At 39.1% G+C, this 143,225-nt stretch overlaps 8 protein-coding genes across 19 annotated transcripts; 5 read left to right on the top strand and 3 right to left on the bottom strand.

Annotated features, from left to right (window-relative positions):
* The first annotated feature begins 7,176 nt into the window (after positions 1 to 7,176).
* On the top strand, positions 7,177 to 45,969 carry dmxl2 (Dmx-like 2). Of its 10 annotated transcripts, XM_067495947.1 has the most exons (57): positions 7,180 to 7,579; positions 13,036 to 13,161; positions 13,409 to 13,480; positions 13,604 to 13,682; positions 13,887 to 14,031; positions 14,870 to 14,936; positions 15,031 to 15,203; positions 15,954 to 16,134; positions 16,253 to 16,433; positions 16,828 to 17,046; positions 17,136 to 17,407; positions 19,196 to 19,465; positions 19,701 to 19,930; positions 20,767 to 20,969; positions 21,626 to 21,747; positions 22,093 to 22,182; positions 22,296 to 22,404; positions 22,486 to 22,605; positions 22,731 to 22,958; positions 23,169 to 23,455; positions 23,979 to 24,151; positions 24,250 to 24,901; positions 25,040 to 25,369; positions 25,456 to 25,575; positions 26,404 to 26,539; positions 29,177 to 29,287; positions 29,470 to 29,639; positions 29,800 to 29,897; positions 29,985 to 30,150; positions 30,587 to 30,851; positions 30,972 to 31,174; positions 31,329 to 31,733; positions 32,122 to 32,304; positions 32,474 to 32,770; positions 32,867 to 33,058; positions 33,190 to 33,266; positions 33,685 to 33,815; positions 34,307 to 34,552; positions 34,870 to 35,046; positions 35,355 to 35,438; positions 36,245 to 36,271; positions 36,639 to 36,829; positions 36,983 to 37,119; positions 37,202 to 37,287; positions 37,501 to 37,702; positions 38,071 to 38,188; positions 39,394 to 39,459; positions 40,286 to 40,372; positions 40,590 to 40,711; positions 40,802 to 40,940; positions 42,195 to 42,255; positions 42,465 to 42,592; positions 42,680 to 42,757; positions 42,900 to 42,991; positions 43,088 to 43,140; positions 43,246 to 43,463; positions 44,066 to 45,969. In XM_067495947.1, exons 1-57 carry the CDS (start codon positions 7,493 to 7,495, stop codon positions 44,273 to 44,275), a joined length of 9,492 nt encoding a protein of 3,163 aa, XP_067352048.1. In that variant the 5' UTR covers positions 7,180 to 7,492; the 3' UTR covers positions 44,276 to 45,969. The 10 variants fall into 10 exon arrangements, with proteins under 10 accessions (XP_067352047.1, XP_067352048.1, XP_067352037.1 ...); XM_067495936.1 differs by lacking the exons at positions 35,355 to 35,438; positions 36,245 to 36,271 and having other exon boundaries at positions 20,764 to 20,969; XM_067495937.1 differs by lacking the exons at positions 35,355 to 35,438; positions 36,245 to 36,271.
* Positions 45,963 to 50,455, bottom strand: gldn (gliomedin). Its single transcript, XM_067495948.1, has 10 exons — positions 49,637 to 50,455; positions 49,066 to 49,117; positions 48,962 to 48,979; positions 48,723 to 48,821; positions 48,055 to 48,156; positions 47,836 to 47,952; positions 47,539 to 47,619; positions 47,339 to 47,464; positions 47,041 to 47,191; positions 45,963 to 46,941 (listed from the first exon to the last, which is right to left on the bottom strand). The coding sequence occupies exons 1-10, from the start codon at positions 50,180 to 50,182 to the stop codon at positions 46,476 to 46,478; spliced, it is 1,758 nt and encodes a 585-aa protein (XP_067352049.1). The 5' UTR covers positions 50,183 to 50,455; the 3' UTR covers positions 45,963 to 46,475.
* A 3,848-nt stretch (positions 50,456 to 54,303) lies between these two features.
* Positions 54,304 to 57,441, top strand: cyp19a1a (cytochrome P450, family 19, subfamily A, polypeptide 1a). The gene is made up of 9 exons (XM_067495949.1): positions 54,304 to 54,552; positions 54,674 to 54,824; positions 54,930 to 55,084; positions 55,177 to 55,341; positions 55,467 to 55,581; positions 55,678 to 55,789; positions 55,924 to 56,086; positions 56,344 to 56,585; positions 56,815 to 57,441. The coding sequence occupies exons 1-9, from the start codon at positions 54,357 to 54,359 to the stop codon at positions 57,070 to 57,072; spliced, it is 1,557 nt and encodes a 518-aa protein (XP_067352050.1). The 5' UTR covers positions 54,304 to 54,356; the 3' UTR covers positions 57,073 to 57,441.
* Positions 57,442 to 63,550: 6,109 nt separating this feature from the next.
* Positions 63,551 to 84,558, top strand: tnfaip8l3 (tumor necrosis factor, alpha-induced protein 8-like 3). The gene is made up of 2 exons (XM_067495950.1): positions 63,551 to 63,912; positions 82,528 to 84,558. Exons 1-2 carry the CDS (start codon positions 63,867 to 63,869, stop codon positions 83,088 to 83,090), a joined length of 609 nt encoding a protein of 202 aa, XP_067352051.1. The 5' UTR covers positions 63,551 to 63,866; the 3' UTR covers positions 83,091 to 84,558.
* Positions 84,559 to 91,394: 6,836 nt separating this feature from the next.
* scg3 (secretogranin III) lies at positions 91,395 to 102,147 on the top strand. Of its 2 annotated transcripts, none has more exons than XM_067495952.1 (12): positions 91,395 to 91,796; positions 92,513 to 92,565; positions 92,721 to 92,763; positions 92,951 to 93,178; positions 94,577 to 94,719; positions 95,004 to 95,162; positions 95,242 to 95,476; positions 95,769 to 95,885; positions 97,787 to 97,870; positions 98,053 to 98,163; positions 99,026 to 99,115; positions 101,282 to 102,147. In XM_067495952.1, exons 1-12 carry the CDS (start codon positions 91,694 to 91,696, stop codon positions 101,398 to 101,400), a joined length of 1,485 nt encoding a protein of 494 aa, XP_067352053.1. In that variant the 5' UTR covers positions 91,395 to 91,693; the 3' UTR covers positions 101,401 to 102,147. The 2 variants fall into 2 exon arrangements, with proteins under 2 accessions (XP_067352053.1, XP_067352055.1); XM_067495954.1 differs by having other exon boundaries at positions 91,396 to 91,796; positions 92,951 to 93,166.
* Positions 102,148 to 102,257: 110 nt separating this feature from the next.
* lysmd2 (LysM, putative peptidoglycan-binding, domain containing 2) lies at positions 102,258 to 107,399 on the bottom strand. The gene is made up of 3 exons (XM_067495955.1): positions 106,937 to 107,399; positions 105,781 to 106,133; positions 102,258 to 103,117 (listed from the first exon to the last, which is right to left on the bottom strand). The coding sequence occupies exons 1-3, from the start codon at positions 107,180 to 107,182 to the stop codon at positions 103,066 to 103,068; spliced, it is 651 nt and encodes a 216-aa protein (XP_067352056.1). The 5' UTR covers positions 107,183 to 107,399; the 3' UTR covers positions 102,258 to 103,065.
* Positions 107,400 to 112,554: 5,155 nt separating this feature from the next.
* Positions 112,555 to 126,754, bottom strand: tmod2 (tropomodulin 2). 2 transcript variants are annotated; one of them, XM_067495956.1, is made up of 10 exons: positions 126,627 to 126,754; positions 122,093 to 122,311; positions 120,927 to 121,083; positions 116,888 to 117,010; positions 116,496 to 116,570; positions 116,258 to 116,388; positions 116,058 to 116,165; positions 115,822 to 115,965; positions 115,352 to 115,496; positions 112,555 to 114,737 (listed from the first exon to the last, which is right to left on the bottom strand). In XM_067495956.1, the coding sequence occupies exons 2-10, from the start codon at positions 122,216 to 122,218 to the stop codon at positions 114,706 to 114,708; spliced, it is 1,041 nt and encodes a 346-aa protein (XP_067352057.1). In that variant the 5' UTR covers positions 122,219 to 122,311; positions 126,627 to 126,754; the 3' UTR covers positions 112,555 to 114,705. The 2 variants fall into 2 exon arrangements, with proteins under 2 accessions (XP_067352057.1, XP_067352058.1); XM_067495957.1 differs by having other exon boundaries at positions 122,093 to 122,307; positions 126,627 to 126,732.
* Positions 126,755 to 128,888: 2,134 nt separating this feature from the next.
* leo1 (LEO1 homolog, Paf1/RNA polymerase II complex component) lies at positions 128,889 to 137,136 on the top strand. The gene is made up of 13 exons (XM_067495958.1): positions 128,889 to 129,023; positions 130,003 to 130,151; positions 130,989 to 131,278; positions 131,437 to 131,645; positions 131,933 to 132,037; positions 132,125 to 132,219; positions 132,413 to 132,561; positions 132,814 to 132,993; positions 133,092 to 133,226; positions 134,909 to 135,044; positions 136,165 to 136,357; positions 136,443 to 136,540; positions 136,830 to 137,136. The coding sequence occupies exons 1-13, from the start codon at positions 128,966 to 128,968 to the stop codon at positions 136,941 to 136,943; spliced, it is 1,911 nt and encodes a 636-aa protein (XP_067352059.1). The 5' UTR covers positions 128,889 to 128,965; the 3' UTR covers positions 136,944 to 137,136.
* Positions 137,137 to 143,225: the final 6,089 nt, after the last annotated feature.

Genomic DNA, 143,225 nt, shown 5'->3' on the forward strand with positions numbered 1-143,225 from the left:
AGCCTGAAATGAAAGTTCTTAACTGCAGCATTAGCAATGACATAAATTATGTAACAACCCAAACTAATCCTTGTCCTTGTATTTTGAACAAAAGTGTATGATTTGTCCTGTCAACTATCTGCATCTTAAATAGAAAACTGCTGCACAGTGAACAACACATTTCCTGACACAAACTGCAAAGTCACAGCAGTTATTTTGTTTTACTGCAAGGCATCAGTTCTGTTGGTGGGATCACCTCACCATCCCCAAACATCTCATTCATTACTAAAAATTCTGAACCTGAAGTTGACGGCTTAATATTTATTCCTGGTTCTGGTCAATATTCATGTGCATCCATGTGCATATTTTACAAATTTATCCATAAAATTTTCTGTTGTCTATGATTTTGTTTTTTCCAATAGGGAATAGGGAAATCCAGTCCAAATATGTTTATTGTATATACTGAAAGTTTCAGTAGAGTGTTATTATATTAAACAAATTTACATATGTTGGAAACCTTAGAAAGTAGGCTCAATTGAGGATGGTGTAAAACTGTCAACCATAGAGGAGGCAAATGTCCTATCCACTTGTTTACAAAAGTGGAATGGCTGCAGAGGCCCCAATGAGCTACTGGAGCTATAATATCTAAAAGTAGTAGAATAAAGAGTCTCATGTAAGATATTTTTATCAACCCCCAGAAAAAAATAGCAAGCTGTAGGCGCTGCAGTATATACAACAAAATAATCAGAAGTGAGATTCATTCTGTGTATATATTACATGCTGTTCAACTGACCTCTGCTTCTAAGGCAAAACAAAGATAAGATCACTTAGTTCACAATAACTAGTAATAACTGACTCCAAACCTTGTTTACAAAGTGGACTAAGGCCAATCTTCTAAGCACAAATACAGAAGACAGCATTAGGTTTTATGTGGTATTGTCATTAGGTGTTTCAAAAATATGGATTTGTAAGAGGATATTTTAATAAATGTTTGTATTATTATTATTATTATTATTATTATTATTATTATTATTATTATTATTATTATTATTATTATTATTATTATTATTGTTGTTATTATTATATGAATGCATAAATCCTAGATCAGTGAAACATTCCCGTGTCCGTTCACGCTAGCTGCAGGAAGCCAGCGGTTTCAAAAGTGGCTTCAGCTTGATACCACCTACTCCAGCCTTTGAACCTGCTATGCAAACTGACTGTCTATTTTTGTCATACAATCTGTAAGTGCATCCTCTTGCAAAACATTGTAGACTTTACAACTATTTGCTTTTTAACATGATTCATATCTTTATTAAAGAATCTGAGCTAACACTGATAAGACAACACTAATAACAGAAGTTAATATATAGTATATATAGTATATATATACTTCTGTTATCAGTATATGATGCACATACTTTATGATTGAATAGGTTGTGAACATTGTACTATATGTAATATATGTAATTGAATTGAAATAAACTAATATGCAATGTTGTGTTCACCAGGGAGTGCAGGCTGTGCATAATATAAACAAACTGACAGCTCGGTGTCTTCTCTAACATGATTTCTCTTTCTTCTTTTTCCTTTCAGCAGCTCATCAGTTTCTGTCAGAGTGAGTCATTTAACCTGTTGCATCTCAGCTGGGATTATAAGCTTGTTGGATCTGTGTGTGTGTGTGTGCGTGTGTGTGTGTGTGTGTGTGTGTGTGTGTGTGTGTGTGTGTGTGTGTGTGTGTGTGTGTGTGTGTGTGTGTGTGCCAAGCCCTTAATCTTCTATTCACACTTTGGAGCCACCTCAGAAATCTGCTAACACCCACCATCTGGCCCATCATATATTGTACTTGGCAGAGAAGAAATAATTTTTGTGTCTGATGAATTTTACACTACAGTAAATCGCTCAGATGCACACATACCTTGCAAATAGACATACAGCAGGGACACACTTTAAGCATAGGCATATGCTAAAAATAGAATAATCTGTCCAAATATGAATGAGACAGAGAAACACAATAATGCTCAATACTGTGGAGATAAAAAACAGATAATCCTGTTACAGCATAATAGAGGAGACCTTGCTACAAAATTGCAAATGCACTAATGTGAGCACCCTCGCACTCACAACCACACGTATACACACAGACACACAATTAAATTGCATTATTGAGCACAGGGACAGGCAAATCTGAATAGGATTCTGAACCCCAGAATAGGAAAGAAATGATTTACACACAGACACACACACACTTCCACAGCAGCAGCTGTAGTGAATCATCACTGAAACAACTGCAGGTGTGAGAGATTCTTCAGTTAACCCCAAGGCTGGCTGGACAGGGTAGGAGGAGAGACAGATGGACTAGTTTAACCACAGTAAGAGAGACTGACCTTCAGAGCAGAAAGAGGAGAGGGAAGCAACAAGAGTGTGGAGACAAAGAGAAGGAAGAGAAGGGGTGGTGTCAAAGATGGAGACAATGGTCTGGAATAGCTGTCATCAATCTTCAGTATCTCTGCAGACACAGAAATCTTCAAGAGACTGAGCAACATTGCAGTGTGTGCAAGAAGAACGAGAAACAGAAAGTGAGAATAGATGAGACAATATAACAGTGAAGCAGTGTGAGGGGGGGAAAATTCACACCAAAATTTAATAATGTAGAGGAAGAAATTACTGAGGCCAAAGGGGTGAGGAAAGTAATTACTCTCAATCACTGCTAGAAAATGCTTAAATACAAATAAACCTGTTATGAGAATTGCACATTATGAGCTCTTCAAATATTTTCTCCTGGAAAGAAAACACATTAGCATCAACCCATCTAGAGGCCCTGCTTGCTATCCAACTAGAGCAATTTTTGTTTAGTAATCGGTGCTGTTAAAAAATACTAAACCTGATGTTGATATTTACTGACTTTTCTGAGATGCTGTACATATTTTTACAATTTTTTACAATTAAATTTACAATTAACAAACATTAAATTTATTTTTAATATTAGCAAGCCAAAACCCTTTTTTCACCTGTTTTTAGGTCTTGAACGAAGGAGAGAAAGATTTGGAAAATGAATAAATTTTTGTCCTGGTGACTTTTTTTTTTTTTTTTCGTTATTAGAGATGATGCTAGAGACAAAAAGAGTAAACAAGATTACTCTCTTTAGTCCTAAAAATCAATCACAAGAAGCTTTGGATCTTCATGAGAAAAATGGTCATTTTCACTCAAAGGTGATAGTAAATGCCCCTGTATCAACAGACATGACAATAGCATTACAGCAGTTTTGACTATGTTTTACTTTTTTTAAATGGCCAAAGGCCAAAGGCCATCTACATCATTCTGACCATATTACAGTTTACTTACTGCACCAAGGGTTAGGCTTAGTGTCATTACAGTCTTTAAAAAATCTGACTTAATTTACTTCAGTAAAACTGTTAAGAAGATTTATTGACACTATTAGGAAGGTTTATATTTATGTTCTCTTTCTTAAACGTGCTGTATTTGAGGTAAAACATTACTTAAGTAATAACCCAAACCTTTGCCTCTTTTCACATTTATGTCAGGCCTTGGTTTCCAAGAATATTCATATATCTTATTTGCCTGTGCAGTCATTTCATCATGCAAGTTGTCATCAGCTGGTACAGCTGAGCAAAACCAGATTTGTAAAATGTTAAGAAAAGGCAATTTTAAGCTAGAGACAGAGAGACTGTATGCAGCATGGCTTGAGACTAAAGGTGTGAACTACACATCTGTTCATGAACAGGGTTGAAGAACATATGAGTGCCTGTTCTGAGCCTTTTTCCAATTCCCTCTTTTACCAAGTCTTTGATAACTCTCATATACGCAATTCCATACAAAACCCTGCTATTGCATAATACAAAACAAAACATCAAAAGTTGTGCTTAATACAAGAGTATTTGTTTGTGTAATAAAGGGTTTCTGAGTAACTTATGTACTTGGGAGGAAACCCAAAAAAGCACAGGGAGATTTTGATTATGCCATACTATTTTATATGGCTGCCATCAGAGGGTATTTTTGTATGAATGCTAAGAACTGATAGTGAAACCTAATGCAGTCTGCAATTACTTGTATCTTATTGGCTCTTTATTCATGCTAGAAGTGTTCCTTCTTACCTGTCTGATCTTCCTAAACCTTATAACTCCATCTCATGCTTTTCATCCTCAGAATGCGGTGATCCTCTGTGTCCCTAGAGTTAAAAAGAAGTCAGCTGGCTACAAGATCTTCTTCTATTATGCCTCCTTTGTCTGGATTAACCTACTTGTTGGAATTTTCCAGATTGACCGTCTAGAGGCCTTGAAATCTAAACTAAAAATGTATTGTATTATGTATTATCAGATTATTTCTGGGGATGTGCCTGTTACCAGTTCTTGGCCAGCGGGTCAGTTTAACTGTCTAATCTAAACCCACTGTAGCTTTCAGGTTTTCTACAAAGCACATGAGCATTATGCTGTGTTCTTCTCTCTCCTTTCTCCTCCCTATCGTCTCTTTTGCTCAGGCTCTGTGTGGTTGACCACTGGCCACTCTGGGAGCTCTCTTCTCCTCCTATCTGTCTGTGCCTCATTCTAGATGAATTGGATCTGCATCTTTGCCCCCAGGAGGCTCAACATATTACCTCTCTTTTCCTTTTTTTCATGTTGCTCTTGTGTCTCTCTTCTGCTCTGTGTTTTTCCCTTCTCCTACATGTGAATGTATTCCTCAAGTTTTGCCTCTTGCCTTTGTGTACTCTCTCCTTACTGCAGATCTTCCTGGTGGAGAAAATGTCTCTTGTTTTTAATTTTTGCTCTAAAGAAGTTCTAAATACAAATTCTGTTCTATGTTGATCCCTTCTGACATTAAATACCTCACATTGCAACAATCAATATATATCTTAAGATTCTAATCTGAGCCCCAGTAGCATTATTTGCAAACACGACTGCATTATTTAAACGTGAGCATGTTTTCACAGAACCATGATTATTTTGTTTGTTTAATACCCCCTGATAGTTAAGAACTATTTCTTTGCAAAAAGCTAAATGAACATACCAACATTTACCATTGGCCAAAACACACAAACCATCATGATGTTTCTTTTGCCTGTGAAATTCAAAGATTCCAAAGAGATTCATACAGATTACTTAGTTTTAATTACACTCTGAAAAAAGTGTCAGAATCAGACAGACAGACAAACAGCAGACACTACACTATTGTCTTTGCATCGAATGAGTGAGGAAAATATGTACACAGTGATAAACAAAAGCTTAAGACACCACTGTACTCAAAGGAGAGGACATACAGAAATAAAAAAAAGGTTGATACCAAATTAAGGCACTTACTGTAAACACTTCATTGTTCATCATGTTTCAAATGTGTATAGTACTTAGGATAGTGAAGAAGCGCCATAACATATTTTTCTGGGTTCAGTATGTAATGTACCTCAGGGCCGCATTGGAACTCCCTCCAACTATCAACCATCCATAAAACGAGAAAATCTATATTGTATTTAATTCTGTTCTCTGTAGATCAAAGCTCGGTATCCCAATGGCACGTTGGGGATTACAAAGGCTCCATCAACTTCCTTTCAACCTTTCTGCAACACCCAAACGTACAGGAGTTGTTACTCAGTGGGCACCAACTCTGTCCCTCTTGCACATTATTTTATGAGTTTTCTTCCCTGTTCTAAATCACTTTTTTCACATTAGCTATACCGTAGTAATGAAGCAACATTATGTACCACAGGTTTCATCTGTCAGGTTTCATCATGAGACAATAATATATTTGGACAGGCACACGCAAAATAAACTTGAGCTATGAGTACTGTCTTAACATCTGAGTTACATTAGCTAGATTATTGTTTCTGTCAAAAAGGGATGCTTCAAGGTAAAGTCTTCAGTCGGCCAATACGTACTCACATCTTACTCACTTGCCCTCACAGCAGTGTGCCATTTATAATGATCCAAGGAACAGAGAGCTGAAAAAGGCAGATTTCTGGCAAGATTTCAGTGATTTTCTATTTAGGTCTAGTTGTTTGGCATCTGTTTTATATAATGCTATATACTCTTGGAGGGATTTTGTTGCTAATAAGGTCTGTCATATTGTGGTTGTACAGTTATCTATAGCTCTTTCCCGTGCTAGATATATTGCCATACATTCGTCTTTGCAGCCAGTGAGTAGATAAAAGCTGTAAAACCACTCACAGTTAAAAAATTGGAGTCACCAAATGCTAAATGGACAAACACAGTATTACACATGCTACATGATGACGCCCAGCCATTGTTGTTGACACTGTTTATGTGTATGTGTCACATTGTCTCTGGGCTACTGCCTCACAATTTTCTGTTCTGTTCTCCTGTGTGTCACGGTGGCTGGCAGGCAGGCCCTGACTGATAATGTCAGTGTGGCCAACTAACTATAACTAGGCCAATGTCGTGATAGCTGGTTGTGTATCACCATCATGGATCCCTTATAATCATATGTATTTGTCACCAAATGACCCCCCCCCCCCTTCTTTTTTCATATTTGTATTGCCACCCCCACCAATGGACCACTGGAAGCAATGCACCACTGGAAGCAGTTAATTTGATTAATAATAATGAAATATTATTAAATATAATAATAATAACGGTATTGTCATTATTGATTAAACTGCACATTTTAAAAAACGCCAAATTCATATTTTTTATCAAACCAATTGCAAAATAAAAAGTTAAATTGAAAACATGTAAAACATTTTATCTATTTATTTTAATGTTAACTTAAAAAGAAGAATATTACAAACGGAACAAAAATAAAACTATTATACATTATTATACAGCTTCAAACATTTGTTTCTCTCCTCTGCATGATAACGTTGTTTTCCAGTTTTCGACAAAGTATTTTATGTTTACTCTATCAGGTTAGTTTTTACCCCAGAACCAACATTTATGATCAATGAACTCAATCATCGACAGAGAGGGGCAAATTCTACAAACTGGCGCGCCGTGCACATAGAATACTAGTACTAGAACAGCTGTTTAGTGTCTGAGGAAGAAACACGTTTGATAATTAAAATGCACCTTTAGGCAATTCCAATATATAGGCATTGACCCTTAAGCAAATATATTTTTTAATAATAAAAATGCCAATGAACATCTTTTTTGACATCCAGAAGTTGCCAGCTTTCAATCTAGACTACTGGTATCTATGGCCTTTCAGTCGTGCCTGGGCTACATCGTGAACGCGCATGTCAGGCTCGCTGCAGAGATCTTGCTGCCTCGGCTCTCACGATTATTCGTGGGGATGGTGTTGACAGCGAGAGGCGGCGGACGGGCAGCTTTATGTGTCTAAATAGATGTCAGCGCCCGGTGAGAATACATTTATACGGCTAGAGCACACATTCCCCGCAAACCTTACATTTGTGGAGGAAGACGACTCTACCAGGCCGAGGACAGCGTCAACGTTACTGATGGAATCCCCAGTCTCTGCTACATGGAGAAACCGAAAGGGTGGACTGGTTATAAATAATTAAAAACCCTGCTGCTGCTACAATATAATAAAAATGCATCTACATCAGGTGCTGACGGGTGCCGTAAACCCTGGAGATTGCTGCTATTCGGTTGGGAGCGTGAACGACATTCCTTTTACGGTGAGGTTTTATTGTGATAGTTGCTCAAGATGACACCCATTGACGATAAGTACTGACTAGCTAGCTGCAGAGTTAGCTAGCTGGCGTTAGATATCGGGCTGGCTGTCGAGCTAAAGGTACCCGGGTAGTGTGCTAGCCAAAGTGCCGCACTAAGAGATTCACAAACACTGTCGAATCTGCTTGGGGCATCCCTCTGCATTTACCTCTACAGCCACACACCAGCTAACACAGTCAAGTAAATGCTCGTGTCACGTCTGCGTCTGTTCTTTTACAGGCTATGTAACGCTCCAAGACCTTTAACGTTACGCCACTCAAATGACCTTTAGCTTTGCGTTGTAACGTTTAAATTAACAATAGTTCAAGGGAATCCCTTTGCGCATCCATGGGATTACTGCCAAATATTTGCAACGGGACACGCTTCTACGTAAATGCGTTGTGCACAATACAGGCTACTGAATATTGGGGTTTGACATTGCTGGATGAAATAGCTGTGTGTATTGTGTGAATGTAGAAGTACTGTAGCTAAGCTTGCTACCATTTGGCGTTAAATCCTCCTCACGGATCATTAGCTCGCTGTCATCCTAACATCAGCTGCGCCAGCCGTGACGTAGAGAGCCATATATGGACACATGAGCTAGAGGCAGAATGGCAGTTTCTTGCCATCTGTCTTTTTTTAACTTAATTAAGCAGAAAAATGAATTTTTTTTACTTCTTTATAGACGCTTATATCGGGATATACAATTAATTTGAATGCAAACCGATGGAAATGCTTGCTTTCCATAAAACCACGTTCTCCATCTGCTCTGTGTTGACATCTTTGGGCCATAAATATTCTTCCTGTGATCTGGTGGCTTCCTAGCATTTCTCAAGAGACAGGACAAAGATACCAAGTCATATTCCAATATGTGCAGAATAAAAAACCTATACTATTATACTGTATCCTCTTTTGTGTTAGCAAGCTAAAAATTGATTAGTTGAAGATAAACTCTAGGTAAAGGTAAACCACTCACAAATTATATTAGTATGCCCTGTTTTACCTTTGGGGTTCACTATTGAGTTGCCAACATGACCAGTCTTTTTGAGGATCTTAGTTTGTTTACTATCATGTTTATAATAGAAGCACTTTTGTGCTATTTATAAATTTTTACTGTACAGTAGAATGCTGTTTATGTGGAGCTTGTTTTTGTCCGCAACAAGAAAAGCAAAGTCATCACATCAGATAAATTCTTTAAGTGCAGGATCAAAATAAATTCTTGAGCAGCAATGTTGTGTGCTACCAATCGCTCTTTGTGAAAATGAGCAAATGGTACTGTTAGCCTGTGTAATGGCTGCCAAATCTGGGCTTGGTCTGTTCATGCTGCTCATTAGTGAGGTGTTGTTTTTATATATATATATATATATATATATATATATATATATATATATATATATATATATATATATATATATATATATATATATATATATATATATATATAATTTTTTGGGGGGGAGTGGGGTGGAGGCACAGACACATCACAGACACTCATAACAGACACTAATCTGTAATTTCAGATTCCCTTCTTATAGAATTTAATACAGTTCTTTTATTGAATACAGACAGTTTATTTTCCTGGTCATTTCCAGTCAAACTATAGGGAGGGGTTTTCCCCTTTTCCCATTAAACTGACACTAAGGCTATTTGGTTGTAGATGGACAGTGTTTTTACCTAGGCTCATATCTGATCAACAAAACTGGACAGAGCTGGTAATGAAGCTAAAGCCTTGCACATTGCCACGGGGCCCCCTTTTCTGTGCCTGGTGTTTTCTTTCTGTGTCAGTGAGGGCATTTGAAGAACACTAGACATCGTGTCCTATGCAGTTACACTCACTCTGACCCCTAGGGCACCTTAGACAGAAAAGCAAACATGACTTTAAGCCATGTAAGATGTAAAACCATTCTATCCCCATGCTATTTATTCTGTGCTTCTGTAACATTGCATGCAAAACTGACATTGGCTAAGAATTGGCAGACATATATGTAATGACATTTGAATGATGGACATTGAAACATTTGCACCCTGATGTTGCTTGTATGGTGGGCTAGTGGATGGTGAATCAGGTTGTATGTTTAGAGTCCACATTCACGGTATTTAGAGCTATTGAGATGGAATATGAAGGCGAAGATTAAGAAGATATTAGTTTATCATTTATGCAAAAAAATAAAACAATGTCAATGTGGTGCATATCTAATTTGCAGTTGTGATGATGAAAATCTTTCCAAGCCATTTTCAGTTAAATTACATAATTCTTTGCACCCATTTTGTGTGATTTGTCTTTGATTTCTATCGTAACACTGAAGACTGAGAGGTTGTAAAAATTGGGGTTAGAAAGACTGATGTGAATGTACAAACAGCCAATTTGTAGAGCTGAACATCTATGATCTTCTGTACACAGCACCAATACATCCGTAAACTATGATCCACATTCAAAATACATCCACATTCAACTCTTGGTCTGTCTGCATCGAAGTGTCCTTGGGGAGACAGAAGCTGAATCCGGTGTAGTTTGGCTGTTATTGGCTACTGTTTGGCTAAAGTCATGCTGCTGAGAATAACGAGGCCAATATGCTGTGACTAAAGACTGTAGGATCAAAGTACATGTCTGTGCTGTTGGCTTTTTCAAGGATAATGTCTTAACACAGACTGACACAAAGACCAGGTCATCACAGGTCAGAATGGGTCAGTTCATGTTTAAAAAAATTTGCAGCCAAAGCTTTTGACTACAGTACCCAGCTAGCGAACACCGGTATAAAAATGTTACACATGGTAGCACCTGTGACTTAGTAGCAGCCTCACATGATTGCATTAGACATGGGGAATAAGTGTCATTTGACGCAATAAAGGCAGAAGTGATCTCTCATTCTTTTCCCCCTATCTGCATTCATTATCACAGCACATGACTGCAATCACCTTCTTAAAAACATTTTCTCTCAAAAGCAGTCACACCCCTGCCTTATGTGCTTTTATTTATTCAAATAGCCTTCAAGATGTCTTTAAGATTATCATCAGTACAAATGACGTTTGCTGACTGAATAAAAAAAAAAAAAGATAGCTAACCACACCTACTAGATCTCTGGCTAACTTGAAATTCAGTAAATCTGCATGCTATCCTAGCATGCTCCCAACAAAGTGCTAAGCATAAGGTCGCTTCACCAGTAGACAGTACTTATCATAAATGGATCTAGTTGACTTTGCATTGTTTCTCTACTTACTTCTGATGTGATTCTCTGGTAACTGTTAATGTGTTATACTGTAGAGAGATAATATTTATTTATTAGCAGAAATATTCTTGATTTAATCAGCTTACTGACTGATAAACGAAACATTCCTGCTTCAGAGGTGCTTTAAGACAGTAGATTTCTAAAATAATAGAGATTTACTGATACAGATACCAGCATCGGGTCCAATCATTCTGCTACTGCAACCAATATCATTTTAACCTCACGTTGGTTGAGCAGGTAGGCGTCGGTCAAACTGCTTTGTCCTTTTCATTTTATTATTTTTAGCAAAACTTGGTTACAATTATGGAAAGCTGGTCTGCACCTTGTTTGTTTTGCCACAAACACAAGATTTTCTGAAATCTCATGGGATTTGTTGGGTTGCTTTCCTCAAAGCTTCCAGTTGTCAGGTACAGCTCCTTCCAGACTGCCAGACGAAAAAACTTTTGACAGCTGAGGGAAACAATGTTTAAGTGTGAATTGTCAAGTCTTCCTAACCCTAACCCTAAGTAGTCTTCAGGTGTGTCCCCACTGGTATTTGGAAAGCATCTGCCAGTGGCTCTCATCAACTTATCTGGGAAGTAAATTAGTGAGGAGAAAAGTCAGTTTAGTTCTAATGTTGATAGTATCAGCAAGTACTCAAATGTAAGTACTTGCACTGAGTCTGGGAAAAAACAGTATTGGGATATCCCTATGAAATACCTGATCCACATACAGAATCTCTGACTTCTCAACACTATGTTTGGCTAAGTCGAATGCACAAGCATTTCTTCTATCTATATATTAAGTTATGTACATTTTTACCATGACATGTATCATGTATTATCTGGACAGGTAGAATGATTATTTCATTCACCATTAGTTGAAACAGATCTTGTGGATTCTTGGATGTGCAGCATAGTGGGGAGTGGTTAGCGCTGCTGCCTCTCAGCTAGAAGGTTGAGGGGTTTTCCTGTGAAAAAAGTCCTTGACTGACCGTGGCCTTTCTCTGTGGAGTCTGCATGTTCTTCCCATGGGTGTCCTCTTGGTACTCCAGTTTCTTCCCACAGTCCAAAGAAATGCATGTTAGGTTAATTGGAGACTCTAAATTGCCCGTGTGAATGGTTGTCTGTCTGTACATGTCTCTATGTGTTGGCCCTAAGATAGATAAGCTTCTGCCCCTCCATGACCCTACACAGGATAAGCGGTTAAGATAATGGAGGGATTCTTCGACAAAGAAAGAAATATGTCCCATACTCAAGCACAAATCAACAGAACAAAGTGATTATCATAGTTTATTCTATTATAGATGGGTAGGCTGTATTCAACTTTACTTTATTGGTTCAGGGTCCTACAAGCTCCAAATTACTATGAGTGGAAAGGGGCTCACAAATTCTCATAAAGGTGTGTGCATGTGTGTGTGACAGAGACAGAAAAGGTACAGAGCAGGCCCAGACTGTGCGTGACGGTTACTGCTTTTTATTCCAGCTGTAATGTGCAGGAGCAAATGCTGCAGTGATAGTGAAGCACAGGCTGCATGTCCCTAACTTCTCGTTTTGTCAGTCTTTGGCATACTATTAGGGTTAAGATGAAGGCCTGTGACAATCTTCACTTTAATTTCATCCGTGGCATTCATTGTACATGCATATGAAACTACTGGTTGTACTGTTATGTGACCCAGTGGTTCCTAGTTTCTCCTTCTATTCTCCTGAATAATGAAAGATACTAAGCATCTCCCAGGTGCTGTTGCCATTGCTGCCTTTCTACACATAATTGCCAACTGCCTGCATGCACTGTTGTATTATTTTACCTTCTTCCCACAGTCTGAATCTTAACACAGGCCTGCTCATTAAGCATGGGCAGTTAGCAAGTGCTGTTTGTGTCTACTTATTCACACATGAGTAGGTGTTATTTGTTCATGCAGTGATCTGTACTTTGCATTATGTTTGTTTTACTGTTGTGTTCTCTGGGCTATATTTTTATTACGTCTCCTGCCAATGCTATGATGAGGTACTTGCCTTGCTAAGTTAATCCTGTTATTACAGCTCACCTTATTTGAGTAATATTCATATTTGTACCATTCATAATTGAGTGCTCTTATGATTTGCTTGTTTACTTTTAAATAGCATCATGTTGTGCATCCAATTGAAATCTATTATTTTTGAAAACCCATACTGTAAAGTGAAACAAACTGGTTTCTCCCCGATTTTCTTTTTCAGGCCTATGGCTCTGGTTGTGATTTAGTGATCTTGGCTAGTGACTTTGAGTGTGTGCAGATTATCCCTGGAGCTCAGAATGGAAACATACAGGTGGGCTGTGTGGAGTGCTCCCACCAGCTTGGCAGGGTAAGTGTTGGCTGCGTATTCAGACACACTCCCACACACACCTTTTGTTTTTCCATGAAGCCACAGACATTATCATTCACAGAGCATCAAGAAGTAGATCTAGCTGTGGGTTTACTCCTGTCTTGTACTGCCCACCCTATCCTTCTCTCCTGTGCCACTCCCCACGTACTCCTCTCCTGTGGTAATGACTGTGCACAAGCACCGAGTGAGTAATGTTGTGATGATGAACACAGCTCCTTATTTTTAGATTGCTGCCTCCTATGGAAACACAGTCTGCATATTTGAACCTCTTTCTACTAACCCAAACAAACGCCACAAGGTGAGAATAAATGTCACTATTTGGAAATATACCTTCTAGCATTTTGAAACAATGGCTAGTGAGTGTAATCACCCCTGTGTGCTAATAACTTTGCGTGGTATGTCACTCTTCTGCTACTAACAGCATCTTAACTATCAGTGGCAAAAGACAGGGCAGTTCTTCCTCGATGCCATTACCTACAACCTGGCCTGGGACCCACAAGGTATTCCCGAGCTGTCTGTGTTTAACTTAATTTGCTGACTCTTTGACTCAATTAATCTGCCTTTATTCACAACTCCAACTCGCTCCCCCATTTAGTTTGTTTGGGAGAATATGTGCATTATGTAACAGTGCAAGTGGCTCTGTGTTTTGTAGTAGGCAACGTGGGCTCTGAGGTGTGTAACATAGTGCTTCATTGTGTCCTCAGGGAATCGTATCCTAGCAGCAACTGAGCGGCTCCAGCTGTGGGCTCCTCCACTGGCAGATGCCCTTATAGAGGAGGAGGATGGGCAAATGACTGAGGACAGGCCCCACCCTGTCCTCAATGACTGGAACTGTGTCTGGCAATGCAAGTATGTTTTTGCTTTGGCTATAGTGTAAGAGCCTTTCACACAAATGACAATTAAAAAAAATTGGTCGTCAGAATCAAACTCCCAAAATTATTTAGATTATTTTGTATAGAGCCAAGCGCAGTTATACTGAGAAAATACTGTTCTCGGTTGATAAAAGAAATGACAATTGGCTTAACAGTAAATTGATTAAACCTGTGTGATTTCTTTACTTCCCCTCTCTTTTGCTAGTTTGCAGATTTCAATTCAGAAATATTCTTTAGCCAGATTTCTCATTCATTATTTTAAGTGAAACATATTATGGTAATCTTTTTTGAAAATATCAAACTTTTCTTTAATTTTCCTGTTAATTTTATATTCAGAACAATTAGGGAACAGTTAAATATTATATGCATACCCCGCTTTTTACATTTACTTTGTCTTTTGACAGAGAATTTTTTTGCTAGTTTTTGCTCAAAATAATAAATTTTATAAATTCCATTATTACAATATTATTATATAATTTTGGTATTTACAAGATTTTTTGCTGTCACTGATTGAAAACATCCGCACACAGCCTCGCATGGAGTCTTGTTGGTGCCTTGACAGTATGGTCTGTGCTTTAAGCTGTGTAAACAGACAAAGATACATAATACTGTGTTGGTAATTGTCATCTGATGACACATGGGCATGCTTCAGAGGACCACAACAGCAGGAAGGTGCAAGCTCTAAAATTAGCACCAGGATATCATGCAAAATGCAACTACACATAGCTAAATGTTGGAACAACTTCTTCTTTTTTTTCTCTTGGAGAAGTGAATGTTGCTGATGTTGTTCTTGTTTTTGCTTGTGTTTCACCTAGAACTGCTGCATCTGTTCACATTGCCAAGTGGTCTCCCGATGGAGAGTACTTTGCAACAATTGGAAAGGTATGAAAATTTATTAAAACAGGACGTTGTTCTTGTAAGGCCTATGGCAATATTTGTGCATAACAAATTTTCATGCATGTGTTTCCATATACAGGATGACTGTTTACTTAAGGTGTGGTATCCTACCACGGGGTGGCGTTCTGCTGTGGTGGTCCAGGACCCCTCTGATAAAAAACCTTTTCCTGTTCACTTTTCCTTTGTTTACCTTGCCCATCCTCGCTCTGTCACTGGTATGTCCTGGAGGAAGACCAGCAAGTACATGCCCAAGTAAGAAAGACTTTTTTGTTTTGGTTGTTGTTTGCGGTGTATTATCAAGCATGGGCATTTTAACAACCCCCCCACCGTAGTAGGTAAGGACTACTTTTCCCAGAATTCCATATTGTGTCATAAATGTCACACCAATTGTTCTCAGAAAGTACAGTAAAATAAGTGAACATAATTTCTGTATTAGTCGTTGTCGTTGTGGTTGTAATTCTTTTCAGAACACCAGACCAGATAGCCTGCCAAGTGTGAGACTGTTAGAGTTGTGGGAAATTCAGAATGTTGTAACAGGTGGAGACAGCCAGAGAAAGGGATCTTCATTTGGGTGTTCAGTTATATTTCACTTCTGTCTTTTCCTCAGTCTGGGCAAAGAAAACTATACAAAGTCACATGCATTTTTCTATGAGATATCCTGTTTTTATTATAAGAATCTATCAAGACAATTTGTTTTGTTTCTATCTTGACATTTGCATTTTATTGTTTTTGTTTTAACAATATACTTGTTTTCTATAAGTGTTGTTAGATCTTTTTAATGGTATTTATTTATTAATAATGGCATATACACACATTCAATGTTGTTGAACCTTGTCATGTAAAATTATTTTGAGGTCTGAACAAAACAAAAATCAATTTCGATCCCATAATATGCTGCAGTGTGTTTTATTTGATTATTTTTAGATGTAGTAAATATTGGATATATTCATAGAACATATTAATCAGTATGACGGACAATTGGATTCCTCTATCATTTTTTAGGGGTTCAGTGTGCAATGTGTTGCTCACCTCCTGTGAGGATGGTGTATGTAGGTTGTGGTCAGAGACCCTACTACCAGAAGATAGCCTGCTTGGGGGACAGATCTCTGAGAACACACACTCCTTCAGCTCTAGTCTGCCAGGCCTGGCAGGCAATAAAGACAAGATTCAGCATGCTTTGGAGGTACAGTTACGTAATCAAACAGATCTGACCAGAGATGATTTATTAAAGAAACTATAAATATACAATTTGCAATAAAGGAAAACTGAACACTAGTTTATTTTTGTGCTTTCCCTATTAGTCAATCCACCACCTGAAGCATCTGCGTCGTGGCCGCCGACGGTCCTCTGCTCTGGTGGCACACAGTGAACTACTCCCCTCTCAGCTTGGCACACAGGACATGCACACTCACCGCCACATTGCTCATCATGCAAATGCCCTGTGTCACTTTCATATCTCAGCCAGTATTAACCCCAACACAGGTAAGGTGGTGTTATAGTTCTTCTTCATAGATCCCTACATACAGTAGTTGTACTATTGGCCATATATATACTGTAAATGTGTATAATGTTTACCTATTTAATGATTTTCTCTTTACTAAATTGCTTTTTTGTTTTATGTTTGCTGCAAAATGTATTGAACACAGGCGCATGCCCTATCATGGCCATTTTAAGATTCACCTCTACATGGATACATACTTTATAGATTAAAAGCAACTACCCTGAATTATTTTTACTATACCCATAATTACATAATCAATCGAGTTTTGCTGGCATATAATTTCCATACAGGTGTGTTGGGTTTGTTTTGTTACAAAACATAAACTGGAGTAATTTTCCTCCGCTTCCTCCACCTATCTCCCTCTTCTTCTTTCAGATATCCCACCAGTGCTGGCTGACTCCGCATCGTTCAACGCAGATGATGGCAGTGGTGGTGGAGGCTTCATGGTTCATTGGCTTAACAATAAGGACCTCAGCTTCACTTCTTCTATGGACCTTTTTATGCTGCAGCTCAGAAAACTGTCTGAACAGCAACTGGACCAGACTACTGAGGACCCTCCAGACCCTGAAGGATCTCCTATGAAGTTTGAATTTGGTATGATCTACACTCTGGTGAATGCACATTCATTAAATTCTTAAAAGCAACATCATCCTGTAAAAGCACATTGTTTTATGGATTTTTAGATCTGGACGACATTTCTGACAAAGCCTCCTCAGAGCCCGGGGAGGAGGGGGAGCCAGGGGAGCAGGGAAGTACCAAGGCATCATCTCCAGGCTCCAGCTCTAGTATGCCGTTGCCCTCTATGCTACTTGAAAGAAAGATGGAGATTCTGATCACAGAGTGGAACAAGAGCCCAGACATGCTGTTTACCATCCATCCTGCTGATGGGTCATTTCTAGTTTGGCATGTAAAATACTTGGACGAATTCAACCAAGGGATCTTCAGACAGGTTCAGGTGAGTAGAAAAAAAACCATGATCCTCTGGATCCCCTCCTATTTTCCACTAGCAATTTTCATACGCCTTTTCAGTATTAGTAACTCTTACTCTTAAAATGAATTTAAATTAAATTATGTGAGAAAAGTTTTACTTTTGACACATGAATATTCATGCCCTACTTGAAATTCTTAACATAGCCTACTCTATTTGTAATAAACAAATAAGGAGGGAAGTCCAATTATGTTTTTTGAAACACACGCTGATTCGGGTCTATTATTATGTTTATGGGCTAATCCAAAGTCTCATTTGATACTTTAACTAAAAGTTAATTAAATTGTAACACACTTATATTCATATGCTTGATACAAACAACAGATTCAAACTACAAAATTGTTAACCATATCATCTATTATTATTGTACAATTATAAATACAAATGTAACTGGTAGAAACAATAAAACAACAAAAATAGTCCACTCACATTTTTTTGTCACCGTTGTTACAGAGTGACAAATTACAAACTAGCTGTCACTACAGACAGTTACTGCAAAGAGTACTTTAACCAGATAACACACTCAGCCCAGTGCTTGAGGTAGTCATCATTGTAAAATTACATTAACTGAGAATGATTAAACATGTAGTGATCAAGTTGAAACGGTTAAAATTGAAAAAAAGAGAGCCAGAATTGAGTACCTCTGCACAGCGGGCATAGCTGCCAATTGGGTCACTGGAGGCTTTGACAGCAACTCTCCATGTAAAGATTTAAACTTCTGGAGCATATTCTTCTTCATCTTGTGGGGAAATATTTGTATAATGCAGTGTACACACTAATATTCTGTTAAAAAAAATAGGGTACGGAATATGCATTAGTGCGGGTTTGTGCCCCGGCCAGCCATGGCCTTTCTCTGTGGAGTTTGCATGTTGTCCCTGTGCTTGCGTGGGTTTCTTCCGGGTAATCTGGTTTACTACAACTGTTCCAAAACATGCATGTTAGGTTAATTGGTGAATCTAAAATTGCCCATAGATGTGAATGTGAGTGTGAATGGTTGTCTGTCTGTTTATGTCTCTGTGGCCCTGAGGTAGACTGATGACCTGTCCAGGGTGTACCCTGCCTCTCGCCCGATGTTTATTCTTTAAAAAACTTGAAGTAGAGAAGATGAAATAACATGTTAAGAACTGACATATTTACAGTTTTTTTTTTATGTATTCATTTATTTGTGATGCTAGACCCCTAGAATATTACTGCCAAGCATTTACACTTCGCCAGCGCCATAAAATGTAAATGTATGTAGATTGCACCCCTACTCTGCTTTACTAACCTCAGCAGCACCATGTTTGCAATTTATAGTTGTTTTTCAATTAAATGCATCTGGAAAAACCAAATATAATTTGGAAGTTGCATCAGCAGAAAGATGTAACGTGTTAGTATAAGGTTTGACCTCTTTAAAGATGGCACCCCATTAGATTAGATTATTAATAAAACCATTTTGATTAATTTTCAAATTGTTTGTTCTAATTGGAAACCAAATATTACATTAATATTGATATTACATTATTTTATTATTATTAAATTATTAAGGCTGGGCCTCGGGTTTATGTGTGTACAAATAAATTGGATAAAAACTTCACTCAACTTTGTCCATCATAATTGTTTGCTAAACTGTGATATGCATGTCTGTGCATGTATGTGTTTGTAAGTGCACAGTTGTGTTTCAAAATATATAAAATTGGAAAATTTCACTTGTATGCTGCAACTACATATTTATAGGAATGTATTTCTAAGGATTTATACCAATTCCCCCGCCAGGTGTCTTTTTCTTCCCGTATTCCAGTGGCATTTCCTACAGGTGATGCCAACTCACTTAGTAAAAACATTCTCATGTATGCCTGCACTTTGACTGAGGGTGAAAGTGCTGGGGCAGTGGAGCAGCAGAGGATGGTCCAACGTGTTAAACGCTCAGCTTCAGCCTCAGCTGGTTTTGGTTCACCCGCTTTGGCCCCCTCTACTAATCCTCACCCTGGTATCAGTCCTGCTGTCATGATGGTCTCCAAGCATGTCGATGGATCTCTCAACCAGGTTAGAAACAAAGATTACAGATAGGGAAGCTCAGTATTCTTCTGCCAGAGATTAGTGCATGCACGTTTTCATGAAGACCATTGTTTGTCCCTGAATAATTTTTTTTTTATCCATTTAGTCCTGTATAAAATTTCAAACCTTCACCATAATTTCTTGTCATAATGAAATTAATTAGTTATTCTATAATAGTCTTCCCTGCCCTTTCTAGATTTGTTTTTGTTTCTCTTGTCTGCAGTGGGCAGTTACATTTGCTGAGCGTTCTGCTTTCTCCAACGTTTTGACCGTATCTCACAAGTTCCGGTACTGCGGCCATCGCTTCCATCTGAATGATCAAGCCTGCCACACAGTGCTGCCACTGCTACTCACCACTTCACACCATAATGCCCTGCTTACCCCTCCCTCAGCCCCTAGCAGCCTGGAAGGAGAGCAGCCACCTACCTTTCCCCTACCAAAGGGACTTCCCAGGTATACATAGAACAGAAGGAACTACTGCCATTATTTTTAGTGCAGTCTGGTGTTGTCTCCTGAGCACCAGATGAAAGCAACTCTCTGGAGGAATGTTGAAAAAAGTCATAGGCCATATTATGCTTTTTTTGTATTTGTATTCGCTGGGTGTCTGTATGGCAATGTTGACTCTGCCAAAAGTGGCTGTGCAGTGGCTCCTGGACATGTTTTCTGGACCATGCATTTAAAATAAAAGACTGGAAAAGTCTTTTTGAATGTGATTTAACTACATGTTAAGGGCAGCACACACAAACACAGCCAGTGTTTTGTGAGAGGCTAACTAGTTAGTCTCTCAATTTGCGATCACAATGCAAATCTGAGGAAAGACGTGGCAAAGAGCATATAATTGAAATTCCACAGATGCTATCTATTGCAGGGTTCACCAAGGCTATTGAGAGCTAATTCTTGGGTATCGATTAATGTGAAAGGCAACCAGTTTAATACACACTTTCTAAATAACAACTTTGCTGAATTTACCATTAATATTATGTTATTACTAATAATTAATTAAATTAAGGATATTCATCTATGTGAAGATATGGATCATGTTAATGATTTCTATCAAATGTGATTTAAAAAAGAATAGCAACAAAAAAATTTGATGCAGCTCATTGGTAAGTGGCGCTATGGTGACCTATTTTTAGAACAGACCCGTGGGCTACTCGTGGTTCTTTCAGGCTACCTGCCCACGGGCACCTTGTTGGTGACCCCTGATCTATTGTAACACACAAATACTGCTCTTTTTGTCCTCTGCATGAAACAAGAGTTCCAACTATGCATTACTTTTGTGTTAGCAGGAAGCAGCTTCGTAATGCAGCTACTAGGACCTTTCATGACCCCAACGCTATCTATAGTGAGCTGATCTTGTGGAGGGTGGATCACATTGGACCCCTGTCCTGCACTGGAGGGGTCTCTGAACTGGCCCGTATCAACTCTCTGCACACATCTGCCTTCAGCAATGTTGCTTGGCTACCTACACTTGTACCCAGCTCTGTACTCGGTAAACACACTATACATTTTGAATATTTATTCCAAACAAAACACATTATTTTTTGGAATAATTTATTATAAAGAACTTTAAAGTTTCATCTTTGCTGACTTGTCTGAGCTCATTAAAAACAATCAGCGTTTCCTCATAAAGCAATCTGATATTTGGTTACTACAAAAAACAAGTGTCACCAGTGGTTAAGATATTTATGTTATTTATTTATTTTATATATTTATTTATATATTTATTTTATCTGTTTGATCATGAAAACATAGTTTAAAAATGTTGAATGAAAACACAACAATCTAAAAATGCTGTAGGCTGAGTTCAGTAGTAACACTGATTTAGGAAAGCTAGGTTATTTGTAGAAGCTATTTTTACTTCATGTATTTCTGTAGACATACATTTCTATGAAGCATTGTACACATTTATACAGGACTAGAAGCATAAAAATACACTTCAGGTCACATGTCATCCACCAATATAAAGAGTTACGGGGAGCCAACACGTGTGCAGTTTAGACAGCTTGAGTGGTTAAATAGGAGCATTCAGTTTTATATCAATATTTGATATTCTCTATGGATTAATGTATGCTAAAGACCAAACAGCAATTAATGAATTCTTTAGAACCATAGAATTTCCTATAAACTTTGGATTGTATCCCTCAGGAACTTACTGCAACAGTGCTAGTGCCTGCTTCGTGGCATCAGATGGTAAAAACCTGCGTCTCTATCAAGCTGTGGTGGATGCAAGAAAACTACTGGATGAGTTGTCAGATCCTGAAACTTCTGTGAGTCTATGCATTGTTGCACATGAAAAAAGTGTAATAGCTTATTGGGATGTAATAATCTGTGTTTAAAGTCTCCGTTCATTAAATGTCATGTATCTGGGTATTTTATTCTCACATTGTGGTTGTTTCATTTCTTAAATTTTTGCCACAAAGAGTCATGGATTGAGTTCAAAGCAGGATTATTGGCCGCTATATTTGCCCAGATAAGCTTGCATTTTAACACATTCAAGCTTTTTATTTATTTTTCTTTTGATGTCACCTTTTATTTCTTATTTCTTACTTTTGCATCCAACTGTATACTTAAAGGATAGGTTATCATTTTTTAAATGTGTGTCTCTGTTTAAGAAACTCGTGGGCGAAGTGTTCAACATTGTCAGCCAGCAGTCCACTGCCAGACCTGGATGTATTATTGAGTTGGATGTCATTACTAACCAGGTTAGCAGGTGCTCTTGTGTTTTCACACCCACCTCAGATCTTTGACGGGCATATTTTTATTTCTTTAAATCCTCAAAACTTCTGATTGATTTGTTATGTCCATGTGCATCCAGTGTGGCGCCAACACCCAGCTACTTCATGTCTTTCAAGAGGACTTCATTCTAGGTTATAAGCCTCATAAAGAACTAGACGCATATACACCTGTCTTTCCATCTGGTGAAGGTATAGCACACAGTCAAAAATAAAAGTCTTTATAGGTAAATATCATTAAAGAGGATAATAATGTCATTTTCCGATGTGCAGATTTTCAACCTGCCCCATTCTCTGAGAAATTCTTCCTGGTGGTGATAGAAAAGGACCTTAACAAAAATTCTGTCCTTCAGATGTGGCACTTGCATCTCAAATCTGTGCAGGCCTGTGTTGGTAAGTGTAGGGTGCACACAGCTGAACAGTTTTATGCATGTATTTAATTATGACATGAACTTAAATGTAAAGTTTAAACTGCTTGTACTGAGTTGTAGTCCGTCATAATATTCCTACGTATCTAGATGAGCCGAGCCCAGAGTTTAGCTTTCAGAGCCAGCTAATGGTTCCCAATCAAGGAGTGAATGCAGACTCTTCTCCTGAGACCTCTCCAATCAGACCCCTACCACGGTCAGCATCTACAGCAAACCTGCAATCAGCCAGCAAACTCATCCTCAGCTCCAAGCTGGTGTACAGCAAACGGCTTGACCTGCCCCATGGGGTAGAGGTAACCAGGGCTACTCCCTCTGCAGGTAAGAATTGTTTTCATACAGTTGTCATACCATAGTAAATGGCTCTTGTTGTTACAAAGCATTGTGGAATTGTATGCTATAACATAGAAAGCAAGAAAACAAGAAATCCTGGTACCACAAAAATGACAATACAATAAATTTACTTTGAAGTAACCTGCAAGAAATTTTCGGGTATATATTTTCATCCTTTTTGTCTTTGTTTTTTGCTAGGTCATCTCAGTTCCTCCTCCATCTACCCTGTGTGCCTGGCTCCATACATGATTGTTACTACCTGCTCAGACTCAGCTGTACGGTTCTGGCACTGTGCTGTGGAGACTGATGACAGATATAGGGAGGATGCACAGGACAACAGAGTGTATCGCTGGGAGCCTTGGGCACTGATGAATGAGGAAGAAGACAACAATAGTGCAGTTTGTGTTCCAGGGCGGCCTGTAGCTGTGTCCTGCTCCTATATTGGTAGGCTGGCTGTAGCCTTTAAACAGCCACGACAAGGACAGGTAGGAACTGGAAAACCGACTATGTCATGGTGTTTTGTGTGTATTGGACCAGAAACATATAGCAATGTGTGTCTTAACTATAACAATCAATTTGAAGTGGAAATTGTAAATGTGTATGTAATGAAACTCTGAGTAAAATTATTTTGACTGTATAGCCTGGACCCTGGAGAATAATGGGGGATGACTACATTAAATACACATGCATTATGCACATTATACAAATGTAAACATATTAATGAAAAGCCTGACTCTCTTAGGATCCATTTCCATTTCATTAATAACTATTCTGTTTTTAAAATATGTGGAGCCGGATGCCAATCAAGTTCAGTAAACAACGTGCTGGATTATGAGTCTTTGTTTTGGTCAGTGTATGTCAAGACTTAATAAAGGATAAGTCATGTGGGTTCCAATGAGAAATGTTTAGGTAACAACAGCATGTTGTCTTGTATTTGCAGTCTGCCTGTTTGACATGGGTCTTTACAGTATTCTATGCAACAGTTAAAAAAACACTTGTTTTCTGCAGCTGCAGGGTTCTCGAGAGGACTTCTCTATGCATGTGTCCATTTATGAGTGTGAGTCTACTGGTGGGTCAGAGTGGGTTTTGGAACAAACTGTCCACCTGGATGACTTTACCAGACCAACATCAACTCTGGATCCAAGAGTCAGTGTAGACTCCAACCTCTTTGTCTACAGCAGGTCAGGATGCACAGCTTATGTGTTTGTATCATTTACTATTGTATACCTAGCAGAATAACAGTTTCAAAAGTTGAAATCTATATTTTTTTCTAATCTAGGTCCGATTTGTACATGAGCAGAGACCATAGCTCCCCCAACATTAAGCACTATGTTCACCTGGACTGGCTGTCGAAAGAGGATGGCTCTCATATCCTTACTGTGGGAGTTGGATCAAACATTCTTATGTATGGCCGTATCTCTGGCATCGTCAATGAGCAGACTGGCAGTAAAGAAGGGGTGGCTGTCATCACCCTTCCTCTAGGGGGCAGTATCAAACAGGGGATCCGCTCACGCTGGATCTTGCTTCGGTCTGTGGACCTCCTGTCTTCTGTGGATGGCACGCCGTCTCTGCCTGTCTCCCTTTCCTGGGTGAGGGACGGCATCCTGGTGGTGGGCATGGACTGTGAAATGCACGTTTATGCCCAATGGCACCAGGACAAGAAGCCTGGTGAGGGGGATGAGGGTAACCTGTCATCCTCAGACATTGCTGGGGGTCAAATCACGGGTTCCTCTTCTGTAACTGAAGGGAGATCCAGATCCAAAAGTGTGTTTGAAGGGAGTGCTGCAGTTGATGAGGGCCTCCGTGCTCCCGCAGGGCTTCAGGAAGGGGGACTGTTTGAGGCAGCTCACTCTTTGTCTCCAACTCTACCCCAGTACCATCCAAACCAACTACTGGAACTCATGGACCTGGGCAAGGTTCGCCGTGCAAAGGTGAGTTTGTGTCTGCCTTATTCAGTCATAACACTATAACCTCATATTTATTTATTTTAAAATGTAATAAATTATAAACACAACAACAAAGACAGAGCCAGGACATACGGTGATGTACAACTTTGTGTTCCTCCACAGGCCATTCTTGCACACCTGGTGAAGTGTATTGCAGGGGAAGTTGCTGTAGTGAGGGATGTGGAGGCAGGTGAAGGTGGAGCTAGAAGACATCTGTCCCGTACCATCAGTGTGACTGGCAGCACAGCAAAAGACACCATTGTGGCTGGCCGTGATGGGGGCAGGGACTACACAGAGATAAATTCTATCCCTCCCCTGCCACTCTATGCCCTCATGTTGGCTGACCTAGACACCTCTTATAAGGGATTAGAAGAGGCTGCAATGGGAACTAAGGTGGCCGAGGGTGAAGGACCAAAAAAATCCACAGAGGACCAATATGTTGACCTCTTCCAGGTAGGCCAAGTTAAGAGAGCCCTGATTTTATTGTTAAAGGTAAAAGTCCATTCTTACTTTCAATTTCTTTCCTCTTGTGTTAACAGGTGCCAACAGTTACCACTGATGACTTTGTAAACTTTGCAACTGACAAACCAGAAAAGAAGTCTCGAGTAATTAACCTCTCTCAGTATGGCCCCACCTACTTTGGACAAGAGCATGCTCAGGTATTGCTGTATAATTAAGAAGAGAATCACATTTAAAAAGGCAAATTGCACTGTCCTTATAAGTCAAAAAATGTTTTATCCACCTGTCTTCAGTGGTGTGACACTTTAGTCACAACAGTAAAATAATAACCATAAACTATCTTGTTATCAATGACAAAATTGAGGTAGCTGTTGGTTTAAGTTGTGTGAAGGTTATAGTGCAGAGGTAAAACTACAGCACTAATGTGTTCATAAATAGCTACATCCTACACATAATAATCCAGTTGTATAAGAGGCAAATTCTCTCAATAATTGTATAATTATTATTTTATTGTATATAAGGGGCGGCTGTAGCTCAGTTGGTAACGGCAGTCGTCCACGGACCACAGGGTGAGTGGTTCGATCCCCAGCCCTTGCTATATATATGTCGACGTGTCCCTGGGCAAGACACTGAAGCCCTAACAGCTCATTTCCCTCCCCAGCTGTGCAGTGCCGGTCCAAATCTGGTAGAAATTGGGGAGGAGGAGGGTTGCGTCAGGAAGGGCATCTGGCGTAAAAACTGTGCCAAATCAACATGCGGACAATGATCCACTGTGGCAACCCTCAACTCACGGGATAAGCCGAAAGGACAAAAATAAATAAATAAATATATAAACAAATTATTTTATTGTATATATTTTTAGAAATGTACAGCAGCATAGACTAGTATCCAGGCAGGACAATATTTAACAACACCTATAGACTTGCATTGGAAATTCCATGAGTAAAGTATTATCACTGCATACCTTCAATTTTGGTCCTCTCAGCATCTCATAGTTCTTTACTCACATTCTTCATTTGTATATCCAGGTATTGTCCAGTCACTTAATGCACTCAAGCTTACCAGGGCTGACCAGACTAGAGCAGATGTTTTTGGTGGCTTTGGCTGATACTGTTGCAACCACCAGTGCTGAGGTCAACAGTTCTACTGATAAAGAGTACACAGGTCAGTATAAATGTGGTTACCATTAAGTTTGTGATGTACCTTAGAAAATAAACGATGGAGATAAAAACACATTGTCACAAGCTTTATTGAGGTTAGAGACTAGTGTGTCTGTACAAATGACATTATTTATAAATAAACACAATTGGTGGGCAGCAGTAGCTCAATTGGTAGAGTGGCCGCCAACGGTTCGCAGCCCAGGTGAGACCCTGGGTAAGCCACTGAAACCCCAACAGCCCTTCCCTTCCTCCAGCCTTGCAGTGCTGGTCCCCAACCTGGTAGAAATTGGGGAGGGTTGCGTCAGGAAGGGCATCCAGAGTAAAAATAAATAAATAAAACTGTGCCAAATTAACGTTCGGACAACTGCTATGAAGACCCTGAACTCACAAGATAAGCCAAAAGGACAAAAACACACTTGATCTCAATACACTAAAACAAAAGTTTAACTATGCATCATATCTTTTGGAAACTTTATGTGTACACCATTTCCACTCACAAAATTGTGTTTTTCAGTATATAAATATATAATTGCTGATATGTGTCATCTGCTAAAAACAAAATATTCATAAAAATGTGAACCCCACTCTAGTTTGTGTTGTTGTTCTCTAAAACTGGAGTTAGCACCGTGGATGAGCTTACAGCAGCACAGAGAAGCTGCTGTAGAAGAAGAAAGCAAATGTTACAGTTCTTGCAACACCAATTGAGCATGAATTCAACTTCAAGTGTTTTGGGTACCATAAAGTAAAGCACCGTTTAAGTGCTTTACTTTACTAGTATAAGAAATATACAGGGATGTGTTGTTTATTCAAAGGTTTCCTAAGGTTCTCAGATCTTCATATGTATGGAATGACGATTGCATTGTCTTTATTGTCCTTGTTTTCCTGTCTGTTGGGGAATTGTTTTTGGGTCTGTTAAGTAGCTGCAGGATATGACTGCTTGATATGTTTGTATTCTTCTCCCTCACCTTATTGTTGCAAGCATACTTTCTGCATGGTGTTGTAGGGTTCTGATCACTCCCAGATTTCTCTCCAGAGGATGGTCAAAGTCAAAGCGCAAATGATGATTTGTGTGTGGGGGTTTCCGGTATACTTCTGTGTTGAGACATCTGTCTTCATTTATGTGTACTGCACAATCGAAGAATGCCAGCCAGTTTCCTGTGACATCCTACCATGTATGTATGTGTTGACGCCTCATGTGTCATCCTCATAACTGAACCAGTGGCTTAGAGCTCTGTTCTCTCATTCTTCCATGTAGAGGTTTTAAATTGTAAGGTTTTTTTTTTCTTTTACAATACATATATTACAAGGAAAAGTAAACCAGATAATGGAAGAACTGAAATCTTATGTTCCCCATGCAACCATTGAGGAAAAGGTATAACGATCACAAAACTCAATAGGCAAAGAACAAAAGACATCTCTAGGACAAGTTGATAAAGAACTTGTCTGACAGAGAGCACCACCAGAAAAGTGTGTCTTATCCAAGGGACTAAACTTTGCAGTAATACCAGAAAATCTGCAGAAACAACACACCTCCTGAAGCAGAGACGAAGCATCTAAGGATTCAGTTAACAGCTGCACATTCTAGTGCTAAAACACCCCCTTCAAACCTCACTGTCCAAAGAAGGAAAGCATTAACATCCCAAGGCAGAAACTGGAGCATCAACATCATGCTGGCCAACAAAAGGAGATGTGTGTGTGTATATATAGCTTGTACCCAGGAGAAGCTACTCCATGGATATATTAACTCCCAAAAGTATGCAGAAAAACTAAAGAAACTACGAGAAAGGAGCCCACTAAGACCTATTGTCTGCAGCATCAACAACACTGTAAAACATCTGGCCACTATACTAGCTCCACTGGTTGGCAACACGGTCTATCACAAACTATTAGGACTTTGTCAATAAGGTTAAAAAACTCATACTGGCCCTGGATAGAATCAGGGTGTTCAACATTGTCACGTCACTTTTCACATACATTCCCACCATTGTCAAGAGTACAAGGAATCAGCAACTACAAGATGACATGTTTTCCAACATAACCAACCAGCCTAGACCACAAATGTGCCCTACTTGACCTCTGCATGATCTCAACCTTTATCAAATATAATAAGAGTTTTATATAGAGAAACTGCGTGTGCCTTGGGATCCCGTGTCCCTGATTGTGGCACTTTTTTGAATAAAACTTCATTTATTTCAATATAAACTGTAATTTATGTATAATATTTAATGTATGCCAATCTATTAAGAGTTATCCTTGGTAAGGGATATCAGGTTTTAAACATAAAAGCTAAGCATCATTTTCTTGATTGTGTGTTCCTGGATACAATTAATTTCCAGCCATCAAATCTTTTTTAACATAAACAACAATGCTTATACCATTCTTCTTTAACTGTACAAACAGACACTGTACTTTTTCTATTATCGTTGTCTTTTTACTCCAATTTTCTTAATATTTATTTAGTCTTTTGAGAAGAATATCTTAGCAGCCTGTTCCAGGGCTAAGTAAGCACAGAGAGGGTAAGAAGGTTCAGGGACAAAATTATATGAACTCAAATGTGACTAGAGGACTAAAGCCCTTGCTATTAGGTGGTTTGTGAAAGGAGTACGAGAGCTGATCGCTTGCTTGTGTTTTGTTTGTGTAGGTGGTGAGGCACTTGATGAGTGTGGCTTGAGGTATCTGCTGGCCATGCGTCTTCGTACCTGCCTGCTGACCTCTCTACCCCCCCTCTACCGCATGCAGCTGCTCCACCAGGGTAAAGCACCCAGCTCATAATTTCATTGTTTTTACACATTCTGTATTTAAAATGGTGTTTTGTTTCATTCTAATCCCACTACAATGTTATGATGTCTAGATTGTTAGTGCAGTTATTCATGGAATTGAACTTCAGACATCTTGCTTTCATTCTACCTCTCCCACTTTCTATCTCTTTGGCAGGCTTATCAACATGCCACTTTGCATGGGCCTTCCACTCAGAAGCTGAGGAAGAGCTGCTTAATATGATCCCAGCCATGCAGAGAGGAGACCCACAATGGTCTGAGCTCAGAGCTGTTGGAGTGGGTTGGTGGATACGCAATATTAACACTCTGCGGAAAATGGTGGAGAAGGTACAAGGACAAATCCAGGCCAATAAATTGTTATGATTTCTTGTTAATATCTGATGATGAAAGTACAATGTTGTTCCATGTCCCGTATTTTGTAAATTGATTGAATGTTTATGTCATTAGGAAAAATGTGAAGCTAAAATAATATTCTTCTTCTAATCAGTTAGGAAAAGCTGCATTCCAAAGACACAATGACCCATTAGATGCTGCACTGTTCTACTTAGCCATGAAGAAGAAAGCAGTCTTGTGGGGACTCTTTAGGTGGGACAGTGCTTCTGAACAAAGGTATTTTGAATTTGCTTACCAAATGTTTACGATATAGAGAGCTGTTTGGTTTGCTCCTCTCAGGTCTCAACATGATGACAAAATGACACAGTTCTTCAAGAACAACTTCAGTGAAGATCGCTGGAGAAAAGCAGCGCTGAAAAATGCTTTCTCCCTGTTGGGAAAGCAGCGCTTTGAACAGTCTGCTGCCTTCTTTCTACTGGCTGGATCACTCAAAGATGCCATAGAGGTGTGAATAAAATGCATACTCATGCACTTAAGCCCCTTTCACACATGCACTGGAATCCTGAAATTCTCCTGACTTTGTCTGGAGTGGATGTATGTGAGAATGCAAATGAATGAGTGAGACACATTTTCTAGACTTGTGAGCCCCTAGTACAAAATTTGTATTATGTGCAGGAGTTGTTGCTTGCAGCACACTGCTGTCACGCAAATTGTCAGGAGGATTTTGAGTGAACGAATCGGCGTTGACATTTTTTTTTTGATGCGTGGCTCTGATGTGCTGTAAACAAAACACTCACTGCTGACCGTGCTCTGAAATCATGAAGAGTTTCTCTCATCTGATTCGGATGATCCCCCGCTGTTTGTAACTTCGGACAGGGCTAATTTCTCCTAAAATTCAATCCCATCTCACTTGTCCTCCTTTGCTGTTCCATGTTGTGTAGGTGCTGTTGGAAAAGATGGAGGATCTTCAGTTAGCCATGATAGTGGCAAGACTGTATGAGGCTGACTTTGAGAAGTCGTCCACTTGCCAAGGCCTCCTTTATGAGAAGGTCCTGGGCTGTAACAGAGATGGAAGTGGTTACCACTGTTCCAGGCTGCACCCTGATCCATTCCTCCGCAGCATAGCCTACTGGATCATGAAGAATTACACCAAAGCCCTGGACACATTGTTGGAGCGAATCCCTAAAGAAGATAATGAGAACCCTGGTTAGTTGGTTGTGTTTATTTCAGTTGGTAAAGCCATAATCACAAGATTGGGGCAAGATCAACTTTTAGCTGTTTGCTCTGCTCATATCATTTCCCCTTTTCTTCATCTTTCTGGGTTAGATGTGATGGTGAAATCTTGCAACCCTGTGGTCTTTAGTTTCTATAACTTCCTGAGGACACATCCTTTGATCATCCGTCGCCACTTTGCAAATTCAGAAAGCACAGCAGCAGCTGTGGGCCTGACTGCTGAAAAAAGCAGTGCAGATGAAATCAACCTTATTGAGCGCAAACTATTCTTCACTACTGCCAATGCACACTTCAAGGTGGGCTTATTAGTAATATGGCTACTTGCAGTTTAAGTCTTCTAAAAAAGTCAGGACTTCTGATGTACCTCTGTTACTAAGTTATTTACTGTGTGATAAACTAAACAATAACATGCACAAATCTAAATACTAGTAAATACTAATTCTTCTGTAGGTGGGCTGCCCTGTTCTGGCTCTGGAAGTGCTTTCCAAGATTCCAAGAGTTATGAAGAAATCTGGTTCCTCGCCTCTCAGCAAAGCCTCATCCAAGGCCAACTTAAACTCAAGCCAACCCTTGCAAAATGGCACTGAGGGAGGTTTGGACTGGGGCTCGCCAGCTGTGTCTGCCATTGCCTGGGGAGGAAATGATAGTGTGGGTGGGTTGGATTGGAGCCAGCCTTTAGTCAAAGTTGAGGAAAATGAGCTGAATCTGGAATGGGGAGATGACAAGGAAGATGCTGAAGATGCTGAAGATGAGGATGAGGACGATGGTCTGACTATGAAGAAACCAGAGCCTGAGACCAAAGGACATGGGGGCTCAGAGAGTGATGGGTCCAGACTCCAAAGGGAGGACTCACAGGTAGGAATAAAATATCTATTCATTTGGAATTAAACTTTAATAAAAAGCTACTGCACTTGCATGACACTGAGCCAGAACTGGTTCAGATGTATAAGAAATATTTACTTTTTTATAGATACTAAAGTAAATATGTACTTAAAGTACATATTTACTTTTAAACCCCTATCTTTGCCGAAGATATTATCGTGTCTTGACTATAGGATTTACTGTAATCTGGGTAATTTTTTTATGGAACTTACAATGTCTTTTAGTTAGGTCTGTTCCCAGAAGGTACGTGCTGTAAGCCTATAGAAATTGGGCTCTCCGGGCTTTATAAGAATACTCGCTTAGGATCAGTGAGTCGGCAAAGTGTGCCAGTTGTCCTTTACCCCAGCCTTGTATACTTCAGGGTGATTCCGAGGTGGATGTGATAGCAGAGCAGTTGAAGTTCCGAGCCTGTCTAAAGGTCCTGATGACAGAGCTGCGTACACTTGCCACAGGCTTTGAGGTGGATGGAGGGAAGCTCCGTTTTCAGCTATATAGTTGGCTGGAGAAGGAAATAGCAGCCATGCATAAGATCTGCAACTACAAGGTAAACTTTTATTTATATATATATATATATATATATATATATATATATATATATATATAAAATGTAGCCTGTATAATTATATACTATTTTGTGCTCTGTAAGTCTTTAGAAGAAGTGTTTCTCTTCACTTGTTTGCCTATGGGAATTCCCCTCATATATTAACACACAGGTAGAGGGAAAGGAGGAAAATTCAGAAACAGAGCACTGGGGAGACCATACAGGGTCAGTGGACTTTTCAGATGAGGCCCAAGAGTGTACAGAGGCCGGAGCCTATGAGCGTCACCAGATGGAGCGACGCCGTCTTCAGGCCAAGCAGCAGCACTCTGAGAGACGCAAGGCATGGTTGAGAAAGAACCAGGCCCTGTTGAGGGTGTTTCTGTCCTACTGCAGCCTTCATGGAGCCAAGGGAGGTGGAGTCACCTCTGTTCGCATGGAGCTCCTGTTCCTTTTGCAGGAGAGCCAGCAGGTACACTGATACACACGTATATGATTACATTTGATGTGCAAACAACCGTATCTTTTCACCAAAAGCGAATCTACGACCTTCTGTCTCACTCTTTAGGAGACCACAGTGAAGCAGCTGCAGTCTCCTCTGCCTCTGCCTACTACGCTGCCTCTGCTGTCAGCTTACATTGCCCCCACAAAAACGGTCATAGCTAATCCTGTACTCCACCTCAGCAACCACATTCACGACATCCTCTACACCATCACCTCCATGGAGGCCCCGCCACATCCTGATATCATAGATGATAAGGTCAAAATTAAGAGCTAAAATAAGTAGCTGTTTTTAAACACGCCTAATATATAGATTGTTCCATTCCTTTTAACCACCTGATGTGATTGAGTGTGATGGTAAATAATAAAATGTGTCTCTTTTACCCTCAGGTTAACGCTCTACACACGCTAGCTGCATCTTTGTCTGCTTGTATCTATCAAGCACTATGTGACAGCCACAGCTACAGGTAACTGTGCCTCAGTGCAATGCCACATGTCCAAGTATCTCTGCAAGATTTTATTTATCTTCTTGAAAACAAAAGCACAAAAAGCTTTTGCATCCATACAAAAGTTCTTTTATTTAGTTCAATCTGTTACACAAAAGCCAAGGTGTGAAACTTAACACTGAAGAAAGATGGTCAAAACATCTGGGCATTTCCTGTGCCTCAGCTGACCTTTTTTGTGTTTTGTTCAGTGATTTTGATCAGTTTACTTTTTTTACAATGAGTTCTCAACTCAACATTATAGATGCTTCTTTTAGGTGTGTTGGTTTCACCCTTACAGCCCAAAAGTACACTCTCACTGGTAGGATTTTCATAAACTAGTTTTTTGACATTTAGGGCAATGTGAGTTATGTGTTGTTTTGTTACATTGTTGGTTTTGCAGCAGTCAGGCAGACGCCAACCAATTTACAGGGATGGTGTACCAGGGCCTGTTGCTCAGTGAGAGGAAAAGACTTCGCACAGAAAGCATTGAAGAACACATAACTCCTAACTCTGCTCCTGCACAGTGGCCAGGTAACCCCCCCCTCACCCTTTCATCAATGTCATTTTGAGGATTAGATTAAGCTACATTAGTACTTAAGGCTGGACAGGACAGCTTTACTATCAGGGGTCTGACAATTATGACATTTTTGTCATAATTATAATTGTACTTAACTGTTATAAACAATTTTTTATTTTCCCAGGGTACATAAAATTACGCAAAGTTTGTGTGACCATCAGACATGTTTGAGGTAGAATATGAAAAACAGGACAAGGAAGAGCAGAGCAAAGCAGGTAGTCTTACGTTTATGTAGACAGACAGATGGTGTTCTATAATAGGAGCTTCATGGCCTCTGGGAAGGAAAAATGAAGAAAGCAACTGATCACACCATCATGCGAATGTTTCATAAATGGTTTCTATAATGTTCACTGGTAGTGTTATTACTTTGACTGTTTAAAGTTACATTTTAATCTATTACACACATACATGTTGTGTTTACTGTATATCTTTTCTCTCTTTGCAGGTGTGTCGTCCCTGATTTCTCTGTTGACGTCTGCCAGGGAGGAGGACCAGCCAAGACTCAATGTGCTGCTGTGTGAAGCGGTCGTGGCTGTTTATCTAGCACTGCTTATTCATGGCCTGGGCACTCATAGTAGCAATGAACTCTTCCGTCTGGCTGCACATCCGCTCAACAATCGCATGTGGGCTGCTGTGTTTGGAGGAGGGGCTAAAGTCATTATTAAGCCAAAGAGGCCTGAGGCACCAGCTGGTAAATTTATTTTATTGTTATTCACTTATAACGTTATATCCATTATCTCATTGTTTTTTTAAATTTTCCCCAATGGTCTTCGTTTTTTTGTCTACATCTCTTAATTTGCTGTTTATAACTGTCTTCTTCATCTTTTGACTTTCTACTTCATAACTCATCTGTGATTAGGTTCATCTAAGGCAGTGATTTAAAGCCTCTTGGTCTATTTACCTAAATACAAAGCCATTCACTTAGTCTTTTCCTGTTGATGCTCCTAAGATGCTGTTGCTCTGTGGTGTCTTTTGTGAGTGTGCCCTCTGTCCTGTGTCCTATGCCAGCTGATTTTGAGGCAGCCAGGCCAGAGGAGTTTCAAGGAGAGACAGGACCTAAGCAGAGCAGCCCCATCCCAAACCCCACTCCTATTCCCACTGAAACCCAAAAACCCAAACGGCCCCCTCCTCCAATTTCGGGGCGAGAGGGGTTGGGCAATATGGCACCAGCAACTAAGGCCAGCTGTGAGTAACTGGGCTGGTGGTTTGCAGTACTAGTTTGCGCGATTGCAATGCATGGTACTAGTTGTCAAGGTTTGAATTGTTGTAGATGCTTGATTTACCCTTCTCTCTTTGGCAGATACTACTGAATGCCCATTACAAACAACAAAACCCACTAGTGCGAAAAAGATATAGTCATCTGTGTTCATTATGATAATAAGCCAACAGGGGTGTGTGTGTGTCTGTGTGTGTGTGTGTGTGTCTGTACTGCATGTACATGGTGTAATGTCCTCTGTGCTCATTTCATTGTCATCCCTGTTGTGCTACCGAAGCAACATCTGGGCCAAGCAAGGAGTTTTCAGAGGCAAAGGCTGAGCAGCCCTGTCAGACTAACTCTGAATCTGACACTCAACCAGGTACACCTTGGGTGGTCGTTACACTAATGAAACAGCATAAATAATGATGCTACAAATCTGGCAAAAAATTAAGTGTCTCATACAAATGTGATTGGACCAGATTAAGTGTATATAACTACATAGATTGAATATTGTTCTTGTGTGACTTGATTAAGCTGTGTCTACATCGTGTGTTTAGAAAAATAGAATTTAATTAATATCCTGAGGAGCTTGACACATTCTTTCCATATTTGTTAGGCCAAAGTAATCTGTGCTCAAATGTATTTGTGTGGGAGGAAGATACGGTCTGAGATTTGAACTCTTATCACTTTAGAGTCTAAGAGAGTCCTCACCAAAGCCAGGAACTTTTTGGAAAACTGGTTGGAAAAAAATAGATTTTTAACATCAGCCTGTTGATTGGGATAACTTTGCCCAATGTTGAAACTCTTCTCTTCTCATCACTGCTGCCAAATTACATGCAGGTTAAAAACACTATATAGCATATACAGAAATGTCACACATTGATGCGTCCCAGTCATGTTCTAATTAACACAGTAGTGTTAATTGTGTTAACAACATTTACATGTTAAATTCACCAGTCACGCTGTGTCTGCCTACCTCAATTATTGTGTATACTGTATAAGATAACAGCTTAGGCCATGGTAGTTCGGCAAATTTACTGTTGTTGTATGAGGTATTTTGTGCTACATGATGTATCAGATACTTACTGATTCAACTTTTTGTAGTTTTTGTCGTATATGTGTGTCTAACGCTTTTTTCTATTCTGGCTTGTGTATTTGTATTTGTTTTTTATGATGCGATACCAGAGATAGTTACCCAGGATGATGGTGCAGGTTTGTGCACAACCTAGTGTGTCCTAGTGTGTCCTAGAGTGTCTACCATCTCAAAGTTTTGTATTTGTGTTTTTGCATTCCTCTTTTCCAAACATATTGATTATCTTTAGTGTGCTATGACTCATCAAAGAGTCTGAACCCAAAGCAGTCAGGAACTGCACTTTAGTGACATGAGTGAAGTTTTTGTTCAAGATTTCCAATTCAATTCAGTGTTCACTATACAAACTAGATAGCATATACTGGCCTCTGTGTTGATGCAGTCCACTTCATCCTGAGCTGCTTTATCCTTTTTGCCTTAACTCACACAAAGCATTTGTAAAGAACTACAGGGGAATTCACTGTTTTCATCTTTCTTTTCCTCCCCCAGTGGCTCCCCCTCAGCCACCAGCAGAGGATGTAGACCGATACAGACGTAGGTTCAACATGAGGATGCTCGTTCCTGGACGCCCTGTAAAGGAGACACCGGCCACCCCACCTCCTGTTCCCACAGAGAGACCTGCCTACAGAGAAAAGTTCATTCCTCCAGAACTGAGCATGTGGGACTACTTTGTGGCTAAAGTAATGCACTGGATTCTACATATGTGAAACTGACTCATAAGATCTGTTATTCAGAGTGTTATGGTTATTAAAAAAAAATTATTCCCCAGTCGTTCTTGCCCTATCTGCCTTTTTCATTATCCTTTTCACTTCTGTCATTACTACCTCTCTCAGCCCTTCCTGCCACTGTCAGACAGCAATGCTCTGTATGACTCGGATGAGAGTGGTGCAGAGGATGATGAAGAAGATGATGACGATGCCTTCCTTTCTGACACACAGATGACAGAGCACTCTGACCCCAACTCCTACAGGTAGGGCCAAACTGTTTTCATGTCATCCACTTAAGGAGCCTGTGCTGCTATTTTAATCTTTTATTCTCTGTGTGCTACATAGCTGGGCTCTGATTCGCCTGGTCATGGTAAAACTGGCTCATCACAATGTCAAGAACTTCCTTCCTCTCACTGGCCTTGACTTCACAGGTTTATACTTGCATCTTCATTCATGAGCTCTTTAAATCTCACACACAGTATTTTTTTATATATATTTCTTTTAAAGATGACACACTAAAAAATATTTTATTATTGTTCAAGAATAATGTGCATAAATATAAACCAACCATTCACTTGTAGCTGCTGTCTGTACACAGTATCTACTGTACCTATATATCTATGTGTGTGTGTTTTGTGTCACAGACCTGCCAGTCTCCTCCCCCCTTAGTAATGCTGTGTTAAAGACTTTAGAGAACTGGGAACAGCTTCTGCTAGAGCGAATGAATAAGTTTGATGGCCCGCCTCCAAACTACATTAACACTTACCCCACTGACCTCAGTGCCGGAGGTGGCCCTGCCATACTCCGACACAAGGCCATGCTGGAGCCAGACAACACACCCTTCAAGTGAGTACTAAATTATCATACAGACATCCACAGTTACTAAGACTGGAAATTACATGACACGCTAATATTACAAATTAATATATGTTTGGAATTAATATATACTAATATAGCATAAAGGGAATTTTGTATGAAAGACACTGTTCATATTCCAAAGGATGTTAATGTAAAGCAAGAAGACATACACTTGATCAGTTACAAAAATAGAATAGTTTATAGACCCAGGAACAAGAAACATTTCAAATTCCTTAAGAAATATGTGAAATAAATACATGCAGTGTATTCACAGGTCACAGAAAACAGACCAAAACAAAAGATCTATAGTTTTTGCACCTATATGTAACTTCTATTTGACAAAATGTTTATTGCAGGACAAAGAATCACCAGTCTTTTCCAGCCCGTCGTCTTTGGCATTTTCTGGTCAAACAGGAGGTTCTACAGGAGACTTTGATTCGTTACATCTTTACTAAGAAAAGGAAGCAGAGCGAGGTCAGCAGCTTGCATACATTAAAGAAGAATTGCACTTTTCTTCCCCCGTTGTTTAGTGTTCATTAGATAAGATGATTAGGCTTGACATTATTTTAAGTCATCTGAGTTTGTATTTACACCTGAACGTTTGCATTGTTTTCACCTCCACTAATAAATTATATATTTTTTTCAATATTAGGAGTGCACTTTTAAAAATGAGTTTGTCTCACATTTAGATAGTCAAGTTACAAGTCGTCTGTAATTCAAAATTACTCTTTTTACTGCCTACTTTAATAAGATACGGATGTATAGCATTTAGACAAAAAACAGCCTAAAGTTTAGCCAAGATGTAGACTGTCACAATGTTAGAGGATAGAAGAAGCCAAAACCACAATAATCAAAGAAAACCTTTTCTACTTCTAATTGTTAAAGTATATGACTTAGAAAGAGAAACTGGTGAGCTGTATTCCAGTTACAAAAATATCTTAACAAGAAAATAATGTTACTTTATTACTGTAAGCTTAACATATTTGAGCCAATGTGATATACTGTACATTACAATTTCACCTTAGTTATATCCCACCCTGTCTAAAATAGTTTAGCTAAAGAATGGAAGACAGAATTAGGATTAATGACTGTCAGGCATATATTTACATACTTGTGAGGCACTTGAAACCCAGGACCTACACATGCATTTAAATGTGTTACTGTAATACACATAGAAGCACTTATCGCTTATCTCCGTTGTTGATTTTATTGCTTGGACTCTGTATGCATCTTCAGGTTAAGGACAGATCACTGCCTTCAGTGATGTCTGGAAATATTGTTTAGAATGTAATTATTTTCATGGCAGTTAGCCACTTGTCAGTAAAAAAAAAAACAAAAACAGGTTATTTCATAGATGCTTAGTTTCTCATTATTATAGTGCTAATTCAAGTTTAAGCTTAGTGGAGCAACCAAATTGTATTCATTTAAACTCTAGTATTCAGATCTACAGTGTCTCTCAAATCTCCATGTGTCTTGACACATCATTGTAGTCCCATGCTAATGAGATGGACTGATTTTGGAGTTTTTTACATTTTGCTACCAAGTACACATCAAAGATCCTTTTAATGTTCTTCATTTTCTCTCCATTCCGTGTTTTATTTTTCTGTGTTTGTGCATGTGTTTTGTGTCACCCTGTATTGGTGTGTTCTGTGTCTATATTGCCTCTGTTTGTTGTGTAGTCTATAGAGAACCATATGGACCATATAAGCCCAAACTGCATAGCGGGAGCTAGCAGTCCTTATAAGGTATTATCATTTATTGTACCAGCCCAGGCCGTGGCAATGTATTTCCCTCTGTTATGGAGAGTCACTGCAAAGCCAAGCTTGAAGGAGCAAACATATTTTAACTTGCAAATAATTATTTTTGCCCCAGTAGCACAGTGTTTAAAGGATGTCTTAGTTAGAGGTAGCCCCAAACTGGGCCCCTTTAATGTCTTCTCTCCAGCTCGGCCTGATAGTGACTGCTCTGGCATAAAATCTACTCAATGCTCTTAGGCTTAGACCTAATTTCTAATCCTTCTGTCACACAGACACACCAATAGCAGCCACTCACATAACTTCACATCCAATCTTCTTGAGATTCTCACTCCTTTCTCTTCTCTAGCTGGACTGATTCTGCTGGGCCCAATAGCAAAAACAGCTCCCCTTAGTAGAGCTGGTACATTAGAGTACAGTAAACCTACTAACTTGCATGCTCACTGGCAGGGCTGTGCGAGGCTTTCTAATCGTGCAGGATGATGACAATGGGGAAACCAAATCAGCAATCTAATTGTATTATTTAATAGTGCACATCTGAATGTGACATTCTCCTGTGATTATTCCTTTTCCATTGAGAATGTGGCTGAACTCTACACTACTTTCATGTGAAGTGGGAATATTTTGGGAGCAAATTAAGGCTCAAATGTGTTGTGAATGAATTACATTTTTCTCCTCGACACCTGATTAAGGGTAAATTACCATGATATAAAAATATCTCTGAAGAGCACGCTTGTAATCATTAGTTTTCACTCAGTATCCCCTGAGTGTTTCAGCTTTAATGTAACTTGATGTATCGCTTTCTCTGCTTTTCCAGGTAGAGGCAGATCTGGGCTACCCAGGAGGAAAAGCTAAAATCATTCATAAAGAGTCTGATATAATCATGGCATTTGCCATCAATAAGGTAAAGTGTGTTTCAGTGAAAACGATACAGTGTAACACTTGTTTTACAAGTCCGCTATTTCCTTAGTAAAGATTAGATTGAGAGCTCACTGTGAAATTACATTATAACACATTTATTCCAGGCAACCTGAATTTACAAATGCATACACTTTTCCTTTTGTGAAAGTCTAGTTCACTTTTAATGCTGTCATTTCCTTCCTCCTTCCATCCTCTCCCAGGCTAACTCCAATGAGATAGTGTTGGCCTCCACTCATGATGTCCAGGAGGTGGATGTGTCAACTTTAGTGGCCGTCCAACCCTACACCTGGATAGGGGAAGACTTTGATAAGGAGTCCCGCAGGTCAGCTTCAGGGCAGGTCTTAGATGGCATTGTCACTTTACTCAAAGAAATAACATCCGTGAGATGTTATGATTATGTTTTATTTTACAGCTCTGACGACATAGATGTTCGTTCCTCTCATACCAACATTGCTCAGGGTAGCTCTGTCCCCTTTGCACCACCTCAGATGCCAGTCTCTGCATCCATGCCATGGCTTGGCAGTGGGCAAACCAGCATGGGAGCAAGTGTGGTATGAGCTTCTTTAATACAAACCCAGACTTACACAACACGCAGCAAACCAGGAAGTAATGGGGATGCAGTTGTTAGTAATGGCCAGCAGGGGGGAACTACGCTTTGCTTTGAAACCTTCATGCAACATACAATCTGTGGAATGATTCTATAGTATTTTCTTTTCCTGGGATAGTTGTGCTCCACAATACATGTATCAGTTTTATATTTATTAGACTCAGTAGGTCAAAATGTAAACATACAAACAGCATCTTATTCATAATTTGAAAGATGAATTTTATTTGTAGTGCGAGGTCCCAGCACATTTTCGGAAGATCTATGTATTTTGAAATCTTATCATTTTTGACCCAAACAAAGCCATGACGACTAAACAGTTGCCATGCTGAGTCTATGAAAACAGATACAGAGAGGAGGTGTGTTTGTATCACAGAGGTGGACACATATAAACACAGATAGTGGCACTTCTCACAGTCATCTACCCAAGGTACAGATTTGCGTCACACTTACATGTAGCCAGGGTTCTCCATGTCCCAGCCATGTTGATAAATGCTGAGTGTGATACACTAAGCAAGACAGGACAGTGGGTGTTAAACAGGTTCAGTAATTTATGAAAAGGGGTTTCTTAAATATGCAGTAGCATTTGCTTAATTAAGTTTAATCAACAAATGACTTTGTTGCTAATAAGTATATCCTCATCAGCTGATGTGCAACATATCATATATTGGCAGCAGTGTACAGCCATGAAATTTAAAGAATCCACCCAAGACACTTGGACATTACATGTTGCTTTTTAGAACAATTTATTTGCAGACATGACTGTCTTGGATTTTAACTGCCAAGAGTTGAGTCTGTAGCCTTGTATTATTCAGCACAACACAATAAGACATCCCCTATATGAGATGTAAATATTAGTGTTCAGCGATAGGACTGAGACCAATAAAAAGGAAAAATTGGTAAAACATAATTTGTATAAATATAAACTTAAAAGAGACTGAAATATGTCTGCTTGCTCACGCTGAACTATGCAATTCTTTGCAAGTAAATTGCATAGCAGAGAAGCTCGATGTCTGAGACTTTGCAGTTATGCACCTGGCCAGACCCACAGGGAGCAACTCACTTGGGGTCCAGTATCTTGCTCATGTTCCAGGAGCAATTGGTGGACAAACTACTCTACCCTCTGAGCCATACTCACAGCCCCGGCTGTAGCCCATCTGGACGAAGCACTTTTTTACATACATTGATTTTATTTTTACAGATTATGAAGAGGAATCTGAATAATGTGAAGAGAATGACATCCCATCCCATTTATCAGTATTGTAAGTGCTTACACTGAAGTCTGTCCACCTGAAGTCATCGTTAGTATGCAACTGTGTTTCATTACTATACATTCATCATTGTTTCTCTGTATTTCCCTTTTTCTTTTTTCTCTCGGTTTTCTTTCTTGCTTTCTCTCTCTTTCTGTGTGTGTGTGTGTGTGTGTGTGTGTGTGTGTGTGTGTGTGTGTGTGTGTGTGTGTGTGTGTCAGACATGACAGGGGCTCAGGACGGTAGTGTGAGAATGTTTGAGTGGAACAGACCTCAGCAGCTCATTTGCTTTAGACAAGCAGGCAATGCCAGAGTCACTCGGCTTTATTTCAACTCCCAGGGCAATAAGGTACAGACACACACTTGCATACATTGCAGTGCCTTTGTTTTGTCTGTTTGGTGTGATTGATGTGATGGCACTGTGTCCTCCTTGTAGTGTGGAGTCGCTGATGGAGAGGGCTTCCTCAGTCTCTGGCAGGTCAATCAGACATCATCCAACCCCAAACCCTACCTGGTAAGGCCTCCTCGCTACTTTAATGAGCACACAAGCATACACTTACATCTTTGGACAAAAAAAATCAAATTTAAATAATTACATTTAACATGTGTTGTTTCTATTTTTAATTTTAATTTTTTTGTCTTCTTCCTACCGACAGAGTTGGCAATGCCACACTAAGACCTGTGGTGATTTTGCCTTCATCACGTCCTCCAGCCTAATTGCCACTGCAGGACAGTCCAATGATAACAGGTCAGGATCTGCACTAAGCAACACCACACTTAATCCATAACCACTTTCTTTTGGTTTCAGGCCCCTAATATTATCTTTGGTTTACATTGTTTACAGAAATGTTTGCCTGTGGGATACTTTGATTTCACCAAGCAATACCATGGTCCATGGTAAGAACTGCCAGATGCTTCCAACAAACATATTTTAATGATTTTCCCTCTATATGAAGGTGCTTTGTGATCCACTTTCACATTTCTTCTGACCCATCCTTTTAGCCTTCCCCTGCCATGAGAATGGGGCCACTGTGCTACAGTATGCTCCTAAACAGCAGCTGCTGATCACTGGAGGCAGAAAGGGCTTTGTGTGCGTGTTTGACATCCGCCAAAGGCAGCTGCTTCACACTTTCCAGGCCCATGACTCAGCCATAAAAGCCCTCGCACTGGATGCTTTTGAGGACTTCTTCCTCACTGGCTCTGCAGAGGGCAACATGAAGGTGACAAATGCTTCGTCACTCACTCACTAAATGGCGAAAACGTTCAAAGTTTGATTGTGTGCTGAGGGTTATTGTCTTATTATAGGTAATGTCTGCATGCTGTATCCTATAGCAATCCTTAGCAATCCCAAAGGTTTTCACTTTCACTATCTGCTTTATTATCTGAAATATACCCTTGCATTCGACCAACTGGAACAAGAAAATTACTTAAATAATTCATTTTGTCTGATGGGGTCATTTAATAAATAAATATCTAAATTAATTACCTTTTATTATGGCTACAATATATACCTTAAACTAGCTGTAAAATAAGAATGGAAATCAGTACAATCTCCTCTAGCCAGCCTTCTCAAATTTTCATTTGCTCTTTTCTAATTTGTAAAAAAAGTGAGCCTATTTCAAAAATTTGAGAATTTAGAGAAGAACATCTCTGCATTGCTGCCAGTGCTGTTCTGTAAGTCTGACTCTACATGAAGGGTTGACAGCACCTCTCCACAATAAAATTTAAAGCATATTTCTACTTAAACGTAATAGGTTTAGTTATTTGTTTCATATGATTTAATGAACTAAACTCTTGTCCTCGGATGTTTTCTTCACTATAGGTGTGGAAGTTAGCCGGCCACGGGCTCATGCATTCTTTTAGCAACGAACATGCCAAGCAGTCCATCTTTCGCAACATCGGTGCCGGTGTGATGCAGGTGGAGACACAGCCCAATAATCGCATCTTCACCTGTGGAGCAGACGGCACCCTGAAAATGAGGGTCCTCCCTGACCGCTACAATATCCCCAACAGTTTGGTTGACACCCTGTAATGCCTACTTCCACTTCTGAAGATTCAAAGAAGAAAAAGTCTGAAAGACAAAAACACGAAACGCTTGTTTAACACCCACTAGGCATTAATGGTATAATTGAAAGGGGAAGAGTTAGTCAAAAGATCTCTATGCTTTTGGTATCTTTCAGAGTGTGCAGTGTTTACTGTTGATTTAAATCATATCCACAATGACAAATGGAGCTGCAAATATGATTAGTTATTCCCTAAAGGCTGAAAGCAAAGTTACAAGCAAAAGGTATCATACTTGATTTTAAAGCTACATTTGTAATTGTAATTTTATTAAAGAATCTCTCTACTCTTAGAGTGTGTCCATAGGAAAGCTATGCATGTCCTGTTCTCGTTACGCGGTGCAATCACAGGTCTATCGATAGTGCTCTGTAAAAGTTCTCAAGCAAAAATTTAAAAAGTGTGTAACTGTTGTCATTTTGTGCCCACAGCTGAACTCTCTTAGCATCTACTGTAACCAGCACTGTGGTTAGTTATTAAGTCAGTGGTTTCCAGTGTGAATCAAGTTGTTGGAATCTGCATTTTGTTTTAGTGGTTTTACGCTCCCTGCCTTTTTGCCTGGCTTTTCCCAGCCCTAATGGAGGAGTTGATGGTGAATTGCTCCAATAGTAACACCTCCATACCCCTGTTTCACTGGCTGCCCATCACTCACTCCGGCCTTTTCTGGTTGAGCTCAGCCTAAACTGGTTTGGCTGCAAAGTGTTTGCCGTCCGTGCACCGGCCCACCCACCTGCCCTCAAATGCCTGTTTGCGTGGCAGACTCACTGCTAGAACATTCTTGTTTGGAAGATGATGTGTTTTACTTCTGTAACTGTGATTTCAATGTTTCCATCTGTCTGGTCCTAACTGAAAAAGCCCCCCACTCACCCAGAGCAAGAAACACAAAGATTTACTTCTGGTTTTGCACAAGATATTCTTGAATTTGTTTTTATTTATTTTTTTGTTTGGTTTTTTATTTACTATATTTAAATGTTTGTGTTTGTTTGGTTGAACATTCCTTTGTAAACCTAAACTAACTTATTGCCTTTTATTTTAGGAATGTAAGGGGTTTTACTGTACCTGACTGGGAGATGTGCAACACAGTCTGCTGTATGTAAGTGTGTGTTACCTTGCTAGTTTTTACTGTCATCCATAAGGAATAGATATTTGCACTCAAATACTGGAGACACTAAAAGTTTATTTCAAATAAATAGGTTATTGAAGAAGAAACTGTTATATACAAATGAATGTCTGGCTTTATTTGGCCTAGTAGTAAATTGTTTGAAATAGTTTTAATATATAAATTATATAAATATATATATATATATGAAATATCACAACAGCTTGTACAAACATGAAAGCATTTCTTTATTTTTGGTTTTTATCATACCACCGGATTAGTTGTAACTTTTGTTAAATGTATGTATGGTATTTATTAAAGAGATTTGTGTTTCTCTCTCTTTCTGCTCAAGCTGTTTACTGTATGTAACTATATTTTGCCAATGGTGCTTCCTGTGTTTGGCGTGTGTGTGTGTGTGTGTGTGTGCGTGCATGTGTGCATGCAATAATGCTTACGAAGACAATATCATGGGTAGACCATTATTATGCACTTAAGCCTGGAGATGTGTGAGAGAATAGGTCATGATCAGAGTTTTTCCTTTGTAAAGAGAATAAATTCTTTTTATTTCATCAGGTTGATTTGGCGCTGTTTTTAATTTTCTGTCAGGATGAAGTGACCAAGGACCATGCTGTTTTGGGGGAAGTTTTACATCTATATAAAATTACATAAAGGAAAATAGTCATGCAAACAACAAATATTACCTTACATTGCAGATAACCACAAAAACTTTATGTAAACAATTTGTATAAATCAAGCATTGTTGGATTTAAAAATGACCAAATATTTTCACACCATTTGTGACTCCATTTACATTGTCACCAGGATCTAAACAAGAAGTAACCATTTCGGACAATTTTACATTAAATAAATAAAACAAATTTTAACAACTGACTACATGTAACAGAAATACTCTACAGCTCAACAACATTGAAACTGTGTTGTCTACATGTTTTTTGAAAACTTACATATGATCAAGTTCCATAGTAAATTGTAGTCAGCAGGTATTTTGCTCTCACTATATGCTTTAAATTATGTGTGCTGTAAATTATATTGTCTGTCGTGTTCGGTATGTTTTTTACTCATCAGAGATAAAGTGGACAACATAGACCCTGATGTAGCTGTGGTCCCACACGTAGAGGTGCCTGTCCTTGGGGCTGTAGGAGAGCATTGCCAGTACTCCTCCTGGAGACCTAAGGTCGAAAGTGACATTGACTGGCTTTCCCTTAAGCAGGTCAAAAGCAAAAGTGACTCTGGTGTCTTTGGTGTCCGTAACATACAGAACACCACAGGCAACGAAAGCGTTGCCAGCCTTGCTGCGAGGGTAGGTGGTGTTTACATAGGATGTGACTGAGAAGGTCTTCTGGTCCAGCTGGGCCACCATGATGCTCTCATCTATGCCGGAGGCAAAGATCAGCCACAAGCCGTTCTCATCTGCCGCCAGTTTGAAGTAGGTCTTGGAGTTGTGGAGCAGATATTCAAGCTTGTGGTACAAAGCGTTTTCCACAGTAAGAGTGTGAAGCTTCTTGGTGTGAAAGTCAAATCTGTGAACAAATAAGGAGCGAGTTGTTACCTGAAGGGAATGAATCACATGAAAACAGCTGTATAGCAAATAACATGCATCACACTGTAATTTTAATTACCTAGCAATGCTGGAAGTACTACCAATATGGTAATAGAAGGAACCGTTGTGAACAATGTGGCCACAGCCGTGGTAGAACTTTCCAACATCCACAGTCTCACTGATGTTGTTTTGAAAGGAGGCAATATTTTTAAACTCCTTTACCATACGACCTAAAAAGCAACAGGCAATATTTTAATACTAACTGCTAAAGGAACATTATGTGAACTTATTAGACAAATCCTTGACTTGGGGTAAAATAAAAAGAGTAAATGCTATGTTCAGTAAATATCCAAGGTAACAATTCTTAACCAACCTACCAGAAAAGTGTTCTGCCACCCATATTCGCTCATCATTCAACAGAGCTGTGTCTTTCATCCATGCGCCAAACGTGTTTTCCATCTTTGACACATTTCTGGGGTTGATTAAAGACTTAATCAGGCATTCTGAAGGAAAACAAAATAATTAGCTCAAATGCTCACTTGTCTACAACTTCGCTGAATCTTCGCTGAAAACACACCATTCTTAGCAGGCTTCTCATGTAGTTTCACTGCCTCCTTGACAGATGACGTTTCATCATTGGGAATTACGTGCAACATCCCTGTTAAGAAGAATGTCCTCTTATGTTATACTCACTCACAAAAAAAGGTGAATTTCAACATCTATGATATGCTGATGGCTGGGGGAGATATTGTTTGATATCACTGAACGCTACAGAACAGGTTGATATGAATGACGCTTGTGTTTGGATTGTTTTGCTATTCTTTTCTATTCTTTTCAGTGGCAAATTTTGATGTTGGTCATAAATGCATCTTACCTAAAGTCTGACCTGCTTGAAGGTGGGCTCTTTGATGCCTTGTTCTGGGGGGCCCTTGAGGGCCAGGAGGACCTATGGGCCCAGGAGGTCCTGGTGGGCCAGGAGGACCCGGAGGCCCTATACCAAGAAAGAGCAGACAACATTAAAATTTTCTGGATACAAGATTTTTGTGGGGAAATTTTATTTAGGATCAAAACAAGTTAGTAGATCTCTACATGCCCTCAATAATGACATCGTTGGATGGTTGACCCTTTTCTCCAGGTGGACCGTGGTCTCCTCGCTCTCCTTTTTCACCGGGTTCTCCTTTCTCACCTGGCAGCCCTGTGGAGAACATAATAGCTGTTCAATAACTCCAAGATTGCATTCATAGCCTCAATCTGCTTTGTCCCGTTGTTAAAACCCTGAATGACTCTATTGACTTGCTGTGGTGAATCATGTCATCCACTGTGGAGGAGAACAGAGTGAAGTGGGAGAATACAGGAAGACATTTTCCCGGTTCATTCAGCCGAAGCCCAAAACCACAGGGGTGAATAATATTAGCTGAGAATGTCAGAGAAAGTGAGCTGTTTCAACATTGTTGTCATTTATGAATGTATGAATCATTTATGAATTCCACACAGAGTCTACTGGCTAAAAACCCTGAAGTCATTTTGAAACAGGCGTAGATCAGAAAAGTGTGTGTGTTTGTATGTTTTCAATCTTGTCTTTTTTTTGTACATAATTGAAGGGACTGTTGTATTGTGGGTATTTTTATTCACAGGTCACAACTCTGTCTGTTACTGTTACATTTTACCAGTAGTCCTTCGCTGAAATAGGCAACACTCCCCGAGGCACTCGTAAAAACGGATGGCGAGCAAAAACACAATAGAGCCTCACTTTTTCCTTACCTCTTTTTCCTCGTTTCCCATCAGCCCCGGGCAGTCCATTCACTCCTGGGATGCCATCAGTCCCATTGTGGCCAGGCAAACCGTCCACACCAGGCAAACCTACCGTAACACAAAAAAATCTTCACAATGGATTGAATGTAAAAAACGTATTCAGAAAGAATATGGGTCACTGAACCGCAAAGGAGACGCACAGTATGGTTACGTTTTACATGTAGAACCAAAGTAAACGGTTCACTCACCAGGTGGTCCTGGAGGTCCTGCAACAGAAAATGTGAGGATGTTAGAGAACAATAAGTGATATTTCAAATGTGTTTAAATAGTTTAAACTATGAGTATGACATACCAGCTATACAGACTCCCTTTGTGCTGTTGCAAATGTCAATTAACAGTTTTATCTGAAGAGAAAGAGAAAATTTCAAAGATATGCATAAAATAAGGATTACATTTTAGCAGAAAGGCCAAATTAACCAACTATATAGGGCCCTAGAGCAAAATATGTTTTGGGCAATACACATTATAATTATTACATTATAAAATTAAAGTAAGTAGAAATATTCTCAGTCAAATACAGATGTATCAGAATGCCTGTGTTTTAACATATATTACAGTTTAAGAGTAGTAATAATGATGGTAAAATGTATAAGAATCATGTTATTTTTGCAACTCTTATGTTTAATATGAATCATCACATCACATTTCTTGAACTGAGTGTTTTTTGTTGTGTTTAACAATCTTGATTGTCATTAAATAATAACTCTAGTCAATGTACTCTAGTCAATGTAACATGCACCATGAAATTGACCTGAAATAACAGGCCTGTATATATATTTACACTGTGTATAGAGTAGGTATTAATTTGCCTGCTCTTCCTCCTCTCTATCACATAAGGTCTACCTGCAGGTATGTCAGCTCACCGGGACCATGGAGTAAGTCATCATCATCATCATGTCGTCCTGCACGTGTGCCTTGTGGTAACTCTGGCTATGTCGGTGCTTGTGTTTCACCTCATGGTTAGTTTTCTTCTCTGTTTGCTCCTCCACCTCCTGGCTGACCTCTGTATGATGGAGCCCTTGTCCCTCCTCCTGTTGAAGCTCCAGCAGCTCCTGCTGCAGCTCCTTCTCCAGATCTTCACTCCTCTTGTTCCTGGAGTACTGGTACTGGTACTGCGGATGTTCCCCCAGACTCGCTTGCTTTTCCGCCACTCCCCTTGGCACCTCCTGAAAGAACTCTACCACTGAACTCTGCTCCACCTCCGTCAGTCTTGCCTCGGTCTGATTCAGCCAGGCACGTTGTTGATTCTGCTGGAGCAAAAGCACGACAAGGCCCACAGAGTTCATCAGTGCCACAACACATGTGCCATATAGCACAATCTTCTGAGGAAGAGTCATGCTCGGTGTTGGGATCCACATGGTTACCACTTCACTGCCTCCTTTCTGAGGGTCACCTACCAACCTCAGCATTCGCAGAGGGATAAAATATTTGATACAGCAGTGAATACACAAGGCTAAAGTATTAACAAGACAGAGAAAGTCCACCTTTTATGATCTTGTATTCAAAGCTGATGCACACTAACAAGCTAAACAAACTCACTAAAACCAAATTAATCCAAGTGCTTAGCTGAAATTCAAGGTCCTGTTCAGATTTTTTGAAAGCTCCAAATAGAGTCCAGTCAGCTTCAGTCTCTGCACTCCACACGGGTGGTCTATCTGAAGGCAGACTGGTAAATACAGTGCTTGTTGTGGTGTTGGCTAAGTGGAGAAAAGGGTGTGTGTGTGTGTGTGTGCGTGTGTGTGTGTGTGTGTGTGTGTGTGTGTGTGTGTGTGTGTGTGTGTGTGTGTGTGTGTGTGTGAGAGTGCAAAACAGTAATGTAGGAGTGGGCATTACACAATCTTTTGGGCTTGTCTGGGAAGAAACCATGGCCTGTTCAGTCACCTGATTTATATTCAGTACAACCCATTCTACTCCACCGCCGTGGGCAGACTGATATCACACACAGACATGTATGATGTACACACAAAAGAGCTCACATACATAACACATGAAGCATACACTACATCAGACAATCTAGCTGGTGACTGATGTTTACATTCAGTACAGTGTGTTTACACATTAAAGTTATTGTTATTATTTTAAATATTAAAAGAAAAAAGAAAATATATCACATCACAACGTGTTATCATCGTCATACTTTCCACTATGTTGATTCCTACCCTGTCTTCTCCAACTCCTGTAGCCTCCCTCCCCCCTACTGCTGGTTCTTGTCACATCCTCACAGCTTCCACCCACCAACTGCAACAATGACCCATTTCCATTGCTTTTCATTTGAGCCACGGAGGTGACATTTCACCAGACAGAATTACAGTTCACTAGATGAATAATCCACTCCAGACATTTGAGTCATTGTTCACTCCTTTGACTTAAATGTAAATGGAGGCTCATTTTCTGTTATCTACCAACAAATTACATTTCTACTAGTCAGTTAATTGGCCTCTATGGAGCATTGCTGGATCTATGTAGCTGACCTAAATGCTCTTTAGCCATGTAATTCACCATATAACTTTATGCATGTGTACACACACACACACACACACACACACACACACACACACACACACACACACACACACACACACACACACACACACACACACACATACAAATTCTGAATGTGCAACAACAACTTCAACTTGCTCTGAGATATTTTTCTACCAACAGTTATGTAGTGTTGTACTCTGTGTTGTATAGCATTATACTTTCTATATGTCTGAAAAGACCTCTTGCAATATTTACTTGAGCTTATGTAGAATATAAACAAAAGAAAATGCACCGATTTGTAAATTGCTGAAACATGTTTCTACAGTGTAATGCTCCATTCAAATTTGATGCCAGTCTTCCAAATATTTCAATATATACTTAAAAAATCAACTACTTGACTAATTAATTGACCACTTAATTTTCCAACAAATAACCCCCTCCCTCCCTGTCCCTATTTCACTGTAGTCTTCTTGAGTCTTCTAAAATAATGTGGTGAAGTGACTAGAAGACTAAAATGGCTTATTTATTAATGGGTGAATTATTGTAAATTCTTTAAATGGAACGACAAAGTAAGAACAGGAAGATTAAGAAGTTTCAAGGTGGTGGGTTTATCCTCTCGTCATTTGTTGCTATTTGTCCTGGAGCATCAAAACTGATTTCTCTCAAGGATGCTTTGCCTCCAAAGAGAGAAATAAAAAACAAAAAATATATCATGGCTACAATGTCTTACTATATATGAACAAACTGCCACTAACAGGGAGGTTCACTATTGCATAGGTACACACACATACACACACACACACACACACACACACACACACGCACAAAAAACGTGGCAGGAAATGATGCCATGTTACTGTTAGGTACAAGTTTGTGCTTCTACCTGAGGCTTTAGGTCATTGACACCCAGGTGTTGGGCAGCTTGAATTGCTCCAGCAGCTGTGTCAATGCAGTCTGAAAAGCACTGAGCTCATTCCTCTGTTGTTTCTCCTTCTCTGTACTATGAGCTCAGCTGAAACTAAAAACAAAAGGGGAGAGACGCAATCATTCCTCACACTGAAGTGCTCACATTACTGTAGGAGAAAGTAAACTACACGATGGTTTTACACCACAATGTTTGTCAATGTAGGTCAGCATGCCCACAACATCTGGTCCACCTCTGACCACCTCTGGTCACTTATTGACATTTTCAGGTTCTGGTTCTTCCTTCAAGAAATGCAGGTGCTGGGAAAGCAGTCTTATCTCTTGTCTTGCCACAGGGCTGAGAGGTCCATGTCTGTCCTGCTGCTCTGGGGCAAGGACAGCCAAATGTTCTGACGTGTCTTTCCAAAAACCTTATCCTCCCACCACACAGTTGGTCTTCTCCTAACCAAAGAAACTCAGAGACCTTTTATTTTCCTTCTCACACTACAAAAATGCACAATTTAAATTTCTAGTTCAATGATACATTTTAGTGAAACAACAAAAGATGAAAATAAAACAAAAGATATTAATTATTTACATAATGGTAAAACTGAAAATTTTATAAGTTATATAAGTTTCTTGAATAAGTGTGTTTGTAAACAAACAGTAAAGATGACATACACTAGCTCCCAGTGATTTGTGAGAGAGGAGACGGGGGAGACAGTTCATCTTCTGACTCCTACCAAATCTCTCTGACAAGTGTGCAACATCCCTTCAAAACTGAATCGTGGGATCATTTCCCCAAAATTGTTTAGGCAGGTCACATAACACAAAGTGAAAAGGCCAAAATTCAAAGCTCCTCAATACTGCTTCTCTTTTCTATAAGCAACAAGGATGTTAGTAGGGTAATGCATTTAAATGTTCAATTTAAATGTTAAAAAGAAGATAATGACATTCAGACATGTTCTGACATTCAGCTCCTTCTCTTCAGCTTCCTAATAATTGGAGTTGTTCACTTCAGCACAAATCCCCATAGACGTGGCGGAGACAAAGATGTGGTTGACCACAAAACAACACTCAGAGACGAGCTTACATTAACTTCTGTTTTTCTGGGGGAGAAACCGGCCTTGTCTCTGTTTAATCATGCAGAACAATCTAGGTCTAAAGCCATCATACAGGGCATCGTTATTGAGGCTGGGTCCCTGCGCACAGTCAGGCATTTCACCAGTGCACATTCTTGGATTCGAACGTGGGCGGTGAGTGAATTCACAGAGTTCCTTTATACAGAATTTATTAATAAATGGAACAAAGGCGCACAGTGAGCACTCTGTCACATAACAAAAAATAGACTAAACACACCTTAGGAGTTTGGAATAAAATGTGTCTGTCACACAAAAGGTCCACAGATGAAATCTCAAATTATATAATATTACATTTATATATAATAATAGAAAATACTTTCAATGGTCTTTCAAATATCAACTGCTCTTCAGGTAATGTGTGGTGTTTAGTGGTACAGTACAGTCCCACCACACCACAGAGAAAACGCAACGGCTGCCACTGATGTGCATACAGTATTATTTTGTTCGTAAAGTTTTATTGCAGGAAATCTAAAGATGCCAGTAGCTCTGCTCTTCCATCTACTGGTAGTCTGATGGAGGAAATTCAAAATGATCATCAAAAGTAAACTTTTAAAGGGATTGTAATGGGTGTTGCTGTATCAATTATTTAAAAAATACAGCAAAAATGTTCATTTGTCTTGTTTTATATAAAGAAAATGAAGGAAAACAGGAGTGTCAAAGAATGGAGAATTTAATCTTATGGGACAGATAAAGCTAATAATTAAAATAATAACACCAATTTTTCCTTGCTTTCACAGGCCAGGTGCTCTGTTGTAGGATTTCCAGCGCAGTTCTTTTGATGTTGAAAGGAGGATTTATACTTGCCTCATATCACCAAAATGTCAAATACACTAAATTAAATCCCATTCCTTCAAGAGTGCAGGCACAAACCTAACATCTCAAGGTTACAAGAGTATTGTTTACAATTTTCCCACTCTGTTGTGGCTTTTGCGTTACCCTGACCTGGCTCTTAACCAGCGCTGACTGCCTATAAAGAGAAAAGCCTCACTGCATCGGTTGGATTGCTTGTTGGGTCTCTGAAGTTGTGTGTAGATTGTGTCAAGTCTCCCTCCTTATGGATCTGATCTCTGCTTGTGAACGGGCCATGACTCCTGTAGGTTTGAAAGCTATAGAAGCAGACCTGGTCTCTGTTTCTTTGAACACCACTACGGTTGAATCACCAGGCATTTCCATAGCAACCCGGACACTGATACTGCTTGTTTGTCTGCTGCTGTTCGCCTGGAGCCACACAGACAAGAACAATGTTCCAGGTAGGATTTAGTGGACACTTGCAGTTTCTTTCTTTGTGTTGATGCCAGTTATTTTACTATTTTATGTCATCACTGAATTTGGTATAAGCTGAGATACATTTGCCGTCATTTACAACAACAGGTCCTTCCTTTTGTCTGGGTTTGGGGCCAATTCTGTCATATGTGAGATTCATGTGGACTGGTTTAGGCACTGCCAGCAACTACTACAACAACAAGTACGGAGATATTGTCAGAGTCTGGATCAATGGAGAGGAGACCCTCGTAATCAGCAGGTTGGTTGTCTCTATTCATAGTGATTAATAAAATGACTAAACCGTCAATCCAAGTGTTAAATGATCAACTGAAGCTTATATTTTGCTTGTTTATTTTGCCATAAGATCATCAGCAGTGCACCATGTACTGAAAAATGGACAATACACTTGCCGTTTTGGGAGCAAACAGGGACTCAGCTGCATTGGCATGAATGAGAGAGGCATCATATTTAACAACAATGTAGTTATGTGGAAAAAAATACGCACCTATTTCACCAAAGGTGAGATTTTAACAGCTGTGCAGAATTAGTGATTACTGATTCTGGTTTTAGATTCCAAATATTGGATTCAACTCAACCACTTCCTGTGTCAGCACTCACAGGTCCAGGGTTGCAGCAGACAGTGGAAGTCTGTGTCTCCTCCATGCAAACTCACCTGGACAAGCTGGGCAGTTTGAATCATGTGGATGTCCTTAGTTTGCTGCGCTGCACCGTGATCGACATCTCCAACAGACTCTTCCTGGGTGTACCTGTCGATGGTAAGAAAGCCTGAAGAAATTCCTTATTTAATGAATGTCATCATGCAGTTATAAACCAAGATATGTGTTTAGGACAGTCGATGCATCCTACTGCCATGTTGTGCTCTTGATATGTTTGTGTGCAGAGAAAGAGCTGCTGATGAAGATTCAGAAGTATTTTGAAACATGGCAGAATGTGCTGATCAAACCAGACATCTACTTCAAGTGTGACTGGATTCAACAAAGGCACAGAAAAACTGCGTGAGTCACTTTTATCACGCTCTTCTCATAAAAGCTCACCATGAGGTGATATGGTTGGGTTCTTTTCTCAAGTCTTATGTATTTGTTATCTTACAGCCAGGAGCTGCAGGATGCCATAGAGAGCCTTGTAGAACAGAAGAGAAGAGAAATGGAGCAGGCCGATAAACTGGACAACATAAACTTTACCGCTGAGCTGATATTTGCACAGGTTAGTCTGAGAACAAATCTGCTGCCATTTCTATGTGCAAATACTCAGCTCTTCACGTTCATACTATTTTTTGAGCAAACCGTTTTATGCCACGTGAAGCCACTCAGCTTTTTTACGTGTACGTGTCTTTTCAGAACCACAGCGAGCTGTCTGCTGAGGATGTGAGGCAGTGTGTGTTGGAGATGGTGATTGCAGCACCGGACACTCTGTCCATCAGCCTCTATTTCATGCTGCTGCTTCTCAAACAGAATCCAGATGTGGAGTTGCAGCTGCTACAGGAGATAGACACAGTTGTAGGTAAGGAGGTGGGAGACACTGATACTAATAAAACATTGTAGACATTGAATTCTCATTATCAATGTTAATTTCAGAGATTAGAAAGATTAGAAGCAGTTAAATGTATTAACCTCATCTGCTGTTATTTTTCAAAGTAGAGCAGACACACCTCTCTGTACAACACAACACATTTCAGCATGACAAAACATATCGTCCAAACAGCTAGGTGTACAAATAGGTGTACCTAATAAACTGACTATATGACATTGCCTCTACAGGTCAAAGACAACTTCAGAACGAACACCTTCAGAGGTTGCAGATGCTGGAGAGCTTCATCAATGAATGCTTGCGCTTCCACCCTGTAGTGGACATCACCATGCGCCGAGCCCTGTCTGATGACATCATAGATGGCTACAGGGTCCCAAAAGGCACAAATATCATCCTCAATACTGGCCGAATGCACCGGACAGAGTTTTTTCTCAAACAAAACGAATTCAGTCTGGAGAACTTTGAAAAAAATGTAAGTTAAGATCACAGTTGATGGATTATTTGTGGCTTACAACACCTAACCACTGCCACAGACCCAACGATGCAGATTAATTGGCTACTTCTCCCTAAAGTTGACCTAAGCTTTTTTAATTTTCTTTAAGGCATGAATATTTACTTTACAGCTGTTGTGGTTATTTGAAGCATGTTTTCACTGTGTTACATTTCTCCTGACATCTGCACCACCCTCTGACCTCCACCAGACCCCTCGTCGTTACTTCCAGCCATTCGGTTCAGGCCCCCGATCCTGTGTTGGCAAGCATATCGCCATGGTGATGATGAAATCCATCCTGGTGACATTGCTCTCCCGGTACTCAGTTTGCCTCCATAAGGGTTTGACCCTGGACTGCCTCCCACAGACAAACAACCTCTCCCAGCAGCCTGTAGAGCATCACCAGGAGGCTGAACACCTCAGCATGAGATTCTTACCCAGACAGAGAAGTAGCGAGTCCACATGGTGAGATACTGACCTGATGTTGCATCTATACATTTATGCAAAGGACATCCATTATAATCTCCATTACTACAGCTTTCATTATTGTTAAGCTAAGCTAATGTTTCATATTTTTGTGTATATTCAAATAATATGTGTACGATGAAATGTACGTTCAGACATCCTAATACTAAAGCAAATGTAATTTATTGTGCCAATATTGTGTTTTGTTGCCTTCACTTGGATGTTTTGAATGTAATGGTTTCAGACTAAGAACATCTTTTATTTTACATGTAAGAAACTGGTTATCAGTGTAAAAATCCCTTTATTCTGTTATTTAAAAACTGTTTTTCATTTTTAAAACAATTGTCAAATGATATGCTTTTTTCATTACTATTAGCAGCATGAAAGACATAAATAAAGTGTATTTTTATAAATAAAAGCAGTTTTATCAATATGTTGTTGTTTTTTTACATTTATACCAACTCTGAAAATCTGCAAATAAAGGAGCAGGAATCATCTATGTATGTTAGACTGAGATCACCAACTTGTATCCTTGCTTTGTATTTGTCACTATTGGTCAGGAGAGGGCACTGCAACACATAGCAGAATGGTGTGGTGTTTATCTTCAGCACAGCCTAAATAGAGCAAGCAATCTGTTCCATCGCACTGCCTCGAGGCAAACAGGCCAATACATTTCACACACAGATGCTTCAGTTTGTATTGATTCTTCGCTATAAACACACAAAGAGAGACAGAAAACATACATGTAGGAAAAGGTTTTTATCTGTCCAGTGCAGTAACTGTAGAGATGTCAATCATCAGCTGTCTGTCAGTGATGCAAGAGGGTGAAATGAAAGCAAAAGATTCTCAATTTAAGGTTCACTGACACCTAACCACATGGGAGCTGCTTGTGCTGTTTACAGTGATATGAGAAGAGAAAAACACAAGTACTTGGTAGGCTAATCAATACCTGACCACACCAGCAACTAGTTTACCAGCTGTACTGTGTGTGTGTGTGTGTGTGTGTGTCTATCAAAGGCAGTTCCTCATAGGTTTCCTGGGCTATGTTGAATCAGTCAGTGTATTCTCATTAACCTCAGCATCATTTTGACAATAATCTCCTGATCCCTGCAGTAGCTCTGACTCCGCTGTTTATTGTGTGTTGTAGCTAAAAGAGAATTTGTTCATGAAACCTGTACGTAAACATGATAAATACTGGCAAGTAAAATGTTGAATATCCAATTAATCTCTTGGTGCTGTGTTACTGTGCATCACATGCACTTGTTGCTCTTCTAGTGATGCTTTGTCAGTTTTTTTTTTTTTTGACTATCCTTGTCTATTTCTGTCATTACACTTTAACAGAATTACAATACTCCTCTGTAGAGTAGGACAAAGGGCTTAACTGACAGCGATGAGGCCAAATGAAGTATCAGAGCTATTAATTATGACATATCCTATAACTGGCTTGTTCAGTCAACATTATTGTCCATAGTACAAAGTTTGGTTGACAGTGTTAGTCAAGTTACTCAAACAAAGGTATCAATTACTTATAGCTTAATTTATTACTACTTTAAAAAGTCATTACATTACTGGACTGAAAAAGTACTTTACTCATTACATTACTGTAAAACTCTAAAAAGGAAGAAAAGATGTGCAATGTATTTAAATCTAAAACAGAACCTGTGGCAGCTTCGGATAGAAGCAGTTCTTCCTCTGAGATACCCAGTGCTTAAGCAGCATCATGATCATGCAGTACTCCTGCAGGATTTGGCCAGTTTGTTACAGCAGCTACAATTTTAACAAATAGTCATGAGATGAACAAAGCTATTTGCCTGCCTCTGACTCTTTTGCATGCCATTGGAGTCGTGTTTGTACTCAATTACACCCAAAAAAACCTTAGCTTTCATGATGTCAACTAACGCTTTGCATCCAGATAATAAAGTAATGGGACATTACTTGGATTAGTAACTATAATATTACTGCTGTTTGAGAATTATGATTTCCTACATTACTCCTCTCTAAATAATAATAATAATAATAATAATAATAATGTTACTGTAATGTATTACTGACCGACATTGTTGGATGGTGGACCAACAATAGGTTTGACATTGTCATCCATTTACAACACTGAAAAATAACTTGTGAGTCTTAACGGTAAAAATGTTTTACTATATGTCAATTTTGTAGACATTTCATTAACAAACAGAAAGACAAACATTTTGAGTGGTGTAGAGAAGAAAACATGCAGAGCTCTATGCAGAGTTCCCTTGGAGCTAAAATGATTCCTCTGGCTCCAAACTGTAGGATATCAAGCATCTGCTAAAAAGATCAGTTCACCTCTTGTCTACTACTGTGGACTGTGGTCTGGGTTTGTGTGCAGAAATATTTTTAAAGGGTAAGTGAGTAATAAATGTGGCTTCCTATGTATCTGTCACGGTAATTACACTTTCATCGGTCCAGTCTCTTCTAGAGTTTCCATACTTTCAAACACCTTTTTAAAACTCACTAAGATTGACTACATCAAACAAAATAGTCAGTATTGTCATGTGTACATACTGAAAATCTATACCCCATCATTTTATTAGCTTGAAGCATTAAAGTTTTACAGTGTAATAACAGCTTATCTTGGAGAGTATGATGCATTTCTTCAAAACATTTAGTCCGTTCTTTCTCTTAAGGAAAGCCATGCTTCTTCATATGTGGTTCCATCATTCCATTTATTTTTATTGCTGCATGATGGATTTATCGAAGCAGGAGGCCAGACAGGTTTTAAAATAACTCCTACGTTAGAGCCCTGCAGCAAAAGGTTTAGACTGTCCTGTCTAATGCTCTGATTGATAATCAGACTGATTATATGCTGTTTTCCACCCACAAACACAAATATTAGCTTCTATCTTGGTGAGGCTGTCACTTAACATATTGCATTTCCAAGTTCATTATCCTAACCTCAGCATCAATCACATTAAATGACTAACCCCCAGCCCTAATCTGAACCGTATTCCTATCATCACCCTAAAAGTCTTAACCCTCAAGCTGTCACTTTTCAAAAATGTTTTCAAGTGTCAAACTTGTCCCAAACTGGTTGTCACAATCAGCTACACACACACACAAACACATACACTGATACACACAGATACATACACACATAACATTGTTCTAAAATTCTCAAATGCCATATTGTCTCTCTGCCTCAGTCCCTTGCTGAATTGCTGCCTTATTAAAAAAAGGTCCTTGGTTTCCATGGCAACGACTACCAGAAAGGGTAAACTGGCAACACATTCATCTCTCTACATTATCAGTACATTGTCAACGTGAAATGTAGGTTGCACAGTTAGCAATGACGCTGTTTTCCATGATGCTGTGAGAAATTTGCTTGGCTGAATGTTTTTCAGTGGTGTGGTGTGGCCACATAAACTTCACATTTCATATTTATTTTATAAATGGTGATCTCAAGAAAGCAGTACAAAATATATAGCCCCAATCCCCTTAAAACATGAGTGAAACTGTGTCATCAGAGGCTTGTCTGTCTGAAGAAACGCAGACCAGAGGTTTCTCTGGTGGTAAAGCCTCTGGATCAAAGGCAAAGTTTCACTGTGTAGTTTTTTTTTTTCATTTCATTTTGCAAAGTCACCTCATTTGTTTCTCTTTGAACATCTGAGGAGAGCAGTGGCATCCATCATTACAGGAAGCTCTTCTCCTTCTTCCTCTTCCAGTCCCTCAGCTCAAAGAAAGCCACCCTGGAGGTTTCAATTTGTGGCTGTAGAGTTATGTACACATAATCCACACATCGATGGGGGGGGGTTATTATATTTTTTCTCCCCACCCATTTGTCTGTTTGCACTAGAAGTGTGTAACCAACACTTTATTTACAATTCATTATACTTTTACCCGCACAAAGATGTGCCAGTGGCTAAACCGGTGAGTCTAAATTGCTTGAGGCCATAAACATAAGTTTCAATGGCTTTTTGTATGTTTGTGTGTGACAAACTGCTGATTCTTCACATCTTGCCACATGTTAGCTGGGAGATATTGTTCTCCAAGCTCACTCCTCATGATCTAGAGGGAGCAGAAAATAGATTGATAATATATACTCCAATGTACTTTATATAATGTACTTATCACTTCATACTCACATTTTATTCCTGTTACTGTCTGTATCTCTTTGTTTAGTCATTTCAGACTTTAAATACAGGACATTTACTTCTAATGGAATATTTTTACATTGTGGTAGTATATATCTCTCATGATCTTTGCTTGTGGTGTGGTTGATTTGCATTACTCAGTAGAGACATAGTAGATCTGACAGTTGCTTGTAGTTACACAAGCGAAGTGACTTACAAGCTAAATGACCCCACTATTACTGAGGGCCTCGATATAGACATGCTGATCCTGGTGATTGTATCCAGCTCACATGAAAAGGCCAGAGGGACTGAACTGTGCACAAGGACACTGATGTTCTGTTTGAATTTCATGTTTGGGTTCTTATACCTTTTCACTTAAAAGACAAAGTTAAAAGTAATCTCCAAATCAAAGAAAGAAAGTGTAGACTCACTTGATGCTCCTCTGTCTCAATGTAAGTATGTTTGTATTCATGCTCCCACAGCCTCTGTGCACTGACTCTACATTTCTCATCTGGTCAAATAACTACACAGTTTTATTGCTAGGATCAAAGCTGCTCATCTTGTTATGATTGCTGGCATATCCGTCCGTCAGTGCAATATTGCAGAAGACAGTGCACATGCACACCCTCTCAAGTGCACACATTGTCAAAGAGAAGTGAGCCTTGGGCAGCAGTGGGCAGGCTGGCTAATACCATCTGGTGCCCAGTGTTCACGCAGAGCAACAGTCAGCTCCACACCTGGGAGACCGCGTATCCTGCAACTGTTGTCCGACCACCAACTGCACACCCACCTGCCCCCTCACTTTTGAAAACCAATTCAAATTAATGAATGGTTTTAAACGTGTTCTACGTGGCCATGTTGTCTTGTTTAGTGGCTTGTGGAGTGTTTTTCTCAGAGTGCTCTCAGTAGTTTGTTTTTTTTTTGTTGTTGTTTGTTTTTAGCTGTGAGAGAGAGTAGGATTTGTTTGTAGCAAGGGTTTCAGTGAAAGTCACAACCTTTAAAACACAGCGCCTTGCTGCTTTAAGTGGGTGGAGAAACTGTTGAATCTCCCTCTAAAATAAACTTCTCTCTTCAAAATAGTTGTATGTGTAAAATGGTGACTCAATAAACAAGTTGTGTTTGAGTCTCATGCCAAACCATGACGTTGATTGTTAATGCAGCCATTCCTGTCAGTTATCTGTGGAGCAGTTTAATATTGAACAGTGTTATGATTGCTTTAATCTTGAACTATAAAGCAGATTTCTTTGGGGATGCTTTAAGGCAGCGAAATATTATATCAGTTTGTGGTGTTTGTTAAAATAAGCTTTGGAGTTATAAATACCTACTTTGCTCAGACTCTTGCTCTGGATACATACACTATGCAGTAGATAGCATGTGAACAGAACATAGTACATTTACAGAGTGGATTTATAATATGCACAATCCATATAAGATTATTCATATATGAAGAGTAGCAGCCAGGAGGACGTCTTGACCTGGAAAAAGGATAGACAACAAAAATACATAATAATCATTAATCTGAAAGAAGGAGGCATATGTGCAATAGGTAATTGCCCATAGCCTGCTGGCTTCTTTTTAACTCTGGTAATAGAGTTAAAAACAGAAAATCCACATTCTAAAAGCAAAGAGCACAGGATGAAATATAAGGTCTAATGAGCTCAGACAGGTAAGAAGGAGAATTGCCATTTGGATTTTGTTATTAGATGCATCATAAAGTCTGATGTGAGATGGACATGGAGCCAGTGAGGATGATTAAAAGTGTCATGTGGTCTAGTTTTCTGGATTTAGCTCAAATTACAGCTGCAGCATATTGAGTCATTTGTAGACTTTAAGTCATTCCAGGGCTGAAAACAAAACAGTACAGTTGGTCCTGTGAGTTACGTAGGATTTTTCTACTTAATCTGACTCAATACAACATTTTCAAAACAACATTCCTGTTTACATGACCTAAAACCTTTCACATCCATTCAGTAATTGCTCTAGATAATAAAACAGTAACCTAGAATGACTTTATATGACCCCCACAGATACTGACGGATTTTATAACAGTCAGCAACAAGCGAACTTTACAACTGGAGATGAATTTCAAGTTGCCTTGAATGAGTCTTTCCCATTGCTCTGGTAAAACACAGGCAGCTCTCTTACTCAGAGACAGAGAGAGGGAGGGAGGAAGAGAAAGAGAGGAAGAGACGGCACTTACAGCATACAGAAAGAGGTAGAGAAAGAGTTTGAGTGGAGAGAGCGTGAAGAGGCTGAGTGTGACAGCACCGAATGAGAGGAGGAGGGGGAGGAGGAGGAGAAGGAGGGACCGTGTGGCAAAGACAAGGGTGGGTGAAACTGAGAAGGGGACGGACTGAAAGCGGGCAAGGGGAGGGATCATCAGAAACAGGGAAAGTAGATGACAGAGAGAAGGAAAAGAGGAATCTGAGGGAGTCAGGAGAAGAGAGGGGAGCAAAGGGAAAACAGCGCAAAAAAAAGGACAGCTCAGCAAATCAGCCTAGTAGCATTCTTCTCACAACTGAAGCGATCCAGGCTGAGAGGAGAAGTTGAACACACCAAGAGAAAAAAATACATAAATAGCATTTATAGTTTTCTCTCTGGCTGAAGTCATTTGAAGACTCCCTGGAAGGACAACGAACGAGAAGACAGAGGAATCAGAGAGCTTCTGCAGCCTCCGAGTGTCCTGCAGGGGAAGATGGATTCAGACTCTGGAGAGCAGAGTGACGGAGACCTCTCTCCAGGTAAGCCTCCAGTTCCTAATACAACAACATCAGTTTCTGGCACACTGTGGTAACTAGACTTTAACCAAAGATGTTGCACATTCAGTGTACTGGTTTCAGCATTTTTCACAAATTATATGTCCCCAAATCAGGAATCTCATTTACAACTTTAGGGGTTTAACACTATTTGTCCACTATCTGTTGCTCATTCCTGTGGTGTATGTCTCTGATGTTTTGACTGGCAGAGGCTCTTTCATTGTGTGGACGAGAGCTCAGGCTCCGTTACCACCAGGAACAGGCAAGCTCCAACACATGCAGCCAGTTTGTTCATCAACACATTCGGCTACAGAGACAGAGAGAGACAGAGCACAGCCTGCCCAGAACACTAAAATCAGCTTCTTCACTGTGGTGCACTCAGAGCATGAAATACTTTAGATTCTTGGATTACTGGAAGCTGTGGTTGTTTTATTGAAGTATTCAGTTTAAGATTGACTGTATTGTGCCAGGGTACCGAGCAAAGATTTATTGTAGTGATGAGACTTTAGACACTTTAAAGTTTAGTTCTCATTGAATATTTGCCAGCATTCCAAGCCAAGAGATGAAACAACCTTCTGGAGATAAGGTTGGGTTCAAAGATCAAGTGTGTCTCCAGAAGGTCTTCATAACACAGGACAGGAACATTCACCTGTACTGCATATTGTGTAGAGCTGGGACTTTTTGTCTTTGCTTTTTTACAGACACACATATACACAAGCACACACACAGTATAGTAGTTGTATTCTTTATTTTCCATCAGGCATGTGTAAGGACAGCCACTGCAGGACAATAGTGTGAAAGGTTGGACATAGAATTCAGGCTATGTTGTTTCTTTAGTAAGCAATTGTTTAAGGATGTTTATGGGGCTTTTTGACTCTTTATTTGACAGCAGAGAGATTTAATTTATGCTAATGATGCTCTGTCTGTCTGTCCGTCTGTCTGTCTGTCCTCTGTCTGAGGATGTACCAGTATCCTTTGCTGATTACAAACATGCATCTCGGGGTCCAAACTACAGCCAGGACTCTCATTTGATCATGGTCAAGACGATCTGTAGAGACAGAGGTTTTATCCATTTATTTTTTATATGAAGTGATTTACACTGTTTTCCAAAGACTGGGCCAGAAATAAATCATGGAAACATTTTTCATTTTTCTACACATGCTTTGATCTGCTAAAGCTGCCAGTAGCATAAAATAGCCACAACTTTTAAATGCAGAATGATTTAACTGTTGTGATCTTTTTAGTTGGGCGAAAAAACATTTTTCACAAGCTGAAAAGGAAGGTAAAAATCCTTCTACAGGAGCAGAATGATTTTTGATAGTGTGTTAGTCAAGAGACAGCAACAGAGTTACTCATGCTCAAAATGTATCGTGACTTTTAGCTGTTTCTATCTTTCAGTTTACTGTCCGTGGAAAAAATACAGGTATGTCTTACTCTATAAGGTCAAATGTGCCAACAAACTTGAGCAAACATATTTTGAAAACAGGCATATTTTGAAAGCCATGCTGTACACAAACATGACCCTTACACCTGGATAGGTGGATGAGGGATGTGTGATTGATCTACGCCTTAAATATGCATTCTGGCACAGAACATCAGTAGTGTAAATATTGAGGTATTTTATGTCAGGTGGCTTTGACCCTTCAGCCTTCTTCTCTGCCCTTGAGCTTTTAGTATTCTTATTAGAGGGTGAGTGTGACATCTTTAAGTCCTTGCTCACCTAATTACTACAGTTTTTATCAATGATTACGGGTGGTTTGTGCTTTTCTGGTTTTCATTTGCAGTTGTGCGAAATTTCATTCAACGTATTTGTTTTTCTTGTTCAGTTCTACAGTACATGTTCCACAAAACCTTCTAAGAAACCCCAGACAGCATCTCTGACCTTGGGAGATTCAGCCACAGGCTCCATTTATGTGAAACTCGCGAGGTTGTGCTTACATTAACATCGGAAATGAAGGAAAGACATTATGGCTGGCATTTAAGTCATGTAGTAGATTTAAAGCATAAGCACTTTGCTGCTAGTTTACTGACAATATTAACTATGTTAATATCCGCAGGGAAACTGGTTTGCTCACTCATGCATACGAAAGCTGCATGGGTTAAAAGTGAAAATACTGGTGAGTGATCATATGTGTTTTGCATTGTCGTGCCATGAACAAGAAAAGGGGAAACAATTTTTTTCAAAGCATTCCTCAAAACCTACTATCAGAAAATTGTCCTTAGAATGTCATATATACAACATGATTCACTTTAAATAGAGTTAAAAAGTAAAACAATAAATAAAAATGAAAAAATTAAATCAAGCATGTTCTGTTGAATGGGATCTGTTTGAAAAGTTATTATCTTTTCCTGTTCCTGATGGATTCCTTTGTAAAATAGGCACTGGTTGGAACAACCTAGAAGGCAGGGCTAGCTTGCTAACTGACACGGGCTAACCTTGTCAAACATAAGTAGACATTATTTTTGTGGCAGGTATCTATAAAGTAATTTACTTGTGCTCTGGTCAGTAAAAAACATTTGAATGTCTCTTCTCTGTTTGGGTGGCATCTGTACAAAGGACAAGACATGGCATTGACAAATTGACGTTATATGCATGGTGGGGTTTAGGAGAGGACTGGTCATTTTGTAAAAGTAACCAATGAACTTTCCTGCAAACATAATGCAAAAAACTGTGCTTAATAGAATATAATAATATTCTCATATTATTTGTATTTCTCTACTACATATGCAAAGTTACACCATTGCGTTTTACGATTTACAAAAACTGTAATGCAATTTGATAACGTGTGCCTGACAACAAAATGGGATCTTTGGTGCAGTGAAAAGTTACCATGTAAGATTTGGCATCTGGGCTGTGGAGCCAGACCGAGAAATTTCTGGTTTTTCTATTCTCTTTACTTTTTGTTATGTTAATCCACAAAGACCCACCACAATGCACTACTCTGTAACTACTATGAATGAAATACTCTCCAGACCTTGTAAAAACTCACACACAAAGGCTCACATTTTTCCCCATAATTATTCAGTCATCCAGTCATGCAATAACGTTGATACTGACCAGACTAGTACACACAAACTGATTCATCCAGCAATCAGAGTGGAAATGACCTGTGCCCAACAGCAAGTCAAAGCAAGGCTGACTGTTAACACACCTGTCTACCTGAGCGGAGTGAGCGGAGTCCATATGGGCGTATGATAGAGACTACGCATTTGCCTTTCACTACATACCAATACTTCAGGATGTTTCATTTCCAGATACTCATGCATTCTGGTGTGATTACTTTTTATATTAACCTGACATTATGTTGGAGGACATGAATAATCAGCCCACCACTTTTGGCTGATTCATCATGGTGATGCGACTCACTGTAACACCATAACCCAATCGTCCATCTGCAGTTCTATTTCCAGACATTTGTGTTTACTTCAGATTTTCTATGGAAAGCAGACTTGTTGAAAAAAGAAGCTATTTGGCTGTTGCAATAACAGCTGGGATATTCATAAGGGTAAGATGGCTCTTGCTGTGGTTCTAGTACAAACAGAAAAAAGTGCAGATGTTGTTTGATGACAAAACTGAAGTTTAATGTTTGGCCAGATAATCTTCAATTTTGACACAATTTCATTTTAACAGCTTTATTGTCCTTGTTAATGGCCACTAACCCACACATGTATAAATACTTCAGATATCTAAGAAAAAAAATCACTGGTGCATTTGACATGGCCCTGAGCACCAAGTGATCACAGGGGAGCTTTTGCCTCATGATTGCCATGTTGGCAGACAGGCCACATGCTTTACACATGACAGGGAAAGTGGGCCAACCCTACTACACTTTATATCCCATATACCGGCAGACACACACACACCCTTAGTCTTGAGCACTCCCAACACATGCATCCCTGATTTTTTTTCCTCCGCCTTTAATCTGGCCCACAGATGGAGAGTGCTCCATGCACCCCAGCCCTCTGCTCACACACACACACACATGCAAATACACACACACCAGGAGCTGGTTCTGGAAAATTGTAACATGAACTGAGAAAAAAAAAAGAACACAGAACTGAAGCTGTAAGTGGAAAAGACGACTCAGAAGAACGTGTGCTTTTCCTCTAGCTGCTGCAGAAGACAAATCTCAAACCTCTCAGGTCCCTGGCCAGTGTGTGAGTGCATTTTCCTGTGTATGAACTGCACTGACACAATAATACTGTGGCATTTCATAGTGTTTGTGGGACATTTGGAGAAAGAATTGCTTCCCCACAACTGAGACATTACTGAGATGTGAAATTAGACCACTGAGGCATTTTAGGCCTCATAGACACACACTCAGGAGGAGGAGAAGCCTGTGGTTTCACTGGAGGACCAGTTAAAGCAAAGCAAACAGTCACTAGTGGCGCCTGGTGTGAGAGACGAGCTGTTTGAGGGAAGGCAGTGTGTATAAAGGAAAGGCCGGACTGGCGTCAGTGGAGCAATGAGCCCTTACAGGTATCTAGTGTAGAGATTTGTGAATCCTGCACCCAGGAGCTGTGATGCATGCACTTGTGCTGTATGAGTATGTTTGTAACTACATTCATAACCACTTAATGGTACCATTGAAATTTCTGGTGTGTTTGTGAAAGCAACTGCAGTCTGCATTTGTCTTTTTCTACCTTCTTTTCCTCTCCCACTTTCTTATAATGACAGTCAAAGGGCAACAGAAACCAAAGAAGAGTGGGAGGCAATTACACAAGAAGTGCTTCACACTCAACTCTAGCACAACTGAACTAACTGTGCTGATTATGGCATTATGTGGTAGGTAAAGGTGGAATACCCACTTTCAACATAATACATCACAAATGTTTAGCAGTGTCACAGTACATCACATTAAGTTGCTTTTAGCGTACGTAGGAGGCAGCAGAGCAGACAGATGCGAAAAATTTGTCCGTGTAGACATTTCATGGGCAATGGTGGCAACAAAGAAAAACTACATCCACCACTTTGAGTTATCCTTAAGCGCTGGGATTTGAATTATCTCATGGAAGGATTGGGTTTCGCCTGCTTGTGGAGAGAGTTAGGATGAATAAACAAATGTAGTCAGTATAGTCAGAAACAAATCTACAAATGTGTGTGAGTTTGTGTGTTTGTGTGCAACCGCAGTTATTTCCTGGTCATTAGTTAGTGGCGGGTTGGCAGCCAAGAGTTTAGCAGCACTTTGGCTTTATACTACAGGGTCATGCATAGTGAAGACCTTCAAGGCAAAAGTATGACTCCAATCAAAGCAGCAGCAACCTTTTAATTGAGGTAGCAAAGACATCTGATACCAGCTGCTCTTTCCTACCTAATCTGTGCTACAATAATATCTAGAATTTCATGTTATTATTATTTAACCTGTCATCCTCAAAGGATGTAACATCTGCTGATGTCCTACTGGGATTTGAATGCTTTCCCATTTGAAAACATATCATAAAATTAGCATTAAAAGAAACTCCTTGACTAGTTTCTGTAAATCACTGTAATCTCAAGCAGCATTTCTTTTTATGGCTGTTCTGGAAATGTTAAACATACTTTTTTTTCAATTGCTAATAAGCATTAGTCAAAACTGAAGTCACATTGTCCAAACTCTTCACACAGTCAGCAAAACAGAAGTCCATGTGGAGCAAACTGTGAATCACTTTTCATTACTTTCACACAAAATGCATTCAGTGGCCACAGTTACCAAAATTCATGAACTCCTTTCTCAGTGAGAAACCATCCCATGCACTACACTATACTTTTGCAGCACATTTTTCAAATGTTAACATACTTTGTTCAAAACAGTTAAAAACACAATCCAAACAAGAGGATGGAAAAGAAAGTGGATTTCTGCTGCAGCCACATTGAAGTCTATAGAAAATCTTATAAAAAATATTGCTGAGTGCATCTGGGGACCTACAGAGGTGACCTGTGTTTGGCTCATTAGCAAGCAGATATATTTCATTAGCAAGCAGAGCTATTTCTCCTGACGCCTGCCGGGTTAGATTACACATTCTAAAAGATTATTCCCAAGATGCATTGCCAGAGAAGACATGAGATTTGATGTTGACAAAAACATGTGGCCAAATGCAGAAAAGAGAGTATGAGTTTCACACAGAAAGTACTGTAAATCACCATGCAAGAAATGGAAACCATAAATGGAATTTAAGCAAATTGCTGCATTCTTGATTCACTCTTGTTACAATATACAATAATTTAGTACACAAGATGCAAAGGTCTTACTTTATAATAAAACACTGATTTATCTGAAAAAGAATTTAAACTTTAAAGATAAAAAATTCTTATATGTACTGCTGTCTGTGTATTTTGTAGTCCGGTGTTTGCTTCCTGAGTGAGACTTGTTGCCAGTGCCTATTTTGAAACGTGTATGGCGTGTATGTTTTGTTGGTGAGAAAGAGTTTGGGAGGCAAGATGAACTGTTTAGCTGACATGCATGTCTATAATGACATGCATACTAAAAAATTGGTTTAAGTATTGACCAATGCTTGGTATAGTAATAGTTTATATTAGTACAACTAAAGCACATCCTGTGAATACTGAAAGTTGGAAATTAACTTTGTTAAGATAAGAATATGTCAGCTTTCAAAGGTTCACTTGCTCCTCTATTACTTTTTCATAAAAATTCCATGTATTTTAGCAGACAAATTAAAACAAAATATTTAAGACAAAATAAAAAAACAAAATTTTATTTAGTAAACTTATGTGGGCAATAACTGTTTTAGAATTTCTGAGTGACAGATGCTAGTGAGATAGCTAGGTGGGGGGCTGGGACTTCAGCTCTGTAAAAGGGGCAGTGAGTCTCTCTGTAAGTGATTTGACACCTTCCATCACCTAACTACTATGTAAACTCTGTTAGAGTGGGTGAACTAGTAAACAGACCAGGAGGCCAGAGTTATGGGGACAGTATCTAATCATGTGTGTGTGTGTGTGTGTTTGTGTGTGTGTGTCTTTGTAATCGACGCCACAGCATGCTGGGACTTGGCCGGGGTCTGTGAGAGGAGCGACTCACCCGGGGCCGGAAATCACTTATTTCCTTGCCACTCATGCTCAGCTCAATGTTGTAGATGTGGCGAGAAATGGATAGAGAAGAAAAGAGACAAGAGTGTCATGATGTAAGAGAAAGACAAACACCACAGCTGCAGATAATGTAAAAGGACGATGTTTTTGATGTCATGTGTGGTCTGTGTCTGATGTAAAATAACTTTGACAGGAGATAGATAATTAAAATGTGAACTTATGTTTTTCACCTCTGTTTTTTTTCTTTCATCCATCCTTCTTTCCATCATTCCTCCACACTTCTTTAAATGGAGGGACACAACCTCTGGTGTTTGAAATGACTGTGGCTGTAAATGTTTTTGGGTTTTTTTCAGATTTTTTTAAGCAAACATACCTCCTCTCCTCTTGGGTTTTCTGCTTTCTTCAGCTTACTTCTAATCATCACTGAATGGTGTGAAATGAAAATGTACATATTGCCAGCTCTGCCCACCCCCTCTTTTCTCTCACCCACATTCTTTCTCTGGATATAGAGAGTTTCTTCATTTAAGATGGAAAAAGTTGAGGAAGTTTTTGTCTGTGTTCAGGGCCAGATAAAGTAAAGAATATTTTATGCTCCTCCGTTTTATATTAGGTCTAAGTCTCACAGTCTGTCATTACAGTTTGCACACAAACGCACACACCCACACATTTTCACCAGTTTACTATAAATAGACTATCGCTGTTTTATAAATACAATTTCTTGGTATGGATGTTGAGTACCCGGCATTGTTTTTGCAAATTGTTTCACAATTTCACAAATTCTTCCTTTTTGCTGTGTTGCTGGGTGCCGCAAATCAAGGAGTAATGGCTCTAGTGTGACGTTATCTCAGTGACAGTTGCCACTACCAGTCAAAGTGACATGAAGTCAACTGTGGTTAAATGTGATAAGATGATAACAAAAAAAGTCTTTCATGTCCTCCTAACGTTAATCACAAATTGGTACATGATTTTTCTTATAAGCACGTGGCTGGTGTTCTCAATAGTCAACTATAAACATAGAAGTAAATATTACCAAGCCAGCTAATGCACGTAGCGAATTATGAGTGAAATCGCCTAATATTATCCCTTAACTTTTCATTCTTTGAGACACATAACCTACATATATATCATAAGAAATAAAGCAAAAAAAACCTCTGCATGAGAGCAAAAGCAACAAAGTCCCCTCTGCATTGCCCCTATGGTATAGCAAACAAAATAAAGTGATCATTTTAATCAATCTGCATTGTTTTTATCTAATTATATCAGATGCCCTTTAGATGTTCTGACCCTCAGACAGAGTCCACTACTGCTGCTAAGTTGTAAATGTCCAGTCCAGGTAATCATTAAATGAGTGTGTAGTAGTCAGGAAATCTGATCCTGTTGGTTAATGTTAAGTTTTCAAGTGCAAATCCCGGCCCTGGAGACTATTCAGATAAACTTGTAGTTTCTTTAACCATTGTTAAAACAGTCCTCACAATTTATTTCTACAGATTTGCCTCCAGCTGTGCACCACCTACACATTGTTTACAAACTGTAAAGCGTACTAATGAAACGTTCCATATTTTGCCCACAACCAAACACAATTGACAGGACTTGTCATTTGACAGAGTAGTAGTACAAAGTAGTTTTCCAGAGAAACTCACAGAAAGCAGACATGGGGAGGGGTGACATCCTCCAGTCATTTCCATGCCTGGGCAAGCAGGTAACTGTGGCCTGGTTCAAACAATGACAGACGTAAGCAAGGCACAGCCGGCAAAGACATTAGCTTCATAGCAGAGTCAGGAGGCAGAGCTCTCACAGGGATGTCCACACTGTGTCCTGTATACCACTTCCAGCCATTTCTCTGGACATCATAACAAAGAGTGACTGTGATGAAAGCCAAGGGCAGCTGGACAGCTGAAGGTCAAATCCCTAACCCCCCTCCTGTTTTGTGTTTTTGGTGCAGTGGCACATTAATCAATCAGACATCTCCTGCTATAGCCTCATTTGGCCTCAGTTCTCTGGTTCAGCTCTACAGGGACATGGCCATTAAAACTAAAGAGACAGAGAGAAACAAATAAAGAAATGATAGATGGAGCATAAAATAAGGCTTCGTGTTCTTGTGTCCCTCCTGACTCAGAGAGGATACTAAGTGCTTTTCTCTGGAATCTTGGTCACAGTAGAGACCTTTAGACCAGTCCCAAGACAAACACACTTAGTAGATACAAATACAGTATCAAATAGTATATCAGACCTCTTCATTAAAGTTACATTAGCATCCATCAATTTGCTGTTATTGCTGTGAAACACTCCCAACAGGTTTGTTTGTGTGATTAATCATCTACTATGTTTCGTTTTTCACCTTTCAATTTAACCTGTGAGTTCAGGGTCGCCACAGCGGATCGTTTGTCCGCATGTTGATTTGGCACGTTTTCATGCCCTTCCTTACGCAAGCCTCCCCAATTTCTACCGGCCTTCGGACTGCCTCCGACCCTCTGTATCTGGCAGTAATGCTTGTTTCACTATTGTCAAGTATTCTGACCATTGCACAATGCGTACATGCTAAATCAATGTTGGGGAAGCTACTGTAAAAGCATAGCCTTGTAAGATGTTGAAGTAGAGCAAAGCCACCCTAAGGGAGAAATGTAGTTTGGTTGAACTGAGCTACCGTCTTTCCATGTGAAGCTATAATGAAATAAAAACAAATAAAAACTACATGAATCACTATGAAAATTTAATGTGTTGTTGAAATACCAATGAGTTGCTAAATGTAATTAAACTACTTGTTTTATTACATGTACTTCTACTGAAACTACGTGTTATAATCCATACATTTGATTAATCCAGCTTTGTACTGGTAATGCTGAGTATTATGCTTTACAGTGGAACACTCATCAGAAATTGTATGATGATATCTTTCAGATACATGTTATAAACATAGTGCCTGTTTCTAACATATAAATCAAACATATCTTTGGCATTTCTCTACCGCTGTTTCTTGTTGTTTAAAATATAAACAGACACCATTATAGTATCTGCTGTGAGGTAATGCTGATCCAGCAGATTTATGAAGTTGTGATTCCAGTGCTGGTGGTGAGGCTTTTAAACCGTCCATTTGCTATTTATCATCCTCCAACAAAAGCATCACAATAAAATGGCTCATAGGACTTCATCTTACCATTTATTGCATTGTCAACTGCATAATTCAGCGTAAGCTCTTTATCAACGCTCTTATTTTATTAGGATCAACTTGTTTGCTTATTCTTGCTGGTATTGTTCTCTCGATGTACTATACACTGGTCAGCCACATCATTAACACCATGGTGGTTTGAATGCTGTGGTAGGCAAGGCTCAACCTGGTTGCTCGGACCCGTCTGCCACTATGCAGCCCTGTACACAGCAAGCGGCGGTGTCCTATGTGTTCTGACCTGTCATGACCTATCATGAAATATCAATTGTATCAATATCTTGTATCTTCAGAATCTGTGAGGAGCAAAAATCTGCATTTTGCGCTTTTGAGCTGTACCCAGAACATTCCAGTTTCAGTGACAGAAACTAATTGATTCACAGGTAAATTCACAGGTAAAATGAGTTTACTAAACTTTAATAACTGTAGCCCCACTTCACAGAAATGAAAGTTATTAAGATATTGAACGTGAGTTATTTATTAACCATAAAAGTCCTGAGCAGCTGTTAATGGTATCATGAATGACCTCTATCATCCTGAGAGTGCCCTTTTGAAAGTACTTCATCTTTTGCATGTCATGAATAATGCAAGTCAGTGCAGTAGACTTTACTGTCATTCTGTCTCTCAGCAAAAAACCTTGCTTTCTCAATCTTTATCATCCCAATTTACTTGCACACACATGCATGAAAAAAGGACAGAGTGTGCAGGGGCGGTATGTTTGAGTCATCTTTTGATTTGAGAAGTGGGAGTCAAAAATATGCCAGTACTGGGTCTTTGCAGGTCCAGCGTGACTGGAGGAAAGACATGAAATAAAAAAAAAAATTTCTATTTATTCCACCACCTGGATATTTGTGCAGCTCTCTCTTTTTGTATAATGCTGTGCATCGTGAAGTATCTGTTGTATTTATTACCTAAAATACTTACTGTGTTTACTGTGCATGTGTTTATCACTGTGTATGGAACAGAACTGACAACACAGAATCAACAAGTCAGAAGCCTGCAGAGTGACTGCTGGAAATAAAATATGTCTCTCCTCCAGCTCCACTAGCCAAGCTCTGATACCAGCTGGCACAACACATATTTCTTTGCTCCCCACTCCAGACCACTGGCCTCTCATGCTTGCTTAAAACTAGCACGGCAGGCTATTAAAACCCCCTTTACTGTTGCTGAATGACCCACACTATTGTTGTGCTTAAGCATAGTAAGTGCAGGCAGAGATTCTGCAGCAACTCCTTATTGGAAACCAAAAGAAAAAGGCTGAAGCAAAATAGGAGGAAATGCAGCTGTCTCCCCTGTTTCTATCAGTGGCATGTAGAACAATATACTGGGTATGTTATTGATTGGCACTGCTGATGGATGAAAAACTTTATTACTAAAGGTTTTTTCTGGACATTTTGCCATAGTTATAGCACAGAAGCAGGCAGACTTTAAAGTTTAACTCTTGGATATGAAATATGAATGTGCTCCTGAAGTCCAGGTTTACAGAATGTATAGCAAAAGGGCATGAGAAGTGTGCAGTTGTTCATCAGTAAAAATAAGTAGAAAAATATCTCTGTTTTAGGTGCAAAGATTGGCTTGGAACCCACTCATTTCTGTTTTGCATATTCAGTTATACAAGTCATTACTGCCTATGAATGGAAAATAGGTTGCAGATGGAAAGGAAGTGTACAGCAGGAAACTTTGCTAATGGCTTAACTGGGCTACAAGGAAACAGAATTCAATAGCTTTTTGTATATCCTTTATATAAACAGTCCTCACCTCTCCTCCTTTTCTGCCTATTTGAGCCAGGTTGTTGGTCAGCAACCTTTACTGTTTAAAACACTAATGTTTAGAGGAAAGAATGACAGTTGCTAAGCAGTCAAGCAGTTTAAATCAAAAAATACAAACTTTTCTCATTTTCTTTGTCATTTTCATGTTTTTTTTTTTAATTTTTTTGATTCCCACAGGTTCATCCAGTATGACTGTGAATGAACACCTGTTTTTGTTTTGTGTGCAGATACAAGCATTTGTGGGGAACATACGAATGTCTATGTAGAAAATAGAAACGCACCTGTGCAAAGAGAGTGACCTGGTTTTGTCTAATACTAAACATTAGCATGTTGTCATTAGCAACACAAAACAGGAAAGCACTAGTGTGTGTGTGTGTGTGTGTGTGTGCGTGTGTGTGTGTTTCAAATACATGATACATGACCAGGATCTTGAGCTCTGCAAAATCTCAGAAAAGTCCAGAGCAAAACATCATTTCATTAATAAATGCAGAATGACTCACTGACAAAAAGCAGTATGTATTCAATTCTTTCCCTTTTTTTACATTTATATGAATTAGTGCTTTGGCACTTTATGTTTTTTACATTTTTATTCTGTTTAATTGATATGTTTATAGATAATTAAATCTAAATAAATGCTAAAAAAGACATATTACTTTGATCTTTCAGCATTTTTGTAGAACAAAACCATCTAGGATTTATTCAGTGCTGGTGTTTTGTCTACACATTGGAACATATCCATCCAATTACACATAAGTCTTGTTACAGTCCAGTATTTCTGGTGTATTTATTTAAATGTTAATTTAATCTGGTTGGATATGGTATATTTTTAAGATCACCTTGACTATTTAATAGCTAAAAACAGATTCTGTAGTTTCTACTACAACAGTGATATCTTGATTTTTGATATTTTAAATTTCTTCTGAATTTTGATGATGACTGACTGGATTACACTTATCTTAAAGATGTTTCTTCTGCTGTTAAAAATGAGGTCCAACACATGGAAAACAGCCATTGAATAGCGCAGTGTTTCACACTTTCACACAGTTGCCTCAGTCAGACATGTTTTAATATGTTCCAGCTGATAAGCCCACAAGTGCCTCCACTGTTGACTCAGTTAAGTCCAGTTTGCCCTCCTCAGTGTTTGCTGCTGTCCTGCTAATTGTTCATTCCTATGGTTTCTCTGGAATGAGAGCAAAACAAGCCTCAGGACCCTGTCTCACAGCCCAACAGGACAGCACACTGTGAAATATCAAGGTTATCAGCACATGTCATCAAGTGTTGAAATGTATTGCTGATAAGGGGCCAGGGTTACCTCACTTAACTTCAAAAGATATCTGTGTTTATTGGAAGCAAAAATAATTTTAAGAAAGTCCAGTTGCAGATGAACAGCACCTCTTTGGCTACCAGGGGACAAACTAATACCAATTGTATTCATTTTGTATGTACATTGTGCCATGTACTCCATGTGTGCTATGTTTTTGGTATTGGTTGTGATGTTTTTGTGCCATATGTGCACATGACATCATATATTCGATATGTTAAAGCAAAAACATACAGTCAGCAGCCAGTTTGATTAAATTAGCACAAACACTGGCAACAAGGGGTGGAAAAGCTAGCCTGGCTATGTCAGAAGTTAATAAAATAAATCTGCCCTGAGCAGTTACCAAGCAAACAGCAGAGACTCCGGGACGTCATTGGTCATGCCCATTAAATCATCCAGTATGTCACCATCCATAAAAATTGTTATACTTACACTTGGTCACACAATTGTTGTGTGGGTGAAAGAAACAAAATATAATACGTTTCAGAGCTTCACGGAAGTTGGAATAGCAAATTTAAGATTGACGTTAAGTAATGTTGCATTTTTATTGCATTGCGTTGTTGCATTTTTTTGAGTCCATGTTTGACTTAATGTTATAATTCTGAAAAGCGTTGCTACAGTAAATCAGTGCTGGTGCCATAGTAGGTCAGTAGAGGAGTGCTTACAATTGCCCAGTCTCCATTATATTTGATTGATTTGAAGAACATTTTAGCCAAAAAAAAGATCAAATAAATATCGGGGAACGAATTTACTGATTTTCCTACATGATTTCTGTCAGAGGAATATTTTTTAGCTTTTTTTTTCGAAAATCTACTATCTAGACATAATGAAGCCTGCTGCTAAGTGAAGACTATGGGGATTAGGGTGTCTACTGGGTAAATCGCTTTTAACTACTATAGCAAATATTAACTAATTAAATGCTTTTAGTGTTTTAGTGTTACCAAAGGTTTGTCGGTTGTTCCAGCAGTAGATTGTCAGTGGACAATCCAGTGGTTTGTAATATTTCAACCATTGCAAAGTGAACGGAACTGTCCGCGTGTGTGTTGACTTATCTAATTTAAACAGTAGGTAACACTGACACAGGAAAACCAGGTGTATCAGGGGAGTTGAGCGAGCTGACCGAAAGTCTCCCCAGTTCCTCTGAAGATTCGTGTCATCAGCACTGAGCTTTAATGAGCTTCAGTTAAATATATCTCACTCATATTTATTAAAGGTTTCCCTTGGTATGAGCCTGTATCTTTTATTATCTTCAGGACACAGTGACTACAGAAAAAACTCAGGACTAAAAAAAAAAACAGGAAACTTAAAATTACTGTTTTAATAGTCTAAGTCTCAGGTCATAGACTAAACTAAACACAGCATGAAAATATGTTCCCTGATATCCATGTTACATATGAATATTGAATTGCATTTCACAGACACACAGCAGAAAGCATTCATTGGCTCTGCGAGCGAAACCAATTAGCACTTGAACCAGAATGGTAACCCATTTCTAAAAAAGTAGATTGGATAATACTTGATATTCTTTGCTCGCTGTGTTGTAAAACCATTTGCTTTAATTTTTACTCCTTGATATTCTGCAAGTGTCTATGACTGAAATTAAAATAAATTAATTCACATGGAGATTTTTATAGCCCACCATTTTCAGCAGGGCAATTTTGGCTGAGCTCCATGTTCCACACTGGATGTATGTTCTGAAGCAGCACAGCAGAAAGTGTTGACTCAGTGCTCTAAAAACATCAGGCGGAACAAAGACAGACTGTCTAGTCAACAGCCATGGTCAGAGAGCAGCAAGCACCTTACTAATCCTGATGTTAAAAGTAAACTTCACCAATTCCCAAAACACTGTTATGTAACTCTTTGATGGGGAGATGAAATCAGCAACTGGACTACATCAGTGTAGATCTTTGCTCCTGGTTTTGTTTTCAGCAACTCCTTCCCAGGTGCTTTACAGAAAGCCCACTTTATTTTGTAAAAACTGTAAACTTGAGGACAAGTGATGCAGAGAAAATAATGAGTAGACAGGAGGAAAGGTGCGAGAGCAAGAAAGAGATAAGAAATAGAACTGACAGCTTGGACTCTTCATTAACTGATTCTGACAGTCTGGCTTTTGCATGTCACTCATCTCAGCCTCTGGGTGACAGGCTGTATGTGAGTGTGTGCAGAGCTCGACTTGTCAGTGTCTCCATGTGCACTTTTATAATCATATACCCTCACTTATCGTGTGTGCTAAAATCTCCAGCCAGACTCTGAATCACCAATCTTTTTCCCCACCACTCTGACTCACGCCTCAAGTCACCTCATATCCATTCTTCACAGTATTTCCCCCACATTCTTTGAATTTTGCTATGTTACTCACCACTATGGGATGTGCAAACACTTGAGACAGAGGTCAAAGCAAGTGAATAAATGGGCACCTGCTGGTCCTCAGAAATTGGCCCTTGGCTGTGTGGTCTGGAGTGGCAGAAAAATAATTAGTCTACTTATAGCTCTACATTAAAAACAGAAAAGATCCAATCAGTACCTTTCACACAGCACTCTTTTCACTCATGACATAAACTGATCTTTGCAGTGAGGATCACAGATACTTTTTTGATACTTTATTTGCGTGTGATAAAAATACATTTAGAAAACTGAGTGGTTGGTCACTGGTAAGATCCAAATCCAGATAGCCTGCACGACCATTGGCCTGACAAGGCCCGGCTTTATGGAGCAAGCTGTCACCTTTATCCGTGTGCCAAGGTTTCAGAAATCTATCCAGTTGGGTTTCTGAATATCAGAGACTCCGTGACACAAAGAGCTGCTTCAGAGAAACAGGAAATGACAGTGACAAAGAGAGCCTGTTGATGAGAGGCACAGAGCTGCCCAGTGAAAACCACAGTTATATATCTTGATGTGGCTATTCAAATGTCATGGAATGTATTGTTTTGATGCTGTGAAACTTTATATGCACGTTGTCTTCACATCACCCCAGACATAATGTTTTACATTTGGTAGCTTAAGGAGCAGTCTCTTAACAGCAGTGTGCAGGGATGAGACACTGACAAATTGATGCTGATGAAGAAAGCAAATGACTTGGATGAGTGATTGGCAGCTACTCTTAGTACTTATCTGTTTGCTGTACTGGTTGTGGCCACCATATATTATAGATGAGATTAGATTTGGACCTTGAATGGCCTAAATGGAAAATACCTCCTTTCACACAGAAAAGTACACACAAATTTAACGTACGGTGTATACTGTCCACAGTCATTTAAGTTCATTTAATGCTACACTAATTAATACATTTTATATCGATCCATGACCATGCATAACATGAAAGGTCAGACAAGCAATTTGACACAGCTCTGCAATTCCCCTCAGCTCTACTGATTTTAGTATCTCACATTTGACAGAAAATATGATTCACTATGTGGCTCTGAATTGACAATTGTTAGCTAATACATTTTACCATTTTATAAATCAGAATATGTCCCTATTTTGGTTCCTTTTTCTGCTGCCCCTGACCAGGCAAATCACTTGTTGCTTCAGGTGGATTTTTGATTATTGCACTCAAATACAGTCCAAAAAGTGGAACTTATAATACAACCAGTATTTAGAGTTGTTTAAAACAAAAAAAGCTCATACCTTTAAAGAACTCCTGGAACTAAACTGAACAACACTTACTGTTCATAACTGATGTTTAAATTTCAATCAGCTGTACGGAAGAATGGAAATAAGACCAGAACGTAAAATCTTTTGCACTGGGAAATGACCTGACATTATTAGTTGTTAAATGTCATAGTGGACTAATTATATTTATGTAAAATGCCAGTTAGAGTCACACCAACACGTTAAATGTCACTTTGGTACATTCACACGAACTGCAGTATCTGGGCATTCAGGTAATAGGACAGATTGATCGCATTTCTCATTGTTGTGCAACATTCAACATAAACACACACACACCCAGCTGATATGTTCTGCATGGTCACATATGGTAGTTGTCTCTTTTAGATGAAATTATAATGATAACAAAGCATCCTCTTTAAATTTGGGCTCATCTGCTGTTCTGTGCCAAGTCCGGTGGACAATGACAACCCCGTCCACTCTCTCTCAGCCTCTGTCTCTCTGGAGGGCAAAAAGCTGTAAATGTGCCCAGGATCCAGGAGTAATAAGTGAAACCTCTTTCCTCTGCTTTAATCATAATAAGAGTTATCTGGTGTGTAATTTGTAGCTGGGTGGCAACTAAAAAAAAACCCTTCTCTATCCTCCCACTCCTCACATTCACGGAGACACATGTTAGGCTGCTGGCATCGCTGTATGAAGACACAGGCAGCCTTTGATGTTCTCCTCTATAATAAATTACGACGGCAGTAGAGCACGGCCTAAACCTGTGACAGTGTGTAAAGAGGATCTTATCGCTGTATAGCTGTTTCATGTTATCCCGAGGAGGTAGTCATTCCTATCAGAGTCAGCCCACCACACCGTCGCCAACTTCAGGAAGGATGCCGCCCTACTATAGCATGTGGCTGCACCGGCTTTCATCTCCACCTCAGCGTTCATTTGTTCAGAATTCACATTGTGTTACTTTTTATATCTACGCCAAATTCCCAAAGCACTATATTGTTTTTTTCAAGTATACTTCTAATAAGCTGCATGTCTATACGTCCAAAATTGGAATAGATTGCATTTAGCCTTTGTTTGTGCCAGAAAAACTAAATCTTTTGAAGGAACCGTGCTGGGCCTTCGTATTTACTTAGATCCCATTAAATACTGTCACCACTTTTCTGGTTACACAACAGATAGTTGTGTAACAAAGTCAGAGAAAAATTCACTACTTCCCTCTGAATAACTGAGCCTAATGAGCAGACTTTATGAACAGTTTTTTTTTATGGTAAAGTAATGTCAGTGAAAACTAGAGAAAGGAAGGACCCATATTGTTGCTACAATGGGTCAGCAGAGTTTTTAATCCTGTTTGTCCAGATTGAAGTCAGCTGTTCCGTGTAAACACACTGAAATGGAAGAACAATGATTAAAGTCAATAATAATTGAATGCACATAGAGAACTGGAATGTGTCATGATACATTTATTTTAAAAAAACAACTTGAGATTATGCATTTAAAACACTGCTAGCTTATTTAATGCCTCCTGAAAAGAATCTGAAAACTTAAAACATGAATCACTTGTTGTGTTAGCAATGTTTCATTTTTATGACCAGGTCATAAGTGATAGTATGCCAGTGTTATTCCACTGTTATTTCAACAAAAGTCATGTTACAGTGACTTCCAACCTTTAAGACTAACTTCACACCCTTTGCTTTTCTTATTTCTCTTATTTCAGGGCAAGAGAGCTTTAACTCTCGCTCCCTGGCACTGCAGGCCCAGAAGAAGATCCTGAGCAAGATGGCGACCATGGTGGTGGCCAACATGCTGACAGATGACACTAGCAGTGAGATCTTGGATGAGCTCTACAAGACAAGCCGGGAGTTCACCAAGAGCAAAAAGGAAGCCCACAAGATCATCAAAGACGTCATCAAGATCGCCCTGAAGATCGGCATCTTATACCGTAACCACCAGTTTAGCCCCGATGAGCTGGACACAGTGGAGCGCTTTAAAAAGAAGATGAACCAGGCGGCCATGACAGCAGTGTCATTCTACGAGGTGGAGTATACATTTGACAGGAATATTCTGTCAGAGCTCCTGCTGGAGTGCAGGGACCTGCTTCATACGCTGGTCGAGCAGCACCTGACCGCTCGCTCACACGCACGCATTGATCACGTTTTCAATCATTTTGCCCACGGGGAGTTCCTGGCCGAGCTGTACGGGGACGGAGAGGAGTACAGACTCTCTCTGAGGAAGATCTGCAATGGCATCAACAAACTGCTGGACGAAGGAACGCTTTAACCTCTCACTCATGACCTTATTCACATCTAGCTCTTTCTCCTTTTGCTCCTTCACCTGCTGGTCTCTCCTGCCTCGTCCTATTCCCTTTTCAGTTGCTCACACCTGACCACTCACAACCCTTTGCCTTTTTGTCTTCCTGTTTCTTCTGCATCCATGTACAGAGAGCTAGTTGTAAGATCCTGCTGCTGTTCACTGAGGGAATTCTTTTAGACTGTCTTTCCGCTCAATGGATCATAGCTGCACTTTGAGACCGTCTGTTTCACAATGTATGCATTATAACATTCTAAGTCCTTCCCTTTGTGTGCAGAAGTGTACTGTACCAATGGCCAAAAATCATACATTGGTTATATTTGGTTGTGGGAGATTCTTTCTCCCTTATTCTCTCTCTCTCTCCGTCCCTCCCTCCCTCACTCTTTCTCTCTCTCTCTCTCTCTCTCTCTCTCTCTCTCTCTCTCTTTGTGTGTGTGCAAATTTGTTTGTATGGGATTCTCTTGAATAATGTGTTTGTATGTTTAGTGGAATGTGTAGATTTATTTAAAAAATTAATAACTGAAATCTCTCATTCACATGTACTATAACCCTTTGTTTTGGCATTACAAACTGCGGTTAAATGCATCCTGATTGCTTTAGGTTTTTTTTAGACTTGAGTCCACCTTAGGTAATTTGAACTGGAAATTTAGAGAAACATACACATGTTCTACAATTTGACTTGCAGCATACAGCCAAGGCCGCATTGGAGTGGTTTTGGGTCAAGACTCTGACTGAAAGGCTCTGTCAATGATTAGACTTTGACCCAGTATTCTCTGTGAAGAGACCTGAAGATGGTAGTTTACAAATGCCTCCCATCAAATCTGACAGAGCTTGAAAAATCTGTCAGAAACAAAGGGAAAGTGCCCAAAACCAGAAATGGTTGTAGAGATTTACTCAAGCAGACCTGACATTCTGAATTAAAGGTAAAATATGAAACTTTTGGCAATAGAGTTGTCCTTAGCAATGGTTTCAAAATCAATCCACCCTGAGCATCAAATACTGACAGTGTGTAAAGGCCTGTGGCATCTCATAGATACCCTCAAGGTACCTTTTCACACCGACATGCACAGGGTTTGACCTGTTGGTTAGAAGGACCTGCCTCCCTCATAAACCTCTAAAGCTGAATATCCAGGCACAAATATCACCAGTTTGTGTCATCAGAGGATTTGTCACATTAGGATAAGTTATAAAGCATATCTCTACTGAAAACATTTTAAAAGTTACATAGTATTGAATTATAATTTATATGTTCAAAAGTGTGAAAACCTTTGTAAATGACAGATTTCAGTATTTGATTTTTAATAAATTTGCAAAACTTTGTAAAAACATGTTTTCACTTTGTTGTTATGGTTATTGACTGTAGATTTATGGGCATACATGACAACTGTATCCATTTAAAATTAAATCTACAACACAATAAAGTGTGCAAAAAGTGAAAGGGGTCTGAATATTTTTGGCAGCCACATGGTGTGTGTGTTTTTTTGTTTGTGCTGATGTTCAATGTACAAGGCTGTAACACCTGTATCTTTGTGTTAAAGGTTTGTTGTAAAGATTATTTTGCAGTTTGTCCGACAACAATACCTCCAGTTGAAATAGATTAGTTATGTGGAAGATGGATTTGTTCCTACTTGTGGGCAGTCATAATGATTACTCATCTTTTATACACGTTATGGAAAACAATGTGCTGGTGTGCGAACATGTTACTTTCAGATTTACATTCAGAATGGAAAATAGGCTTCAAATGGTGCATTGAGTACTTGTTTCCTGTCCATTTGACCTATATGCTTCTAAGACATCAATATCCCAACACAATTTTAAAATGAGCAGGAAAAATGTCATTTCTGGTTCATTAGATGACCTCTGGTCTATTCTGCTCCTAAGTCCAGGAAAACATATTACTGGTGGCTTGGTGTGATTCCAGCTGAATTATTTGGCAGCCGGTGGAGAAGAAGTCCTGTTTGAAGCTTCGACGTCATCTTGTGGAAACATAAAATAGATGTTTAAATGTTAAATTTAAATGTTATTGGACAGTAAGAGAAAGTGACATTTATGTCATTAGCCATGGATTTCATTTACTTCTACAGTATTACCCTCTGTTCTTTTTGGCCCCAGCAGACTTCACCCTCTTTAATCAGATGAGCTGAATATGAGAGAGACAAATAATTAAATTGTTGGTAAGTTTTAATTTGAGAATTTTTACTGTAAGAAAACACCACACACAAAAATATTGTTTAAAGTTGTTCTGCGTTTAACATGATTTTTTCATTTATCTTATATATTCTTAAAACCTGCATGAAATATCAACACGATTTCAACAGTCTGACACATTTACAACAACAAGAGTGCAGTGATCAGTCATCAATGGGCAGTAAGTGGGGAAGTAATTTATTTTATTACAATGAGTTAGACAACACAGTATACCACAAGTCAAAGTTTACCTCTGAGCTAACGTTTACGTTTATTCCTTCCTGTCATTGAATGCAAAAGAACAAAAACAAAAAAGTTCATAATTTTGGTAAATATGCTTATTTGCTTTTGTGTTGAGAGATAAATGAGGAGATTGATTCCGCTCCCAAGTCTCTACTGTAAACATGAAGCTGGAGCCACCAGCTGGCTGGTTTAATCATGGAAACACAGGAAACAGCCTGACTCTGTCTAAACTGCAGAACTGGAAAAGTAATTTACACTTCATATATAATTGTTTATGCTCTCCTGGCTATAGTTTCGTATTTACATCAACCTTCTTTAATTCTGAGCAAGACAGCAGGTGTTTTCCAAAAAGCCTAACTTTTCCTTAACCCCTAATTTGGACCTAACTACACACTGAGCATAACCTTAAGTTTTTCAATTTCCACGTTTTCCTCTATTTAAAACACAAAATGCTTGTCTTAAATGCACATCTTTTAATCTGCACATCTTACGTTTGTAAAATAGTCATCGGGTCCAATCATAAATAACCCTTATATAACACTATTAGGAGCAATTTTCTTTAATGTAACAGAGTTCATCCAGACCCCCGGGGGACTGTAAACAGCAGATTTTAGCAGCTGAGTAGTACATGTGACTAATAAAACAACCTTTGGTGTGAAAATTCATTTGATTTCACCTTTAAGCATGAAGACAAACAAATCAGATATTCACTTAACATAAGTTGATAAGCTGTTTCTCAACTCTTCATGAGAGAACAGCCTGAGGCTAAATTAACTCTTAGATCTGCCACCCACAACAGTAGGGGATGAAGAAGAAGTCAGCAGAAGCAGCATCACTTAACATCAGCTGGTGTTAGCAACTGTTGATAACTATCATGAAAGGTCACATGTTTGACCTTTATTTGGGACGTGTCCTTGAAGAACACAGAGAACTACTGGTTCATTCACTGTGACTGCCTGAAGGTGAAACAAAACAAATGGTTGTTAGAAACCAAGATTTGGCAGTGTGACAGATGTGCAGTAGCAATTTATTCATTAATAAGTTATATTATCTGCATCGTATCTGCATATAAGCAAGTTGTGCTTTTTTCCCATCTGTTGTGTACTCATTCACCTTTTCTAGTTCTACGTAACCATCTACTCTTTGTTGTTTAAAAGGAAAGCATTGACCCCTAGTGGTGAAGCGACTCTCACACAGATTTTCACTGAAGCTCCAAAGCTGACAGTCATAAAAACCACTGTCCCTAATTACAAATACATTCATATCAAGGGTATACAAGGAAACCCTGTTGTTTTCGTGGCCAAAACTGCAGTTTGAAGAGAACAAAGACAGTTCCTCAAATGGGACTTGTTTACACAGGCCTGGTGACCACAGATAGCAATCTAAATAAGAGAATGAATCCGTATGTCCAAACAAAGGTTGTTTGTCCCAGATGACCAAAGGCTTTTTTGGAAGACACTGAACGAATGAAGTGTCTTCTGCATACTCTTTGAAACAGGCTGTAAATAGCTGACTTGTTAATTCCCCTCCCTCTTGATTTCCTCTGAAATTGCCTTTAACTCACCTCTCTAATTTTTTAAATCTAGCCAACAGTTTATCCCTGGGTCTAATACTAAGGGAAAATTCCTGTTCTCCTATCTCTGCCTCTTTGATTGGTAACAAGAGAGGGGGACTTTACAAGCATAAACAAAAGACCACCCAAACACACTTGCCATCAACCAATTATAGGGTTGGTGGTTGTATCCTCAGTTCCTTAGTGTTTTCACATACAGAATCTGCAAGGCGGTCATCCACGGACCACAGGGTTAGTGGTCCCGGTCATATACATATGTCGAATTGTCTCTGGGCAAGACACTGAAGCCCCAACAGCCCATTCCCATCCCCAGCTGTGCAGTGCGGGTACAAGCCCGGTAGAAATTGTGGGGGGGTGCATCAGGAACGGCATATGGCGTAAAAACTGTGCCAAATAAACATGCGGACAATAATCCGCTGTGGAGACCCTTAACATACGGGATAAGCCAAAAGGACAAAAAAAATAAAAATAAATAAAGATTTATAAATAAAATCTGCAAGTGAAGTCCAAGGTGGTCCCATTGGTTGTCAGAGTACTTGGGGCTGTTACTCTTAAGGTGGAAGACTGGTTCCAACAGAACAACATCAAAACATCCAGAAGAGCGCAGAGTTCGGTAACATACTGCACAGAACCCTGGGAGAGGACCCAAAGGTTTGTAGACAAACAGACTGCACATACTATATACACTGATCAGCCTGAATATTAGCAGGTGGCTTTAATATAAAAATATTGTTTGTTTATACAAAAAAATATGAACTAATTAATGCTGACATATCATTATGGGTTAACCAACTGTCAGCACATAAAGTGGTTAAATCAACACCACCTTTACCAACAATGATCTACGTATGTCTCTTATTTTGAAATTGTTAATTACTGTACTTTTGCCACACTTACCATGATCATTACTGTTTAAAATACGGTGTATCTTGTTAGAGGACATTTATTTTTTTGCTTTAAGTAAAATGTAGATCTGTGCTTAAGATAAAAGACCATTCCTGGTTAGAATTTATTTGACTTTTCATTCAACATTTATTGTTTTAATGTTATTATGGTTACAGAATCATAAAATAAGTTTTAACATAAGGATTCCATAGAAAAAACTAAAGAGTGACTGTAATAATGGCTACTATACACAAGATGTCAGTAGCTTAGTACATTTTTGCACATGAAAACAGTCTTAGCTAAGGCAGAGTCTTGAAAAACAATCAAACAGGAGGGGCTGGTAGTAAATATAATTAATCTATGTAAAAAGCCAAAATGAGAACGCTTCCAGAACCTCACCTTTGCTGACTAATGTGGCGATTATCATCACTGCTTGGAAACATCCATCTGTGTTCTTACTAGACTGAGTATGCTTGCTCTTTGGCAATGTTCCTGTTCAGCTGAGGCAGACAGAGGACAGGAAATACAGAAATCCCTCAGGAAGTGGCAAACATCCCACTGTGCACTGCACAGAGGGCTGCCCATCTGCACTGTGTTGGCAAAATGGCAAGTAATTATTGTTATATATAAAATGTCTCAAAATATGACTTATTTTACATACATTGTTAACATTAATGCACATATCCTTGCCTCAATAATGTATTGATGTGTAATTGTATAATTGATGTTGTCGCATAAATGCTCTCAGATGGGAGGGAAAAATCCCAGGATAACATGCATTACACTGCAATTCATGTGAAAAAGTAATATGACTCTAAAAACAATTTTCATCTTTAGGGTAGTTTTGAGTCCACATAATGTAACACAAAGTTAGTGTTATTTTGTCCAACTACTATATAATCCTGTTAATATGTGTAGTATTTGTTGTTAATAATAATGGGCATTATGCTTTCCATTGTTGCAAAGGTTTTATTCCCTGTTATGGATCATGAGCACTTAATGAGACTGAAAGCTGTTCTGTCAGTGTTTTTCAGGTAATAGAGTTGTATTGTTATAGTTATTGTGGATTTGCATATTAATTGAACACACCTATAGCCTTGGTGGCTGTGTACAAAAGTAGGGTAATTTACTCGGTCCTCATTTTCTCGATGTTGCTGTTGTTAGCAGGGATGAATCAAAAAACATTTTTGTTGGTGCAGACTAGGGCACATGCTCAAAATAGCTCATTTACAAAAGTATTTAAGGCTTAAAGCTCAAATTTAAAAAATGTTCTGATATATTAAAATGTAAATTGTTATGTTTTAAAGGCTTTGTTCAGTGTAAGAAAGGCCAAATATGTAACTTATGTACTTGTGTTTTCTGTTTGTATTATATGGTATTTTTAACTCCAAAACATCAAACATAAGATAAAAACAGTTAGAAACAGGTAAAAATCCCTTCCTTCCAACTGCAACAATTTTTTATTTTGACAAATTATATGGAAACAATTTAAATTTACACTGTAAGTAAAAATTTGTTTTATTTTATTTCTAATGATACATTTCAATTTCAGCCTCAAATTTGCTCAGTTCTCCTTGCTGTCAGCTTCTCGGCCTGGCAGGGGATGGCACCTGGTGTGGCTAGTCAGGGTGCAATTTTATCTTTGACACACTGTAAAAAGCCCTTCACTGGTGATGTGCATCCTACCTGCGTTTAATATGTATAAATACAGTGCCAAATCATGCTGTAACATGGCAGAAGGTGTTTTTTTCTGGAGTCAGCATGAACAAATTGGATTCTCTTTTAAATGAAATACTGCAAAAAAAGTGAATACTTTCATTCTGTGTAACAGAAGTTACACAGAAGTGTGACTCAGTAGTCAAACAGCCAAAACTCCCTGAGAGTTACACACCAGGCTGAAACTGCTGCACAGCGTTGGCAGCCAGCGAAGGGACCAACTGGCCACATTTGAGTGTCCATTTAAGTAAGTGGTGTCTAGGACTTAGTTTCTGACTGTGGTTCTGTTTCTGCTCAAACATCTTACTTCAGTGCTAACTGGTCTTGACAGTGTGCTGACTTGATGCTTCAATTGACTCAACCTGATGTAGACTTTCAGACTGAGGAGGTTAAAAGATGTGGAAGGACTCAAACAAGCACATTAGCCAGGCATAGTTAAACATGGTTGTTGTCGTCTTTTTTAGTTTATACTCGTATGTTTGATGTTATTATTTTAAATGTGAACTGTTGTATTGCTAACTCTGGGTTAAATAAAATAGTATTAACTTATTTATCTGGTATTTTCATTTATGCTCCACTTAGGTTTTCCCAACTCCAAATTTTAAGCTGTTCGACAAACATCTAAAATCTTTTTGGAAAATATTACAGCCTTTTACAGTTTTATCTAAGGGTTTCTTGCAGTGCATACGGCTTTCACAAGAAAATTAACAGTGACATGTAACATCATCCAAATCATAAGTACTGGAGCCACTAATGACTTACTCATTGCAACCAGGCAGCCTGCTGTGAATGAGCTCCATGCTCCACTGCCTCTTTCCACTCTGCCAGGCATGAAATGTGTTGGTAATGTGCTGTAGATTAGAGTCATTATTATGATGACAACTGACTTTACCTCGTATTTTACGCGTTCTAACATTTAGGGAACACTGGTTAAAATAGGTGCTATAGGTGCAGTTAGGATAACTTTAATTGAATATATGCTTCTGCACTATCTCGTTTTGCTATAAGCTGAGAAAAAAGCTGCATCATTTTCTCGTGAGCCTCACTGAACCTAATAAGAGATACAGAATCACGCACAAGAGACGTAAGCCGACATCTAATTAACAATACACGGAGCTTATCAAAGCAAAGTGATCATAAAACTGGTCTAATATATCTCCCTCTTTGTTTATGTCTCTATTTGTTTGCCCTTTTAATAACGGTTGCTATTGACCGGGCAGTGGAAGATCTACAACTATGACGCAGGTTATGTGTGACGCACGAATGGGCGGATTTTCTGCTCAAGCGCTGCAAAAAATATCATATCATTAGCGCGTCTGGATGGACTTTTTAGGATTTAACAATTAGTTACAAAGTATAACTGTTAGTTAATCCCAGTGCCGTTTTAAAAGATTATTTCAATTTTTTTTTTGTAAAAAAATGATTCTGAATGATAATATCTCCACCTAACTAAACCTATTTCAATAAATACCTAAATAGTTCTCATTCTGAAAACTCTAGCATTAGAAATAAAAATGCCCTTCATTTTTTCCCGATCTGTAATGAGAATATTACAATTTATAGGCTAACACCAGCTGAAATGTCTCGGTGAGATCCACACTTCTTACAGTGTCTCCTCCTCTTCCCCTCCCCTCCTCCTCCTCTGTAGAGACAGAGGGGGCAGGTCCTATGTGAAGGGCTCTATTACTCCCTTGGCAGGTGATGCTGTAGCTCATTCGGGGCTTGAAGAGTCTCCCAACTTATCCGATTATAATTACAAAGGGGTGACCTGGTTTCAGCACCGCGGCTCGTCAACAGCTCCAGTGGACATTTGACCAACTCCTCCACCCCCCCGGTGCGTCTGACAGAGCGGGGATTCAGGGGCGCAGCCTTCACGGCGGTTTCAGCACCAGCGCGCGGCTGAAGCGGAGCGGAGCTGTCCACACATTCAGCACTTTTCTTCTGAAGGAGGGAGACAACTTATTTCAGGATGGCGATAAAACACCTTGGCCTCTTCGTCCTTGTCCAAATCGTAGCCCTGAGTGTAGTGAGCCAGATATCTGCCTTCCCCACACCTACAGCCTCAACGGATGGTGAGTTGGCCAGAGCCTCTACATTGTATCAGTTTACCGAAGCCTAAAGCGAGTTTTTGCGATAATACCGTGGAAACGTCAGTGATTATAAAGGAGATTTTACAAACGCCAAGGTGCAAAGGTCATAGAGCTCAGAATTTATACTTCTACCAGGTGTTTATAGAAAATACAAGGTTTATTATCTAACCAACAAAATCATTTATAGTCCTGCCGAGATTTAAACACAAGGTGGCCATTTCTGTGCAGTTTGTACCTTCTAGTTAAAGTCGTGTTGGAATTTCTTAATCTGTATATTTTTTAATACGTTTTCAAATGTTTTGCTTTCTGGAGCTCCACTTTAAACTCAGCCATAAATCTGTTGACTAATAAACCGGAGCAAAAAGCAGGTTCCTTTGAAGTTTAGCTGCAGCTCAGCACTGTCCGGTGGATTTTTTTTATCCAAGCCTGGCCGCTTGTGGTCTATTTTCGCCGCAGTTTAATCTTTTGTTTGATAATCCGATTAAGCTCTGCCTTTGCTTTGGTAAACTGGGAGAGCAGAAACGACCGCACAAGTCTGAAAGCTAATGGTATTAAAATTACAGAAAAATATAGTAATATTTAACAAATCAAAACTAAAACAGTGAATGTTTATCTATGTGCAATTTACACTTTGCATCCTAAATCCTAAATAACCTAAATAAATAATTGATTCAATGATTTTTCATTTCCTGACGCAGATAAAACTGTGTACAACAGACAGTTAACAGAAGAAAGACCACTACAAGAGCAGGTGAGCCTCTTTCTCTACAGTATGTCCAAAGCTACATTTCTCATATCCAGCTAAACGGGCTTGTCAAACAAACCTAGTTATCAGCTCAGCCAAAATGATTAATCAGCGCTTAACCTAAGTGAATATCATTGGTTTAATATTTATAATTTCCCCAGATTGCAGAGGCGGACAGCGTGAAGGCTGCAATCCAGTCAGCTGGTAAGAGGAAGCCTTGTTGCCAATCAATTAATGATTTTATTTCTGCCTGCTGAGTGGGTTCATGTTGCAGCACTTCCAGTAAAACAGGCTTCATCTGTATTGAGAAATGACAACTGATGTAAGAGGAGTTCATCTTCACCACTTGTGTTTCTGTGGTTTGATCATTTTTGTTTTCGCTGCGTTTCAGAGAGCAAGCGTCCCGCTGCCTCAAAGGTCACAGAGTCACAGCAGGACCATGATGATTTGACCGTGCTCCACTCACTGCCCGATGGCCAGAAATCAAAGGAGGACACTGAGGTTTCAGTCAAGAAGGAGGACCAGTATGTTCCAGACGAATCAGACTCCACCAAAAGCAGACGTTTGGCCGAAGACTATGACTCAACAAAGAACGGAATGGACTACGGCAAGTACCAGGGTATGCGCACCTACTAACAGGCCCAGTCCAAGCTCTGTTGGAAAAGGTGCAGTGGGTTAGCTGTTGACACATGTGTTGAGTCTGAGTCCTTCTGTTTGTGTGACCAAGGGCAGGGCTCAAACCATGTGCTTCTGTCTGTCACTGGCAGGCAACCAGGCAGCCAATTCAATGTGTGTGATGGGGATAAGCATAGACACATAGACAGAATTAAAGACAGACCACGTGCGTAAAGAGAAAGTAAGATTATCTTCTTTGTCTGAAACTGTAGCAGCAGTAAAGCCAGTTTGTTATTTAGGCTATTGATGAATTCTAATCGTGACTTTTATAATTGACACCTACATCACTTCCTTATATTTATCTCATATTGAAAAATAAAAAATAAATTGACTTGTCTTCTCTCTCTGATTTGAACGAACTCTGTAAATTGTACTAGTAAAGATGTCAATCAATTCATAGTCTTCAAATATCCACCATTCGTGATAATTTTGTTATCTAATTTCAAAATTACATGAAAAACACAAGTTCCGACAATCATTTTGTCCAAATACAGCATTTGAATTCTTCTTCTATATCATACATACATATATGTATGAGATATGTATATATACATCAAAGTTGGTTTTTACCCACAACAGATTTGATCAGATCAGCACACATTTCACTGCATACACATGTAGTCTCATATCCACTCCAGTCATCAGCATAAAGCTGAGTCTCTGTGGTGAGGTGACTCAGGCACAAACCACTGAGTGCTACATTATATTGATCATACATACATATATGTATGAGATATGTATATATACATCAAAGTTGGTTTTTACCCACAACAGATTTGATCAGATCAGCACACATTTCACTGCATACACATGTAATCTCATATCCACTCCAGTCATCAGCATAAAGCTGAGTCTCTGTGGTGAGGTGACTCAGGCACAAACCACTGAGTGCTACATTATATTGATTCATGCAGTCAGCCTGGAAATGACAGGCAGCTCATCAGGTTACGCTAAATTTGGCAAGCACAGTCTGGATTTCATTTCTTATTCTCTACAGCGAGGCAGAAATAGCTCCCGATTTGAAGGTAAAGTAGATCACTGGCGATTCAACCGGAAGTATTTTGGCACATTTTATTTTTATTGTGCCTGTGGTTCTTGATGAGCAGCAGGCACTGTTATGTAACAGAAGCTGTAACAATTGGACATTTCTTACTCCATAATGCAGATATGTGGAACGTGAGAAGAGGCAGAATGAATAATTTACCACTGACAGATCTGTTTCTAGATAATGACAGAGAAATTTCATATCAAGGTCCACAAATATTATATGTTTTGAACGTTATAATACTGTATAAATAGAAACATGCTTACAAATGCCAACATTTATGTTATCTCCACTCAGATGACCCTGGAAGCTTCCGACAGGTCGACGGCACTCTGCTGACAGCAGAAGACATCGTCCAGAAGATCGCGAACAAAATTTACGAGGAGGACGACAGAGGGGTGTTCGACAGAATTGTCTCCAAACTGCTCAAACTGGGGCTGGTAGGTTGTGAGCTTGGACTTTCCTATGCCAGTCAATTCAACAGCATGTGGCATGACATTTTCCCGACAGGGGATCTTTCTGTCTCCTTCTTTCTGCACTCCCTCTTTCCTTGGCAGGAGAAGAAGAGATGTGTGAATTAATTTCAGTTGTGAATTACTTTTGTGGCACTCAATAAGTAGCGGCACAGTACAGATTGTTCCAGGAGATGGAACTCCCAGTGACAGTGATATACAGACGATTACAATCAGTAAATCTGCAGTTCTCTGTCTTTGTCTCTATGTAGATCACAGATAGTCAGGCAGATAGTCTGGAGTACCAAGTGGCCAAGGCTCTCCAGGATCTCATCACCAAAAATGCCAAGAACAATGAGATTGGAGACACTGAGAGAAATGACCAAGAAACAAGGGAGGAGCAGGGTGACCAGGGTTCAGACATAAACGGGGTAAATACTGCCAAACATGATGGCAATGATAACTATGATAACAATTTAGATCACAACAATAAGAACTAAAACATTGCAGGATGCATGGGAGCCGCCCAAGCGTCACTACAATGACAGCGAGGAGGATGAGGAAGAAGATGATGATGACATAGACGAGGAGGACGAAAGAGATGCAGAAGACGAGCGGGGTGACACAGGAGACAACACCTGGGACAAAGATCCTCAGGAGGGCAACGAGGTGAGCGCTGGAGACGGGCTACAGGACCTGCAGTACTTTCCGAACTTCTATCGTCTGCTCAGGAGCCTCGACTCGGGTAAAAACATAAACACTTCACAACACCCGTCATCCAGAGACAGGACCAAGAATAGAGAGCTGTTGTTACCATGGCAACATTTTTCTCACGTATCAGTCAATACTTATTTTGGCTGCCTCTCTTTCCCCCATCACATCTACCTAGGAAGTGCAGATGAAACACACATATCATTTATAATTCCCCACAGTCAAACAACATGTGGTCTCAGTAGCATCCTGGCAACCAATTACCATTAACAAAATATCAATGCTAGATGTTGGCTCTGAATGTGTCCTCTTGTTTGCTGTTACAGATCAAGACACTCAGGAGAGAGAGACATTAATTACCATCATGAAGACGCTGATTGACTTTGTAAAGATGATGGTGAAGTATGGCACCATCACACCAGAGGAGGGAGTGTCTTATCTCGGTAAGACATAGAATATACCTTAATTTGTTGTTATTTATAGTGACAGAGTAACTGTTTTTCTAATTATAGTTGGAGACATTCAGGTACAGAATGTGAGGCATATGTGTCAGATAAGCATAGGTGCGCTATGGCTACACAAGACAGGGGCAATAATACAAGACAACTGTACAGCTTGTATTACTGTTAATTGCTTATTTCATCCATGTTGTACAGCCCTTTACATCTCTGGGCTACATGTAAATCAAAGATGTCTTTTAAGTTTCAGTTAATTGTTTATAGCATTAACCAGTTAGTTTGCTTTGCTTTCTCTGCGTTTTTTTTTTTTTTTTTTTTTTCTGTGTTCTGTGAATTTTTTTATTCCCCATCAGCCAGTGCAGTGGAGTGTGAAGCCTGTGCAAACAGATTACTGTCAGGGACAGCTGACATAAACAGGCTGATGACTGGCTGTCACATCAGTAGCCATTGGAAAAGCTGGCCACCTGTAAGGGACACTTGTCATCTCTGTGTATGAGCCTCAGGAAACCCCAGATGCAAAATCTCTGTTTTTGTCTCTTACTTGAAATGACAGTCTAAGAAAATGCTATTTCACACATACAGAATATTTAGTTGTGCTTTCAAAAATTTGGATAATTCTCAGAATAGTCACTATTTATTGACAAGTCTAGTATTTTCTGTTGTTATTATGCCATTTGTTTAATGTTTAAAATTGTGAAATTCTCACCAGATTTTCATAGCCCAAAATTAGGTCTTAAAATGAGTTTTGTTTTCAATCCAGCAGCCCAAAAATGAACACTTGTTACATTTAAAGTGAAAATGAGAATCCAATTATTACATTTGATGAACTTGAACATATCACAAGCTCTGTGTTCTAGTATTAAAACTGAGACTGTTGAAAGATGAATTTGTACTCGTAGCAGCAGCTGTTCATTGTTGTCTCCTGTACTATGAACTATACACACCAGTACACACCAGTACAAAACAGGCATATAACATTACACAAGATGTGGGTTTCCTAGGCAACCCATTTGGCTTTTTATAGCATAGGTTGAAAGGAGATAATAGCAGAGACCTTCGCCATCACCTAGCAACATGTTAATGACCCTCTCCCCACCTCCGCCCCAAACTGGGAGTGATATTCTCATGAGTCAACCAGGTACACAACTGAATAGCTGTCAATCAACACTAATCTGCCTGAGGCTGGTCCAGGCCTCAAGATAGATGGAGATAGACGAACATAGAGAATAAGGGAAAAAGAAGGATGATGTGTATGAGAGAGTGTGTGTGGGCAGAGGCAGAGGATGAAATAATGGGCTTCCACAGTGTCACAGGTGGGAGGAGGCAGCTTGAACAAAGAGAAAGAACAAGGACAAGTGATATGGTTAGATAATAAGAAAGGAAAAGAATGGAAATGAGAAAGGAAATTGCCTTAATGCTCATTTACAGTGCTGAAGTCAAGCCATCCTCTTTTTCTTATGTGGGTTTTCCTTGCGCCCTTATATTTATCTATTATTCATTAAAACCTCCATAAGATCTGGTCTCAGTTCAGCAAAGAAACATTTACTATGCAGAAGCTTGTACTAATATTGTAGGGTATCTAATGTCAATTTCAAATGCCTTAAAATAAGTTGTTATTAAAAACCTGATACAGTGGATGACATTTCAGTGGATCTCTGCGATATGTGTATCATCTGTGTGTAACATCTGCTTCCTCTGTTTTTGAACACACTGTTTGTCCCTTTGTTAATCCAGAGAAGACAAGTCGCACTTCTGTCTAATCCCCATACAGTGTGTTTGTGTCACGCCCTGACTGATTTAAGTTGTTTTTATCAGATTTTAGATTAGTACAATAAATTATAACTTTGTTCAAGAAACGAATCTATATGTGTTTTATTATTCTGCAGAGAACCTGGATGCTATGATAGCCATGCAGACCAAGAACAAGTTGGGCAAATCTCTGGTACCTCCTGATTTCACTGGACCCAACGGTAAATAGCTTCATAGGTTTTCCACACATTTAGACTGAAAACAACAAAATCACAAAACCTCACATATGAATTCATTATATTTATTTTTTTATTATTCACAATAATTGTAATTAACTCTGACCCTAACAATTTGTACAGGTGAAATAACCTAAGCATATTTCTGTGCTGTTTATTTGATGTAGGGAAAAATTTGGATGAGGATGACAACACCAAAGCTGAGGCCGCCAAGATGCAGAGGGAGTATGAGAACCTGAAAGACTCAACTAAGAAGGAGCAGCCATCGCCTGAGACCGGTCAGTCTGCTATCCAATCCTGATGACCAGAGGGAACATAAATAGCCTTTTCTTGTGTGATCTGCTAAAATAATTTAAAATGTAAAAAATTAAATTAAAAAAAAAACTTGATTTTATATGTTTATTGTTTTGTGTTAAAATGTCTCAAAAAAAAATGCAAGACTTTCACATTTAGCAAACTCCCACCACACCAGCTCAATGAAGCAAAAAATCTCCTCACCACCAAAGTAAAATGACTTCAAAATTTTTGAGAATGTAATGATGCCAGGTCCAAATCAGACCTTTTGTTTTCACTCAGTGAGCCTAAGAGGAAGTAAACAACTCTGTGGCAGTCCAGGCCAGTCATAGTTCAGTCTCTGCTTGTCCCTGTACAAGGCCAGTCCAATAACACTCAAAGGAAAGCTAGTACCCTTTCATCAGTATAATCCACACAAAACACACACACAGACACAAATTTGGAAAAAAGCTAACAATGAGCAGGATTACCTTAATGATGTTCGTTTCTGTAGAAAATGAAGTAAATCCTGACTAAACTGTGTTTTAGTATTTCTATGTTACCAGGTTTACATAATACAACGTTTGTGGGAAAATGTGGGTATAAGTTATAACCAAATTTATTCTAAGGTTTAGTAAAAATTTTATTTTGATTGGTGGTTAAAATCAATTTAAATGTCAAACTGTATCGTGTATACATATACTGTATCTATCGTTTCTCCACAATGAGTGGGTCTTTTTTTGGAACAGACCTAGAAAGGACAAGAAAATGTAAAGAGTCATTCTATTTCTTTCTATTTTCTATATTTTAATACATTAAAGGCAATTATTTTCACATCTGTCTTCATTATTTCCTCCTTCTCTTCAGATCAGCCTGGCAAGTCAGAGACTTATCTGGAGGCCATCAGGAAGAACATAGAATGGCTGAAGAAACACAACAAAGAAGAAGGCAAAGATGGTGAGATCTATACTCTTACTAGAATAAGGATGAGGATTAAATACAGACCTGAAAAATATGTCTGCTCAGTGATCATTCTGCAGAGATGATCAGTTATGCATTGACACACAAACAATTCCTTTTCAACTACTCTAGAGAGCTCTCTCTTCTCCAGTCTTTGCTGAGTTTCGAGAGCCAGAGCAAGAAAAGCCTTGTCCTCTGCCTCCCATAGTGGGTCACAGACAGGTCCGAGGCGGTGCAGAACAGAAAATTTTAAACCTCTTTAGTTAGACTCAATTTGCAATTAAAATGAGTGTGGGATAGCAGGAAAGATGATTCACTTCAAATCTCATGAATATGGATAATTCTTGATGAGTCTGTCCTAATTACTTGTGATACAGCAGCCTTGTTCAAAGATAATGGTCCATTCATTAATTCCCTGATACCTGTTTATTAAGATTTTTGGCTTGAAAAAAGCCACAGATCCTCGCTGAGTTCTACTTATTTCTAAATATGTATAGTGCTTGCAAGTGTGTATTACCCACAATGTAACTGTCAGCATTTGTAAAGAAGCAGCATATGACCCAGAAATTGCATTACACCCAACCGTGTACGCATCTATTGGTAGAAGCCTGCTGCTGGGCCCTCCACAGTGTAAAATCAAAACCTAGTGGTGTTCAATTAAACAGAGCACAAATAAATGTTAATGAGCTCTCACTATTCAGGCCATCCACCCACTGGTGATCATCAGGGGAGGACATCTGACCAAAACAAAACTTTTTCAGATATATAGATGGTTAATGCTCACAAGCCTAATGTAAACTGTGTAATCAACTGGTGAATCAGCCTCAAGTGATTCAGAAAAACAAAGACAGAGAAATAACAGATAAAAACAAAGTTTGACCCAGTTTCTTGTGCACATTGTAAATGCAGAAGAAAAAGAGGGGCTGACACTGGGGGTATAGCACCCCAGAGCAGAGGAGCCAAAGCAGCAGGGAAGTTTTGTTTGATGCTCTTCTCCGACCTGGCTCTGTATAGGACACTTCATTAGCATTCTAATATGTTAACTGGTTGACTGGGACAACAGAGGCTAATCAACCCCCCGGCTGTCTGTTAGGATTCACAGCAGAAGAGACAAACTGATAATGGTGTCAAAGCAGGCTTTTTCAGAACGATAGCACATACAGTCAAATGTTTATGTAAAATCGCCCTATTTTACCATGGTGTAAATCTCAATAGCTTGTACCACCTTGTACCACATTATGTTCAACCTAGTCTCTATGTTTTTTTCTCTCTTCAAGAGAAAACACAGCTGGAGGTTAACAAAAGCCCTTTCGACAAAATAAGTGTCATAGAAACAGATTGGGCAACGGGCCATTTATTGTGTTTACCCTAGCAGAAGTATCCATTAGGACAACCTCAAAGGTTCAGTGTCTATGTGTATGTGTACCTACACACAACACAGATTAGCCAGGGGAGCAGATGGACATAAAGGCAACATCCTGGGTTGGGCTTTTGGCTCCTTGCAGCGAAGATTGAGAGGAGCGATGCCATCTCTAATCACATTCTGTTAATCCCCTGCACACGTCATGCTTGTCATCAACAAAGCAACTGTATCTCAAAGCAGTGCAACAAATAGCTGTTGCTATTAACTGAATGTGAAGATGTCGTACTTCTTGGATGTCCTCTGCCTTTCTGTGCCTGCTTATGCAGAGTCAGTGAGAAGTGGTGCAGCAGCTGTTTGCCTGCTCATGAGTCTCATTTGTTATAAATACACAGTTGGTCGTCACCTGCTACTGTGTCCTTGTGCTGCTGACTTAAATGACAATGACTTGTCTGTAGCAAGGTTAAAACAAACAGTTGTACAAAAGTTACTACCTGAAACTAATCACACTGAATTGAATAAGAAGTATAACTTGGCAATTATGTATGTGTCAGTCGTCCTTTGTCAAGCTTACTTCAAGATTGCATGTACTATCTTACAGCAAACATGTTAACCCTGACCCTAATCCCACATGATTATAACTATTGGACCAGATTGTAGCTTGTTTGGGTGGGCCATTTTAAGAAGCCATGCATCGAGGTTTTGATGTCTGATCTAATGTACATATCCTGTCAACTACCTCACAAACTTCCTCTTTGAGTCCCAGAATATAAACCATTCATTTGTTATGTCTGACTTTCCAGATTATGACCTCTCTAAGCTAAAGGACTTCATGGACCAGCAGGTTGACTCTTACATTGAGAAAGGCATCATTGCCAAGGACGAAGGTGACACCATTAAGAGAATCTACAGCAGCCTGTAATGCTATAATCCATCCAAAAACCAATATCTGGCCTAAAACGCGGGACTGAATCAGACAGTAGGATCTCCAATAAAACCCTGACCACTTAGTTACTTTCCCTAGTGTGGTAAAGCATATACTGTGTATTCAAACTATCTGCTTAAGGGGAACTTGTTTACCCTCCCAGATATTCTGAAGAAGTAACACCATCAACACAACAGTAAAATGATTCTTTAAAGATACCGGATAATATTTGCACGTCAAGATCGCAGAGTAATAATCACTAACATTATTCAGGAAGAAATCATTAGTATTTTATGTTACAAACTCATAAGTCCAACTAAATGCTAGCATTTACTCCAACCTGACTCCCGTGAGAAATGAATGTTATGTGTATGATGCTTTTTCAACTATTGGTTCCAACATAGTTTTTTTGCAAACAAAATACACATATATCAAACTGTACTCATTATGTGTAACCTGTCTTAGGCTTTTATCTTAATTTTTTCGCTATGTCTAAAACCTTAATGTATTCTTGCTTTTTATTTACCAAAAATATATTTGTTGTGCAACATGTCAGTGCCCTCCATACCCCTCTGTTCTGCTATGTTTCTGGGGCCCACTAGAGGGCATTGTGTGTATCCTCAATTTTGCATGTCTCTGAGTTTGCCATCTCTGCAGAGACACAAGATGAAGTATTTTTAAATGTAAATATTTGTGATTTTTTTCCTAAAATTTAAAAGCAATTAAAACATTGCATTTTCTTTACCTGTGTGCTTAACTTTGACAATGAAGCAACACTGAATAAACACCACTAGCAGACATCCACATACTCACAAAAAACCTGCATCATTATGTAAACACTATGGATCTTCACAACTGTTTTAAATACATATTTATTTTTCCCAAACAAATCCCAAATAAAACCAAATATAATTTAAAAGCACAAAAAAAAAAAACAGTTAAAAAAAACAGGTAACAGACAGTTCCACACTCATGAATAATGGATTTACACTTCAAAAATAGAGCGGTTCCATTTGTGCCCTAAGAAAAAGCTTCTATGAGGCAAATGGAATGTGTTTAAAGGCTTGGGTCTATCCAGCGATTGTGTTTGGGGTGTGCTCACACAGGGTAAACACCGATGAGGAAGGCCTGAATATACTTTACAACGATGCTATATTAGGAGAGGATTTAGAATATCAGGAGAAGTTAGCAATTCTGAGACTGCTTAGGGCTGTGTGTGTGTGTGTGTGTGTGTGTGTGTGTGTGTGTGTGTGTGTGTGTATATGCAGCAGGTGGATCTGTACAGCAGCTTCAGACATATATGATGAGTAGATGATGGGCACATGTGCGTTGATACTATGTATATCAGATGCTCCATTGTACTGTTAAATCTCCCTATAAAACCGGACAAAACAATAACCATCATAATGACTGCATTATCAATAAATAAAAGGCAAACATAACACTTTTGTTCAACACGGTTTGGTAAAAGTAAAAAGGTAAAGAAAAAGGGTAATGTGGTTGTGGTAGCGTGTTTGTGCGTGTGTGTGTGTGTGTGTGTGTGTGTGTGTGTGTCTGTGTCTGTGTCTGTGTGTGTGTGTCTGTGTGTGTGTCTGTGAGTATGTGTATCTGTGAGTATGTGTATGTGTCCAACACAGATCTGCATGTGAACAGATCGGTTCTTCATATCTCCTGGTATGCTGTTGTAGGGGTTCCGTAACTCTCCTCTTGGCTCCTGCAAAAGAAAAAAGAACTTTTAAATTACTTTGGAAATACTATGTGTGTATAATAGATGACACACCGGACACAGCTGACAACATAACAATGTCTGTGGTCCCATCTTAAAACATTTTTTACTTTTTACATTTTAGTTCTTATACCTCAAACTATTCACAGAGCTGAACATACAGTGTAGAAGCAGGAAATTACACTAATTATATTATGAAGAGGCTAAGATATCAAAAGGTATAATATCAACAGTTGAAGGATAGAAAAGCTTTAAATCAGAAATAAGCAATGAAAGTTAGAAAAGAGAAGAAGAAAGATTGAAATGCATCCTGAGGGAGGACAGGATCAATCCTTAAAGCCAAGAAGACTATTAACAATGTAATTTATCTTTTCCATATAAATCCTGTAAAGTTTTGGGATGCAATGGAGAGCAACTGGTCTAATCCCATATTACTCAGATGTTTAACCATCTTTTAAGCTATTTTATGCAACTGAAAGTATCCGTGCCATAAAAACAAAAACTAAAAAAATCTACCATGCTCAGCTAAGCAGTTCTCTCTTCATGCTCTAAAAGAGCTCTGCCTTGCTGTTTACACTCCAACATGTTTGCAAAGCCTATCAGGTGGCTATCCTTAAATACTAGTAATTAAAATAAAAAATGTTGCAAAACTGAAAATCAGTTCACTAACTGTTCAGAACGAGTGTAACTAAATAATTTTCCAGAAGGGCGTTTCTCTGATCTGTGAGAGTGGGTCACAGGAGGCTTAGAGAGCTCCACAGAAAATGTTTTAAGCATTAATGAAATTATGTTTTCTACCTTGTCTTTAACTTAGTTTTTATTTCTTTATCATTAACTGTATTTACATTAAGATGATATGTGGTGGAGAACAAAGTCTTGGTCGAAGGAACAACAAATTCAAATGGTATGTGGGCAATCAAAGTCTTATGTTAAATCTTCTTCAACACGTGAACAAAGCACAGACCCAAACTTATCTTAAAAAGGAAACAGTGTGCTCAGAGTGAAGAACAGCCTCTTGAAGTAGTGTGCTTAATGAGCTCAAGCTAGCAAACTAAAATTTTTGTTTTATTACCTTTGAAATTAAATTTTATCACATCAAATTATTTCTATAAATTATTCATCCTATATTTCACAAAGAATAATAACATTTCACTTCATATGTTTTGTACTTTATTAAATGTGTTCTCACTAATTTAACTTGGTTCTTTCATCTAGGTGTTTAGGTATCTTTGTTATTTTGTGAATCATCCTTTAGTACTGCATCCTTTCTTTGTATTGACCTCTATCAATATTTTGTAACTCATATTTGAAAATGTATTATATAAACAGGATTATTCTTTTAATCTAAAAGTATATAAATAATAAATAACCAAAAAAACTAAATAAAATGATATGTATCTCAGATAAATAAATAAAGCAGAGCCAACCATTAGTTAGCAGTTCAGCTTAATGGTTTTGTGGTTTGTTTCAGGCTAGGGAGGAAACTAAACAGGCGTGCAGCCTGTGTTTGCTCTGAATTCTGTGGAAACAAAGGAGTGAGCCTCTGTTTGTGCAGCACTGAAGCTCCACAGCACAGCCTCAGATGTGGCTGGAGTCAGACAGACAGACTTTGCTTTAGCTGCTAGGTAAACTAATAAAGAGAAATTAAATGTCTTTTACAATGACACACAGCTTGTGCCTTTGTCAAACAAAGCACAAGGCCAGAGTTACTGGTACATCATGCTGTGTTTTCAGTGATTTAGAATAATGAAATACATATGCTATCAGACACTAATCATTACATTTAGCAGTTTTTTAAACATGTCCTAATTATATTACACAAATCTAACAATTAGAAAGTAGTACAGTTGCCTAGCCATTTCACTACCAGATTATAATATAATATAATATATTAAATATATATAAAAATATATATTAAAAATACAAATTCAAAACCTCATATTATCTTGTGGAATTATAGGGCTATAAAATGTAGGAACTTCACCTAAGCTTAATGTCAAAAGAAAGATTTCCCTAATTCTAAGGCTCTGCAATATCGTTTCAGACCACCAATTATAGCACAAATTAGAAATAATTGATGCTGGTACAACTGCCCAGTCAGGTAATGTGGGACCAACAGGAAGGAAAGTGACTTAATATTTGTAATGGAAGGCTGAAAAAACAATCGTATGATCAAAAAAGAGAGAGCTCCGTCCTTACTAAACTTGTCTAGCCAAAAAGCCTGGTTTCTTTGAAAATGAACATACAGTATGTCATCAGCTATCCAGTTGTAAAATCATCCTCTGTCTCAGCATGTAGTGTCTAGTAGACAAGGTCAGGCCTGATTAATCAAGCCAAAGCTGCTGCTAAATACTGTATAAGTGGGCCTCTCATTCCTCTGTTTTCTATTTTTACTTTGCTTGCATTCATTTTCTGTGCCTGCTGACTGGAACTTCTGGCAATCACCTAATGAGCTCAGGGACTGAGAGTCTGCATTTGGGTTGCATTTGTCTTGAAGCATCCAAACTATATCCTATCCTAACCCCTTAAAAAACTATTTTCTCTGAAGATATAGACCCACAGAAGCTTGTGCCTGGTGTCTAATATATCCGGTCTACTTCACCCTCAACAAGCTACCAACACTGTGTGCATGCAACACTTTAGCACCTCACCTCACTTCCTCTTCTTTCAGCCTGCGTGCGGCCTGCTTTGACTGTTTAATTTGCAAGTCAAGTCTGTGTAAGAAGTCTTTGGCTGACAGCTCCTCTGGTTGGGACTGAGGCTGAGAGACTATGGAGTCCTCAAGGGGTGGGGAAGGGGTTGGCGAGAGTCCCTCAACATCCTGCGTCATGATACAGAGTGTGTCTGCCTCTGGGCATGCTGCTTCACTGTCCCCATCAGGAGACTCCAGGGACAGTCCGTTAAATATGGAGCGCTTCTCCGACACCACAGGGATATTGAGGCTGTTCCTCAAGAAGATGCAGTCATTGCTGTACAGCTTATTGGCTCTCTTGATCTGCTCCATCTGGCACATAGGCAGACAGCACAAAAAGGAATGTTTTTGTGTGATTAAAATTACAAGACCTTAAGACAAAATAATTTCTTTAAATATATTCCATTTTCATCAATTTGTTAACATGGAGACCGTGTTACAAAAAAAAAAAAGATTAAAGAAACTAATATTTCATTAGAATTTGTGTTTGCCATATCTGTTGTTCTTCCCAAGAATCATCTTGGTAGATGTTGTATTGTAGTGGTACCAAGTCAAATTATCTACATGATAACATAATGACACACAGTAAACAGTGTTTTGGTTTTGTTTTGTTTTTCCATGCCCTTGGAGTTGGGGGTGCTGTGGTAAACGTCTCCTTTGCTCAGTTTGATAATCCAGCCTTACGTGCACAAGTACAGTCAGGCAAACGCTTTCTTTTTGAAAGGGATGAGACGTCTGAGCCCTTTAAACCTTTAACCTCTGATGTTAGCACGTGTTTAGAAAATTATGTAGAAGAATTACAAGAAGTAAGATTTGTTCCCACTTGGTGAAACAAAGACATAATGTGAGCTTGATATGTTGGGATAATAGTCCTTCCAGTAAATCTGTAGGGAGCTGCAGGAAGAAAGAGCTCTTCCTTTTGACAGTTGTGGGCTTAATGTTGCCAACAAACTAAGCTTTCAAGGGGAATAAAACATGATTTCCACATAGCTACAGCAACCAGGCCTGATGTTGACGTTGGCTCTTCTTGTCGGTCAGTGAGGAGTTAAAGTGTGACCCCTGCCATCAGGGGTAAAGCACCAACTAAAACTGCAGTGGTTGTGTAGCAGCCTTACCGTAACACCGTACTTGAGAGCAATCCCCTGCAGGGTGTCACTGTCTGTAACACGATGCTCTATGTATTTCTCCCCCAGCGAGGCCGTGACGCTTGCTGTGCTTCCGTACGAGCGGATTTTAGTCCGGGCCAAGCTCTGGGAGAGTTCGCTCTCAGACTCGGAACCAGACCTGGACCGAGGGAAGATGGGCTGTCCAACTCGTCCTCCTCCATCCCGCATCGGCAGGACGGGCGAGAACTCCGCCATCTTCTCTAGAATAAATAAAGGGGCCGTTGCTTGTTTGAATTATCGCTCCGACTGACCAATAGCAATGAAGTGGAAGTCCGGTTCAAGCAGGAGGGAAACTCCCATCCCCGGTCAAATTGTGTTAGTCCACACAAGGAATAAGAGACATGATTTGGGAGATACCACCTCACGACTCACTTTTGTCGTGTATCCGTTAGGTTGACGTAAACACGCACAGAACGTTCCGAACGTTCCAGCGGAAGGACAATAATATAAGTTCCGGTTACGCTTTCAAATAGCACAAATAATAAAAAACATTGAGCGGATGATTATTAGAACAGTGCTCAAACAACGAATAAGACCTGTCTGCAGACATGTATTGAACAATTTAATGGGCCAGGGTTGGTTTTAACATTGGGGGAGATGTTTACACAAACACGCCTGCAAGATGCCTCACACTCAGACTTTCTTTTACAGTCAGAGAAACTTAAAACAAGGCTCTGAAAACATTTACATTTGATGACAATTATTTAAATGGCAATTTGACCCCCACATCCTTTTTATAAATTAACTGCATTTGTCAAACTTTTTTAAAGCAACTCTCAACCCTTTATTGTTTTTGCTTACAGCATTTATTTTACTAAATAGAATTATGCTTTATAGAGTTAACAGAAACAAATTTTTGATCACTTACCAATAAAAACCTAGCCAAGAAGGTTGGACACAGAGTTATGTTATGACAGGTTATCTATTTTACTGAATAGTTGTATTCACTTTTACTTGCATTTTATAAAACAATAGAACTGTGCTCACCTTTTCAACAGATACAATGAAAGGTTTAAGCTGGTTTAAGTTAACACACTTCTTGTGTAACATATAAATGAAACCCATTAAGAAAATACTAGAGAGATCATTTCACATTAGGTGGAAACATTTGACAGGTTTCTGTGACCACTAACTGCTGCATGTGACTGGGGCAAGAGCAGTTAGATGACACTGTCTTTAAGGGGAACCTGGTTGACAGTCCCATGACAAGTCATGCAGGAAAATAACATGCTTTTGATCAACACCCTATTGTAAAAGCTATGAAAAAACAACAAGGGGCTTTTCCAAGATGTAATAGTGCCATAAAGTCTGCTAAATACGAAAATGTTTATTCCCTACACTTTATTTTTCTATATTACCGGAAATTATATTGACATTAGTTGCACAAACAGCTTGCACCTTGTATTTGAGATAAAATGAATAAAACAAAAAGGTTTTCTTATATCATTTAGAAAAGAAAAATGATTTTAAATTTTATACATCCCATAAAAAAGGTTATTTAAAAACTGTTTATATTTGATTTCTTAGATGATGCTTGTTTCAATATAATTGTATAATCGTTTAAAGTCATATTGCCTCCTTTGATTAGGTAGGATAGAATACCAAAAATTACTTAAGGCATCTTTAAGAATATATGGACAGGATTCTGTTGACACTAGTTTCATGTCTTGGTAATTTTGGTGTTGTTGTTTGGTTACACCATTAGATAGAACGCCAGGTTTTCAGTACATTAAATGTTTTTTGTTTTTAATTGTATGGGACTGATAATGAAATGACATTGATGATAGCAGAAATAATTTACTTTTTCAGCAATCTGAATGGCTGTAAAAACTTGTAATTTCTATTTTTGTTTTTTATTTGTTTTTTTATTAAACAACTTCGACATGCACCTGGAAGCCAGAGGTAAGTTCATCATTTTAGGATGGCAAATGAAAGACTATAATGAGCAACACATCCCCCTGTTAATTAAGTACATTTTGTAATAGGCAATCTGAAGGACAGAACCCCCCCTTCATTACTGGATGGTAGCTGGTCTATGTAATCTGTGCACTTGATTCATGATTATTCAGAACCTAGGACAATTGTGAATTATCTTACTTTGTTTTATCCTTTTTGCATCACTGTGTTAAAAGGATAGACCTCAACAAAGCCATCAACTCATAGAGTCTCGTAGAGCTACTGTATGTGTTAACTTACTCATACAATTAAAGTGGTGCTAGTAAAAAAAACATTAATTAAATGAATATAGGTAAATTTAATGTAGTGTTGGTGAAAGAAATCAATGTCTAATTTAGCAGAAACAAAGTCTGCAGGTGCACAGGTTGTCCCTCTATTATATCTATTTCACTCAAGAACAAAGACTGGGAAGCAACAAGTGGATTCATGACCTCTGAATGATTTATTCAATATGATTCAATATTAATTCAATAGATTCAATTAGGCTTTCTTGGTTATAGCTATGGTAATCACACTGTCTGGCATTTGCTAATGAAAATAAATGTATGCAAGAGTACAAAGGGAGACCAAGAGGAGGGAGCTGAATGCATCAATTATACATGATGCTCTCAATGTGAGATGAACCCTTTTTAGATTGAACTGCAAATCGGTTTAATAGTTCATTTTGTTTTTTTACTCCATATGTTTATTTTATCCACTCAAAATAAGCACAGGTATTCTAGGAGGAAAAGAAGTACACTTAATGTATACAACAAAATAAATCTTTACATTTCTGTGCATAGTAACCTCTTAAGCAAGACAACAGGAAATTACATCTGGAGACACAAATCCTGGCACAGGATTTAGATTATTTACTTGCATCGCCCCACCCTCTCTTTTTCTATAGGTCAAAACAAACAAAGACAAGATGGAAAGGGGAAGGAGAAGAAATCAACCTGAAAATAAATTCTCAAGCTACCTCCTGCTATGACTGCCCCCACAGGTCTGGAGAAAGGACATACTACAATCAGTCCAGCATCATTCTCACTCTATTGAAGGAGTCAGTCAGACCACATGTGATTTTTGCCTCTAGGACTTATGTAATTTTGGTAGTACATCAGAAGTAGACATTTTGGTTCCAATAATATACATTTAATTTAACAATTGTTTAATCATGGAGTGCTATTGAGACTGGAGTCCATGTTTTTTAATAAAATTAAATGTATGTCTTTACATAAAGTTAGGAAAATGTGAACGCCTATAGTAATTGTATCAACTTCAGCAACTATTATTTAATTTATGACCCTCAGTGGAAAGTTGGGGTATTGCACTTATTGATAGACACTGATATTTCCTACCACCAGATGGTGACATTTCATTACCTGTCAGTCCTGCATCTTTTTAAATACTTGAAGGAAGGTGTGCATATCTTTGGTAATTTAACTCTTTAGATACCATATGTACACGTGCAGTACTCTTATACATTATAATATTTCCGCATTTTTTTCCACACACTGGAAAAATTAGAGCTTCTTTGTTCTGGGCTCGTTTTAGTTACTTTCTATACAGTTTATAGTGTACTGTTAATACAAAAAGAATTACCTCACAGTGCCATTATGAATAATGAAGATTACTGAAATAATCACAGTGCAGTACATTTTCATCTGAAGACAGGCCAACAACAACAACAACAACAACAAAAAACATTCTCTCTTCTTATAATGGAAAGTATTGGTTTCATACTGGAGGAGTTCATTGTAGTGTAAAGTGTCATTTTTTTATCAGTATATAACACACAGAAAGGATTGTAAAAGCCAGATGTTGCTTTATTGTAAGGCTAATCATTGTTTTCCCACTTCAAACATATATTTCAGTAGCAGTTTCACTTGGCAACATGTGTGCCTCAGATAACTTTCTATTTTTAAAACAAAAGGAAGGAAAGTGAACACTGCAGTGTTGCCTGGACTGCCTAGTAATAGAGATGGCTGTTTTTCCTATTAAAACTGATATTTAGGGACAGCTCTTTGGCACCCATTATTCCCTAAAGTTTAAAGAAGCAGCCAAATGTCCACTATGGCATGAACAGTGATCTGTGTGCTTTTCCTAATAATTAGACCAAATACACACTCAGTTAAACAGAAGGATTAGATCAAATACACACTCACAGATGTTGCCTTTTTTTTTGGAAAGCTCAAAGTTAGGGCAATTACTTAACTGGGTTAGGTATGAGGCAGTGTTTGGAGGACACAATCACTGCTCTTCTGGTCCTGATAACATGTCAGTGTTCAGGGTGTAGGGGTATTTGTTTTAGGGGCTGACTCACCACAGCCTTCATTATGATGGGAAATCAATGGGAGGACATACCTGTCTAAGAAGAACAAAACCCCTGTGTTAAAAGTGGCAGATGGCAAGATGCAGTGAAAGGTCACCCAGGCACCATTTAAGGGGTTCAAATATATGAAACTATGGTGAGTGGTTTTAAAATACAAGAAGAAACAAGTTCACATGCACAACACCAGGTTTCCTTTTGTGTCAGTTCAGTTCATGTGGATGCAAGCAGGCTCTGGGGTGATTCCAGTTAAGTGATGTTTCATCTGTGTCAGTATCGTTTTCTGGGCTTCAAGTATGCAAAATCCCTGACCGTTAGCTTCTTTAACGTTACAGCTAATCAAATTGCCCTTGCCAAATGGATCTTTGTTTTTAGTCATTATGATTGGTGCCTTTGCTTTATAAGACTTTTATTTGACTTTGGTCGATTTGACTATTCACAAATAGTAAGCCGGAGTAACCTTGAGTGATGTAGTCAGCATGAGAGCTAAAGGTTTCAGGTATCCCATGATTATCTCAGCTTGTGGACTTCCTAATACCCCATTGTACTGGTTCTAATTTTGCATCATTTCTTTGAGTTGTTGCCCTTTAGGATTATTACACACATCACATAAACCTGATGCTTGTGTTTTCTCCATTCTTGAATAGAGTGGAAGCAAATGAGTTATTTCTACCACCCCACCCCCACCGTTCATTGCCAGTCATTAAGACTTTTCTCTTACAGCAGCTCACCACAGCTCTCAGGAAACACGGAGAGGGATGGAGTCATATGTATTACATAATCTCTCAGGTATGTGCAAACACTCTCAATAACTGGATTTGATTAAAGGGTGCATAAGTACACTAACTATTACCATAAACTGAAAGCCAAAGGGCCTATTACTCATTAAATACATGTTTGAACTTGAAATGTGGCCAAAAGTGAATTCAGATCTGTATTTTTAAACTATTAATCCCAGAGTTAGAAAGGATGTGTATAGATGCACAGCTCTAGGGATGCCTAGGCTGCCGGTTGACCACTTTGGTCTAAATAATTATTTGATAGGGCAGGAAAAACATTTAACATTAATCTCAAAGCATAGTAAGATTTTTAAAGGCATAAAACAACGAGTTCAAATATGAACAGAGACAGTTGCTGGTCTTCATCAGTGAAATGAGTTCACTTTTGTGTATTAAACTGGGGAGACTGTTTGAGAAAACCCTTTAGACAAGACTGGAAGCATTTTCCAAAGATGAAACCTAAGCTGAGAGTCTATGCCCTATTAACATGTTTTGAAATTTAATAAAAACACATATAGACAAGAGCATGTAAGAATGTTTATTGTTTAAGTCTTATAATCAGCAGTGCGTTTTACCAGTCGTGGGGTTTTATAATAAAACATATTCCTTTAGTTGACTCCATACCTGGGATTTAAGATACAAAATTCAGCAGTGAGTTGTATAGTTTTTTGTTGTGTACACACAAATGTGTGGCATTTAACAATTACTATCCTGTACATACAGTCTTATGAATCATTGAATATTATTAAGCCCAAGAAGCAGTTTCTACTTTAGCTGACTGTTTACATGTAAAGCAATTCAGAAGCACTCACAGATAAGATCATGGAGCACAGATATAAAAGTGAAAGTAATGAAGCCATAAAACTCATCCTGGGAATGTGAGACTGTTAGGAGGCTGTTAAGAGACATTTTTGGTCAATAGAAACAAGATGTTGACAAGTGAGGACTTCATGCCAGCACTGTTCCCATTACACATTAACAGTATATACAAGTTTCCAGTAACTGTTGAATTAGTTCTGTTATTTCCATCTCAAGCAGGTAGTAAGTGTACCTAAGGAAGTTTATCTGGAGGCACACAAACGTCCTATATGTACAGTAATGAATGATATGCTACTGCAAAGATGCTGCTGTGATGCAAGCGAAAGGTGTTTGGGTGAGGGATTAGCAAAAGTAAAATTTAAGATCCGTAGATAATTGGCTGAGATGTAGCCCACAGAAATGTTTCACAAGTAGTTTCAACCTGACAAGTTTCACACAGACTACCTGCCAACTCTTCCTCACATCTCTCTGAAGTACTTGCTGAATATGTTGGTATAAATGGCCCAAACAAAACAAAAACATGCAGGGCGGGGTTAGGATGTAAAACTGTCTGGATCACTATTGTAATCTACAGACTTCTTTCCCACATCTGTATTGTTAGAAAACAAGTGTAGATGGCAAAGCCAAATCCTGAACCAATAAACATCATGAATATTGTTGCTTTAAGCAGGGCATGTGTTAGTCTTTGGCATGGTTAAGCATTGGAGGAACCCAGCATGTTGAAGAGAAATGTACATTACTTTTAAGAGCAAGTCAAGGTCTCTTATGTCTAGAGTGGAGTTAATATAGTTTTTCTTGTACAGCACAATCCTTCTTTTACTTGTTCCAATATATCACAAAGTTTTCAAATTTATGTTAAGACAAAAGTGATCAGAATAACCAACATTAGATGTTGAACCATATCAAAACAATAGTTTTAGTCAGAAATTAAACAGTAAAGCAATATAAACCACCATGCACTGAAACTTACAGTATTTACTTCATATAAAGGGGGTGAACCAGCAGTTTGGGCATATGTTTAGCAGATCTCAAGTCAAACTTTTTTTTTAGGCTGACTACAGTATAAGACCAGCACTTAAGTAACTTCTTGCAAACACTTACTGTTACATAGACAGGACAGTTACACAGGCTTTGATTTGCTCAGTGACATGACAACCAAGAATAAATACTACACTGTACTGCTGATTAACACATAGTAAGCTGTACAGTTCTACATGTTTTGCAAGGTAGAAGCCATGGCTAAGCTATGACCATTCTGTAATAAAGTCAGTTCTTATACAGCAGTCTGACTTTGCATCACATCACTTTCAAAGTTCAAAGTGTCGATTTCAAGGTTAATCCCATTGCCCTGATGCCCTGAAGTCTGCTGGTTCAATGCAGGTATTCCACTGAAAGCATAAGCTTCAAAAGCAAACATGATGCCATAGTAGAGGATACAGAGTTTTGTCAAACTTATTGGAAACTGTTAGTTCTGCTTCTGTTACTAGGTAATGTTCATGTATATTTCACAGGATTATAACATAGTATAAAAGGAGAAAACACAAGTAAAAACTCTGAACAGATCATTCAAATGCTCAAAAAGTAAGCAGCTAGAATGAAATGACAAAAACTAATCAGCTTTACACCTTCAATAACAACATAATAAACAAAAGTATGAACATGTATATTGGAGAGGGCAATTCCAGTTATTTCCCTTCTTCTCAGATGTATGTTCTGGTTGAACATGCCTTGCCCCACATTTTGGCACAAGACTAAATTTTCCACACAATGAGATGAGAGCAGGGTATTGGCTGAAATTATTCCAAGTGGTGAGATGAAACAACAGGATTGGTTCGGAGACATGTTGGGCTCCGTCCCTACAGGTCCCCTTCCACTCGCCTCCTTCGCACTAGAGAGCAAAAGCAGTGAGACAGAGCCAAAAGCTTTAATTTCTCTCAAAATCAACTGATTGACAGACTGAATAACATATCAACAACTACGGAAATGCTACACAAACTCCAATCTACACAGGCAGGTTAGTTTCTGATGAAAACATTAAGTGAGTCATCATGAGTTATGTGGTCGAGGTTTACACATATTTCAACAGAGTGTATCAGCATGTACCGAAAACGAGAAGTGAAATGTCATCACTTTCAAAGCTATAAGATCACACCGTGTCAAACTTCATATAGTTAATGCAGTGAATGCCCCATACAAAAAGGTGGAATAAATCCATGTTATCATTGATGCAGTGACACACTTGGAGCCACACCCATGCATCAGACCTGTGCTACTGGAGCTCTGACAGCAGCAGGAACTACAAGAGAGCAGAGGTCATCACTGTGGACTGAAGTCCCATGAAAAAAAACAAACAGAGAGCTGACATGTTTCTACTGAGTATGTCAATATGTCAACTTCTCATGTTACACTCTCCAAAATACCAGGTAGAAGGTAATGTGATGAGCAACAACTCATCCAGTTTTTCCAATTTTAACGCAAATCTCAAATTCTTGTGTGTCATACCCAGGTCGTTGTTCTTAGTGATGGCTGCAGCTGCTCTGGAGCGAGGTCCTTGCTGGGCGAAGTGGTAGCCAAACTTCACTATGCTGGTGTTTTCTTCCAACATTTTTGCTATTTCCATCTCTACAGTAGTACCCAGCTGCTGCCTCTAAAATACAAAGATATGAAGAGGTCAAGATATGTGTATCAGAGTTGGACAATAACCAATAAGACTTGGGGACTATAAGCGTTTGTTTTAATTTTTTTCCACCACTGGTAAATTATTTGGTGTTGGTTGGCCTTTTCTTCAACTGCATGCATCATAACAAGCATTTTCTACTACTTTAGGCTGCGTAAAAACACTTGGTCCCTGTTAACTCCTAGAGTGCAATGTATATGTAATCTTTCATTTTGTGGAAATGTTTAAAATTTGTATAAACTATGAAGATCAGTGTGCACTAGTGTATATATGTGTGTCACAAAGCATCTGGTACCTGGTTGTCTATCTTGATCTCGGTCAGTGTGTCATTGTCTTGCAATGCATCAACCAAAGCCTGCACCCCTGCCCCTGTGATAAAGTTGGACTCCAAGTTCAAACTTTGCAATGTCTTGTTAACTCGCAGCATCTCACTGAATGTCTGGGAGAAGAAAGAGGAAATAAAATAAAGATATAAATATGAAGTCAGGTGTCAGTGAAGTCATTTGAAGCCCACATGCCACTCCATCTCACCACAGCTATTGGGTCATTACTACGTGTTGCTGCCAAGCTGAATTTCTTTACGTGTGTGTTCTTTTCCATGGCTTTGGCAAAGTCCTTTAGTGTGGGAATTGGAATGTTCTGAAAAAAAAAACAACAACAACAACACACCGTCATGGGTCTAGGAGCCAAACAAGCATGAACACAGTCCAAAAGATTGTGTTTCTATGTACCTTAATGTTGTTGAGATTGACCTCTGTTAGGGAGGGGTCATTGTTTTTTATCCTCTGCAGAGTTTCTTCTACATTAGTGGGATTTGGGGGCTCGTCAAATACTGGGTTCATCTTCTCTCCTTTGATTACATCTAGTAGACAGACAGACACACACACACACACACACACACACCTCAAGATCCTCAAGAGGGTCAAGAGGGTTTGAATTAACTGAGATAAAATGTGTAACTGTACTTACTGTTGTAACCCTCTTTTGTTCCAGTCCCATCATATGTCTGACTACTGGTGACCAGGGTGTGAACACCCAGGATTGCTGCAAGAAAAGCAAACCATAAGACTAAGTGGCTGTGTGTGTACATGTTTTCTTTATTGGATTCAAAAATGCACCAGTAAGTGAATAAAGGAAAACCAAATCTAAAAGGTCACCACAGACAAGTTATTTTGCTCAGTGGTCCCTTTTATCTCACCATCAACAAATGCAGTTAAGAACTGAGCCGTGGAAAAGAAAGTCAGAGTGAAAGAAGCTTGTGTTACTGTCCCAGCAGAGATTCTGAGCTCAGGCAGGCACTATGTGTAAAGTTTCCTTTTCTGAAAACCCTTTTCCATGATTTAAGATTGATTCATTCTTACCTGCTAGATCACACAGTTCTGTATCTGTAGCGCTGGACAAGGCTTCCTCCAATTCTGGATCGAGGGTTGTGACTTCCTCCTGGCGTGCCTCTATTGGTTTCTGCTTAGGAATAAATATTTTACCTATAGAGAAAAAAAGGGAAGATCTGTGATAAAAAGGAAGAGAATTCATGAAAATTCCTAAAGCAAATCTCCTAATTTGAGTTGGGAAGCGCTACAAGGAAATTCACACAGCTAAAGTAACTGTGTAATTAATATCCATACATGGCTTTAGAATTAACTGTGGCTTGAATTTTCAATCAGTACGTATTTTACTTTGGTCATTGACGTCTTTGGTTCTGGAGCTGTAATAAGATGTAAAATCGTTATTTCTAGTTTGTGTTTGTTAGCTTGTTCAAATAAATCCACTAAATTCTTCAAACTTTCAGGGACGCTGCCCAGACCAAGTTGTATAAAGTTAGTTTTACACTGACATTTACACTTTTTGTTTCTTTTAATAGTAAAAACCTTTTAAACTTGATTTAATGTTGCAATAACACTTTTAATCATGCTAATGTTTCTGACAATAAACAGAAATGTGGTGTTTCTTGGTAATTTACACAACATTCCCCAATTGTCAGTGGTCTAGACTGAATTAGTTTAATGGTGCCAGGACTGTCTAATAACTATGGTATTGCCATGGTAACCTATCTGAGTTAAGAAACTGAAAGAGCGAAGGAAGTTATGGAACAATGACTTGAGCCTAACAATCAATTCAGCACTGGACTGAGGGGCCATCCTGCAAGTTCCATTCACTGCTTCTCTATACGCCTGTGTCCCCAATAACGGGCCCTGTCTTAGTCCTTTCTTGTAGTCGGTCAACCCAGTCAAATTGCTCAAACTGGTTCCCAGTGAAACATTGGTCACTTCATGAAATTCTTGAAAAGTTAATACAGCCAGCATCTTGTGCAAGTGCCTCTGGAGCAACATTAGGCTCTCAAAAAAACTGGCAGCCCCAAAATCATTTATAGGTTTGGCATCATGTTTGTGATCCCAGTTAAAGTACAGAACAGTATGGAGTTTAGTTGCCCAGTAGGGAAGTCTTAATCAAGTTTTGGCCGTCATCCAAATTCAAGTCATTTGATGATTGCAAGTGTTTTCGGATAAACAATGGTCAGTGCCGCCTAAAACTGAGAAGTTGCTCCCTGAATTCTCTGTGCACTGTTTCAACATTTTACATTAGATAGCAGATTGTTTAGTGTCCGAGGTTCATTAAATCTGTGAATTTAATCAACTTCAATGTCTTAAAAAAAAAAAAAAAAAAAAAAAATCAAACATAAAAAAAAGGCTTACACAAACTAATTTTCATTTGTGTTGCAGGATATGTCAACTACAGGTTGTCATAAAGGAGAGCAGCACCGCAAAACCAACAAGTTCAGGGGGATAAAACAAGGTGGAGCAAATTGAAGAAAAGATTGGATCATGATCCTCTGTGTTATTGTTCCATTAACACAAACCTAAACCTGTTGAGGCCTGAGAGGACAGTGCAAACATCAGACAAGTCAAGAAACATGCAAAACCTGACTGTAAACAAGCAGTTAAGCCAGGTATCAAAATGACACAATAAACTCTCATTGCCGAAGAAAGCAGCTTATATACAACTACAGCAAGTAAGATCTGTAGGTTGTATTAGCACATTGGTCTGCAAACTGGGATGGACGTTAAAATAAAATATTGGTTTTTGCTGAGTTAGTCTGGCAAAGTCCTGGATTTGTGCTTCACATTACCAGAACACAAGAGTAGCGTATTACAAATGGAGCAAATTAAATATGACATATTAAAGTAATCTAGTTTCTTTATTAGACTACATTAATAAATTTTTTATTTTAGTTAGTTCCTGTTGTACATAACTACTTAACGGCAAATGCAGTGTGAAAGCAATTCATTGGAAAATTGACAGAGCTGTGTGTTTGTGAGTTATGTTTTCACAAACATTTAGTGAAATGACCACACCCTCCACCATAGCCTAAACAACCATAAGCTTTATCAGTCTTCACTGAATGCATGCCCTGAATGCTCCAATTAGCAGACCAAGCAATTTTTCATTGCTCCAGTACATGATGACTAAGTAAACTGTCAAAAGATGGAAACTGTAAAAGATGGATTGCATTTGAAAAAAAAGGAAGCACTGACTTAACACAATAACAATTAAATAGCTAAAATGCTGCAGTGGTTGCAATGACATTTACGCAGGCTCTTCTCTTAAATTCTGTATGAAACACACACACACACACTATTTATTAACAGGGGGTGAGTATAAGAAGAGGAAGAAAATCAGCTACATTCCCCAGAACCACCACAGTGATTTGTGTTTTCCATGCTTTAATCTCATGGGGGGGGAACAGAGACAGAGAGAGAGAGAGAGAGAGAGAGAGAGAGAGAGAGAGAGAGAGAGAGAGAGAGAGAGAGAGAGAGAGAGAGAGAGACAAGAGACAAAGAGAGAGAAAGAGAGAGACAGAGAGAGAGAGAGAGAGAGAGAGAGAGAGAGAGAGAGAGAGAGAGAGAGAGAGAGAGAGAGAGAGAGAGAAAATCAGGCCAGGGGTGGGTCAGGGGGAAGAGATGAGTTCCATATTTCCTCTATAAGTAAGCTGTGTCTCTGGAGATCCCAGCAAAAGAAATCCCTTGGGCCAGTAATTTTAACCCAGTATTGTTTCTTTTTAAATCACTTTCAGTTGTTGTCCAGTTGTTATGTGTCATGCTGTCACATAAATTTAAAAAAACAGCTTTCTCCCTTTTTAAATGAAAAAATAAGCAGAAATGTCTTAAAACTTGATTGAATAACTAATTTCTTTGAAGTATGTCAGATCATGTCAGTGTTTAAAGTAACAGTATTCCCAAATGGAGGGAACAGTGGGTGGCTATTTTATCTTGAAACATCCTGCCATAAACAGCTGTTGTGTTTTGACAATATTAAATAATCCTCCAACCATTATATTCCCTGCTGGGCAGACAACTCACAGATATGACAACCTGCTGTAATGATGATGCTTTACACATTTTTTACTCCTTCAATGCGGATACTACAGTCACATTTGTCAGCTCAAATCTGATTATTTACCTTTGTAAGTAAAATAATCAATTGCATTTTAAATGGCCATTACGTTTTAAGATTATTTTTATAGCATTAGTCCTTTATTGTTTAGTTAAATAGCTAGAGAGGAGCTAAGGCTAGATTCAAAGAATGTGTCTTCCAGCGAGCCACTACAACATTTATTTATTGACATTTTACTTAATGAACAAACCCCAACAAAATAGTCTACCTTGAGAAATCAAACTCAAATAAGACTTTGCATTGTATTGCTGTTTTGGGGAAAAAAACCTGAAGCATATCAGCATAAGCATATCATAGTTTACTAATCTATAAAACCTGAGCCAACAAAAAAAATAAATAAATCTACTACACCCAAATCCAATAGAAATTCCTAACTTGTCCTCTTGACACTCCCTAGCCTGTATCTCCTGGTACAAACACACCTCCCCCACATGGTTGTATGTTGCATAAGAGCACAGATGCGTTAATAATACCTGCATTGCCAGCAGAGCAGTGATTACTGCTGATACAGAAACCTCTGCCCCAATAGAAACCATACTAAATGTGATAGTCCCACACTACAGATGTCATTAATGAGAGCTGGTCAGTACACACCAAGTATATAAATCATTACAGAAATACACTACAGAAATGTGTTGAGTATGTTTGGATATATTTTGATAAATGTACTTAGATTTATGTTTATTTTTAAATGTTGTAAACCCATGTGTAGCATATATGAATCTGTACTGTGACTAGACTGAGATTCAAGTTAATAAGTTCCCAAGTGAGGAAAAGAAAAACAAGCAAAAAAAAATTACCCACTCAAAACATTGTAACTGCAAAAGTGTATCTACCCAAGGACTAAGATTAACTACTATTTTATAGTTTCTTCTGTCTAATATTTAGTAGAGGACTGTTTTGTGAAATTGTAAATATTAACGGTACTCTGTCGTGGCAAACACAAACCTTTTTTCTCCCCAGTGTAAGGCACTACGTCCTCTTTGTCCTTGTGCTCCATGGCTTGCTTCTCCAGGTATTTGAGGAGCCGCTCTCTATCAAATGGTCCTGTATCTTCCTTAGATGTCTGGTCTTTCTGACGTAAACCGGCTGGGAGAAGAGCATTCTGAGGAGAAGAGTTTAACATACTCAGTATTCTAATAAGTTGTGTTTCTAAGCTGTAAATACATCTGTGTGACATCTGATAAAAACATGCATATACATGAACATTTCCTATAACGGGATCGCGCATTAAAAATACAAAAAGTAATTTGCTGTACTCCCACAATGCTGTCGAGTGAAAGAAATACTTGGATGTCCCAGCCTGGCCAACGCAGGTACATTACTGTAACATGGCCTCCAGTTAAGCAGGTTCTCATAAAAGCAAGTTTTACAATTATGTATTAGGTTGAAAAACATGCTGAAAAAAAATCATATTTGACATCTTCATTTGAACATCTCATCGGTGCTGCAGGGTGCCAGTATATTAAGTGCATTTTCAACATGTTTAGCTACTTTGGTGCTGACTGTGGGAGTTTGACAGTCAAATAGAAAACGGAAAACTTCCCAAACCAGGAAGTAAACATACTGTGAACTTGTTCGACTTGTGCATGCATGTCAACGCCATAGCTTTAAAGAGTGACACAGAACGCAGTCAATCAGGGACCATTATTAATAGTCAAGTGAAAACCTGGGGAAGATAAACGAGGACAGGTGAAATTTTAGAAAAGTCTGTCTAATCAGTCCCCGGGCAGACAACCATATAGACAGGGGACTTGGTTTTGACTATGTGGTTTACAAAGTCAAAATTCACCTTTAGATCCTTTAGATTTTAAACCTTTCGACTGTGTGGCAATATATTTCCGTTTCGTATTCTCAACCATGTTTCGATTATTTACTAGATTTACTAAATCCACGAGACAAGGCGAAAACTTGTTGAGACAATTTAAAAAACTAGGTGAAATTTGGGGAAAACTGGAAAATGTCGTGTTGTAGCCATATCCCTTGCTTAAAAAAGTTATGACAGTAGAAAAAAAATTAGGTAGTTTATTAATTAATTTTTTTTTCTTTCTAAAACTGTCTACAATTCCATTTACCACAGGCCCACTAAAGAGCCTCGTCTAATCCTCACCGACCTCAGGGTCCATCTCCTCGAGGGCCGACTCTAGCTGTTTAAGCTCCTCCACCGACAGTTTGCTGAGGATTTCATCTTCGTCAAGATCTTTGTATTTGTCCAGGTCCTTCTTGTATGACAACGCCATGGTGCCACTAAGCTTGCTGAGCAATACTGTACAGCAGACCACAGTCTCACTGCTCCCCGTCAGGCACACTTCTCCAATTCAGTTAAAGGCTACCTGAAGGAAGACACACACAAATTAACAATAGGGCAGCTACATTCAATTTAATTTAGCAAACTAAAACCCATCTACTATAATTATATCTTCAAAAGAGAGATAAACTAGTTCATCTCATCCCTGTGAAACAATAGTTTATCCCAGCTGGCCTGGATAATGACGTCTTGCAGTGAAGCAACACGCACAGCTGGAACAAAGGAAGAACTTTCTCAGGCTCAGTTAAATCATCTGACCACTCCCATTACTAACAGCTCTTTGTAAAAGCCACCTTTGTGCAAGCTTAGAAAACACAACTAGCTTAAAAAAAAAATAAAAATATTCATATCCTGATGAATATGAAAAGGCATGTATATATTTTTCTTCTACTTGCCTTTAAAAAAGCAAATGGTAACAGTGGAAGGAAGCACTGGAGTAAACTCTAAGTAGATGCATAAGAGAATAAACACCACAGTTAAGATTAAATAAAGCTCAGATAAGTGAGGGAGTGAGTGTGTATTCTGTCAAACAAATTGAAGACTTCAGCCTCTAGTTCCCTCTCCCACACTACAATCCAAACGCAAAATGACCTCATCATTTCCAGATTCCCCACGACTCCACAGATGGTTTTAATGGTCCTAATCACACATAATTAACAGAACACACAGGTGGTTCGTGTTATAATCAAAAAACCTCTTTGCAAGGGGATAAACTGTATATGTTTGTATATGTAAAGAATAGGTATAAGTACCTAATTGCACTAGTAGTTTACCAGTAAGTGACCTCAGCTGCAGTTGCTACCTGTAAATGGCCTAGACTACAAAAGAATATTCTATCAACTTAAGACATTCTTGTCAAATGTGAAACACAGCGTCTTCTTTAAATTCTGTGACAGTGGGGAAAAACAATCCTTTGTTTCTTCCCTTCTGTGATTTAACCACAGATTCTTTAAACATTAAGTGCCATTTCCCTGGAGCTGTCTTAGTGAGTTCTCCAGTTCAGAAGAATTTCCTAAAGAGTCTGATACTGAACGTCTCTACAAACCAGGCTCTTATCAGGGCAAATTGTTTTCCTTGTCTCACCCATTAGAGCTCCACAGCTATCCATAGCCACTCGGAAATAATTTGGATAGTTAGAGCAGTGGCACTCAAAGCCTAAGTGCTAGCAGTTGAAGTCAGGCTAAAATGTCAGCAGTGATGACCTTAATCAAAGCATATGAATATAATGACTAACAATAACAATCTCACTCTAATGTTTTCTGCACAGTAGTTTATTCAGGACCTGGAAAGCAGAGTCTGTACAGTAGTATAGCAGCAGAGATTTCCAGGGACAATAAAAACATATGAATAGACTAGTGTAACTATGGGTACTATATTTTTGCCTTATAGCTTGCCAGATCTTTGAAATTTGGAAACGTGTTTGATGGATTCACCCAAAAAGCCTAATGTCCAAAACTAAATGATGTTAAATCTTTGCTGGCTTACATAAGCATATAGAAAGATTGGTCTTGCAGCAATAGCTTTATTACCAAATTATCCTAATTTTGTTTACATTACCCAGATCAACCAAAGTCTTGTATCTTATGTGACAAATTCTAAGATGTGCAGAAGGCAAAGATGTGATAGCACTGCTGGCCAGGACAATTCACACACACGATTGCTCAAAATGTCACTACTTACCAATAACACTGTACTTTCTCAAAAGACACTTTCCACTTTAGTGACATGTGATTAAACACATTAAAAGCAGCCACCACAGTTTACAGAGGTGCAGTACTTTTGACTGTCCAGACAGAGGAGTAATGAAGCATGCAGACAGGGTTAGTGATGGCAACGGGTGGGCTAAGGCCATAGAGACTGACAAGAGTTTTGTTTGTTAATTTCTTTCTACTTGTCCACTCTACTAATATTTCAAAACACCAACAGATGGCTCATACCCAATACTACAGCTAACCTGCCTGAACTCTACGGTCACATCAAGATTACTTCAGTACCTGTACACTCAGGTTACTGTTGTCCTTATAAACATATGAGGACTGCACAAAAACAAACATAATATAACTACTATGGTTCAACTGACAGACTTAATGCTTTCCTCAGACCAACCAATAACCCAATAATATGCAAAATAAAGCCTAAGCAATAGATATGGTTACATTTACAAATTTATACTCAACCCTACTAGGAGCAAACCTGTCTAATTTATGTGTGCATAAAAGATGTTTTTGAGACTGTTCGTAATCTCAAAAAGTACTTTAGATGATTACTATACTTGAAACAGTGGAAAAATACTGAGATAATTAGTGGATCAAAAATTAGTGGATCAAAAAAGAAGTTACATAAATCTAAATGAAGTTTGAAATAATGTTAATGCAGCACAATGGTTTATCGTGTTTCAATTAAATGGTTTCTGTCTTTATCATAAAATTTTGAAAAACTATTTGGACCATTAAGTAAGCATTATGATAACAGATTCCATTTCAGATATCTTGCATTCATATTATATCTTAACAGATGAAAAAACATATTTAATTTTGCTATCAATATCTATACTGCCTGTACTACTTTAGATCTCAGAGCCAGAATCTAGATGAATAATAATTTGCAACTTAGATGAATAGGAAACACTGGCTGCTTATTACATTATTATAGAACACCACCACAACAGCACACAGAAAGACTATAGTTAGAATACCCCAGCTCTGTAGCCCATGGGACAAGAATTTGCACTTCCTCCTCCCACCTACTATTCAATTTTTTTCTACTCTCCTGCCTCAATAAAAGGTCTGATCATGCTATCAAAATATATAAAGATATACAAATATAACCGCATTAGAAGATCTGTGTCATGAGAATAAAACATGGTTGTATTGTGGCTGCAAACTGAACTGAAGAAATAGTTCAGTTGTTTAAAAGAAAACGATTACTTATGTCAAACTCTCATACTGTTATAGCAGTAGTCAGACAGGAAGTGGGGTGTCTCTCGCATGCATATGATTTGTATGCTCCCTAGTTCTAGTCGGACACTCCAGACACACACTCCACTGTTATGTAATAAAAACATTTTTCAAGGAGAATCTCAACTGCCAACGTATAAATAATACAGGTTGAAGAAATGCTGCCACTTTAATGTCTTTGTAAAATAAAATACTGATAACCATAATTCACTACTGTGACTCTATTACACCAGGGGTGAAAATGGACTCTGACAGCAGGTTTTACCTCACCACTGAAAAGTATGCAGAGTAAACAAATCCTTTGAGAAGCAGGTTTATCTGCAATGCTACAATGCATAAAGTGGCACCATAGCCAGTATGATTAAAAAGTTATGTCAGCAGTCACTATGACATTCCACTAGGTAACAACACATAGTTCACAGCTTTAGTAAGGCCACCTGCTTTTATACTTGAAGGGAAAACCACACACCCTAAGTAGATGGCTTCCTCAAGACTTGGACCACACCCTTCATTCACCATTGAGCCCTTCTGGTCAAACAACCATTGTGAACACAGCGACACAGGTACACTAACCCCGTACCTACCTAACAAGTAGCACTGCTGCAAATGGAGAGCCTTTCCATTACCCTAGTGCGAGTCATCCCACCATGACCATGTCCCGAAATATAGTGAAACTCGTCTCCTAGTCAAATACACTGATACGGAGGATACTGATTCTAGGGCCATGGAAATGCATAGGGGAAGGGATGGGCAGCTAGGATCATGTTAGTCATATACTGTACTTAAAGTGTGCACCGCCCATACAGATAGCAAATACCTGAATCACAAGCGAACACTTACTGTCATCCAATGAAATATTGAGTATGTCTTCTAGTCATATATGCCTAATATAAGATAAGTGACTTGATACATGACTGTAGTGTTCCGATTTCAATACTTATTTATTAGCTATAACGTTAAAGATAGCGGGCTACGGGACAGCGTTGGCTAACCCGTTACAGTCATGTTTATGACTAGTTGACGATATCGCGCTGTCATAAAAGATGATTGAGATTATCATCGAGTATCAAAAGGCATGAAACGCCAACTAACACGTTAGGTAAATAGCTAGGTAAAGCCGGACCAGCAAGTTTACACTTTGGCAACTTAGCTACGTTTGAAGGATGCAGTAGCTAGACCACGAAAAGCAGCCCAATGAGATGTAACAGTTGGCTAACAGCTAACACGCTAGCCCGTACAGTTCGCTTAAGTTGCTAACCGTTTAGCTTAACCAGCCAGTAACACAACACATATGAAATTGAGTGTATCATCAAAATAGTAGGACTACTACTGTTACTGAATTAACATACTACTTCCAAACAACCGAGATTTATTTTTCATTACCTGAAGCTGATAGGACTCAAATAAGAGATCAAAGATAATAGTAATTTCTCCTCTGAACACGATGTCTTAACTCTCCAATTTCTCACTCAGCCCAAGGGCGGTAACACAGGAAGAGAGCAGCAGAGCAAGCGCTGAATGACGTCTGAATGGACCAATAGACAGAGTTTTGCGAAATATGAACCAATGGCGTTAATAAGCCCGCCCTGTTATCTGTAAGACATGCCAATAAAATAAAACCAAATCAAATAAATACAACAAAATAAATCTGTAGACGAATTTTATATTTGGGGTAATTATTTATAAATGGAGAATAATTTCTACTGTGCCATACGGTTATATGAAACAATTACGCCATTCTTCTATTTTTATTTAATTTTTTATTGTGTGCGTGTTTTGATTGTTTGAACATAGAAAATATCATAAAAATATCATAAATATCATAAACAGCATAAAAGGTATTTGTGGTTATCACTGTCCTGTTTTAGAAACCAGCGTCTTTTAGGTTTTAGTTTCTTGACTGAGGACATGAGATTTGCATCCGGAATTTCGGGGATTACTGAAATTCAGGGAATCTGTTCTTCCTGGAATACGGGTACCCAAAGCTTTGCATTTATTTATCAGCCCTATTTGATTGGAATAAAATGTAACATTTAAAAAAATATTTTATATTTTTATTATAGGTTTGCAGCAGGGGTTACATTTTCTTAATTTCTTAATTAATTTTGATGATTAAGTAATTAATCATAATTAAGTAATTTCCCAAACTTCCCAAATGTTTGAAACTATATGGACAATAATTCCATGATATATTTGTGGCATATGCTGCATTGCCCAAAATTGTAAATTGCAAATCTGGACAACATGTAATTGTGTCATATAAAGAGTGAAGAGTGAGACAATCAATAAGTCAATGCAATATAACGAATAACAATATAGAAAAAAATGGAATTGTAATACCTTAAGATCACTGAAGTCGCTGTGTTCAAACCAGAGTAAATAATAAGTGTAAAAGGCTAATATGTTTCAGGCAAAGTGTAAAAGTATTTTAATTGTAGCCTGCATATCACAAAAGGTGTCAAGTATTTCCTAGGTGCCACAAAACAGTGGTCAACAAAACATGGCAGAGAACTGGGAAACAGACTGCATAAAGACATACAAAACTCTGTCAGGCAGATTGTCAATATTGTGTCTCTGGCTGCATCTACAGCATACATGTAAATTCCATTTCACATCTACTGTAAAAATAAAACATATCTCTTACAAGCACACGTCTAACTAAAACCCATCTGAATGTACAGAAAAAGGAAAACTTATCATGTTTTCGCTACTCTGTGTTACACAAAAGAAGAGATAATATTTTAAGTATCTTCCAGGCTCTCATGATATACAGTAAATCCTGTAACAAGCATGTTCCCCACCTAGCACATAACACAGAAACTAGTAGAAGACGCAACTTCTAAAACATATATCAGTAGCCATGGCCAACAGCATAGCCAATGCTAACTCATACACCGATGACAACCAAGCTGCCTTGCAAGCCATTGGCCTGACCCACCAGAAGCAACTTTGGGCTCGATATTTGCAGTCGTCTGTTGTTTTTTCAGATTTTGGCCATTTATCAGCATCTTTATTTATGCAGTACCTTCCGTCTCTAAGGGGCATATAAATAACCAGTCATTCACTTAGACAGTCTACTTTGGTTTTGTGCTGGGGTTTCAGGCAATTCAGGAGCCAGGAAACGTGGCGGCCACGTTACAAACGTAGTTGAGCCTGTGATGGTCTTAGGAAAATAGAAATCAGCATTTCAGCAGCCAAGTGCCACATCATTTACATCTAATCAGGCAGATTGCTCATAACCTCACTGACATGATCTGACAAATGATAATAATTAGAGACACACAGACAATTCTTAAAAATATGGTTATTCTGAGATTTTATACTTTCAGTCCATCTTTTTTTTAATTACCGAATTATGTTTTGCATGATAGTCTATAACAAAAAATATTTTATTTCATCCCTGACACAGGAATTGCAGTTGTGACACGATTCCGTCATGATACTGTATATGTATCATGTAATTTATATTCTAACAAATAGTGTGTATTCTTAAGTTTGCAAAAGGGAGTACAAGTTTGCTTTTATCTTTTCGGTCCTTAAAAAACCTCTGGCCCAGACCGCTAGACTTTGAGTTTACCGTGGTCTACACCGCCCTCCTTCGGCAGCATTGGCTCACTACACCAGGGCCTCGGCCTCGTCTTGACCCCGGAAACAAAACTTTTCATCACGTAGCAGCGATTAACATCTTCCTGTGGGGCACATTTTAGCACAGTTTAGAAGAAATGGCGGACATGGATGAGTTATTCGGGAGTGATGGAGACAGTGACAACGATCAACGAGGTAAAGGTGTTTTTCAGTAGGTAAAAGGTTTATTGTTTAGGATGTTAGCTGTGTAGGAGCCCCGACGTTTTCGTGATGCAAAACGGAAATTAGCGTTGATCGGGACAATTGAACGCATCGCCACTGGGCAATTAGTAAACGGGAACTTCGGGATGTTTTCTGACAGGTTAACTTTAATGTGAAGAAGTGTAGCGTCGTGTAGGTTTGTTAATTCGTTTGTGCTAGCTAAAATCTGAAGTCCATACAACGAATGAAACTAGTGTGTGAGCTGAGATGGAGGTCGTTCTCACTAACAGTTGCATTGAATTGCAGGACAAAGCCTGTTTTCTCCTGTTTCCTGATTTTATTTATTCACCAACCTATGCAGCTGTTACCGGCAGGAAATAGTGTTTACAAAGCTAACATTCAAATATGGTTGACAGAATTTATTGTAAAATTTCCAAGTTCTTTTTTCGAACCATAACAGTGCATAAAATAACCTAAAGAATAAATCACATTTCTTTAGCAGTCGAGTTACTGTATTAATCAAACCCGTTGAATATGTTTGCAGAAGAATTTTTTTCAATTGGATTTCATCAAAACTGAACATTATTGTCTTTGTAAAGGTAGAATTGATGCCTGAGCGGTTGCTATAATAGGAAATCAAGGAAGAAATTGCATAAATAATAGAAATTGCTGTTGAAAAAACTACCTAAAATACGGTGATCAAGTACATAAAATCTGCATGAATCAGAGCTGCTCTTTGATTAACAGCATTGCGTACAATGGACTGATACACCCAGGGATGATAAATGGAAGTGCAATGTTTCTCAACTGTAGACAGTAATATAACAAGCATATTTCTCATGGTATACATTGTCGAAATTTGAGAATATTGTTAAGGAATCAAGAACTGTGTAGACACATTTGATAAAAGTTATAAGATTAAATATCCTATATCTTTACATATATCCTTACGTCTGTTTTATAAATTTTTTAGAGTCTGGTTCTGGTTCTGGTTCAGACTCAGATCAGGACAGACCACAATCTGCCAGCAATGCCTCAGGTAGCGGCAGTGACAGTGACCGCGAACGAGATGATGATGACGAAGACGAAGGCCAGGAAGAGGGGAAACCCAGTATGAACAAGGTGTGTTTGATTAATGACACTCAACATAAAGAATGGTGATTTAGGCCTTGCAGTGCAAAAAAGACCATGCACTGATATGCTCTGCTCATTTATATCAATAAAGTGAATTCTGTCATATAACATGGTTATCACAGAGCGCTGTTTTCTGGAAAACTGTGGGTTTGATTCTGCTCGGCCTCCTACCGCAATGTAAACAAATATGCATTTGGCCCACCAACTCCTCTGTTGGTGGTTTGACCCACACCACAGGTCAGTGTCTTTGGGCAAGACACTGAACCCTAAGTTTCGGTGGATCATGGCAGCTGCTGCCATCTTTGCATGTGGGTGAATGAGAAGCAACAGGCAAAGTGCTTTGGATAAAAGCGCTACAAAAACAGACTATTTAAGTTTACAACATAAATGCAAATGTTACTAAAGGTGTGAGAACAGTTTAGAAATCTCATTGTGTGAAGCATCCATTGCAAAGTTATTAGATGCAATATATTAGAACTATGCAAACGAATATAAATGTATCTTCTTTTTTTATTATGCTTAGACAACTGTGAACTGATTAGAAATTATACTGACATGGTGCAAGTTTACTCAGATAAAATGGAAAGGTGAATCCCCTTTTAAATGCTGTGCTGTCTTTCAGATGGAGAGATCTTTTATCTCCAGGTGTCAGCCCCCATGAATGAACTGTTCACACAGAGAAACACTGATTAATGTGCAGGCATTATGTGTGCCACCCTGACAGTCAAAGTGACCTGTGCTGTTACTTGCAGTGAGTTGTAGGGGTGGACATTGTGCAATAATCTACATCAGCTAAAACGACTCACCTTCCTTCCTACCTAATAGGAGCTGTTTGGAGATGACAGTGAGGATGACCAACGCAGTCAACACAGCGGCAGCGACAACCAGTCTGAACAGTCAAGGAACCAGTCGGACAACAGCATACACTCAGACCAAGGGGAAATGGATCACTCTGATGCAGAGCAGCACAGTGGCTCAGAACATGGACATCGAGACGAGGATGAAGATGAGGAGGACGGTGGCCAACGGTCTGATGCAGGAAGCCCGGCTGGCAGTGGGATGTCTGGAGCTGGGAGCCCTCACTCTGAGAGGGGCAGTGTCCATTCAGACAGAAGGTAGATTTTATTTTCTATAGAAAGTTAGCTAGTATCTAATATCAGCAGGGGGAAAAATTGTTGACGCATCTGTTCAAGATCTTGTTTCTAATCTATTAATAATTTCCTTTCCGTGTGCTTTTTCTGAAAAATTATTTTTATATTTTTTTTAAAACCAGTGTGCACAGTGATCCAGGGACTCCGCAATCAGGGGTGGCCACCCCTCACTCTGATGGAGAAGCCTCTGGCAGGGAGAACCAGTCAGATGACGAGAAGTGGGAAGGAGGGGCTAAGAGTGACCAGTCTGAAGATGAGGAGGAGAAACGTCATTACTCTGATGAAGACAGAGAAAACTCTGATGATGAAGGGCCGAGGAACGGGAAGTCAGGTACTCATAGAGACTGGTGGATATAACGGGTAAAAATTGAATGTGAACTGGATCATGATCCAGCCTTTGTGTTAATCTTGACTTATTCGATTTTGTGGAGAAAGATTAGGGTCTTATGTGAAAATTTTACTCTGGACTATGAGGTTTAACAGAAAACTCACATTTAGTTTTTCCCCACTGACTTTTTTGCATGTGGTAACGGTCATTTTTACTTTTCTGTACAGCGTGTTCCTGCCGTAATGTGGAAATGTTACTGTTCTGTTGCTTGTTGTAATTTGATTTTATAGGGTCCGCAAAGGGCAGTGATAGTGAAGATGATTTCATCCGACAGAAAAGCAAAGCGAAATCGGCCTCTGATTCTGATTCAGACAGTGATATTGGAACAAAGAAAAGTAGGAAACAATTTAAGCAAATGCAATGCAATTTAAGCACTTTTTATTGTTATTTATAGTTCAGTGTAAGTCAATTTGGTTCCACAGCAAAAAGACATGCAGCAGATGACCTATTCGGAGAGGCTGATGACATCTCCTCAGACAGTGATGCAGAGAAGCCTCTAACCCCGGGGCAGCCCCTGGTATGTGTTTGAGTCTCTTCTTCCTCTGATCATCAAGCCTCTTTAATTGTGCAGAGCATTTTTTTTTTCAAGAGTTCTTAAATCTCTTTTTCTCAGAGCCTCTTGCTAAGCCTCTCTAAGCTGATCCTCATTATTATGGGTCATTGAATCATACAGTTTTTTTTTTTAATGTTCTCTCTGTATGTGATTTCAGGATACAGAGGATGGGATAGAGGGAGAGCAGGCAGACGAGGAGCCTGCACCTGAAACACGCATTGAAGTAGAGATCCCAAAAGTCAGCACAGACCTGGGATCTGACCTTTATTTTGTCAAATTGCCCAATTTCCTGTCTGTGGAGCCCAGGTCAGAACCGTGGACCACTAAATAAAGATAATATAAATATAAAATGTACTTATGAATTCCCTTTAAAGGAAAGGGAAAAGATTAAATACAAAAAGAAGAGAAAGAAGGGCTAAGGAAAGGCATATTTTTATATTTTTAATAGACACTGCTGCTTAAAATCCTTTTTATCATGTGACTTATAATTAACATGTTGGGTCTTGATGACCTTGAAGCTTTTGCTTATTTTGATTGTCACTGAATCATCCTTTACAGACCCTTTGATCCTCAGTACTACGAAGATGAATTCGAGGATGAAGAAATGCTGGATGAAGAGGGAAGGACCAGGCTCAAACTAAAGGTGGAGAACACAATTCGGTGGAGAGTCAAGAGAGATGAGGAGGGAAACGAAACACGAGAGAGCAACGCACGCATTGTCAAATGGTCTGATGGCAGGTGTGTATTACATCAAGCTGGATTACGGGGCTGTTATACTGTTATAATGTGATGTGCTCTGTACATTCCATTTTTTTAAATGTCAACTCTTGCCACAGCATGTCCCTCCACCTGGGGAATGAAGTCTTTGATGTTTACAAAGCTCCTCTCCAAGGAGACCACAACCACCTGTTCATCCGACAGGGCACTGGACTGCAAGGACAGGCAGTGTTCAAAACCAAACTCACATTCAGGTAAAGCAGCAGCATGCCATTGTTGTAGTGGTGATAGGCTGTTATTAAGACCCAAGTCTCCCACAGAGAGAGACACACACTCTCACTTGAGACAAAAATGAGTTGCCACGGATACTTCTACTCCGTGTGGTTCTCTGACATCGGTCCATGTACAAAACAAGCCCCAGGTTGCCTCTAATTCCAAACAGCAAAATAGCACCTTTCATCCAGGCTCTATTCAAAAATTTGCTCTATGCTGTAAGTCCCTGGATCACCTTGTGCAAGCTGCCCAGGTTACTTTCAATAAGAAGTGCGTAAGCCTCTTAGCACCCCCAAGTCCACCTGGATGTTCTGCCTTTTCAGACCACATGGGACTAGCAGGACACCGGCCAAAGCTGCTTTCCTGCACAACAAACCTCTACCTCACAGACAGGACATAAGCATTTGTTCAGATTGAGTATTATCATCAGAGCAGAGTTTTGATCAGGATTAGGGCTGAAGCTGTTCAGCATATAAATTATTAGAATGAAACCAATGTTTAAGAAGCTTTGCAAATTCCCAAATAAACAGAACAAATTTAATTAATGAATTATTAACTTAAATGTAATAAGGGGCCAAACAGAGACGAAACTAAATAAATATGAGAGACCCTTTGATTTGATAGCAGAAAGCATATTTAATTTATTGTGACATTTTTATGCTTCTGTAGGCCTCACTGGCCTTGGAGTAGGATTATGGATTAACTGTAGGTTGAACCATTTAAAAACCTTGGTATGACTAGTTTCTGATTAGCCACTGATAACTGTCTGCTTATGTAGCACTTTTATCCAAAGCGCTTTACAACATTCACTCTCATTCACTCACACTGATTACAGCATTCAAAAAGCAAGGTGCTCACCTGAACAACCGCAAGCAACTTTGGTTCGGTGTCTTGCTTTAAGGACGCTTCGACACATAGCCAGGCATGACCCGGAGTCGAAACACTGAACTTGCGGCGACTGCCTCACCAACAGAGCTACAGTTAAATGTTTGTATCTTTCACTGTCAATGTAGTAGCAAAACAGTAAACTGGTAATTTCATAAAAAGGATGTGTGGTTGAGAATGTATTTATTTTGGAGAGTGTCAAAAACAGAGCCAGATTGACTTTCTCTGAGAACTGCTGCGTATTTTAGGCATGAAATCTAAAGTGGAGGATGGTTAAAGTTGCCCTGTTGCGCAAACAGTAATGTTCTTACTTAACAAGGACACGTGTATATCAATGAGCTTTCCTCAAGCCCATTGTGGTTTTTAAATAGAATGCTACGTTGTTTACATCTGTGGTTGTTTGTTAGCAGTCTTTTACTTCTCTGTCTGTTTGCTACATTTTTGTTGATGACTTAACCATTGTCACTGTCAACAACTGTCAGTCAGTAGAAGAGCCTGAGACTATTGGCAGGACCTATGCATCACATAGTCTGTTTGCATGAAACACAGAGAGAAACACAACAGGGGCCCACACATAAAAACAATGTCCCATAATGATACTATTGGTCGAAATTTCCATGTATCAACTTGTCATTTTTATGGTTGATTAGGCTTTTCTTGCAAATGAAATTAAAAAAAGGAAATGCAATTTAACTGCTTACTCAAAACTGTCTTAATGTGTGAAAGAATTTCACATATTGACACAAACACTAACGTTGGTGTTGGGTTTCTTCGGTAGGCCCCACTCTACAGACAGTGCCACCCACAGAAAGATGACTCTGTCTCTGGCTGACCGTTGCTCCAAGACACAGAAGATCAGAATCCTTCCAATGGCTGGACGGGATCCTGAATCGCATCGCAATGAAATGATTAAGGTAACTCTAACCTGCACTCTGTCCATCTGTGCTGCTGTGTTTGTCTTTGCTCAGCTCTGTCTGAGAATGCTTTTGTTACCACAGGGACAATGTACAGAAAATGTAGCATTAGGCCAGTTGTTGAGCAGCATCATGCCTGGTTACATAAAGACATAACCTGGCTTGCTTGCATAAAGGGTTACACAGTGGTCAGTGAAATGGAAATAGAGTCAGCAAATCTGGCAGTGGCTGGTTGTGTATCTAGTGTCAGCTCAGACAAGGATAAGTGATAGCATCTTTTAGTTTCCCTGTGCTCAGCTTTATCTGAAGGAGCGTGACTATGCCTGGTGAAGATGTGAAACATTAGCCTTAACTATGTCCAAAAAATGTTTTATAATCAAAACATTTTTGACTGCTAACTGCTGATTTGCAGTTACATCTGCCAGTTGGATTTACACTGGAATTTAACCTCAACTTAAGGTTGAGCAATTTGTTCTTTTTGTCTGTTTTTCAGAGAACATCATGATTATAGATTTGAGTACTTTAAAAAAGTACAGCTTATTCAGGTGAGGGATGCCCAGAAAGGGTTTTGGTTAACAAGCACAAGCTGATTGGCAGGGAATCTAAAGCAGTGGAGGATGGCAAATGTTAATACAGAAAGCACTAATACAACAAATCTGCTTTTATTTTTTCCAATAAAGTGCCTCCTTGGCAACTTCTGTTGTTAAAGATTGTTGCCTCAATCACAAAAAGACAAGAAACTGAAAGAAAGTTAGATCCATAAAGATGTTTTCAGAATACATATTTACTGGACAGTAACAATGCAAATATGGTGTTTATATTGGTTGTCGAGTACTTGAAAATGATAAACTATGGCTGAAAGCTTTGTGAAATATAATATCATGTGTAATTGTTTATGTAAAACCTCTTGCTGAAAAAAATTTAAAGCAGTTTTGTTTAAATGTATGAAAAGCAAGCAGGTTGAAGTGGCATCAAAAAACTCAACAAACCACCTCATTTGAAGCTTAGCCATAGGAACCCCATACACTGGGTAAGCCAAAATGTAGGACCCAATTAAAAAAACAAATGTCCAACTTGAAGCCAGTAATTAAAATAATTGGCTGTGGTGTTTCTCTGCCAGAAAGAAGAGGAGCGGCTGAGAGCTTCTATCCGCAGAGAGTCCCAGCAAAGGAGGATGAGGGAGAAGCAGCACCAGAGAGGCCTGAGCAGCAGCTACTTAGAGCCTGACCGGTATGATGATGAGGAGGAGGGCGAGGAGGCAATCAGCCTAGCAGCTATCAAGAGCAAATTCAAGGGTGGAGGAGGCCTCAGAGGTAAGGACAATACATTTATCAAAACATTTTTTTTAGAAATGACTGATTTCTAATGCACATGATAATTTTTCTGGTCCCAATCCAGAAGAGCGAGCGAGGATCTACTCATCAGATAGTGATGAAGGCTCTGATGACGATAAAGCTCAGAGGCTGATGAAGGCTAAGAAGCTGGACAGTGATGAGGTAGGTGCACTGTCCTTCTAAACAGACAGGGGGCAGCGCAAAGCAGCACACTGTGGAGATTGATAGGCCAAGATCTAACTTCACTTCCATGTGAACTAAAGAGGACAGCAAATATAAGTCCTACTAAAGAATATGCAGTCACTTCTGCACTAATGGTTTCTTTGGGGGGAAAGTTATGGTGCCATGACAAACTGAAATTACTGGCTGGTTGTACAAAAGCCTTCTTATGTCAGCATTCTGCGCCCTCACATCAATGCAACATAATTTTCTTTCTGTGTTTTGTTATCAGGAGGGAGAGGGGTCAGGCAAGAGAAAAGCAGAGGATGATGAAGAAGTTGCCACCAAGAAGGCCAAGAAATATGTCATCAGTGATGAAGAAGAGGATGAAGATGATGATGAATAATTCATTTTTTTTAATCATACCACTGAATTGTCAGTGCTCAGCCCCAGCAATGTCATATAGACAACCTTATTTTGTTTTGTATATTTTCTTAAACTTGTGTGTGAGGGAGTGTGTGAATCTGTGTTTGCTTGTTTATGTTGTGAACGGCAAAGGTGAAAAATAAAGAAATGGTTTCCTTATGTAACCAAAGATTCCCAAGGCTTCCTTTTCTTTTTTAACATTGTGATTCATGTGCATGAATCACACAGATTATGCAACACAATGCTTGGTCCTGCTTCCAACAAAAGGGAAGGTTAATAAGATAAGTGTTGTAGGTTGGTAAAAGATTAAATGAGCGAAATATCTATGCAACACCTGCCATTTATTGTTTAGCTCACTCGTATAACAAAACTGACAAACAACGAGACACAAAATGACAGACCCACTGTTAAAGTGTTTGTGTCTCACTTTGAAGGAGAGTTGGGACGACTTTTATATGTTTTCAGTTAACTAATCCTAGAATGAGAAAATCAATTGATACTGTGTTAAAACGTTAAGCTTCTTCATTGGGAATATCTATTTATCTTTATTTAGATATTTTAAAAAAAGAATATGCTGGTGTTCACACTGATGTGTTCATAATAGTTTTTGGACAATGATGGATTTCTGTGACGGGTAATTTGGGTCTTTTTATAGGAATTGTTACTAATAAATATCAAAAAAATGTATAGATTGTCAGTTCTATACCATATAAGACTAAGAACTGCATACTAAGTGTGCTCTTCATCAGCCAAAACCTGTTCAAAAATCCCAACAGTGATATGCAAAACATTTTTGATACTATTTTGAAATATTAAAAAAAAAATTAGACCACAGGAGAGGAGACACCACTGCTCCAGTTGTTGGTGAGCAAGTAAGGTGTTACAACTTGATCCCTTGTTAAAAGGAAATGTAGAGAACAACAGTCCCGGTAACTGATTGAGGTTCAATAGCCTGAATGACGCACAGTGTCGCACACTCCCACACACACACACACACACACACACACTGAATACACACCGTGGTTCCCAGAGACCGATAACAACAATTGGATCTGACCTCTCCCCTGGCCCTGTTCAGACAGAACTGGCTGTAGCCACCCAGAATACAAAACTGGTAAAACACTAAGTGATTAAGTCAGCGTTACATAAAATGCTGCATTCTCTCTCTTGACAACGGCTATCCTGTGCCACACTCACACAGTGCTTTAATATGGCCAGAGACTTCTGTCAGAAGATGGCAAAGTATCAGAAACCCTGCTGAGTACTGTTCATGTGACTTGTGTAGAAGAGCACTTTAAGAAACACGTTCGTGTTTTGTAAGTGTTTGGAATGTAGTTCTCAGAAAATAATAATGAAGATGTTTGGTCAGAATGAGATGTGTCAATCATTTATTGCTGAGGGCAAGTTGCACTCAGTAGTAATTCAGAATTGGCTTTTACTTAGAACCGGCCTGTGTGTGCAGATGCTTGTGCGTGCTTGTTCAAACAGCCTGCAGGGGTAAGTAAAAACTGCCTTCTCAGTATTGCACATGCTTAGGTATATATAGTACATGTTCTGACTGTTTAATGTTGCTTCATGCAAATGTTATTTGTCTTTGCTGCCTCGGAGGAGATAGTGTCATCGGTAATGATGTGCTGCATTTTCTCAGACTGCAGTGGGTTATGTAAACCCAGTTCCACACAGTGAGGATTTGGGGGAGGGGAGGAGAGGTGAAGAGAAGTGGAGGCACTGCTACAGTCAGTCAGCACTGACTGAGGAGGGATGGGACGGGGGGGGGGGGGGGGGCTGCAGCATTTAGCTCCCACCACCCCCCAACCCCATGTCATCTTTCTCACTGTATCACGTCAGCTGTTTCTCCCAGCTACTCCATTCTTCCCTTATCCTGCCTGAACCTGGATCCCATTTGCTGTAAGGAAAATACAGACCTTGGCAGAATAGAGCAGTGCAATGCAGAGAAGGTATGTTTCCACATGCACTGAAACAATTCAATTCAATTCAATTTCAATTCAATTCAATTCAATTCAATTCAACTTTATTTATATAGCGCCAATTCACAACAAAGTCATCTCAGGGCACTTTACAGAATAAAGTCAAGATTATAAAGATAACCCAACAATTCCCCCTGGAGCAAGCCATAGGCAACAGTGGAGAGGAAAAACTCCCTTTAACGGAAGAAAGCTCCAGCAGAACCAGGCTCAGGGTGGATGGCCATCTGCCTCGACCGGTTGGGGTGAGTGGAAAGGGGAGAGAGAAAAGAACAGAGCAACAAAAAGCAACCACAAAACATCGGGCAGATTGGTAGGACCAGTGGCTGCACGCTGGAAGACACACAGCTTCAAAGCCGGGGGACACTTGCAAAAAGGGACAGAGAGAGGGGGACAGAGGAGGACAGAGACAACTACGGGAGAGAACACACAGAGTTAATGACATACAGTCATTAACAGTATGAAACACTACTGAGTCTTTTGGAAAAACTCTGGTGTGACTCAGGAGTTACTTGGTCACCTTTCTGCCAATTAGACCCAAGGACAGGACATGGTCGGGTCATTATTAGGCCAGGTGCTTCCTGATGTAAACAGAGATGTGATACCCTTAGTCTCAATCTCTTGACGGATACCTCACTGGTATCCCATTATCCTGAGCGTGTTTGCTTCTATAGTGTATACCTATTTTGATTGACAGTTTAAGACATATTGTGGTTGTTTAGTGTGACTTACCATTCTTCTTTACCATTCGGAAAAATTCTTATTCAGCTTATTACATTTATAATTAATTTAATTTAATTTAAATTAATTATAGTCCCCATTGAATATGTTTACTCCACGGCGATGGAGTGGTCAGCCCTGCTGCCTTCAGCTGCCTGCTATGGCCTTTCTGAGTGGAGTTTGATTTCCCCCCTGTGCTTCCGTCAGTTTAGTTCTGACACTCTGGTTTCCATTCATAATCCAAAGACATGCATAGTAGAGTGACTAGTGAGTCTGTTGCCTGTAGGCGTGAATGTGTGCATGGACTTCTGTCTCTATGTGTGGCCCTGAGATAGACTGGGGCCTGTCCAGGATGTTCCCAACTTGTCTTAAAGTGACATCTAGAATAGGCTCCATCAGTCCCACAAATCTAAAACATTATAAGAAAAGATCAATATAGCCATTATCTATCTATTATTTCATAGTAATTATCTGTTTGGTCTCTTTTCTTTACATAATTAAATTTTATCCATTTTACAAACTTAAACGTCAAGAACAGTCTAACTCTATGTAACCTACCCTCCCTGAATTTCATACCTCAGTGCCCTTTACCCCTATCTCAGCATGTCCCGTCCTCCTGCTGGTGCTTATATAAGAGGCTAATAAATAAAATAGAAACACAATACTCTACTCTCACAACAGGATCCTCACACTTAGGCTACACATGACACTGGCCCAGAGAGAGAAACTTTTTCCTTACGCACGAGCAGGTGCGCATGGTTCATACGCACAGTTTAGCCGACTGCAATACTTCAGTATCATCTGTTTTTTTCCGTTCTGATTTGGGTCAGCCTGTTCTGCTGAAGCAATGGGTCTTAATCCGTAAACAAAGGGGTTACTTTCAGCTGTGAGCTGCTCTGCTCACAGATTACAAAAACAGACAAAATGTTAAAAACAAATAAGGTGAAGATAAGCTTCAGAGCCAGTGTCACATTTGTGCCTTAATAAACTTAATAAATTGTTTACCCCCTAGTGCAACATTAATAACTCTATTAATACTTACTTTATCAATCTGCCATTGTTTTTATTCTGCTGCATTGCATTACATTGCATATGACATATGTAAATTAAGATTGTATTTACATGCTTTATTTCCTAAAAGCATTGGCAGCAATGCTTTCTTTAAGGCACTGGTTTGAGTTGTTGCACTTTACTCAATTTAAAATTACAACAAAAGAACATGGTAATACATGTTTGTGAAGCAGAACTTTGTTTTTTTTTTTACTTTATTAAGTTGTTGCACCCACTGGAAAACAAAAAGTTTGGGGCCAGACCCAGGGGTCAAGTACCAGGGCTAAAATAAACTACATTGAACTATAATACTTAAATTCAAAATTCTACTTGTAAGAGAATATGTTAACATACCTGCACAAGTAAAGGATCTCAATACTCTCTGTAAAATAATTAACATGGGATGTGCAACTACACATGAAGTACCCAATGATTTGACCCTTCCTGACCCAGGTGTCATCCCTACAGCTTGCATAAACAGCTTGACATTGGAGATATCACACAAGATCAGGTTTGCCAGTAGACTTCCCCACATGGATTGGAAATGTACGTTTCCACATTTACATTTTAAATTTAGTCATTTAGCAGATGATTTTATTCGAAGCGACTTACAAGTGAGGTACAAGGCATTTCTACATTGCTATAGGACATGCAGTTCAGTTGTCCTTTATTTTTGGCACATTTTCACAACTTTTGGAAATACATTTTTGATATTGATACTGAGTTCATAATTCTAAATGTTTATATTTAATTGAAAATAGGTTGCACAGCATGACTCTGCTTTATTTGTTCATTGTTTACACATTGTTTAAAAGCCCATTACGATGTCACTAAAGTTTAAGAGATTGAAATAGGATTGTGCACAATAAACAATATCCAAAGGTTGCGTGTTCTGGAAGGAGGAAAACCTGGTGTTTGAGAAACAATATTGACAGAGGAGAAGAGTGCTGTAGAAGAGAGCAGAAGAAGGGAGAAAGGTGCTGAGGTCAGGTGCAGGCAGAGAGCTCACCCATTCTCCCCAGCCTGCAGTATTTCAGAGCCTGCTGCGACTCACAGCACAGTACACCATGACCTTCAGTTATCAAACCACCCTGCCAACACCAAGCCAAGCAAACTCTTTCGCTCTGTCTTTCTCTCTTTTCCATTTTCACTTGTTTGCCATCTACCCCCTTTTTTGCCACTGGTTAGATAAGTCAGGGCTTTTAGATTAGGATAACAGATGACTAATGTGCCATCTTTCATTCCTTGGTTGAGTGGTCACTATACTTTGATTGATACCCGATTGCCTGGAAGCTAGCTTCACTTTACAGCCAAATTTGGGAAACCAAATTATGTTTTTGTTGTTTCAATTTAATGCATTTCAACATTTCATACCACATTAGAATGATGTTTGCACATCTTTAAAATACATTTTGAGCTATAAATTATTAGCACAAAGTAGTACAGGTAGTTTCTTCTTCCATGGTCACATGGCACCACGGGTAATATTCAGATGGCTTTTGGGACACTTTTATTTTGATTGGGTCATGATTGATGGTCTAGTTTGTTTGTTCTTTATCTTTACTGGGCTGCAGTTACAAAATCGTCTTGCAATGGACTGCTGAGAGTGCATGCTGCTGCAGAGAGAGAGGAGGTTGTTTGTGCTGAAGGTAACATCTTTCCCTGCTCAAAGCAGGCCTCTGACAGAGGGGGAATTCTAAAATCTGGTTTTAAGTCTGTGTGTTACTGTGTGTACACCATCCCCCGATTCATCACCATTTGTAGTCTCCAGGAAATAGTATAACAATAACGTAATTACCTGTTTTCACAACCTGTCCCCAACCCCCCGACCCCTCTCATTCTTGAAGCAGCAGTGGTGCAAAATCAGTAAAGCCACTAGGTATCTTTTCTATATCAAGATATCATCACATTATGTTTGCTACTTCTGGAATTTTCCTCTGTGGATTTTTACAGTGAGCTTGTGGTAAACAGGTACTGCACTCTTCACTGTAAATGTTTTGTAAACAGCACTGTTAATGCCTTAGGCTGTTGGTTATGTAATGGTCTATATTGTAGAAAAGCAAGAAAAGCAGAATGCAGCAGCTTTGGTCATGTGGCATCTACAGCGTGCAAATCTGTATTACCCTTCGAGGCCTGACTGGAGCTCTGTGTTCACCCATAGGTTTCGTCATTGCTCCCGTTCCTATTACTTCTTTCATTCTTCAGGGGTTTTCTGAAACTTTTTAGCGATCCATACCTTTATAACCCTTTTCCCTCTTAACCTACTCCCCTCTGTTGTGTGAATAGGTAAACAAATTGGCAAGGAAAGCAGAGACCTCATGTGTGCTAAATAGATGCATGGACTTGTGGCCCTTCATCCGCCCCTTTTCCATGACTGCAACTCATTATCACCATGGATACTTCCACAAATAGAGCATCTGTTGAATGACTGCACCCAGTGCATCTGAAGGAACCTTGGTTGAGTGAACTCACACACAAACACACACACACACACACACACACACACA

Source organism: Channa argus, chromosome 2 (assembly GCF_033026475.1).
Source record: "Channa argus isolate prfri chromosome 2, Channa argus male v1.0, whole genome shotgun sequence".
NCBI lineage: Eukaryota > Metazoa > Chordata > Actinopteri > Anabantiformes > Channidae > Channa > Channa argus.

Excerpts from the sequence above, each read along its gene's own strand:
- dmxl2 (XM_067495947.1), top strand. The coding sequence starts at position 7,493 with ATGCATCTACATCAGGTGCTGACGGGTGCCGTAAACCCTGGAGATTGC. Across the intron at positions 33,267-33,684 it reads TGTGACAGCCACAGCTACAG|CAGTCAGGCAGACGCCAACC; the intron begins GTAACTGTGCCT and ends TTGGTTTTGCAG. Across the intron at positions 37,703-38,070 it reads CCAGACAACACACCCTTCAA|GACAAAGAATCACCAGTCTT; the intron begins GTGAGTACTAAA and ends TGTTTATTGCAG.
- gldn (XM_067495948.1), bottom strand. The coding sequence starts at position 50,182 with ATGCTGAGGTTGGTAGGTGACCCTCAGAAAGGAGGCAGTGAAGTGGTA. Across the intron at positions 47,465-47,538 it reads TGAGAAGCCTGCTAAGAATG|AATGCCTGATTAAGTCTTTA; the intron begins GTGTGTTTTCAG and ends GTTTTCCTTCAG. Across the intron at positions 47,192-47,338 it reads GGTGGCAGAACACTTTTCTG|GTCGTATGGTAAAGGAGTTT; the intron begins GTAGGTTGGTTA and ends GTTGCTTTTTAG.
- cyp19a1a (XM_067495949.1), top strand. The coding sequence starts at position 54,357 with ATGGATCTGATCTCTGCTTGTGAACGGGCCATGACTCCTGTAGGTTTG. Across the intron at positions 55,085-55,176 it reads ACGCACCTATTTCACCAAAG|CACTCACAGGTCCAGGGTTG; the intron begins GTGAGATTTTAA and ends TTCCTGTGTCAG. Across the intron at positions 56,586-56,814 it reads TGGAGAACTTTGAAAAAAAT|ACCCCTCGTCGTTACTTCCA; the intron begins GTAAGTTAAGAT and ends GACCTCCACCAG.
- tnfaip8l3 (XM_067495950.1), top strand. The coding sequence starts at position 63,867 with ATGGATTCAGACTCTGGAGAGCAGAGTGACGGAGACCTCTCTCCAG. Across the intron at positions 63,913-82,527 it reads TGACGGAGACCTCTCTCCAG|GGCAAGAGAGCTTTAACTCT; the intron begins GTAAGCCTCCAG and ends CTCTTATTTCAG.
- scg3 (XM_067495952.1), top strand. The coding sequence starts at position 91,694 with ATGGCGATAAAACACCTTGGCCTCTTCGTCCTTGTCCAAATCGTAGCC. Across the intron at positions 93,179-94,576 it reads GGACTACGGCAAGTACCAGG|ATGACCCTGGAAGCTTCCGA; the intron begins GTATGCGCACCT and ends ATCTCCACTCAG. Across the intron at positions 97,871-98,052 it reads TGATTTCACTGGACCCAACG|GGAAAAATTTGGATGAGGAT; the intron begins GTAAATAGCTTC and ends TATTTGATGTAG.
- lysmd2 (XM_067495955.1), bottom strand. The coding sequence starts at position 107,182 with ATGGCGGAGTTCTCGCCCGTCCTGCCGATGCGGGATGGAGGAGGACGA. Across the intron at positions 106,134-106,936 it reads CTCTCAAGTACGGTGTTACG|ATGGAGCAGATCAAGAGAGC; the intron begins GTAAGGCTGCTA and ends CCTATGTGCCAG. Across the intron at positions 103,118-105,780 it reads CTGAAAGAAGAGGAAGTGAG|GAGCCAAGAGGAGAGTTACG; the intron begins GTGAGGTGCTAA and ends TTTCTTTTGCAG.
- tmod2 (XM_067495956.1), bottom strand. The coding sequence starts at position 122,218 with ATGGCGTTGTCATACAAGAAGGACCTGGACAAATACAAAGATCTTGAC. Across the intron at positions 116,571-116,887 it reads AGAACTGTGTGATCTAGCAG|CAATCCTGGGTGTTCACACC; the intron begins GTAAGAATGAAT and ends CTTTTCTTGCAG. Across the intron at positions 116,389-116,495 it reads AACAAAAGAGGGTTACAACA|ATGTAATCAAAGGAGAGAAG; the intron begins GTAAGTACAGTT and ends TCTGTCTACTAG.
- leo1 (XM_067495958.1), top strand. The coding sequence starts at position 128,966 with ATGGCGGACATGGATGAGTTATTCGGGAGTGATGGAGACAGTGACAAC. Across the intron at positions 132,562-132,813 it reads TTCCTGTCTGTGGAGCCCAG|ACCCTTTGATCCTCAGTACT; the intron begins GTCAGAACCGTG and ends CATCCTTTACAG. Across the intron at positions 135,045-136,164 it reads ATCGCAATGAAATGATTAAG|AAAGAAGAGGAGCGGCTGAG; the intron begins GTAACTCTAACC and ends TTTCTCTGCCAG.